Source organism: Harpia harpyja, chromosome 13 (genome assembly GCF_026419915.1).
Source record: "Harpia harpyja isolate bHarHar1 chromosome 13, bHarHar1 primary haplotype, whole genome shotgun sequence".
In the NCBI taxonomy this organism is placed as follows: domain Eukaryota; kingdom Metazoa; phylum Chordata; class Aves; order Accipitriformes; family Accipitridae; genus Harpia; species Harpia harpyja.
Window position 1 is genome coordinate 1284000 of NC_068952.1, and position 124586 is coordinate 1408585.

At 49.8% G+C, this 124586-nt stretch overlaps 3 protein-coding genes, 1 long non-coding RNA gene and 1 other non-coding gene across 8 annotated transcripts; 1 reads left to right on the forward strand and 4 right to left on the reverse strand.

The window, feature by feature from the left end:
* Nucleotides 1–38829: 38829 nt before the first annotated feature.
* LOC128150314 (cystatin-like) lies at nt 38830–41403 on the reverse strand. Its single transcript, XM_052806417.1, has 3 exons — nt 40981–41403; nt 40299–40412; nt 38830–39169 (listed from the first exon to the last, which is right to left on the reverse strand). The coding sequence occupies exons 1-3, from the start codon at nt 41386–41388 to the stop codon at nt 39092–39094; spliced, it is 600 nt and encodes a 199-aa protein (XP_052662377.1). The 5' UTR covers nt 41389–41403; the 3' UTR covers nt 38830–39091.
* Nucleotides 41404–56336: 14933 nt separating this feature from the next.
* LOC128150577 (U6atac minor spliceosomal RNA) lies at nt 56337–56462 on the reverse strand. The gene has a single exon (XR_008238103.1). It is a non-coding gene; the product is annotated as a U6atac minor spliceosomal RNA (small nuclear RNA).
* A 738-nt stretch (nt 56463–57200) lies between these two features.
* On the reverse strand, nt 57201–66639 carry LOC128150386 (uncharacterized). Of its 3 annotated transcripts, XR_008238040.1 has the most exons (4): nt 66302–66639; nt 65919–66021; nt 59218–59403; nt 57201–57660 (listed from the first exon to the last, which is right to left on the reverse strand). It is a non-coding gene; the product is annotated as an uncharacterized LOC128150386 (long non-coding RNA). The 3 variants fall into 3 exon arrangements; XR_008238038.1 differs by having other exon boundaries at nt 65919–66639; XR_008238039.1 differs by having other exon boundaries at nt 65892–66639.
* Nucleotides 66640–74799: 8160 nt separating this feature from the next.
* Nucleotides 74800–85975, forward strand: DSTN (destrin, actin depolymerizing factor). Its single transcript, XM_052806161.1, has 4 exons — nt 74800–74990; nt 83755–84062; nt 84303–84379; nt 85685–85975. The coding sequence occupies exons 1-4, from the start codon at nt 74988–74990 to the stop codon at nt 85792–85794; spliced, it is 498 nt and encodes a 165-aa protein (XP_052662121.1). The 5' UTR covers nt 74800–74987; the 3' UTR covers nt 85795–85975.
* A 5266-nt stretch (nt 85976–91241) lies between these two features.
* Nucleotides 91242–118782, reverse strand: RRBP1 (ribosome binding protein 1). 2 transcript variants are annotated; one of them, XM_052806027.1, is made up of 24 exons: nt 118673–118782; nt 111294–111995; nt 107365–107513; nt 107008–107130; nt 105878–106030; nt 105430–105548; nt 104516–104669; nt 102500–102638; nt 101976–102163; nt 101762–101799; nt 100490–100580; nt 99844–99936; nt 99384–99476; nt 99201–99281; nt 98692–98781; nt 98160–98252; nt 96584–96655; nt 96303–96398; nt 95762–95845; nt 94344–94436; nt 93364–93447; nt 92784–92882; nt 92081–92224; nt 91242–91806 (listed from the first exon to the last, which is right to left on the reverse strand). In XM_052806027.1, exons 2-24 carry the CDS (start codon nt 111973–111975, stop codon nt 91768–91770), a joined length of 2997 nt encoding a protein of 998 aa, XP_052661987.1. In that variant the 5' UTR covers nt 111976–111995; nt 118673–118782; the 3' UTR covers nt 91242–91767. The 2 variants fall into 2 exon arrangements, with proteins under 2 accessions (XP_052661987.1, XP_052661988.1); XM_052806028.1 differs by lacking the exons at nt 94344–94436; nt 118673–118782.
* Nucleotides 118783–124586: the final 5804 nt, after the last annotated feature.

A 124586-nucleotide genomic window follows, 5' to 3' on the forward strand; every position in this document is an offset into this window, starting at 1 on the left:
CCCAGCTCAAAGTCTTGTCCCCAGCATTGTCAACGCTTACAGCAGCATTTCAACCCCCAAACTTTTGTGACAGAAAATGGAATTGTGAAAAAACGGGCTTTTCTGAGTTTAAACTTTTCTGTTGTTTCCCTTGGACTTTTTCAAAGATCCTTTGATTCTCTTCTAGCTTTTATTTCAATGTGTTGTGCTTATGGCACAAAATATTCTCTTCTGGTCTGGGTGAAATGTTTTACTTTGCCCAAAATCATTTCATTTGAATGTGGGTACTTTTCAGTTTGCCAAATGCGTTGGGGGAAATCAGGTTCACTGAAATTCTCTCACCCCACACCCATACTCAGTCCTTTCCAGCAAAACTAATATCAACAAATAATGACCGCACCAGACTTTGCCTTTGAAGGTTGAAGAGACTCTCTTCCAAATTATTTCTTAAGCGGTGCTTAATTTATGCTTGAAAACATGAAGTCTTGGAATAATACAGTGCAAAAAAAGTTGAATGCAACCTAGACGTTTGAGCAAACTGTGGAAATGAAGGCATTTCCACCAGGATCCAAGATCCCCCACAACTGGGACCCCATGGTGCCTCCAGCAGTTGTCTGGGATGCCCCTGTCCTCTCCAGTAGCCAACTCCACCAGTCATCTCGCTGCCAGGAACGTGCACACACACCGGGCTCCGGGACCACTTACCCTACTCACCACCTTCAACATCCAGAGACACCCCACGCTTAGTGATGGACATTTTATACTGGAGGTAGCAAAAGCTATATGCCATGAAGACTTCATGGCCTTCTTGGGTTGTGCTGCCTAAGTTGTTCTGCCCAAATCATCTCGGCATACCAAACGGGCACCCGTTTTGAACACGCGCCACAATTAATTGCAAGCGAAGGAGAAAGCCGTGTAAATCATTACTGTCTCCCTGGTACAAGATTTAACAGAAGTTCAGTGTCTTGGCAAAGCATCCTTCAGATGCCTCCACCTGCCAAGACAGCAAAAAGGAGAAAAACACAAACAAAATCTGCAATGTATTTCAATACATTAACTCTTAAGGGCCCAACTCTCTCCCAGAAAGCCAATTTGCAGCCCTAGGTTTCCTAAGCAGTTTTTTTCCATTTTAGCCAGGGGCCAGATTCTGTCTCTTCTCCCCATGCTGGCTACTTTTCTTGATGGAAAGCAGTGCTAAAAGTAAAATGGGGGATTATTAGATTACTTTTAAACACCTAAAACCGACTACATCTCAGAGGAACCCATGGCAGCGTTTTGCTCCCTTCATTAGTCCTGACCTCCCTTCACACTTACACGCTTAATTCATGAGTTTACATGGCGTGGGCTGATCAGAAGCCAATGTCATTTTTATGCATCACATTTATGCTTTATCTAAAGTACTTTCAGGCAAGAGGAAAATGCTTATTCAAATGCAGCCTCTACAACACTGTTCACAAAACCATCTGGACACCAATTAAATTGCATTGTGAGTCCAAGATATATCATCTTCTTTTAGCTGGGGACAATCAGAACAATGCCAGGATAAGGCATTCTGAAAGCACAGAGCTTCTGGTTACAACTTGAGGCTTTCATTAGGAAAAGATTTCACTTGGCCTTTCATTAGTGGTATTTTCAGCTTTTGCTGGAAATCCTCAAATCATTCTTTCTCCTGCCTAATACTGACGGCTCTTTTTAAAACATGATTGATGGCCCATTGTCAATAGCCATCATGCTCCTGCCGGAGAAGTGAGAGACATGAAATAATTTGGGTTTTAATAATTCAAGTGATGTTGCTAAATTTGAAAAACAGGCACTGGGAGGAATGGGGACAAGACAGAACCTTCTGGGGGAAAAAAATGAAGGTTTTGTCACTGAGTTTTAATTTGATCAGGAGTGCAGTGGCATCGATAGACTTGTACTCCAAACATTGCTCAACTACTAGTTTGAGTGTGGCAAATAATCACACAGAGGACACATAACCTATTTAATCTGATACCTTTTCCACAGGAGTTTTAGGCGTGTTTAGTCCTTTAGTTCACTTCTGCTGTTCTTGAGTCCACCTGGGACTGCTGTGTAGAGCAGACACAGCCATCTTACCCAGAACATCAGCCCAGGAGCACATCAGATGAAGCAAGTGATCTGCCTCTGCCCACCCATGTCTATCAGGAGGTGGTAGGTAAGCGTCAAATTCCCCAATCCAGCCCTAGGACCCCTTGGATCAGAGGAACTCCCTTGTACCATGTGCCAGACCACAGCCAAGGAAGGGGAAAGGCAGGAGCAGGAGCTGGCTGGCCTCCAGCCCTAGCTCTTACAGCTTGCTGTGGTCAGTAAGATGGGGATGCAAAGTTGGCTGCAATCCTTTCACAAAGTTTTCCCCAGGACTGATTAACTCCCTGCACAGAGCCGTGCTTCTCCACCTGAGGGGCAATGGAAACAGACGTCATGCTGCAATTCTCTTCCCTGTCCATCAGCAATATTTTACTTTCCAGCTGAGTCCTGTGCTGCAGGGCCAGGTCCAGTATTTGAACAGACTACTGATAGGTGTTTTAAAATCAGTGAAGATATGAAATTAACTTTAACAGATGGAGAAAGACCAAAAAAAAATTATCATGTCTTTCTCAGCTGGATTTAATAGTCTCTTAGCAGCCGCCGTTGTCTCTCCTGGAGGAGATTACACACTGTAGTCAAGCCACCAGTTGATCTCCCTGTGCACCATTCCCACCAGTCCTCAAGTAACGCTGCTACACAGCTCTCCCTTGCTCATCCTTTCCAACACCACAGACTCTGCCCCCAACGGAGGGCATGACACCATACCTCGAGCAAGCTACAACTGAGCACAAAGGACCAGAAAGGCAAACTCTCTCTCTTAAAATCTCCGCTGATTTTGAGCATCTAGAGAACCTCTTTCTCCATCTGAGACACTTTTTATCGCTGGCGGAGAGCTACCCAGTATAGTGCCTGCAGTTCAGTGTGTAATCTTTCTGTGGAAATCAGCTGCATTGAAGACCCCGTGCTGATTCACTCTGACACAGTCATTCAACTCATGCTTCTGCATTTAGTCACTCAGTGTTGCCACCGGCCCAAGACTCGGTGCAGTCTTGTTCCTCTCTGCAGGGCCAATGCTATCTGGTGTCCTTGACTCCAAGCGACTTCTCAGGGACCGACCAATATCACCACTGGTAGCTATGCCTGGAGTGAAACTGCTCTGCGTAGGCATTGTTGTCTAGGCACTGCTACAGCACCGTTAATTTTACCCATGAGGAGCTAAAATTGGGCAGATCAACCATGCTGCCGCATAGCGCACGTCCCTCCATGGATCAAGGAGGCATGCTGGGCTAGATGGATCCAGTGGAGGAAGCTATAAGACAAATGTCGACCTCAAGAGACACCATCACCAGGTGATGAGATATGAGTAAGGCTTTAGACACCTAACATTACTATTCCTCCCTGTAGAGCCTAAACAGCCTAGCGATGGGGCTTGTCACGTCAGTATTGATGGGACGATACTCAAGCGCTGTGCTCTGAAAGGGCAGGAATGACTTGACTGATGACAGCCCTCATGCCACATCAGGTGTGCTGGAGCATTAGGGCATAACCAATATTCCTGTAGCCCAAATACCCTCCTATGAACAGGGAGTATGCTATCTCCCATCATTTCTGGTCTCACTCCCCTTCTCCCAGGACAAGACCGATTCAAATTCTCCGACGAAGGCTGATCACTCTTGCTAGCTACTGACAAACAGAGGACAGCCTGGGCACCAGGTGCCTCATCTCCATCAGCTCTGTGTATTGTTTCTACAAGCATCAGAAAGGCTGTGTGGGAGAATCCACCACGGAAGATTAACAGCTTTGGTTTGGAAGCTCCTTCCCACAGATGCTTCTATAACAACTCTCGCTTGTGCAATTTCTCTCTTCCCCAGTCACATGTTGCATCTTTTCCTTCAGATAACATCAGCAGGATTGCACTTCTTTAACACCGTGAAAGTCCCTACTATTTTGTCAAATTCTGCTGAAATGAGGCTCAGAGTTACAGGGCTGAGACACACAGCTCTGCTTGTGCAAGTATACACACACGTGATCATCATGAGCTAACCCTCATTTCATAGGAAACTAAGCTAAAAATCTACTCGCTAAAACACTAGAGCTGAGTTCTGTCCTTGGCAGACAGATGCGTACAAGCCTGATCACAGTTTCATTAAGATCGTATACACCTAGCTGATGTTCAAGTCTCTAAATGGATACCTTAGGAAAGGAACAAGCCATCTCCTGCTGACCTAACTGATGCAGGGTCATCTTAGCAAGGAGCAATCTGAGCAACGACCGTATAATTGGAAGCAAGCTATCCTCATCTACCACTGGGAGCCAAAGCAGGTGCATGATAGCTTCTCTATCACAGGTCATGCCTATATATAAGACCCCCAAAAAAAGAAAAAAAAAATCAATATAATAAATTGCCTGTTCATGGTTCTCTGATCCCATTCCACTTTGATGATGGACAGAAGCACCAGCAGGAAAGTGACTGGCATTTTAAGTGGAAACAGCAGAATTCAGCCAGCTCTCTCCTCTTCAGATATTTCTTGTCTCCCACCAATTCTCTTCTACCCCAGTTTTAGAAGTACCCTTCCTAAGAAGGTACTTCTCAGGAGCTTGAAAGACCCTCAGGCTAGGGTGCAACCTGCTGAGATACCCACAATGGAAAGTCCCCCAGGCACCCCTCCTCGGTGCAGTCACCTCCTTGCAAACCAGACTGGCAGCACGAAGAGCTAACAGGACCTTCCAGGTGGGAAGCAGGACAGAGCTTAGCTTCAAGATGCTGAGAAAAGCCTGTTTATACAGCACCCCAAAGCACAGTGTCGATACCTCTAATCTCTATCCCCAGCACGCTTGGTGGATCAGCACTGGCAACATACAGAAATAAGACATACCCCTTCCAACCCAAGCTGAACAGGGCAGAGAGAGTTTGCGATTTTGCGTGCCACGTGCCCCCTAACCTCTAACATCCAGAGCAAAAGAAGCAACTAAAAATTGAGCTAGCCCAATAACCTTCAGGTGCATACAGAAGATTACAAGATCAGGACAAACGTACTCAGGCTCCCTGCCCCCAAGCCACTCTCTTGACTGCCAGGGATTTTGGCTTCTGGAGAAGAGCATCTCCACGTGTACTAGCCCACAATTAACTTTTCTTCTCTGACGTGGTCTGAGCACTTTTTGAATGCAAGCACACATCTGTTGGCTACCATACCAAGCAGCAAGTGGTCCCACAGCATAACCATGCACGCTGCAAAGAAGCATCAGCATTTCACGTTTGGAGCCCAGCTCCTTCAGGACTTCTGTCCAGCCACGTTGTACCTAGGGACATTCAGGCGTTTCCCTCACAGCAGAGGAGAGATGCTGCTCTAAAGCAAGATGTTCTCTGAAACAAAACCTGACAACCCCCCAAAAAACGTACATACCTGGTGTATTACCCCTCCTGCTGCAAATAAGCAAGTATTAATTTATTTGAACAGATTCTCTTGTTTTTCAGTCTTCCTTCTACTGTAGCTTACTTGCTAATCTCCCCTCTCCTCTGCTCCACCTTCTTTCACTGAGCAAACACATACCTGAACTTCCAAACAAGCTCTCCCTCCCCTTATATCTCCCATCTCCCACATTACATTAAGCTCACCCATTCCACCTCTGGAAGAGCTGCTTCTGCCTTGCAGTGGAGGCTGAATTAGAGAGCTTGACTTTTATTCACTATTGCTCCTAAAGAACCAGAGTCCAGGGAAAAAAAGGTGATTTTGAGAGATCTGGGACCACCAGGTGGTACCTGGGAGTGACTGGCAAGAACTTCATTAGCACTTCCAGACTCCAACAGCTGTCCATCAGTAAGAAGATTTCTGCTCTTGGGGGCTTGGGCTGGTTTTAATCTGTGCTCACCACTCTGACAACATACTTCATTTAATAATGCAGCAGGGTGGTGGACAACACCCCAGCAATCATTTCGGCTGCCAAAGGCAAAACAGCCTCACTGAAGGTGAGCAGCCTTGAAGGGTGATTTGAGATATACTAATGAGTAGACCATGATGCTTGCAGAGTACAAACATCTTCAACCTGCCCCAAGGGATGCTGTCAATTGGAAACTGGGAGTGCCCTGCTGGGAAGAAAGCCCAAATCTTTAGAAATTTGTTTTCATTCCATTTTGGAGTGAAATTATGAACGTAACTTTCACAACACAGAAAATTGCAAATAAATTTCATGTTTAAGCTAATTGTTAAATGTCATTTGCTTTGGTCTGAGAAGGAAAAACTTCATTTTCATGGTGGTGTATTTTAATCCTGCTCAATCTTCCACACATTACGGAGCTGTTTCATTTTAACATCTGTGAAGAAGTCAAGGCCAGAATGTGCAGAATGTGCACACTGCATTGTTTAAAGAAAAATGGCAAATTCAAAATGACTCACTGCAACTTTTTTTCCCATTAAAAATACAATCAAAACCACAATGTTCTCATAAAAGCATTTGCTTTCAAAAAAAAAAAAAAGGCAATTTCTGATGGCAAAATCTGCTCTCTGGAAAGCTTCCTATTTTGCTACAGATGGAATTCACTGTGAGATGCTGTAGTCTGGAAGTGCTGACAGAAAATAACCTGGTATCTATCTGCTCCATTCCTCCCGTACACATAACATGCTGATCTGTGTTTGACCTCTTTCAAGAACCGTGGGATCATTTAGGAAAGAATTGCACAGATTCCTGTGATCATTTTTTTTATTGATTTTGCAAAGTAAGGCAGGGGACCTTGGCTATTCATTCAAGAATAGTAGAAGAGGTATGTGATAATACAGTCGATACCACCAAGCAGTTTTAGCAGACACAATAACACATAGGATGCAGAGTCAATATCTTGCAGGAGAGGTTGGTGGAGTACATACTACTTTTCTCTGGGAAATTCTCTGCTCAGACCTAAGGGGCAGAAATATTACCAAAAAAGTGTGCATGCTCCACTGTTCAGAGCATGTGTCATTTACCCTTGTGCTTGAACAAAAAAATTGCATTTCCTACTTTCTGGTGATAAATTTGCCCCCAGGTGTGAACACTGGAGGTTCACAATGAATAATAGAGGTGTTCGCTGGACCTTAAGGGACAATACTGTGCATTAATGGATGTGTATTGAGATGCTAGACCTGGAGCCCCAAGGCATATGCTGATAAATATTGCCCCTGAATCATGTTGGTACAAAGTATTACTGAACTGGTGGGATTTGCTGTACGAATTGCCTGTGTGTGTCCAGACACACAATTTTTGTCCTTCATTGATGGGTATTCACCAAATAGGTCTTTTATCTTTTGATGGAAGGAAAAAGGGGAAAATTCAGCACGGTTATCTCTGGGTAGGTAAGTTATACAGATTTAATCAGCTCCCATCAACTGAGCAGCACAACTTCTACCAGGGACACAAATGGTGCGGACTGCAGCATTATGCTTATTAAAGAGCCTGGCTTGGCCTTCATTAGGATTAGTGGTAAGATTGTCAAAGACACCTAAATAATTTAGGAGCACAAGTCATTAAGGATAAGAAATGTCCTTCTAGTAAACCTGAGGCACTTCTGAAAATCCCAGTGAAGATTATTAAGTCTAATGTCCCGGCCAAAGGCAGGGTAGCTCTGCTACGTCCCATGAAGAACATCTTTTTTAAAACTGTGTATTCCTAAAGGCTATTCAGTGATGCTGTCAAGTCACTTCTCCTTGCCTGCCTGAGTGAAGTATTATTATTTTTTTAACAAAACATCTGCTTTCACAACAGTGCATTACTCCATAAACATGGTGACGTGCACATAAAGGCTGGGTATGTCCCCAAATGCCGTAATAGGTCAGAAGATGTTTTCTAACATATGACCATGCAGTAGTATTGAAATCAGTGCTCCCTAAACCATCCCATCAACCATGGGGAGCCACAGGATGATGGACGTGTTTTTCTCAGGCTGCCCAGGGCACAGACAGAAAAATGAGAGCACTGAAGAAGAGATGCTAGATCCAGGATCTCCATCCTCTCCTCTTTCAGAGCTCCTAATTTAGAGGCAACAAGGCACCATCCTTTTGCTGTCAGAGTGATGGGGTTTCAGGCAGAGTAGCTGGGAAGGGAAGTGTTCTGGCTGTAGGCAACTGAGTGTCTCATATAGCTAATTGACTTTTGCTGTGTTATTGGGTGCTGTTCAGTCCCCCGCTGGTGCCGATACAGGAAAAACTCCATGAAGAATCTATCAGCTGCTTAGCTGAGCATAAAAAGAAACGTTAGTGTGGCCTCAGGGATGTGGAGGAAAATAACCTGAGAAAATAATTGTTGCAAAGGAAGCAATTCTGCCTGCTGCTAAAACAGCCCTAATAGTAGAGAGGAGCCTTGCAGCATTCAGGGACACATGAATTTCTTCTGGGGGAACCGATATATCCAGGTGTCTCGCAGCAGTGGTAATAGATGGAAGAACTGATCTGTGCCTAGCAGAATTATTTCCTTCCTGCTCGCTTTGCCAAGGCATAAATCTCTTCCCTGTTCCCTGGGGTATGCTCTCCTCATCGAAGCAGGGAGCCCTCCAGTTCAACAGCAACATTCATTTACTCTTCATTTCCATCCGTCTAATACCTCAGGAAGCAGAGTCAGCCTGCGGGTCCCTGCTCCAGCAGCAGTCCCACATCACGGCGAGCTCTCCGTGTCTGCAGTCCCCTCTTCACATCAGAGATTTGGGGTGCTGCCTGTTCTAAAAGCGATGATTGCCTTTCCCCTGGACCATTCTCTAGAGGTTTGGTTCAGGCCAGCCAAGCCAAAGAGCCAAAAAAAAAAAAATTCCTGTGCTGGAGTACTGTTTGGGGGAGACATCAGCTGTGATGGGGTAGCTACCTGGGCAAATTTTGCACAGTTTGCAAAGCAGACTCCCCCACACTAACAGCACCAGAGGGGCCAATGGAACTCTCTATTTTTTGCTGGATCAGCCAGTTGATAAACTCAGTGGCAGCCAAAACTTCCTAAGTAGCAGAGTCCTTTATAAATAAGTAATGCCAAAGAGACAAGGCTGGATTCTCAACTGATAAAGCTGTAATGATCTTCTTTAGTTTTCAGGGAGGTGGTCTGCATAGCCAGTGGCTGCCTGCCACTGCGTGGGGGGGCAAAGCATCCTCACCTTGCAGCCAGACTTCTGCATCTTCACTTTGGGATTGCTCTTCAGCCAGCTCCATGTGTCCTTTTCCGCACAAATATCTGCAAAACCCCTGAAAACCTTTGTATACCTGTTTTTAAAAAGGTAAATAAATGTAAGTTCTATGCAGCTTACATTACAGAGTGCTTTCTAACAGTAAAGAAGACTTAAGTGCCTTGGGACAGTGCTTAGTACCCATCACTGCCGGATTTAAGAGCAAGTTAGCTGGAATGGATGTAAAAGAGTTGATTTTAGCTGGAATGGATGTAAAAGAGTTGATGCTGCCCAGAGGCAGGGGGACAGCAAGTGACCTCCTGGATCCCTGCCAGCCCTACTTGCCGTGATTTATCTGCTGCTGGCAATCAGCGCCAATATTAACGGCCATCTGCATGACAGTGATCTGCCTGGTCGCAAAAGGGACAGGCAGGAGGAAAAAAGGCAAGAAAAGAAAAGTTGTGGTTAAATTGCCACAGGGTCTTTCTTTGACCTCCTCTGCAAATGTGGGCACGGAAGGGTTTGCCGGGAAGAGTCCTGCCAGGTACATCCTTGGCAGATGGGACTGTGAACATGGGAAGGGATAATCCCCAGCCCAAAGGGGGGACTCAGGTGTTAGGTAGACCCAGTCTCCTTCTTAAGATGTTTTTCTATCCCCATTGACTGCCAAGGTAACCCACAGCTACCCTCCTCCAAATGTAGCTTGCTGCCCTGTTTGCAGGGCTCAAGGATGTGCAGCTCTGAAAGGGTTAAAACCACCACACGATGCTGGTTTCTGTTCCAGGGCTGGTTTGGTCCTGCCTGTCCAGGAGCACCATCGGTGAGCTGCAGCGATGGAAACTGAGCCCCTTCCCTGCCAAGAAACCCTCCTTCCACCTGGAGCGGAGGTAGCAGCTGAATATATTTAAAATTTCCTACAGTAAGTCCCCTGGGAACTGCTCCTGCCTTCCAGCCTCCTGACTTCTCACCTTTAAAGTGGGTTTTCAGGCTGGTGATGAAAGGAAACCAGACCACCTTTGACCACCCCACCACAGCACAAGCCATCAGGAGCATGGTCATCACCTTTGGACAGACCCTTTCGGTTTTTCAGACCTGGGGAAGAACGGGAAGGTAAGTCTGCTGCAGCGATGTTCCCGATTCATGCAAAGGACAGGGACCTCACGTCCCAGAGGCAGGGTCCCCTCCTCCACTTTTCCCATTTCTGAGTACAAGGCAGTTGTCATTTCTGAAGGGTGCGAGAACCACTGGTTGCCTGAATTACAGCCGAGGCACTTCTTTTTTCTTTTGGCACCTGGACCTACTGGTTTTCCAGTGAAGGTTAAATTATATTGCTGCCTGGGGATGGGTTTTCAAATTATCTGAAAGGTGCCAATAGAATACGGAGAAGCAAATCCTCCTCTCCCTCCTACTTTTTTTTATTTAGCATTTCCAAGTTTCAGTGCATGCCTTCCTCATATAACTGTATTAGGTGCTTCAGTTGCCCCCAGAGTGAAATCAGCTTCTCTTTTTATAAAACCTTCTAGATTGTCTGTGCAATTTCTTCCAAAGACAAAATGCAGTGAGTGAGGGTTTGTTGCTTGTCCTCTTCCCCAGTGATGCACTGATTGATCATCCTTCTCATAAACTTATTTCTTCCTTCAAATGAAGTGAAATAACGTGGGAAATAAGCTGGGATCTATACACTGTTCATAATTGATTTGATACAAATAATTGATAGTTCTGAAACTCAGCCGTTTGAGCAGATTGCAGAGTATTTCTCAATACTCACCCAGAAACTGCTTTTTTTTTTCCCACAGAATTGTCCCTCTTGAGAGCCTTTACTACTAAAGTTTCAGCAAATGGACACAAAACTTCCAGAAAGTAAATTAGCTGGGTTTTTTTTCCATCTAGACTGTCTTTCAAGACTTGAATTTCTTATTAAATGGTTTGGGGCTTTTGCCAAGATCTACTTTCTGAAGAAATGCTGCTCATTTGCTCTGTTCTGTTGAAGGGGTTTGTTGTCAGTTTTTTTTGCGGGGGGAGAACTATATTAAACTGAGACTACAAAAGAAATATTTTTGCCAATGGTTTCCCATTAGAAATGATATGACAAGGGAGTCTGACTTATGTGGGAAATGAGAGGTGTTCTCCAAATGACGGCTCCCATGTGCCACTCTGGCAGTTTCACCAAATAATTGTATTTCCATATCCTACCACAAAAAATAAAATAAAATAAATATTTTCATTTTACCAACAGTCTCAATTTCTGGACAATTTTCATTATGACAGTTTCCATTAAAAAAAAAAAAAAAAAATCAACAATTTCTGTGCGCAAGGCAAACAGGAAATTTTTGAGCAGTCCCTGAGCAACGCAGCTGACATGGAAGTAAGTCATGTGAAAACCTCCTGTGATAGGCAGGAATTATTGCCAGCTCCATGGACCTCCAGGTGGGAAATCACCACCTTCTTGCTCTTTAAGTCAAACGGAGAAATTATATCTTTCTGGAAGAACACGGTCTGCAGTGATCACATAAATTCGTAAGGTTACAATGCTCTATTAAAAAGAATAAGATATATGTATTGTATAAGAACAATATGTGTGTATACATATATAACAATCTTGAAATGAACTCTGTTGCTGGGGAGTTACTTCAAATGCAGGAAAGCTAACAATTTACAGACACAGTTAGCAACTGCATGTATTACTGCAGAGCCTGGAGCGGCTAGTAGTTGTTGTGAAGCCATGCGAGATGTTTCCTGCTCTGAAGACCTTACAGGCAAACAGGGCATTGAACTAGGAATATTGTATGAAGTGTCATCATTATTTAGAGATGAGAAACCTCAGTATAGGGAGATGAAGTGATGTGACCAGGAGCACACCAAAAGTCAGTGGCAGAATAGTGACCCTGTCCCAGAGACAAACTCCTACTTGCCAAAGACACAGCTTGGGTGTCATCAGGACTCATGATGTGGCAGGGTCGGATTCAATTATCAGAAACAGCCCCTTGGGTCTTTAACAATGTTGGAAAACTCAGCAAAGCCTCTGGACAATTTAAAGAGGAAAATATGAACCCTGCCCCATTGGGGTCAGCTTAATTATAGTTGGCCAGAGCAGGAGGGTGAAATTGCTAGTCTGGGGCTATTTCTTGCAATTCACGCTTTCTCTTTGAAGAGTATATTCACTCTTTTCCCTCTCAGTGTGGAGACAGGCAGCTTTTCCCAGCATACATCTAAGCCTGCCTCTCCACAGAGCAGCTCTTCAGCCCATCTGGAAACACATCGCAGCAAAAGACGGGGAGGAATGGGTCCCCAAGCACTGTAAATGACGTGCTCTCCTGCCCCGTAGCACCAGACCAGACAGCCTCCCCACGCAGGGTGATGGATAACACCTTCCAATCTGTAAATCAGAGTTGCAACACCTCTGGCTAGCTCTTGAGCAGCCCTCCTCCCTCCCATCCAGAGGATGATGGATGGGCTTGGGGTGCTCTCGCGTACAGAAGCTTCTCACGGGAAGCCATGGGAAAACGCTAGTCGTTGTGGCATGGTGAGAAGCTAAGGCACTATTTTTTTCAGCAATGTGGAGGAGAAAAGGGACTCACAGCTGAGTGGGAACAGACCAGAGGTATGCATGCTCAGAGTAGAGAAGGGCAGCATGTTCAGAAATGTCCTGGAAAGGACACGGGCAGTGAGGTGATAAAGTTTGCTGGTAATTCTGCTTTTCAGGGTAGTCGTGCTAAGAAGAGCAGAAAGAGCAGTAGAAAAACTCTAAGTGTGTTTGCACTATTTAAGGCCAGAGCAGAGAGTTAGACTGTCACCATGGTCCAATCCCCTGCACGACACAGGCTGAGACACCTCACCCTATGACCTTCCTCCTGAGCCCACAAGTTGTTTTGGTAAAGACTGTGTTGCCCAACATGGCCCAGCCCTCAGGCCGATCATGGAGATACTGAAATGAAGACATCCATTTCACTGATGATTTATTCGAGCTGGAGAGCCGTGTCCCACGTCAGGACGACCTGTGAGGAGAAGCCATGGGGACTTCTCTCATGCAGCAGCTGAGATGGGCTTCCTAAGGTCACCCTCAGCCACACTTAAATGTCTCTCAAAATATTTTGCATGTTTGGCATTCGTGGCTAAAATTAGACCTCGTTGCTGCTGAGAAACAAACACCAAGCAAGAGTGTGGGCTCCTCCTTGGTGTCCACTGGCAGAGGGTGCAAGAAGGATGGGAGCCTGCCAGAGGCTTGTGCCAAATTCGGGTCAGCTTGCTTAAACTCATGCAAAGGACTGTCTTTCATTGCCACTTGCGCGGCAGGGGACTGGAGAGGCTACCCCATCCCTGTGCCTTGGAAAGGGGTGGCATTTTCAAGGAACTGTGCTGAGGACTGGAAGCGTTTCACCCCCAGCCCGGCCCCAAGGCACTGCATGGTTGTGGCTCTCTTAAAACATGATGCCTTTTTGTTTCTTATGGTCAAGGTAAGTTAGGGGTGTAAGTGAGGAATCCAAGACTCTAGAGGAACAATTCTGAATTACAAACTTGGTGGCGAAACACAAAGAAAGAGGCAGCTGTCCTAGGAGAGAAAGCTGAAGACGTTCAGGATCAGATCCTTGACCTACCGAGACACTGACTTCCCAAACCCTAGCTCAGCCTGTGCCAGCTGAAGGAGCTGTTAAGTATCAGGGTGAAAACCCCACGTGGACATTGCTTTTGCTGCTAAAAGACTCCCACCAGCTTTGACCTCAATGCAAAGAGACCAAACACTTGCCACGGGTCTTGATCCTCCAGCCTTCAAGTAGGAGGAATGTTCTCCGTCCAGCTTTCCTCCAAGCTCCATTTTCTACGTTATCACCTGGATGAGCTGTAGACGATTTGCAGTCAAGTTTGGCCCCACTTCTTTAAGAGATGTGTTACTAATCCTGTCTGGATCTCAGGGGTCTTTTGGGTCTTTCTTGCCCGTTGACCTGTTTGAGCTCCCTTCAGCGGAAGAATAGCAGCCCTCACGATGCTGAACTCCTAAACATTTCACAGAGAGAGGTGGCTGAAGAGAGGAGACGGAAACCTGAATTACTGTGCCCACAGACAGAAAAGCTTCTGCCTGCCATTAAACATTAGGGAGACTGCCAGAGAGCGAGCCAATATGTGTAAAATCCATGGGAAATCTGTCTTCATAAGCCTAGTGGCTCACAGTTTTGCTTGGGTTTTGTTGCTTTTTACAATTTACAAATTCATTTATAAACACATCTGAGTTTAAGAATGAAATTCTTGAATTGCACTCAAGCCAACTCATCTGGAGAAAAAAAGGTGTGGCAGAAAGAAAGGTCAACCAAAAGCTACCATATCTGTGATTACTGAATAGATATTTCAGAGCCCACCTTTGCACTTTGAGTGCTGTGCCTGATGATTGCTGAAGGTGCAGAGAGTCCAGAAATTAGTCTGTAAATTACTAACGTGGGTTATAAAGAAAAAGGGTAGGAGAAAAATGTTTGGGAATAGCTGAGATAGGGTACAGGGGCTTTCAATTGTATCAGAACCAAACACTAGGAAGTCCATCATCCTGCCTCCATCAGTCCCCTGACTCGGATGCAGGAGAAAGGCAGGAGAGACTCAGCAGATAATTCCAGCGTGCAGAGAGCACGGCTTCCCAGAGCTGGCATTACGCCGAAAGCCAGGGTTGTTTGTATCCCTTCTTTATCTGTTGGCTTTGAAGCGAAGCAATTTTTCTGGAGAGTGTAATCAGTGTTCCGGGTGTCAGTGCACAACCACCTGCGGAATTTATCATTCTTGAAAGGAAAACTTTGCCTCCAATACCATGAGGGAAAAAAGCAAAAATTGCCATTCTCCCTAGGGCAAAGTTTAAAAAGAAATGTAAGACAACCAGCTTCCTTTCCTATCTTCTACTGCTTCTGAGAAATAATTTGTATTTTTAAAATTTGTATGTTTAAAATCCTCAGTATATGCTAACACCAGTTCTGTCTGGCTCTCTTTCTGTTTATGTATTTAGTGCCAGCTTTTGGGAGCAAGAGAAGCAGTACTGGTATGGATATTGGTAGTACCCACACACAGCATGGTTGCAATGTACATACAGGCAATGACGTGCCGTACCGTCCCTTTTCAAAATGCATTTATCGGTAGTTGTCACAAATCAATTATGTTGCGTAATGACTTTTAGCCATTATGTCCACATGTGCACAAAGTAAATAATATTGGTTTGGTTTTTTTTTCCCCAAATCAACTCTTAAATCTTTCATGAACTGCTGGGACAACATTATTATTGACCTATGGAGGTGAGAAGTCTGGCTGGATTTACCAAGGGATGGGCTCAGACGGGAACTGCGGGAAGTTTAAATATTTGTAGGAGGATTAAATTAAATGGAGTTTAAGAAATTTAACCATTTCTGATAGAGTGTAAGAATTAGCAAAAAAAAAAAAAAAAATCTCTTCTTGCCTAATCCTTAGCGAAAGCAGGAATAAATCAATTGTTGCTTGAGATAGTATTTCCCCATATTTCTGCCTCTTTGAAAATCTCATATTATCTAAAAAGGACCAAACAAATCATAAAATCATAGAACCATAGAACAGTCCAGGTTTGAAGGGATCTCAAAAGATCATCTGGTCCAACCTCTTGTGGGAAAAGCAGCCTAGATGAGATTACCTAGCACCCTGTCTAATTGCATCTTGAAAACCTCCAGCAATGCAGAATCTACCATGTCCCTGGGGAGGTTGTTCCAGTGAATGATTGTTCTTACTGTAAAAAAATTCTTTCTTATGTTGAGATGTCTTTTCCTCCTTTACCACTGAGCCATCTGAAGTTGAATTATACTGAATAAGTTTTGCCCCTACCTCTAGTTTAGTAGACCTTTCTGCCTCAACTCCCCACCATATGAAATCTAATTTATTCCCAAAATATTTTTTTAAAAATCCACAACCCAGACTCATCGCACTTGGGCTGTATCTGGTTGCATAGTCCACTCTATTATAATACTACAAAGGGAAACGATGGGATCGCGGATTACTTGCCAACTCTGTGTCCAGCTGTCAAAAACCATGCAGCAGTTCAGCAGCAGGACCAAGCAAAAAGGTGCGGTTTGCTGCTGTCTGTGCCTTCCTACCAAGGCTCGTCCTGTGTCCCAAAAAATCTTGCTGGCATCATTGAGACAGGAATGACACAGAGATCCCAAACATATCAGGTATCGGTGACCTAGAGAGGAAAAAGTAGGAAATCTAGTAGAGCAGCAAGAGCAGATGCCAAAGCAAACCTGTGTCACTAGGAGCGTCAAGGCATTCGATCCCAACCAAGCCTGCAGCAAATTTGTAGCAATGAGTTTCTGACTGTATTTTCCTCCAGCCATCAAGACTGTCTGGGGCTGAAGCACTTGCCCTTTGAGGAGACACTGAAGGAGCTGGGTTTGTTCAGCCTGGCGAAGAGATGGCTTAAGGGTACCTAACAGCATGCCCCCGGTACCTTCAAGGAGGCTGTTGAGAAGACAGAGCCCAACGTCATGCTGGTTCATGGAGGCAACAGGAATAAGTTGATTTATCCAGATGGACTTAAGGAAAAAAGACTTTATTATAAGCATAGTCAAGCACTGGAATGGGTTGTCAAGAGAGTTGGTCAAATCTCCATCCATGGAGAATTTCAAGACCCAAAAGGACAAAGCCCAAAGCACTCTGATCTAAATTCACTGTTGACCCATTCTAGACTACAGACCTCCAGAGATCTCTGAACGATCTTCTGATCTTGTGCGATATGCTAACCTCACTGCTCTCCTGGATAAAAAGGGTTTTTCCTGGTTTTGTTTGTGTCTGTGCTCTTGGGTATACAAACCTGTGAGCTGGTGAGCAAGTTGCTGTCAAATGGGTTTGCACCATCAGGACTCAAATCCTCCAGCTACCTGCTGCAGGGGAGGGGGCAGAGCACTGTTTAAAAGTTACATCACTTTTTAAAAGACATCACTCCAAAGTCAAGCAGAGAAAATACCAATTTTAAAGTGTTGGGGGACTTTGTGTTGAACTATGGTGTAAATCCAGATAGGAACACTCCTGAAAATCGTAGCAGTAACTGCTTATTTCCCCCTAATAAAATAATCAAGGCTGTGATTGATGAGTTGATGAATTCTGCTCATAAAATTGAGACAGCTTTTACTAAGTACATGCATCACAGGCATCTCATCACCCTACGCATCGTCCAGAGCGTTATGAACTGCAGCAAAGGCAAGCTGTATACCACTGCTCGGCCAAAGTGCTTGACTTGCATGAAGCCAGGGAAAAGAGGGAAAATAATGCTCATTCTACTGGGACAAAACCGAAGAGGAGAGGTGGGAAAAGGGGTCCCTTAACGATGGGTCTGCCGGGAGGGGATGGTCCCAGAGAGGTTCAGGGTGGGTTTGGTTGAAGGTGCCACATTAAAGAGATGCCCTTGAATTTTGAGGTGAGGGGGCTTTGCCACTCTTCATGCCGGGCGGTGCGCCCGGTGGGACTGCTCAGCCGAGCTCTGCAAGGACAAGGCTATGCCTAGGAGGTTTCTGTTCTCTAATCAATGATGTGCAATTTCCCAGTGCAGCATACGCTGCAAATCTTGCAATCAAACCGATCACTCGCAACTGGCTCTTTGCAAAATAGTCATGCTGAAATTGGCTTTCCGTGAGTATTCAGCCCAGCGTGCTGGCGGCTTTTGCAGGAAGAGAGCAAACGACGATGGCTGGTATGTTCAAATGAAATTCAGCTTTTGCACTTAGAACATTTGCAGGAAAAAACCAGAGGAGGCTGAACCGCTCGGGAGCACACTGGCACGCTTGAATCCAGTCCCTGCGGTCCAGTGTTGAAGGGACCTAAAGGTCCCTAAAGGGCATCAGGGGTAGGACTAAGTAGATCTGCGTAACTGCAGCTATGGAAATAACCATAACGGCACAGATCAGCAATACTCACCCATCCACGGGGAACAAGACTTTTCCCATCATCTGCTGATGGGGAAAATCAACCAAACCCCAACCCTTTGCCATGTGAAGCTGGTGACTGCTGTAAGATTTTAACCTCCACAGATGGGAAGTAGTGTATTGTTTACAGCTGCAGCTTCTGCTTTCAGTGCTACAAACACACGTTGGACAGTGTGAAGGTGGGTAATGCCATGTGTATGAAAAGAGGAACGTGTCAGGAGCACATTGCACACTCAGCTGTGGGAGGTGGGTTTATGATTCAAAGACCCTGGATAGCTGAGGCTATAAAATACCCAGGGTTCATTGTTTCTAATCTGGAGATCCATATCTGATCCTAAATGCCTTTTTAGACATGCTCCGTGGGTCTTTTCCAAAATAAGGAAGAAGCCTTTTTTATCTTCACAGAGAGGCTGCACAGCAAAGGAGCTGCTGCAAGACTGAGTTTGGGGCTGAAAGACAGAGATAAGCTGCATCCCCACAGAAGACGACCTGAAATACTCACAGCTTTTTTATCTACAGCCTTCCTTCCCCTCCTTCTCCAGCCTTGGGGCTTTCCTGATGAGCTCTCCGGGAGGAAAAGCTCGGTTTTGAGCGTTATTGTTTCTGCCCTATTTCCCCCTGGGGAGGAGATGGAAATGGACATTTCTGGCTTGGCCTTTGGACTTTTTCTTACGGTAAGCTCAACAGAAGCCACGTCGTACCCTGTTTACCAGTGCTGCAGGAGGGATGCACCATGGAGGCACCCGTGGAAGCGAGGGGTGCAAAAAGCCGAAGCAGCGCCCAGCAGCAAACGTTGCACGGGGACAGAAACGGCAGCAGGGCCGGAGGGGGGTACACGGGGGGAGAAACATTAGCAAGCAACGGGAGAGCGGCAAGGGAACGTGTAAAGGCACGGTGCAGATATTTGGCCGTGGGAGGAAAGTCGGAGGAAGCTCAGGGCTGTATGGAGAGCTGCAAGAGCAGAACAACTCACGCCTTCATTTAGCTGGGGAACACATCGGTGGCCTGCTAGTGGGAGGCTGGATGATACAATTTGCAGTGAGAATGTAATTTATTAGATGTAGGAAATAAAAAGGACACATAATAAATTTGCTGGAAATAATGCAGTTTTGAAGGTGCTGGCATGAGTCACAAATTGCATGAAAGTTGTTCAATAGAAATGGGTAGCTCAGAGTAGTTGAGATGTTTCATTTCACCTTTTCTTTGTGCATATGCTTCCATTCTTCTTTCTGAAAAGTGTCCTTTCAGGAGACTTTTATTTCATTTTCATATTTTAAAGGAATAGTAGAAAGAGTTAAATAACTTAAAAGTTATATGAACTGTTTTATCACAAGCCAGGTGCTGCAAAATGAGCGAAGCAGGATTTTCTTTCCTTATAGTTGTTAATTTTATCTGTGAACATGGGCACTTTTTCAAACCCAGATATCACCTGGCCAAGGATACCCTTAGCTGACTTCTGCAGGACTCTGTGGGCCAAACTGAGTCAAGTCAGCAGCATGCCTACAAATGACAAAAGCTTGTTATTTAGAAGAGAAAACCAAGGGGTCCAAGGTATAATGAGCACTTGAATAAGAGCACTGCTGAAGGAAATGGGTCTATGGTCTCTTCTACACCATATGCCCTCATGGAACAGCTACCACAGCTGCAAAGTTGATGCAAATTGTGTTTTCCACCAGAAAGGAAGGACCTCAAGCAGTTAAGTCCTCTTGAAACACCAGAGTAGGAACCAAAAACCATCCTTCCAAAGGTCAATGGCAGACTTTTCACAGGAGCACCCAAGAAGCCCAAACTGTTGCTCAAAACAGAAAGCACTTATTTAACCCCAGCACACCAGGTTCCCCACAGCAACATGCAGCATAGCCCTGAAGGACCCTGTCCTGCAAATAAGTCCTGGTTTGTGCCGATAAAACATAAGCATTGATGCATGATGTTTGCAGAGACAGAGCAAAAAAAAAAAAAATCCTCAGAAGGATGAACGTTGCACGACTGCCAGAGGCAGGGCAAAATCTCATTCCCTGTTCATCAGTATGGGACTATTTTCTATGAGTTAATGCTGGTTCAGGTAATAATTAAAGGAAGTGGGAAGAACAGCAAAGCCAAGGCATCGTGGGGAGCGGAGCGCTGTGTTGTATTCAGCCTCATATCCTTCTTGTAGCCCAGCACCCAGGTGTAAAAGTCCAAGACTGGCTTTGGCAAAACGCTCTACTATTTTGTGAGTGTAATTTAGACACAGAGAGGGCCAAAACTGAGGTGCCTTTGAGTTTGCTCCCAAATATCCTAACCGCAGCCAGTTTTTTGTCCGGGACTGTATTAGCGATATGGTACCTCCATATCCTCTGGATGTGAATTGCAAATTCTCTCACACACACACACACACACACACATACATCCCCCTCCCGGCCCCAAATCTGTGCACGGCATTAAACTGAGCATCTACCGCACCTCATGTCTGTGCTCCTGAGGGTATTACCTAGTGAGAGCAATCCTGGCCTTCTGTATGGGGCTTTTCTTTTTTTGAATGGAATAACTTTGGGCCTTTCAATAGAGGCACTTCTCCCTCCGCTCTAATCCTTAGAAATGTTTTAAAATGAGTTTTTCCTCTCTACAATACTCAGCACATATAAAGGCTGAAAAGTGACAGCCCAGGCCAGTAACAGAAGTGAACAGTTACAGCAGCTATTCTCCGAAAACATTAGCAGCAGAGGTTATCGCTTCCTCCGTCTTAATTAACCAGAACTGGCCGAAAGTGGTTTTACTCCTTCCTGCCTCTTCTTTCCCTTCCCAGAGTAAAAAAGTTTATTAATTATGGGATGTCAGTTTGTAACAAAAGTGGCACCTTAGGTCTGTGATCCCCTGAAATCAGTATTTTGAAGGACAACACAATTTTCATTTTCAAATCTAATTAAACAGGAAACATTTATCATTGCAAATCATTCATGTGCAATTAAAATGTTGAAGATATTTTTCATTTCGGTGTCTTTCTTCAGAACAAAAAGCAATTGCAAACCATCTGCCTTCCACTCGCAACTCTTGGAAATAACTTCCTGAGGCCTGAAAGGAACGACGCTTTCAAACCCATCTCAGCTGATACCCTGACTACCCTCTGCATTAGGGAGACTTAAGAACACCATAATCCAAAGGCCTATCGCTTTTATTAAGATGAAAATTAAATAACATTAAATCAATTCTGTAACATCAAACTTCTGCCTCCAAGAAGACTTCTGCCAGATCCAACCTACAGCTGGCTGGGGGGCTCACTGCTCAAACATGACTGTGCTCAACCGTACTGGGGCATTTCTAACGTCAGCTACGGAGAAAACCTTCCCAACGAGAGATACAAGGAAATACATAAGAGCAATGAACTTTCCCGTCGCTGCACTGCCGATGCTCCTGGGCTTGGACCAATCTGCCCTCCGCCACAGCTCCCTCCTCTGGGATGCGGGTGACTCAGGGTCAATTCTGCACCTGGGTATGGATGGCGTTACCGAATTTCCTTCCTGAACAACCCGAGAGGAACAGTTAGGTTTTCCCCAAGCCAGTGATCCATGATGGACATCTCTCCTGCCGGAGCTGCTCTGCTGCACGGGAGTGATGTGGAGACAACCAAGGAGCAGAGAGGGAAAAGCAAGAGTTGGGCAGGCTGCGAGTTCCCGCTCCCAACCACCACCCTGCGAGGGTGCAGGAGCATGGCCGGGTTGTATTTTCCAGGATTCCTGACGGAAAGGTCATTTCTCCCCATAGGCACGGCCGTTGTGCCGAGAAGGATGCGTTCGGGGAGCGGGGAAAGTCAATGTTAGAGAGCGGTGAAGCACACGGCCATTTTTCAACAATTTCTTCATTCGATAGTCTCCGCTATCAACCAGAAAAGACATTCCAACTACAGCTCTCCTCTGCACAAGCATCTTTAAGATTTCTGCCAACTGTCAGCATGTCTGGCTCGTCAAGGAGAAGCAGCAAAACTTCTAAGGAAAGAGATCAAGCAATCCAATCCCCTAAACATTTAACTTCTCTGATTAAACACTCGAGGCTGAGGTTCTGAAGGTTTATTTATCCTGGGGTGAAGCAGCCAATTAAACACCCGAACTTCTGCGGGCTGTCGGGGAGGTGTCACTCCCAGCCTGCCTTTGTTGCCAACATTTGGTGGCAACAAAAGGAATGAATAATGCGCTCTTTGAAAAGCAAGGCGGAAAATGATAGTCAGCTGGAGGGGAAATGACAGGCTGGCGGCAGCCTGTCCTCTCTACCTATCTGCATGGGGCTGCGAAAAAATGGGGGTAGAGCGATACCGGCTTTGCTGGAAGGGGATAGCCAGCCCCATCGAGCAACAGGAGGTGTAGCAGGAGATCACAGCTCTTGGCTTTCCCTGATTTTCACTCCTGCTCGTTCATCCCCGACGCAGCCAGGCTGGTGGCCTTTGCTGCCACTGTCCCCTGGTCCCTTTGCCAGGCTGCAGCCTTAAATCCCAAATCCCCAGCTCCCAGCCCCTGGCCGAGCCTCAGCCGGGCAGCAGAAAGCAGACCTGCACCCCAGGTCAAGGTCTTGCAATGCCCAAGCGATATCCATCCCGGTGTCACCCCACGCGGTCGTGCGTTGCTCTCCCTCAAAATGTTCGCGTGTGTGCATTTTGCATGCATTTTCTATATGTCTGCCCTTCTCCAACATGAGTGTGCCGTGGCAGCTCTGGCCCATCTATGAGAGATCTGGGTGTACCCAGCACCCATCGATGGTGCTGCCAGGCATACAGATCCAAAACATTTCCACGCACAGCAAAGCCAGCGTGGCCAAGCCTTGCTTTGCTGTCCTTATAACCCCTCCAACAGCATCTCTTGGCTGGAGGGACCTTCCCAAAATTGTACTAGCATCCAAACCAGATCAGGAGGAAGGTGAAGCCTCACTAGCTCTTATTGCTTCCTCACTATTCAAACCTCTTTAGAGCAGGTTTTCAGAAGCACAGACCTACTTGGGGTAATGACATGCATGGTTTCATGTGCACAGCAGATGTTGGTAACTTGTTCAGTGCAAAACTTTGAAACAAAACAAAACTGCAATACAAAAACCAATTCTACATTCTTGCATCAGTTTATGGAAAATGAAGATCCTGTCCTGCCTGAAAGGATTCTTTTCCTTTAAGGAGAATGAATAAAGCCTATCTACTAATCATTTTTTAATTCACTGAGAACTGGGAGAGCTTAAACAGGAAAATAAGGCAAGCATCTCAGCAATTTATAGTCAAATATTCATTGAAAATTGTCCAGACATCAGCAGCACTACCTAACAAAAATGATCCTAAAATTTCAACTCTACAGGTGGGTTTGCTTCAGGGAAACTTAATATCATTATGTTTCAATGTTTCTTTCCAGAACTTCATACATAACCATAGCATTTTGTACATTAGCATGAAAGTGTGTAAGCAGAAAGATGCTGATGCTGTACAGCACAATTAATTTCTCCAAGTAGTAAACTGACCCATGTGTCATGAGGGTCAGATTGAGAGAGTTAGAAAATGTTCCTCTGCAAAAATTGAAAATTGCTTGTATTATGATGAGGCTGTTTATTCTGCAGGTGCCAAAACAAATTAAAAATTACATATTGAGAAAATTACCCCAACAAAAAAGAGCTCAGCTCCTGTGTAACCACAGCCGTGAACGTTTACATCTACCAGTAGGTCTCAAATGTGTTTGGAAATCTTTTTTTTTTGCGGGGGGGGGAGCGCCTCATTATTATCACCGTTTTACAGACTAGGGAAACTGAGGCACAAAAAGATGAAGCGACTTGCCCAAGATCACCCAAAAGGCCAGCAGCAGAGCCAGAAAGTGAAACTGAGTCTCTTAACATCCAGTCCTGGTTTCTGGAACACTCTGTCCCTTAGGAAGCAGTTTGACTCCCTGTTGCCTCCACTAAGGCTCTCTGCCGAGCTGAGAACACCCACAGACCAACGTGGCCAACGTGCAAACCTCAGCACCAACAAATGACCTCCTAAAACCTGCGGTGGACCTGCCCGTTCCCTGCAGCGCACGGAGATACATGGACCTGTATGCCTGCCTTTTGGGTGAATGCGGAGAAGTCGGACGTTAGTGACCAGAATATCATCCTGAAGGTCACAAACTCTGAACGGGGCTTCCTCCACCTACTAAGGAGCAGAAGAACATGGCAGTCACACAACAGCCCGAAGCCACACAACAGAAAAACCACGAGACCGAAGATCACATCCTTGGAAACATGGCATTCACAGCTGGAGTCACAGGTTTGTAGTGCTGGGAATCTGCTTTAGGTCTTCTTGTACCATCCCTTCTCCAGCCCGAACCTCACAGGGCAAGTGCTCCAGCCCAACCACCTCTCCGGTATGCGTGGCCTGGAGTCATATCACAGCACCACAGAAATGTGCAAAAGACAAAATTCTTCCCCTGTGCAAAAGGGATGAGCCAGGATTTGTCCTGCTCCGTGAATATCACTGTGCGTGCAATCCATTTTCTCCCGATTCATCCACCACCCCACTGTCCCAGTTACTCTGCAGCAGCTAGATTAATGTGGAACGAGTTTCCCTTTAGGATCAGCAATTCATCTTTCCTTGGCAGTACCCCAGCTCCTGCCAAAACACTTTGTTCGGGCCTGCAGGGCTGGAAGATTTTACTCCAGCTCCAGCGCAGCCCAGTAAATGTGATTTGCGCCATTGCTAGTAAAAGGCCACGAGCTTTCTACTGCCCTGACAGTGCAAGATCTCAGGGCATGCCTCAGTCCAGGCTAATTTTGCCTTCTTTTAGCTGTGACTCTAGATGCGAGGCCAAGTGCATGCAAGGATGATACCTGAGGTCTCAGTCCACAAACACAACCCACAGCGGACAAAGAGCGGTCACTACTGGAGTGAGCACGTAAGCGCATGTAAAGAGGCAACGTTAAGAAAATATATAAAAAATAAACCCACCACTACTCTCAGACTCCTCCGTGCCAAGATCTCAGGATAACTCACTATGAACACCCAGTTTCTCGATGTGACTCAGACTGAAGACCCAGTCGAAGGACCCAGAGGTGGAAGGGTGAGTGTGACACCCACAAAAAGGGACAGATACTGGGAAGCTCTTGCATACAGTGTTAACTGTTTCATTGACAAGGCTTTTCTGATTGAGTTAGGGCAAAGCCCACTAATACAAGTGGAAGTGCAATAATAATAATAATAATGTTTTGTGATACATGAATTAGTAGGGGTTTACGAAGGACTACAAATAAATAAAGTTCAGGCAGCAGTTTGTGCATCCTTGCAGAAGTGGTGGCAGTCAGGCAGGCAGAAAAAGTGGGACGGCCACCCCTGCTCTAACCTCTGCCAAATTTGTGTAAAGGTCCCCAGAACCCCGCTGCTTCTTTTTCCATCCCTCACAGCACAATGGCAGGGTCTGAGCTTTAGTCACCCGTGGTGGCTGGGAGCATCCCAGTTTGCAAGAACAAATCCTCACTTAAAGTACCATCTGAAGTGTCCCTCCAGATAAGGTATTAATTTAATACACAGAGGGCTTCTGCCTTGGAAGCCACTGGTACCTGTGTTGGGCTCTACCTTGCAAGGGAAAGCCAAGAGCTTAGGAGAACCAAGTAGCCATCCTCAGGCATCCTTCATTCTCAGAACTGTTTGGTTTTGGTGCAGTCTGAAGGTCCTACCCACTTTTTTATGGCACTTTATAATAATAAATATAGAACATATCAGTAAAACTGACCTATGATAACATTAAACACATTAAGAGGAAAACAGACAATTAAAGTCAAGTTACTTCTGAGCTGAACTCAAATTAAGTGTTGTCTCAGATCTCCAAATCCTCCAAAAATGGCAGCTGGTAATCAAAGCTAAAAGGGGCAAAAAACTCCGTTTGCTGCTCCAGTCTTAGTCTCCAGATGGGTGTGAAAAGATGCTTTCCCTCTGCTCTGGCGATGGCCTCAGAGTACAGCGTTAGCTTTGACCAAGTGCCAAGCCATTCCGGTCTTAAGCAAGAGAAATCACCCATGTCAGGAACAAAACAAACCAGAAGGTTTCCTTCAATCTCACCGTATTGTTTTCTCCGTAAATCAAAGAGTAGCTAAAATAATCATCGGTCTGCCTGCTCTTATTGAAGTTTTCTTTCCAAACCCAGTAACTTAGGGTTGAGATACAGCTGATGACAAGACAACCCTCAGTATAAACTTTCGGTAGCTGTTTAGTAGCTATTTTGCTTCCAGGGAAGTAAGCAATTTAGCCTTCCACCTCCCCAAGCAGGTGTCGAAGAGAGCAGAACCTTGCAGCAGAGCTCTCCGGGGACTCTGAAAATGCAAATACTTTTCCCAAATGACCATGGGAGGGCTCAGAGGGGATGTCCTGGCTTCCCCCGACACTGCCGTCATGGCACCGTGTCGTGCTACGAGAAGCCCGATGCCCCTTACCCAACACCAGCCTCATTAAACTCCGGCTGGCTGTTAGCAGAAAACCGTGCCTGACCTGGGCACAGCCAAGACCATCCCCAGGACTCTGAACCAAGCACTCCCGATTAATATTTGTACCTTTGCAACCTTTTCCATTTGATACAGGACAATTTGCAGTTTTCCCAGTCTTGCCTCAAAGAGGGGTCTGTCACCCTCGCAGGGAAGAAATAAGCTCTTAATTGATGGCACAATATCCCAGGAGCAGGAAAGCAAGCAGCAAGAAAACAAAAAATGATCCTGATTTGAATTTCTTCCGCGCAATGATCCCAATTATACCATATATCACATCATTTGCATTGCCACAACACAGCCTTTTATATCTGCTTGAGTTGCAAGCCATTTAATCTCAGCCTACCTTTAAAAAAAAGGCTTGTAGAGAACAAGACGCTTGCTTTATGCTGATGCAGTTAAGGGAGCTAATTTCAATTCCGAAGCAAACAAGATTTATGCAAGTTAATAGCCTGAGGGGTCCAGGATCCAACTAGGGTAAGGCTCTCGTCGTTCTGTTTTAATAATCCATGGGACAATCCCAGGTATTTACATAAATTGAATCCTCCAGATCTCATCTAATTTCCAGGCAATAATTTCCTGGAGGGGAGGATATTTACCGCTAATTTCAGAAGTGTGCATATGACTTTTGCTGGCTTTGCACGCGGCCCTGAAGCATATTTGGGGCAGTATAAAGACAGTTTCCCACTTGGCACTTATTTGCCAGGATGAAATTCCACCGATAACAAAAAAAGGTGGTTTCAGTGTCTGCAGAGTCAATGGTTACTCCCTGCAGTTGCAGGGTCTGTGGGTACAAGAAGCTGGTATTCAGCAGCTCCAATATTTACAAGCAATGCAGTGGTATGTGTCAGCGGCTGTTCCTGGGAAAGTGATGCAAAGTTCTATGAAAGCATAATAGACCACATTTCAATTAGGCCACAGATCTGAAGAATCACTAAATTAATTTAATCTGTCATTAATATATTATAACTCCTGCAGTTTATTGAACATGCTGGAGAAACATCCAGTTTCTGCCTTTTTTCTTACTTCGACATATTGAAAAACAGCCAATTGTTTCACCAACAGAAGGGAATATTTTCTTATGCAGAGCCTGGTTTTCCTGAGGAGCTAATCACAATGAAATATCTCCAGAGTAACACTTTTAGCAGAACTCAGGGAAGTTCATAGCCCTTCCCCACAAACATTTATGTTGGTATCTTTATAAAATTTGTAACAGCCGCAAATGCAATTTGTCAATCTTTGTGTTTGATTGCTTCTCCACCCACCTGCCAGGTATGAGGGTAGTGGAGGATCTGTGGTCGAGGATGCATGTATTTCAATATCCCAGTTCTCATGCTTGCTTACACAGCCTCAGGACCTGTGCTCGCAGAGGCATGATTGAAGCTCTGCAACTAGTTTCATCACATCTGGGCTATCTAGCAAAACACATTTTCCACTGCAAAATGAATGGAAATCACAAAGAAAAAAAAAAAAAAACACGTACAATCACTCAACAATGCAGCACCAAAAAATGAGTGTACCGATCCTTCTGCCACTGAGCATTGGGGAGGTGCAGGACAAGGCATTTCCCTGCTCCGTTTTCCACCCCTCTGTCCGATCCAGCTACAGCATCAGTGTAAAACTGGTGGCTCACGGCACACAGCCCTTTGCCCAGTGCTGGCTCTGGCCACTGTCACAGCCAAAGGTGCCGCTGCGGCAATCGGACGGGTTTTGGCAGAACAAGGAAGCCCTGTGTTTGCTCCTGGGCTGCTTCTGGAGTCTTAATGCCTGCCAGGGAAGGAGTTTGCTGGCTGCATTGGCATTTGGTGTCCCTCAGATAAACCATGGCTCTGAACCAGCAAGCGTGGCTGATTGTGCCTGCCTGGAATGTAAGTGGGGAGATGTTTCCTCCTTGCTCCAGTCTGAGCGGACGAACAAGGACGTGCTCACAACACACCATGGGTTTTTGAGGGCTGCTGCACGCTAAGCCCGAGATCACAAGTGCAGAACATGTTTCAGGGCATACAGAGCAGCAGCTGTGGAAGACAAGCATGTTCATATCAGTGTTCCTCAAAAGGCAGGCAGAAAACTCAGAAGCACTGAAGAATCAAGAAGTATCTTATCTTGATCTCAAGGAACGTGATAAATGCTCTTCCCCACCTAGGGGCAGATACATGTGGTTTTGCCCTTCACGCTTGCACAAACAGCTTAATTATCCTCAGAAGCAGGACGAGATGATGGGGTGAAATTAAAAAAATTTCCTTCAGTCTAAGGACCACCTGGAAACCAGATGCTGAGAGGTATGTGTTTGCAATAGAAATATCCAGGCATCGAGCTGCAAAAATGGGTGCTGATGGTGCAGGGGAGCATCTGTTTGGGACATCCAGGATTTTGAGGGCCCGCCTGAGGCAGCGTCAGTCCTTCTTGTGCCCTTGTGCCTGGATGATCAATGCAAAATGTCTGATACAGGCTGTATCAGACCTTCCTCCAGGAGCACCTGGAAGGAGGTGACCATGTACCTGCTGGGATAAGGGACAGGGTTGTGGCAGATGCCTGGCTCTGCCTTGGTTGACCTAAGGATAAGAAACCAGCCTTCCTTGTGTCCCCAGCCCAGTCCTGCATCCTCTGTGAGATGGTGACCCCCTGTGGAAAGCTTTTAGGTTACACATACGAGGCTGCAAGAGGTGAGAGCATTAGCTCAGCACTGGGGAAAGGAAGGCTTTACTTAGCCCCAGGTATCTGGGACCACTTTTCCCTGCTGGAAATTCATCCGTTACTTTCACTTGCCCTGCTCCTACCTGCTAACCATGGCAGGACACCTTTCTGAAGATCAGTAGAGACACAAGAGTGGGAAAGGACCACAGCATCACCTTCCACTCATGACCCATCCCATACGGAGGCAAAAGCCACCAAACAAGTCCCATCCCAAGCTCCGTGTCTCCCTGAAGCTGACTTTTTCAGGGTAGACAACTCTGCAATCGAGATCTTGCCTTGCTGTGCCTGCACAGGGGTCTGCTCGCAGGCAGCATCCCACCCCCAGGAGAAAGCACAGATGGCCCTGGTACAGAGCAGAGCCCAGGCTGGACCACAAAAAAAAGGAATGAGTGGGGTTTCCTCCAGTCTTTGGGCAGCAGCGGTGCCTTTTTCTCTCTTCCAGTCCTGGGAGACACAAGTGAGATGGTCAGACATCATCTGTCTTTCAGGAGGGCTTGTGAAATGGCATCTTCCACGAGACAACACGGACGCCCCAGGAAAATGCAGATGGTGATGATCAAGCCCAGGAAAGAGCAGCCCAAATGTCAGCAGAGGGACGCTCTGGTCACATCTGCACCTTATGGACTGGTTTCAGACCCCATCACACAGCACCTTCCCCAAGAGTAGCTATTCCCTCAACAATCCCTATAAAATAAATATAAAATTTTAAAAAGTAAAAACAAAAATATAAACCTTCCTTGCCTGTGTCAGTATTTCAGACCAAGGTCCAGCCTATACCTCTCTGTTGGCTAAAGCAGGGTTTGTGCAGTGCCCTGCTTCCCTCGCAGCAGGTACTTTGGCACCACGTGAAAGTTTCAGAGGTGCTTGAACAACCAAAATGCTTAGAGACAGCCCATCAGACGATGTACAGCCCCTCGTATGGGGCATCGCCTGGCCCAGCGGTGGATACCAAACACAAGATTCAGTGAAGGGCCAAGAAACACTCCGTGACTTCAGGGGGATTTGGGAACCCATCTCAGTGCGAGACCCTTTGCCATCTGCACTGCCAGCCCCCATAGACAGCAAGGTGTCCTGCCACAGCTCTTGCGTTGGCTTTGTGGGCTTTGGGCAACGTCAGGGTGACGGAGCAGACGTCAATCCCGTGACCGCTGACCGGCTTCACTGACAGGAGTCATCCCTGGGACCGGTCCCTGCTTTCCAGCTCAGCCAGGTTAGCATGGCCCTGCTGGCACTGGGAGGGGAGAAGATGCTCAGCGGGTGCTGCAGCCCTTTCACGGGTCCCCTCGCAGCAGCACCCAGGCAGCGCTTCTCCTTTAAAGTGCTTGAAGGACAAGAGAAGTGCTAAAGATTTCTCCAACCCTCTTTAAAAAATAAGAAAAAAAAAAAAACAAACATGAAGGCTGGCATGCCGTTTATAGTGCAGGCCCAGAGGCATGCTCGTTTCCAAGCAAGTCACTTCAGCACATAATATTGCTTTAGATCGAAAATTGTCTTCCACGCCAGGCTTTGCCATCAGCATCGCCCCCAGGATGGGCAAGGATGCTGGGGACCGCATCCCTGAGCCGTGGCTTTGCACCAGCCCGGAGCTCCTCGTCTTGTCCCTGCACAGCGCAGCGAGCATCGGTCCTCACTGGAAGCTCTCCGGATAGCCAACATATGGGGAAGCAACGTCATCGTCTTCCTTTCTCCCCTCCTAGCCCCAGATGTGGGGAAGCCCTGAGCGCTTTTCCCCTTCTGAAGACAAAAAGGCTAATTTCAGCGCACTCAGTATAAAATGTAGTCGGTATCTGAAATGTGACCAAAACACGTCAGTCTGGGGCCAATGTTTAATTTCTCACTCGCTACTTCCCGATCAAATTGGCTGTGTTGATAGCCAGAGGATGCTGGGCTTTTTCTAATTACCAGCACCACAAACTCGGCGGAGGGTCTGAAAACCTGTCAGGCATTTTCCCTCCCGCCTTCCCCCCCTGCTATCAGCTGAGAAGCTCTGCGGTTAGTACTGAGCTGACAATCTTTGTGGAAAAAACTGGTTTATGGCAGCCACAGCTCTCCCCTGGCGAACCTTACCCCACCAGCCCCAAGCACAGACCAGCCCTTTTTCCTACAAATCCTGCCTGCACGTCACTGTCCCACAAACCACACTGGATTCCCCCGTGCAGCTCCAGGCACAGTGATCCCAATGACATCTGCTCGGTGGATTAAATATCTAGCTCTACCCTCCCGTGCTGCAAACTGGGTTTCTCTACAGCAGCTGCTTCCCCCAGTGAGTGCAGGCTTTGGGTTTTCTTTATTCCCATTAGAGACGGGAATCAAGGGGTCAAAACGAGATTTTTCTGAGAGCTCTTGATTTGTGCTGGATTGCTGAAAGCGTGGCGGTGCTCCTTTTCCTCTAATGTCTGAACTCCACTGCTTCTTGCCGTCCCAGTGCAAGCATCTGCAAGAAGCATTTGCTATATTTGGGAGAGAGTAGTTTAAAATGGCACAGAGCAAAAAAGCCTCTTGCCAGTTCTCCAACTTCCTATCAAACTGAGATCCCAGAGCCAGTTTTATTTGAAAGCCTCTGAGCAAGCCAGCTGGGCAAAAAGCATGTCAGAGCTGTGGAAACATTATGTTTCGTTATTCTCTCAACATTTCGCAGAAGAAATAATTGTCACTGGGCCACCCGGGGCGTGCAGGAGACGGACAAAGTGTCAGATTGAATAGGAAAAACATTTCCAACTATGCTATCTGGCTAACACAGAAAGAAGTGAAAAGACCTACTATTCAGGGAGGAAGAATAGATAATTAAAAATCTGTAGCCATCTTAACAAGTCCCATGAGTTTTAACAAGGGAAGGTCAGTGTAATTAGCCAACCTGCCCAGCCAAGCCATGCTCAGAGGTCCAAAGCTAATTTCACTTTATAAGCTACTGCTTTTCCTGAGGGGAGCCAGTTCTGAGGAGTTCCCAGACATCCCTTCTGGGACCAGCCCTGTGACCCCCAAGTTCACCAAATCGCACTTCTGCACAACCGGTGCTTGGTACCTCCAGCTTCATCGGGACAAGCTGCAACATGGTACGTGAAGAGCATCTTTTTGAACGGCTCTGGTGCCCCTTCTCCTCCAGAGAAGATGTGCTCAGAACTAGCATGGCTGCATTTGCAAACAAAAGACACCCAAAAAGCTCAGCCAAACTTTTCTCTGGCCTCTTCCTCAGCACGGTTGGCTTCATCCAGCTTGGTTGACCATCAACAAGCTAACACCAGGCTTACTAACCACAGATGTCTCCTGATGCTCCTGTGTGAGGAAAAATCACTGTGCTTTTGGCCTTTGGTACCCAGAGGTAAGAACTTCCCTGGGCAGCTGCTTAGGATGGGTCCTGGCACAGCTCGTCTTGCACCTTGGTCAACCCAGGACTACGACAGTGATGGAGCAAACAGCGGGTGACGAGAGATGGTCACCAGCCCTGCAGCCATCGCGGCTGCTGTGTGATGGAGGGTGGCGTTTCATTTTCCTATCTGTCACGTAGCAATTCGCAGCCTGGCAGAACTCGTCACAGCAGCAATTCAATCAGGAGACGACAGAGGGTTGAAGATGTTCGGAGAGAAGTGGTCCATGCTGTCCTCATCGCTAGCGAGGCCAGTGTGTCTCTGCACGGGAGGACTCTGAGGGTGACAGCGGCAACCTCACCGCCCACTCCACAGTCAAGAGTGGGTGACGTTACTGGGAACGAGGAGGACTGAGGCTTCACTGATTTTTAAGCCACAGGTTTTAAGCCGTTCTTAGCCACTTCTGGCACTTGGAGACGGTAACTTTTCTCCAGGGATGTCAGAGCTTTCCTCCTCGGCCCCATAAGGAGGGAAGAAAACCGCTGCTCACCTGTACAGAGGGACTTAACCTAGGACAAGGGAGAGGCGTATGCTTAGCGTAAACATCACTACTTCACCTGAAACCACTCTTTTCTTGCTAACTTTTATATTCAAGCTATAAAATCAATTCCCTGGCCAGGCCTGAGTCCCAGTTTCTTCTGCAGCTGGGGGTAGTGCCCTTTGTGGTACCTGAACTCCACGGGATGACAGAGAGGATCCTGCTGGGTTTGGCTTGTCTATGGGATCATCTTGCAGCTGAGTACACGCACACACTTCAGAAGAGTCCCTTAGGGAGAAAGTTTCACTTTTTAGCACTCTCATTTGTTCCTATCTGCTCACGTGATTATTTTTTTAATTGATATAACGCGTACACACCTAGATTTTATTTTAAGCTTCTTTTGGATTTTTCCCCCATCATTCTCCAGGTTAAGGGGAGAGGATGAAGTGATGTTGCCAACACAGCGTCCTCTACGGACTGCGGCAGCAAACAGCCAGGATGCCTGTTTGCAAGGTGGGTGGCAAAAGCCACCTCCAGCCCTACCCACCTGCAGAGATGGGCCAGGAGGTCAGTACGGGGAGGAGATGACTTCGCTTGCTGATGATTGCCTCACCCCAGCTACAGCCAGATCACCCCTGGGTGCTTAAAAGAAAAAGGGTGGAGATGGCATGACAAAAAGTATTGACGTTTCTCAGCTGGTGGGGAAGAGGGGACAGTGCCTCCCAGCAAGGCACGGTACAACGAGGACATCGTGATTCACTGGTGGGTTTTCTCCAGCTGGAAGCAGAGAAAGGTTTGCCCATCATCAGTCCTACACAAACATCTACCCACACCCACCTCCGGCAAGGTTCAGAAATAGCACCCAGCACACACCCCAACACTCACGCACCGGCTTATCGTGGAGACGAGCAGCTGAGCTTCTCCTTTTCTTCCCTGTTGCAAAATCCTACAGTAGGAGCCTACCATCTCACAGAGGTTGAGCAATGCCATGTGAGAGTGACGACACAAAAGAGAAGCTTTAGCAAGCGTGGCCTCGAGCCCCCGGTCCTGCCCCAGGGTCCACCGCCACACTGAGCTGTGCCCCGTGTCAGAGGGGGACAGCAGGGACACGCTCATGAGGGATTTGCAGTGCAGAGCCTGCAGGTTGGCTGCTCTTCTCACTCAAGCCAGGTGGGGACCAAGAGTCCTCTTCACCCCTCCTTGCCAAGCCTGGGACCATGCTGCCTGGAGAAAAGAACCAGGCATCTGCCTTCCCACCTTGTCACCAGCGAGCCACCGCCAAATCTGGGTGACAAGAGTCATGGTGGGGCCCAGCATCGTCAGCAGTGACCTAACTTAGGACACCTTCCCGCTCAACTCTGCAGAAATTATTTCCAGAGCACTGTTGCATCCCACAAGGAAAGGGATCTGAAGTCTTGCCTCTCCGGTGTCGTCATCAAGAGATAAAGCACCAAGATTCAAAATGGGATGTGGGCTGGATCAGTAAATTTGATGTCCTGAAGGAGCCACACTACAGTGATTCTAAGGCATTGCATGTTAACGATGAATACAAACAACCTAGCATCTTCAAACACTCACTAAGAGGTCTCCATGCCTTAGGCTAAGCAATATTGTACATCCCGAGCACACACAGGCTGGCAACAGCACCGGGCAGCCCAGCCCTAGAGCTGCGGGGTGACCTGCAGCCTCACACGGTCATTTGCTTTCATAATTGCAGGAAATTGCAATTTAGGCTGTATGCAGAGGGAAGTGTCCGGACCTGGCAGGGGTGTTGGTATAGCTTCAAGGATCTCAGAAACACCCTGCGGGGCCACGTCCCAGGGAGCAGCACGAGGAGGGGATGAGCCAGGACCCCCAGCGCTGGCCATGCCCTCCCCAACGGGGCACAGACCCGGGGGGTCTCAGCATGGCTGGTAGAGCCAAGGGGGGGACAGGGTCCATCAACAGCCCCAGACACAGCGAGGGGACGAACCAGGACCAGCGTCCCTCTGGAGAGCCCGGTCCGGAGCAGGAGAAGGGGCTGGAGACAAAGCTACAAGGCAGGTCCATGGTCCATGCAGCAGCCAGGGCTGGAGATAGGGACACATCTAACGCAGCTCAGGCGGGGACAGGGGACCCATGCCTGAGCTTAAACGAGGTCCTGGGCCGTGGGCAGAGGACGTGTGTGGGTGAGGGTCCCAGATAAGGTAAAAAAGCCAGAGGCAACCTATACCACGTTTCTCAACACTGGGCTCTTCAGTTCTTATGGCAAAAGCTGTTTTTTATCACAAAATCTCACCTGTATGAGGTGTCCTTCAAAAAAGCCAGATAGGCTGAATGCTGCCAGCCTGGTCAGGTGGGATCAATACTTCAGCTCATTGATGCTAAGGAGGATAACATAGTCCCATTGTCTTCAACTGAGCATTTCATAGTTGTGGCACACCAGGAATGCCCGCTGGCTCCAAAAACATCATGACTTTCACAGCTCTGTGTCTCAGCTGTGCTTTGCAGAGCTGGGAGCTACAGGTCCAGGTGAGTCCAGGTCTGCAGGTGCAGGCACTGCTAAAGGAGAGCTACACTTCTCAGCCGGTCAGCCCTAAATCTCTCCCTGAGTCCCAGAGCCAGGAAAAAGCTTTGGGTTCACAAACTGTAGCAGCAGCAACGCTCTGACCCCCCCTAAGTTTGAGGAAGCGTGACCCCAGAATTGATCCGTGAGACGCAAGCAAAGCATAACAAGAGATAAAATGAAATAAACACTTCCCTGGTCACTCGTTCACGTCTGTCACTGACATTTGAAAAAGCCAGGCAGCGAATGCAGCTAAAACCGGGGGCTCAGTTTTCAACTGACCAAGCTACAATGAGCCAGCCAAGGCGAAAGACCGGCCAAGCAAAATGCCCTTGGCAGGGGAACTTCCACTAATGCTCTTAGCCTGTTGCAAATGCAAAGTAACACAGGCCACAGTGGAAGGTGCTTAAATTAGGTCAGGCTTTTTTGGCATTTTCTCTGAGCGGAGAGCACGTAGGGACAATCACCAAGGCTGACACTCAGCAGCTTGTGAGGATGGGGTGATCTGTGCCATTCATTCGTGCCCTTAGTCATTGGCATTTCAACATGAAAATGTAATACCTTTGAATTCAGGAGCTCGTAACACTCAAACTGTCATTTTCTCTGGCACGGCCACTATTTTTCCTGCATGCTGTTCAGAGCTGCTGGCTAGTAAGTACAGCTAAAGTGGTGGAAATGCCTGGCCACATCCATCTGCATCCTCATTTCTTGCCTAGTCTCCTTACTAAGGAGACCAGCGCAATCACCCATCCAGGCCTCAAGCCAAGACGATAAAAGGAAAACGCAGGCCAAACCCACCAAAAGCACGATGGAGCCCCTTCACCACTGCCTAGTGCTTGTATGGATAGACTGGAAAACCGGGAATAAGCATGTACAAAGGGAGTAGTTAGAAAAATGACCAGTGAAGGCACTTGAGCAGCTTGGCACCAGGATTTTCTCGGTCAGCAGGGTTACTGACCCGACGACGCAGCAGACGGACACCTGGACAGTCACTGACCTGGCTGGCAAGAGAAATGGGCCATCTTCGTGTATGGCACTCAGAGGGAATGGGGCAATGGTGGTGGGGAAGCAGGGGGAGTAATTCCTATCACATCTGAGCACATCCTGGATGGAGATCCTTGGTGTCGGGCAACCAACTCATCCCCTTGACAACGTGAATCAAGATTTGGCCTTGTGCTCACCACAAGCTCATCAAACCCCAGCAATGATGGGAAGAGGCATTTCCCTTGGGAGCAAGAGCAACCCAGAGAAGATGCACTCCTAGGGAGCTGTATTTCCCACTAGAAGCTTGTTTTCTGGTTACTCTCTGGTTTTGGTCTCCTTCATCAGATCCGAGCCATCCCCCTCCCATGCCCAAAGGTGTGGTTGCATTGGCTTTTGTCGAGATACCATTTTTTAGGCAAAGAATAATGGCATCCTTATGCTTCTCACCTCAAGCTGCTTTCTCCAGCCATCAGATCACTTCTGCAGCTCTTCTCTGCACCTCTCCCACCTTCCTTTCAAAACAGGACCACCAGACCTGGACACAGGACTCCTGGGCTTGAGGATTAACACAGGGCACGACAGAACACCGGACTCACTTTATCCCTGGGTGAGATTTACACCAAAAGGAGTATGTTCACTTCAAAACACAGAAAAGCAAAGACACAAGATAAAGTATGAACTGCACTATTAGGACTATGCAAAACAAGAAGCATCCCCGTTGTTCACCTCAGCACCTTCACCCACTCCCAAGACTCATTCTCTTGACCTGGCACCTTCCCCTATTACCTGAAGATAGAATTTCTTTCAAGGGGATCCTGCTCCTTCCTTCCAGCCTTCCCCCAGGAGTAAAAACCAAAAGACCCCTCCTATGCACAATCCCAAGCTCCAGTCTCACTTGCCTTCTGCCCAGGGAAGCTTCCTTGCCTCTTTTGCTTGGGTTCTGGGACATCACAAGACATTTAAAAGCTATGGGGTTTTCTCCTGGATCTGGTTTTTCCTAGATCTGGAGCTGTCTTTCCCTGTGATGCTCACACCAACCCCAAACATGGTGCCATATTTACCGAAACTAGCAGCAATGTGCCTGACTGAGTGAAAGACCCCACCAGGCTTGTATGCGCACTTGGATTTAGAGGGTTGCTTCTGGGGAACACTCACACTCGCAGAACAAAGCCAGGTTTTGTAGACAATACCCATTTGCTATAAAACTACACTGGCTGATAACAGTTTCTTTCCTATCAGTTATCCACTTAACACCAATTACTAACTTTCCCATTCTTTCTGCACTAGGCTGCCCTCAGGCTAAACAGATTAGGGGTATCAGGGTCATCTGTCCTTTCCCACGCAGGCAGAGTATCCCCAATTTCCCTGCAATACAAATTCAGCACGGTTTAACAGGAAACACCTCAGCCAGTTCTCTTAAGAGTTCCTGCGTGCTGATCCTCTCTGCCTGCTGATTTAAAGGTATTTGCCCAGATCAGGCATCATTCAAATTCCCCGCAGTTAATACACAGCCAGAGTACAGTTCAGTCTCCCCAACAAGACAGGCTTGTCACTGATCTGCTCCAGGCATCTCTGCACCCATCTCTGCTTGTAAGCAGAAGCTGTCACAGTTCAGGCACACACGCCGAAGAAGCTGTTCCTCCAGCGGTCACAGTTTAGGTTATAAATGACACGAGCCATGCTACTGCTTGGACTGGAAGGGAAGCCCTGGGGCTTTCCGCTCAGAGCAAGCTGGGGATACAACCTGCGAAGACCAGATGCCATAGGAAGCAAGAGCTCCTACAAGACCTCAAAGGCAGCGCAGGAAGATACTAGAGCGGTTAATCCTTACACAACGCAACTGCACACACCTGTGCAGCCTTGCAACAGAAGAGCACAGCAGCCAGGACCTGAAACAATCCCAGCCTTAATACAAGCTTTGGCTCATCTTGCCACAGTCAGGTGTTGCATACTGCAGTGTTTTCAAAAGCAGAGTGTTTCTTCAGTGAAGACCACTAAGGGCTTCCATCTCTTACTCAACACCAGAGGCCAGGTTAAGGGACAAGGAGGCAGGGTTTACCTCCCATGAGACCAGGGTCCCCCATTCCTTCTCACCCCATTCTTTGGGCACGATAGACTAGGTCACAAATAAAAGCAGACCCTCCCTCTAAAAGAGAAGCAGCTCAAAAAGAAAGCCACACACCACAGCAATTATGAATTAGGATTTTATGTTTACAGTAGTCACTTAACAGGGATACCGAGGGTTTTTTTTTTTTTAATCAGAATTCTGATGTTGGAGTTACTTCATTGGGAAAGCTGTAGGAAGACCAAAACAGCTGCTCTAAAATGGAATTACAAAGAAGAAAAAGTTGAGATCATACTGTGGTTTAAAGGAAAGTTACATAGCTTAACTTGCATAGCACAAGCATACATAAGTAGTTAAAAGGCATTGATAAAGCCCATCACAATTTGTGTTATTGCTTGCTTTTATTTTTGCTTTTCAATCTGAGCAACTGGTTGCTGGTCTCTTCTGGAACCAAGGTAGGCTTACTTGCAGTTACTGGTCAGTAGTTTAATTACATTTTGCCAAGGAATGGTGTACACTACAAAGTCACAGGTGGTATGCTAAGGAAAGAAAAAAAAAAAAGCAGTTATCAGATTAAGAGCATAAAACAGTGTCATTGACTATTGCTCTACACTGAATTACCACCCCACATGATCCAGAAACTATGCCAATTCCATGGCTGTCTAGATTTACCCTCTCCTGACAAGTATTCTGGAACACCACTCTTGTTAGTACCTGCTCAGGATGAATCATTTTTTTTTTTTCCCAATAAACACTAACAGAGAAGCTGAGCAGTCAGCACTTCTGAAGATCAGGTTACCTCCTTTACCCATTCACACAGAGGAAAGCTTTCAGCATGGGTAATACTCCAACATAAGCTCTCAGGCACAGGTAAGCACACCTGCACAGCTAATCTGTATGTGCACGTGTCAAATCACAGGAGCTTTCATAATGGTACACACAAGCTTCTAGCTAGGTGCTTAATGGATCACTTGCGTGCAGTTACACTTCTTGTACATGCAGGCAGAAAGGGCATGTACACAGAGAAGCTAAGCCTATCGCTGTGATTAAGAGAAGTAACGAAGTACTATGAAAGATCTAGACTCAGACCAGATCAAGGCAGACATATTTGGTGCTCTTATCTGAAAAGTTAAAGCACTCCTTAAAGAGCATTGTCATTAGACAAAACTCACATGTAACAGCTTGGTAGACGCAGAGAACAGGGGTAATCTGCCTCTTGTGATCAGTGCTTAGCCCAAAGTGCTATTCACAGTAATAAGTCCCCAAGGAAAGTGTGTCAAGTCAAGCATGTTTACATCAAAGGAGCAGAAAATGGTATGGGACTCAGGACCCTGGACCAAGAGCCAGGAGACCTGTAGGCTTGGCAGAGTTTCCTCCATATATCCTTGTGATCCCGACCACGAGCACTTTTTAGGAGTATTGAGGCACACACAGTCCTCCACGCACTACAGCCTCAGATCCCCATTTACAAAACAGGCGAAAAGGCCCTGCCTTCTCCGTCACCATCACCTGGCAAGACAAGTTCTGCATGGGCAGTGTCTCGTTAAGTGTAAAGGCATGAGGTCTCTGATTCTGGCCGGGGCAGACAAGGGACACTGCCCATACCTCTCTGTACTAAGCCAGCCGGAGGGACTGGGTTGGAAACGCATGTCGTGCTCTGGAGCCTACCTTAGCCATCTGCGGCGCATCATGGAAAGCACAGCTCTGGAGATCAGTTGCCGGCTTTGGGCAAGTTGTCCGGCCAATCTCAACTGTCATTATGTACTTGATTCCAGACACAATCTGCAACAAGACAAGTGGGCAGAAGCAGCTTTATTTGCAGCCCATACAGAAGGGCTCTCTGATGAGAGAAGCCTAGCAGAAAGGCAGTTTTCTGGTTACATGATGGCCCAGAAGTATGGAGGGGGATTGTGTGTGGCAACCTCCACGGAAGAGGCACTTGGTACCCTTTCAAAAACAGGAAACAAAATCCAAGTAAACAAGCCTCACGGTGCAGCTTCCTTGGTCAGTAAACAGAGACATGTGTTAACTCAGCACCGTGAGGAAGTTACAGCTTCTTCAATAACACACAGTACTCAAGGGCATTCAGACTGACAAGACCCAAGCCTCGGGGAAAAAAAAAAAAAAAAAAAAAAAGCGAGGCTTTTATTCACCTTCTGAGGAAAAAACCAGCTTGAACAACCCCCTCAAGCTTGAGGCCTGCTCTTTCTCCAAAGAAATCCCACAGGCCTCCTTTTCAGCTGCTCCCCGGAGGGTGCCGGGACCGACCCTAAAACCCCCCACCCTCCCCGGCCCGGGGTGGGGGCCACCCGGCCGCCGCCGCCGTTCCCAAGCCCGTCCCGTCACCCACCTGCCTCTTGGCGCTGATGACCCGCACCACCCGGCTGGAGTACATATCGTTGCTGGCCTTGTTGTACTCCGTCACGGCGAACTGCAGGGCCCGCTGCAGCCCCTCATCGTTGTCGGTGTTATCGATGTCCACCGGGGCTCCCAAAAGCCGCGGGCGGTCCTCACGGGCCAGCACGGCGCCGGCGAACATCAGTGCCGCGACCAGCAGCGTCAGGCAAACCCTCGCTCCCGCCATGACTCCGCGCTCTGCCGCCCTCCTCCCTGCCGCCGCCATTTTAAGTCCGGCGGGGCGGGACGCGTCCCCAAACACACCGCCCCGGTCCGCCTTCTCCCTCCGGCGCGGAGCCGTCCCGCAGCGGTAGAGCTGCCCGGTGGACCCCCCCTCCTCACCTCGGCAGGCGTCTGCCATAGGGATGGGCAGTGCCGGACCCCCCCCCGACCCCGACGCGGGGCTTCTCTGTGAGGGAACTGGGGGTGCCCTGGGACAGAAGCTTCCCCCCTCCGAAACCCCTCTTGGTGCTGCTCCTTTTTCTCTTCAGAAAGGCCAGCGCTGTGAGGGGGGAAAGGGTTTCGGTAACCCCTGAAATCTCTCTGCGCTGGGGAAAGGCTTGTGCCCTAAAGCCGTCTTGCTTGTGGAAACACACCTGTGTCCCCTGTCCCTCGGGGAGGGGACAGGAGGAAGGTGAGGGGGTGGCACTGCCATTTTGCTGCCCGCGACCCTCCACGGGGGGTACGGGTGGAGGAGGATGTTTTCCCACACGGGTCCGGGAATTCGGAGGCTTTTTCCAGGCTCTGCCTCCTCGCGGGTTATTCTAGCACTTATTTCCCTCTGCTGCGGAGGGAAAATAAAAACCACAGAGCGTTTTAAGCTACAAGTGTGGCTCCCAGCACAAAAAAAACCCGTGTCATTTCCTATAGCTGCCTCCACGGCATCGGTGTTACCTCATCCACACTAATTGCTCTGCTGAAGGCCAGAGGGGCATCTGCGGCCGGGGCGGCTTCCCAGACAGATCGCTTCACTTCCAGTCTCCTCTCGTAACCACAAGCCTATCTCCCCCATCCCGTCGGGAATCCTAAGTTTGGAAAGACGGGACCTAATATAGCGTGAGGGAGCTAGCTCCATTTAAGGCCTCGTGGAGGTGTTAGGCTAAGGGAGGGCGAAGTTTTCCGCCTGAATATCCGCAGCACGCCTTATAATGAAAAGGAAAGGGCATGTGCGCTGACTGGAAAGGCTGCCTGCATGCCAGCAATACCCAGCATGAGAGTTATCACTGGAAAAATCCCCGCAGTTGGCAACAAGCTGTGCAACTAATTCAACAACGACAGGGCGTTGGGGTAGTTTTTACAGCTAGAGAAAGGCATGAGCACCACCGAAAGCACCAGAGAGGGGACCGGGGTGTGCGTATTGGGACATGAGCCAAAGCTGCTAGCGGCTGCAGGAGCCTGTCTCCATTTATCTTTTCCCTAACTGGCCTTGGATCCAGACTGGATCAGTTTAAAACTCAAGGTTAGAGCTCGCCTTCGTGTCTTCAGAGGCGAAGGCTCTCTTTTGCACTGTCAGTGACTGCTGCCAACGGGAACAGCCGGCTCTGGCCTCAATCAGTCACTGCACCTCCAACATACCTGCCAGGTCTCTCCCCACCGCCCTGTGCAGACCCTGCCAGCTCAGGCCTCCATCGAGCAGTGCCCCGGCTCCCAGCCGCTGGAGATGCTCACCAGCCCCACGCAGCACACGCAGGGATCTGTGCCTCACGCTATCACACAAGGGAAACACGGCGAGAGGGAAAACCAGTGCCTTTGGGATCCAGGGAGCTTTCACCTTGCAGGCAAACAAGCAAGCAAAGTCTTAGCTCTGCTTGGGTCACCTCATTGGAGTTAAGGTATTCGGTGTGGCTTAAATTCACACTGGCAGGCAGTAAGTCAGCTCTCGGTACAGTCCTGGTGATCTCATGGTTATTTCTGCAAGCGGACATCGTGCGTGGTACAGCATGACACAGCTGCGTTCCCTCTTCACCTCTGCTTCGGCACCACAGCATGCCCATTCAGCCAGCCTTGTTCTGCCTCAGAAACCCAGGGTTTCAGTGTCTTCTCACATGCCAGTCTGTCACTGGCCCAATGAATAATTGATGCCACAAAGCCACTCGAGCAGAAAAGGCTGAGGAAGCAAAGGAGACTTGCTTCAGTAATGTGAGGGGTGGTGACACTTTTTTGGAGGAAAAGGTTCACCCTCCTCCTCAGGCAGATAATCGTTCACACAGTATGGAAGAGGCTCAACACAAAGCGGAACCATCCTCTCCAAGACAGAGACCATCTTGCCCCCAGAGAGGCAACAGCCTGGGCACAGATGTGGAAAAGTTTCTGTCTTGAGTTTTATGAAGCTGAGCCTTCAGGCTGGGTTTCCTCTCTCCCTGGGAATTACCCTATGTACTGGCTTCTCGCAGGTGGAGAAGTGTGTCTATGAAGTTTCAACCAAAAGTTTCCTCCTCATCAAACCGCTGCCTACAGCTTCCCCAAGCCGCAGCTGAGGCAAAAGAATGTTTTCCAAGGAATAATTCCTAACCCCTTCCCCGCACACTGCAGACAGGCTTTCCAGAAACACTCTCTGCCCTCCTGCTCACACCACCAACTTTCGAACCTAGAGGCAAAGTTTACATTTGGTTTCAGAAAGGGGGAGAGCTTGCCTCCCACAAGCACTGCATGGTAGGGGAGAGCAATCCCTTTGCCAGCAGCAGCAGCAGTGCCTGGTCTGCCACATCCTGCTTTTTCCCCAAAAAAAGTGCACGGGGCACTTTGACATTCTATCACAGTGATAATTAAGGTTTCCTCCCCAGGTACGCAAGCAGAGGAGTCTGCTGGATTTGCAGCTCAGAAGTAAGCTTGGCCCCTTTCTGCCAAGTGACTTAAGCCAGGTGCTAGAGGTCCCCAGCACTGATGGTCCTCGAGCATCAAATATCAAAATTTCCTGTTCTCTCCCCTGGTCCTTCTGCGTTCCTGCTCCCTCCCACAGAAAAAAAGAGACATATCTGGAGACCTGGTGGATGCCTGACAGCTCTTCTAAATGTCTGAAAGGAGTTGCACATCGGTCAATGTCATGTTGTCCTCTTCCTTGGTCAGCAAAACTTCAATCAGTTGAACACATATAACTGCACAAAGCAGAGCTGGCCTATGCTCAGCAGTGTCAGTCCCTGGAGTTTCTTTGGTGCCAGGATTTCACTTTGTCTTTCCTAACTGATGCACCAACATTTATTCTGCAAAAGGGTAGCTGACGGAGTCCCTCTTTGACACAGTTCATGCCTTGCTTCGCTGTGCAGAATGGCTAAAAAGGTAAACTTGCCCTTCAGAGTTCCTGGTTCTCCAGCTTGGGCAGTGCCAGACGGACCCTGCAGACCCACAATGAAAACAGAAGCAAGCTGCATTTGTTGACTATTGCCCGTTCAAACCTCACAAAATCAGGACTTGAACCAAAGCAATTTTGGGAAAAAAAGGCTTAGCAAAAAAAATTAGGCTCTACAATCGATGAATAAAGGGGACCTCGTTCATGAAATAAAACTGCATTTTGTCCTTTTGTTTCTGAAAGGCACAAGCATTTTTCTCTATCAGAGGTGCTTTTTTTAACATAAATAAAACATAAATTCTCAAATAACCAGATGACCAAAGGAGCCAGTAATTTAAGGAACGTACCAAGCAGCAGGAAACTCATGATAACATTGCAAAAGTTTGTAATACTGTGTGCTATCAGTATAACTGGAAGAAATAAGAGTTTTAGGGTCTTTTTACATGGTTGGTTCAACAGCATTTGTGCAATATCCAGTATATTTTCATCTACCTTTTTGCCTATGTTTCCATTTCACTCAGGACTGGTGAGCTTTTTATGTTACCAGGCATACTTGTTTCTCCAGATAACTGCTGCATTCCTTGCCCTTGCTGTTGACATCCCTCATCTCTCTTTTAACATCCAAAGGAACAATTATAGATGTCTCTGCTCGGTAGCTAACTGAAAAGCTCTGGAATACTGTGACATGTCTTTCAAAGTACAATTAGACAAGGATGTTTGAAAAAGCAGCTAGTCCTTTAATCAAGAACAACAGTTTCTCCACAGAGCCGAACTCTGAACAACCCTCAAGAGAGACTAATTACTGTGATAGAGGCAGGAACAATGGGAAAAGCATGATATAACACTAAACATCTGGTTTCAATTTCTCTTAACCAACAGACAGCAGGCCAAACCTATGCTGGGGTCAGGGCTTTGCATCCTGCTAAGTGAATCTAGAGCAGCAAGGGGTGGGGTGCTGGCATGGCTCCCCGTTTTCCTCCCACCGCGCTGCGTAACTAACACAAGGTGATGGAAGGGAGGCGTTTCGGAAAAGGATTGCTTTCAAAAGCTGAAAGCCTCTTGAGCAAGATAGTCAGCAGTTTATGAGACGGGGCTGAAAGTGATTCAATACCAAAGGCAAAGCCTTTTCACTGCTGTTGAAGAGTGCCCTCTGCTTACGGAAATGAACCCATCCCACACCAGCTCACATTCAGTGATGGTGGGAGAACTGGGGATCCTCTGCCTTCCTTCGAGACTCATGACCACCTCTGTCCACTCCCTGCTCTGGCATGCAGAGGCTTTTTTTTTTTTTTCAGGAGAGGAATAGAGGCAATGCCATGACTTGTCCACACAAGGAAAATCAGGGCCCTATCTTTGCTCTCAGCTTCAAATGGGGGGTCTCTGAAATCTAGGCAGCTGATTTCAAAGTCCCCAGGCTACATCTCTTCTGCATGTACACATGCCTTCACATGCTGGCAAGCTCTTGCCACAAGCAGCCAGGGGTGGCTTTTCTGAATAGACTGCAAGGCGATTCTTCAGCTGAAAAACACTATGTGCCAGGACAGGCTTCAAAAGCACCAAAGGGCTGCTCTGAACATACTTCAGTCCTGGCAGTACAACCAGATTAATACAGACCCTCCCTCCAGTCCCTCTGAGACACAACCACGCTTCCTTTGCTCTCCACAGTAGCCTGGAAGGAGCTAATGACTGTCTACTTTAAATAAGCTTAGTACTCAGCACTGAGCGCACCTTGCAGGCAATTCAGTGGGAACAGAGCTATTAGGAAACATAGGGCCCCAATCTAGGTGCTCAGCTCTCTTGAAAGCACAGCCCTAGATTTCTTGGGAACAGAAAAAAAAAAACCAACAAACCAACAGGAAGAAAGTGCAAGTAGCACTGAGCCCTGTTCAGTCACTGGCAGTCACTTTTAGGAATTAAATGCCAACAACTCCCAGGACTGATCTCAATAAGGTCAACAATTATCACCCTGCAGAGAGCAATTCCTGCAAGATGGACGCGAGGTGGGGGGAGCTACCCAGCTCTCTCTGCTGAGTCCCATGCTGCTCCCATCACTTGTGGGATGACAGCATCGCCCGATTTGAATCCCTTTCCCTTATGCCAGTGCAGAAGACAATCTGCCTCTAAGAAATGGGTATTCGCATACAAACATCTGCTTTAGTAATTACTGATGTTAATCTGCCTTTGTGCCCACAAGGGAAGGCATTATTGTTTTACAGGCAAGCAGTAAATAAAGTAATTGCCAGCAGAAAAGCTGCATTTCAAATAACGGCAAGCAATCAGTTATGGTCAGATTGTGCAACTGAAGCAATGAAGCCACAGTATTGGTAGTGAATGCTGATTTAAGTGAAGTACTGGTGCACTTGGGATGTTAGCAAAAAAAACCCCTACACCAGCATCCTTTTTTACTCTGAGAAATATAAATGCTGGCATAGCGATAGCATATATTCAAAATTATCACCAGAGATTTTATGCAATCTGGTGCCTTTGACGGCTGCATTAGCTTGTATTTACTAAGAATAATTTGGCCATTCCCTTTGCTTCTGTATTCTTCTTATGCATTTGTTCACCTCAGCCTGCAGGAGAAATAGCTTTACTGCTTAAGATTTGTCCTTACTAGATGGGTTTTTTTCTTCCCCAGGAATTGTTTGGTTCAGAGCTGGCAAGAAAATGAGTTCTGTCCTCAGTCTCCAATCCAATCAGAAGCACAAAGCGCATGTTTAAGCTTAGCTTCTGAAGAATACCAGCGACTGCGCATGGCTAAAAATAAGCCTAAAATTAAGTGTGTGTTCACGTGCTGTGCTGAAACTCACCCTCCAGCAGCCTGCCAAGGTACTGTCCACTCCTGTCTCTTCCAGCAGCAAGCTCTAAAGTTGAAGTGAAGTGGTCAGATGTTTGAGCAGAAGTTTGCTTAGTGGAGAAGAAAAGCCAGGCCATAAAGAAGGAGTATTTCTTCAAGTGTGGGCCACAGTCTGCACACAGCAGAGAAACAAAGTGTAGTGGAGAAGCCTGCAAAGACTAGAGCTCATGCTCTGAGGCTTCACGGGTCCCAGGAAACCCAGAGGGGAAAGAGTTTCCCCTATGGTAGCATGGTGTCTGTGCAGAGTTCCTCCAAGCCCCCCAGGAGAAGGTGGTTCACTAGCCACACCACTTTTGTCCTCTCTATAAATCAAATCACTCCTGTCCTCCCTTGACAACAGCTCGTAGCCATAACTTCACTACTGCTAAGTCCAAGGGCTTTAGGACATAGCACAAATTTGGGTGTTCGCTAAGCATGATATCACCCCTTAACTATACATACACGTTTATGATGAAGGCCCTTTGTGGGGAGCAAGGGGGGGATACAATGTGGGGGATACAAATCCCTAATGCTTGCAAGAACCCACAATTAAAGGGCCATCCAGAACCTCAAGTTTTTGTCAGTTGAAGTGAGCCCCTCCGCTATGTTCCCAGGAGAGCCAAGCCAGCTGGCAGCCAGATGCCAGATTGCTTTGGGTTGCATGGCACTGCGCAGACACAATAGTCGCAACTGGTTTTGGGGGTTTGGGTTGGGTTTTTTTGAAGAGACAACTGTTGTGCTGTCAAGTAATTGCATTGATTTCTTGTTGAAAGAGAAACCAATGGTGCACAGCCTGGATGTATTCACAATCCCCATATATGTACAACCTCTGTGCTAGGTTTTGAAGTGGTTACGGCCTCTGTCTGCTCAGCATTTCAGAGCCACAAATTCTGCCTGGTTAAGGCTTTTTTTGGTATGGGGAAGCAAAACTCAGGTCCATGAAACATCTGAGTGCAGAGGACAGCCTGTTCTCAAGGGGTTGATTTGCCAGCATGACTCCCGGCTGCTTCTCATTAGAAAGGACTTAAGCTCTTTTCTACATTGTGCTTGTTGGATCTGGAGCACTGGGAAGGGGCAGGGACATTTGTTATGTTTAACAACTGCAAAAGCAAAATCCTTAGGTAGCCAAGGTAGCTTGCAAACAAAACCAGACAGTCACCCATACCAGACAAACTGGTATACTTGGCCACTGAGATTTTCCCCTCAAGAGGGAAGTGAAATTGTGATCAACCCCAAAATTCACCCGGCTAGCTGTTCACACACTGCTCTACACGCATACGTTCAGCAAAAAGACCAGCTCACTCCAAAACATGAAAGCGCCTTTCAGAAGAGTACATATTGTTATACATAGAGTACCACATCTATTATCATTAATTAAACTAATACATAGAAAGTCCCCACAGTTAATCCTTAGGCCATGCTGCATCCCACATTTATAGCTAGCCATCCTTCATGTTTCAGTAAGCTCAAGTGCACAAGCAAAGACTCACTTTCAGAGCAGTACTTTTACACAAACAAGAATATGGTTATTTGTGAGTGAGCAAGACTGTTTCATATCCAGTGGCTGGCAGTCAGTTCACTCCAGTTCAAAAGTTTCAGTCATCCAAGCCATAAGACAGCCAGATCACAGCACGCAATGCAGCTGATGACACAGAGCTGTAAAATGCCACCAGCACGAACCTTGAAGAGGAACCTTAGAAGGGTGCAGGGAATAGCAAAGAATGGGTCTCAGCACCGAGGAGGCCAACACTTACCTGCGAAGCTGTTCACAACAAAACTTGCACAACCTTTTCCCAGCAATCTGCGTAACACGTACTTCTGTAAAAAAGGGACCAAACACACTTGACTGCTTAGCTTCCAAGGATTCATTTGAGCAGGAAGAATTAAACTGTGTGAACATATCCCTTCTCAGATTGCCAGCTGGATAATAATTAGGCTTTTATGAACATGACAGCAGGGCAGGGACAAGGATGCTTTAGTTTCATCACAATTTATTGGGGGGTCAAGTGGTTCCTGTAGGAAGAGCTGCATAGATCAGGCCTTTCACTTAAGATTTTAAGAGCTCAGCCACAATGCTATGGTGTTGGTGGACCCCAGTTCTACCCTGGCTGGATATTTTGGCCTCCTCACAAACCTCAATGCACAGATTTGACACAGTCACTGTACTTCGTTCAGCAAATGCCTTCCACTGAAATAAGTAAGATCAGGATTAAGGAGCTTTGGCATAGCTTTGCAAGGATACGTGCAGAGACCCACTGCAGGATCCTCTCCATTGTCTCTGGCATGCTGCTGGTTTTATGAGTATTAAGTCTTTCACAAGCATTCAGTAATAAATTAGGTAACATTTTCTTCATTCCCTACCACTCAAAAAATGTATTTCTCAAACATGAAAGCTTTGCTTTCACAAGTCCAGCTATTAGAATATGTTCATATTTGCAGAAAATCCTTTAAATAAATGTCCTTTAGCCTCTAGCCAAAGTCTCTTGCCATCTGTACAGGCACAGAAAATCCTGTGAAATACAGTCAGCCAGAGCATTTTCCAGCTAGATAGTTATATGGGCAGCTCTGTCTCAGTTGGACTGAAAGATAAAATCCCCAGTTTAATTCAACAGTAAGATTCATAGGATCAAGCTCATAAAGACATGGACACTAGAAATGGCAGGTGAAAGTATGATGGCACACGTCAATAGGTAGTGCTGCTATGGGCCATGTTCCTTAGTTTGCTTTCACAGTATGAAAATAAACACAGAGGCATGTGTTCTTTTGGGAAAGAATATATTTAAGTGTGGGAGATTTTGTCATCTGCTCTCAGCTTTGGCAATTCCTAATGTGTACGCAGAGCTATTCTCTGGGCACAGAGTTTCAGAGTTTGGCTGCACTTCCCAGAAGAATCACCATTATCGCAGTCCCTTGCACGTTATCCAAGTATCTCCACTCCAGGCCTGCTATCTGCATTTGTCTAAAGATAATTACATTTAGCACAGCCCTGTGCTGGTTCCTGCAGGGTTGGAACGCCAGCCGGCAAATCTCTAATCTCTGCACAGCACTCAGAACAGAAACCAGGGCCTGCAAGAGGGACAACGGGTTTTGCCGTCACTAAGCAACAAGATAGCAAACCTCAGATGTTGAAAAATGAGTAATCAAGCTCCCTAAAGCTAGGAGATTACCTTTGAAAGATCTCAAAACCAATACAATCTAAATGCTTTTTTTTTTTAATCTGCTTTTTGATTCCTTTTTTAAACATATCAGTCATAAATCAGGGTTAGACTTCCCAGTTTTCCTCTGCCAACCTGGCTGCCAGAACCAAATACAATGTAATGAATAACAAGGTTTGCATATGTTCATGTGAGTCCAGGGGCTGGAACTTGTAAAAAAATCTGCAAATTATTGTGAGATCTCTGAGAGGAAACCAAATCCATAAGGGTTAGCAAGGCTGTGATGATACATCATTGCACCAACCCAGCAGCACCATGTAGTACTCAGAGATATTTATTAGGGAAAAGATGTTTCTTACTAGACTAAGAATAAACTAATAAAACCACGCACATATGAACACACACACACACACAGAGACACCTACCCAATAAACAAATAACTACCTGAATAACTGAGAGCAGCACAGGGAATAAAAATGATGCATGAGCCTATATTCTTGAGAAATCACTGTTTTTAAAAGCTAAATTGCCACTCAGATGTTTGAACAATTACTTCCCGATCAGGCAGGCAGTCTCATTTGGAGAATGCACTGCCATTATGCGTTCAACCCTTCCTCTTTTCAAATGCCAGGGACCTCTAAAATCAGCAGGGACAGAATAAAGAGAAGTTAGGCAGCTGGATGTGGAATTAATTAACCACACTGACACTTGATATTTTCTTTCCAGTTATTCTGAATCATTTTGTGTCAGGTCAAAGTATTCCACCAGGCTCTTAGATACTGGCCATTAAACTTCAGGACTCCAGCTGAACAGATTTTTACCTAGTAGGAAATCACTCGACAACAAAAAGGCCTTATTTACCACGGCTGCACTTCACTACGAAAATAGAGAGCAACTGAGCATGCCTTGAGGCAGTCATCACAAATAAGGCACGGCCACTTCAGCATCAAGCAGCATTATCTACCTAGAAGTCCCACCGTGCTGAGCAAAGCAAGGACAGTCTCACTGTGCCGAGTCTGCACGAAGCAAGAAGCCTGGAGGGTTTAGAGTCTGGCACTCCAATTCTGGGCTTGAGAACACACCGGCAACCAAATAATAATGTCACTCTGCCCGGTGGGGTGATGCTTTCTTGATGCAAACAGCAGAAGCAGGAATAACGCCTTAGCTATCCCTAACTTTTAAAGATGAGGACATGTCTCCTGAACCCTTTGTTGGCTTCCCAAGGAAAAATGCAATTCTCCTCCAAAAGTATTCATCTAAACTACTCCCAAATTCCTTCAAATTCCAGAATAAAACTTTGCTTTGATGAGGGAAAAAGAAAAATAAAGCAGTGGACAAGAAGGTAGTGCATTAAAGTCCTGTCATTCTGCTGCTTGCCACTGGGTCCCTCTGCCTAGATCTCGCTGTTCATGTTACACAGTAGTTCGAAGCTCTGAGAGGTAAGAGCTGCTTTCCTTCTCCTATACTGGTACGGCATCTGCAGACACAAGCAAGGAGTTCAGTGCTTAAGCGCCACAATACCACAAATCATTTGGAGTTCACTGGACTGAAGTCAGCTTGCACAGGGTGAAGACCTGTCCTGTATGATCTTTCTGCGTCTTTCTTGAAGGTCAGATCTTTCCTGGAGAAGTAAACTGTGAATTTGGGGAGCTGTCAATATGGCTATTAATTGAACTTCTAGTACAACTGATGGCTTGCAAAACCAGCACAAGCAAGGTTATTGCTCAAGAACACACAACATCACTGAATACATTGAATGAGATTTAAATCAAGGCCCAGAATCAGGAGCGGGAGATCGAAAACATGCCTTAATACCTCTCATTTAATTGCATTATTATTTCTTTCTTTCTTCCCTCAGCATACTTCCTTTCAACCATAGAGGGAAAGTCCCTCCAGGAGGTCATTATTAATAAAGAAAAAGGCATATTCCTTGTACTTCTGATTGATTAACATTAATGACTCGTTGCATGCCACGCAGTAATCCACCCTCAAACATAATTAACAATGTCCACTTTAATAATGTCAGGAATGCAGGCTCTCTTCCCCCCACCCCAAAGGATTTTGGCTGTAAAAGGGTCCCATATTTCAAGGTCACCCCAGCAGTCTTAGTTTTGGACATAATTCACCCCTTTGCTTATACAGACTTGCACAAGGAAAAGAGGTGGTTCTAACTTAGGCCAAAACCAGGACATTCTCTCCCCACTGCCAGATGAAGGCACCTGCTAGGGGCCTAGTTTCCAGAATCACAAGAGAAACTAAAACAGTCTCACCTTTCCTATTATGAATGCTAGTTTGCAGGCTGCTTTAGGAGAGAAAAAGAAGGTTGCAGACCTCTTACTATGATACAGATTATAGCAGAAAAGATGCAGAGAACATCTACACAGTACCTCAGCTGTCTGAAACCCAGGGGCTCTAAAATCTGCTTCTACAAGTCCGCTAAGAGACAATTTAGGCTTCTTAGAAACCCATCTGCTTCACCATGAGCAACACTGGGGGCCTTCTAAGGGGGTTTCCATAGCCAACATGGGTGAGGGAATATCATGTCAAGGGCAGGTGGAACAAAGTGGATGATCAGTGAATTAAGCCAAGAGGCTGTCCTTAAGACACAGTGTCTGTGTAATTGGCCATCCCCTCGCAGAGGGTATGGGGAAGAAAGAGCACAGAGGGTTCTCACTATGAGAGCAGCGGTACCGGTGGAAGCTCAGCCCTTCGCACGAGGCAGAAGCTGGGGTTTGCAGGGAATCCACAGAACAGAGGAGGCTGAGAGAGTGGTCACGGGAAAAAGGAAACGCGAGGGACCTCTAAGCTGCCCCTGTTCTGCTTCCCTCCTGACTCCAGCCTGGGGATCGGGCAGGGTCTGGAGATGCCTCCAGCTCTGATCCCTTGCTGTTCTCCCTCCCCTGCCTGTGCCTAACCAGCTCAGCCACAAGGTGTGACTCACTGCTGGGGTGAGACAAGTTGAAGCCTGTGGCAAGCGGGGCTGATCCCACTGAAGACAGAGTAATTGCCTCTGCAGTCCTCTCTGACCCTGACCCCACATGAAAGCTGCTTTCCCAAAACCCTCTCACCCATGCGCAAGTGAACAATAGCCCAACCAGTCCCCACAAGCAGCCATCCTCTGCTGTGAAGCCCACGCTGTTGGATTTAAGTGGTGAAACTGTCCTGCCACTCTAGGAGTCATTCAGTCGCCAAACAGTTGAGATTAGAGATTCCGGAAAGAAAAAAACAAGCAGAAGTAAACCAAGGGTTGGTCTCAGGATCAGAGAGGAGTTCCAGGCCATGTGGGCATTTGGGGACATGGCCCATAAGATGAGGGTAGTTAGCTAGCTCTCAACTTCATGAGACAACCCTTGGCTCAGGGAGCTCCCAGTAAAAGCAAATGGAGACAACATGAAGAAAGAAGTGAGGTGATTTACCTAGGGCTCTCAGGCAACCGTTAGCAGGGCTGAGACCTGGGACCCAACTGCTGAATCCCAGCCTCGTGCATTTTCTTCCTCTTGGGTGTACCACGATCTTGATAAACAAGTAACACTTGTTTCTGCAGCTGCTGCTTCTGGGCTGGCAGCAGTTCTCATCTATCTCTCCCCATGTGTCTATTCCCATTAATATCAATTTAAAAAGAACCTCACTGCTTTTTCATTGACATCCTCGCTGCCAGCCATACTCAATTAAACAGAAGAAATAAGAGGCTTTAGCTGTAATTATGGTTTTGCCTATTTTGTAGAGAAGTCATCCTGTGAAGACTGACACAGCTGAATACCTGCCCTGGTCACCAACCACACCAATTCTCAGTGGGAGTTTTAAGAGGGAAAAATTAAATTGGAGCTGTATAATACATTAAGCGCTCAGAGGCAGGCAATGCCAGTGATTATCCAGCAAAATGACATCAAAAAGCAGAGGCACCAACAGTGATAACTTCCAAGGGGGCATAAGTATTCTGAAGAGTTACCCTGCAAAGGACAAGGCCCTTCAAGAACATTATTCAAATCTAACCACTGTCCTTATGCCAGTCAGCAAAATCTGCCAAGCCACTGAAACAAAGCAGTACCTACCACAAGCTCTGTGCTTCATATGCAGGAGTACTGCACTTCCAGTAGACAGAGAAGTGGCGAGGGTGTGTACAGAACCACACATACATTTCATTCCCTTTACTCTTCAGCTTCTCTGTGAGACCTCTAGGACCTATAAAACTTTGCAGACACATTTGCTTGCAGGTACACATACTCGACACAAGCTGGCAAGTCCCTCCTTTTCTTCTCTTTCCCAAGCCATGAAAACACACTGGCCAACCTCGCAGTTCAGTTCCTGCCTTAATTCTGTTCACTCCAGTGCACGGGCACCAATCCAACCCTTCCTCTGGCTGCATGACAAGAGAGCAGTCCTTGGAACTCCACTGCCCGAGTGTCTCACTGAATGGAAGCTTGTCATCCCCCCTTCCCAAAACCCCACATATGTATCTTTTCTCTAAAATTCACAGCGTGGCCAGGAGATTGCCTTCTTCCCTTCCTGCCCACCCTAGCAATCAGGCAACCCTCCTCGCTGTTGCAAGCGGCCAGGTACGAGATGATATGTAAGCCGTGTGGCTCAGCTAAGCTCAGCGCACCTCCTCAGCTGGGATCAGGCTGAGCAACGTCCCAGGGAGGCTTGTTATTTATGTGGAGCTGCAAGCCCGCGGCGAAGAACGTGATGTGAAGCAATGCTAGAAGGCAGCAATGGATCTACAGCAACAAATGCAAACCAGGAAACATGAAGCTGGTCTGGTAACCAGCCACACCTTGACTTAGGGCATGGCTGTGAGGAAGTGCAGAAATGTTCTCCAGTGAGATATCTTTGCAGCACAACATCCCCAATGCCCAGTACAGAGGAGTCAAGATGAACCAGGCACAGAAGGGGAGGTAGTGCAGGGAGATGCCCGATTCTGTAAAGGCATCTGGGGTCATGGGTGCGATCACATTGCTCGCAAACCCCCCACAACCACAGTCCTGTCCGCAGTTGTGCCAAGGTCAACATTTTCTCAGTCTCTCCTTGGCACCTGTGGGAAAACAAGGGAACATAAGACCCATATGATTATCCTATGGCAGAAGTCCAGGCATGAGGATGCTTCAAAAGCATGTCCCACAGCAAGTAAACGATCCAGCCAGTGCAGACGCCAGAGCACTACGCAACTAATCTCCATTGCAAGAACCCACTGCCTGTTTATTCCCCATCTGGGGAATATCTTCTTGACTCTCCTGCATGCTTCAGGGATATACCTCCAAAAATACATGTGCACTGGAGGGGCTACCAGGAGATATAAAAGCTAGGGAGCCATCTGCTCTTTCCAAGCTTCCTTCCCATCTGGCCTGACACATCTCCTGGCCCAAAGTTCAGCACTGTTCCTGTGTTCCTACTTGGCTCCATCCATTTCAGCTGTCGAGTTCACAGACTTCCCAGGATGCCTATTACCCCAAAGACTTTTATGGGAGGTGAGAGGTGGAAATAGATTTCTAACAGTTACGTCTTCCCCACTTTTTCCTTTCCTGGTACAAATCAAACCATCTGCCTGTTTTTCGCAGGCTCCTTAGACTTCAGAAGATTCAGAACAATCTTCATATCCACTGATGCATACCGAAGGACAACACAAACACCCTGGAATGCAAAAATCATTGCATTACATCTCATTTAGCAGAGGACAGAAAGCCCTGGCTTCACCTCCCTCGACTACTTTCTGCCTCTGCCCAGGGTCACGGGCCCTTCGCACCAACTCTCCGCCCCAGGTGACACACAGTCTCCAGGTCTATAGCAACCCAAAACTGCGGTCTTCCAGCTCATCAGCCTCCTGATGTTTCAGTGTCAAAGTTACTCCCCACCTGCTGTCCCTAGGACAAAGTCAGCACCCAGCTCCAAAAGCACATCAGTAAGTAAGCCTACCAGTTAGGACTCATTTCTTAGGCCGAGGGCACACTGCAAACAAAGTACATGGGCTACCTCTAAGCTTAATGAACTGAAGAGGGGCTTATAAAGATAGCAGAGGGGGGTGCAGGGGACAGGTGGAAGGATGGTGGAGACATCATGAAGAACAAGGCAATGCCTTAGCTATGTGTGTATTTTGTAGGACAGGAAGGCTTCTCCTAGCCTTAGGAAGGAGAGGGCTAACCTTCCCTCCTTTTGCATAGCACAAAACTTGCAAAAACTAGGGCTTACAAAAACAATCCAGACAAGGAATGGGGACATAAATGTAAATTTTCCCAGTATTATACTGGGAAAATAAATCATGAGTTTTCACCTGAGCATCTTTGCAGTAAAAGCCCCCTGCCAAACCATTCAGTAACTCTCCAAAAATGTTCTGCAGCTCTTATTACATTCCCAGGTCAGACAAACTTTCCCTCAGCTCATTAGGACAGAGATGTAGTGCCCCAAAGAACAACTGCTCACAAACCCAAAAATTCTGGGAATGCAGAGAAAGGAGGGCAGCACCACGAGGCAATCACTCAAGCAAGGCTTTGGAAGCACAAACATGCACACAAATAAACCAGATGCATGCTCAGTTTATTCTGGAATGAATTCATGCCTTTCAGCATGCAATGAAACAACAGATCCAGATTCCCTACAAACACGGCAGGAATAGGCACATCTAATTTATCCTGTTCAAATGTGGAGCAGTTTGCCAGGAGAGGGGACAGACTCCATGCCACTGGACAGACAAATGGCTATTATGAAATTTTACTCAAGTTAACTGTGCATATAGACAGGGATATGGACAAAATGGACACTCAGGGTCTCTTCTACCTCTGATATCTAGGAGCTGTATTTTATCTGTTCTGTCCTACCCATATTCTAACAAGAAACTAGACATTTTAGTAGATCCCTTATACCCCAATGCTGAAAAATTTTCTTACTATACCACACGACAGAGCTTTGCTCTCTCTGTTGATACTCTCAAGTTTATTGGGAAGAATATTTACAGGATCAGACAATTTCAAGCAAATTACAGAACATGGCCAAAATACAAATCTTCTGCATGCTCTTACACAGCAAACCTGTTTTTAAAAGAAAAGGAAAATCCAAACTCCTCTCAGAGAACAAATATCTGACAGAAGACATTTCTCAGATAAGAGTATTCCAGCTAGCCACTCCCAAACACATCCAGCAACCAGGCACAGGCATTACTGGCAAATATCAGAAACACTGCTGAGAAACATCACGGACACCTTGCAACAATACCCCGGCTGGGCAAGGAGAAGGAAGGAGAAATAAGCACTGAAGGCATCAGATCTCTCAGAAATCACTTTTCTCAGATCTACCATAGCTCATGGATTTGGGCTCCGATGGTCAAAATCCAACACACTTTGGAGTTTGAGGAGGGGCTTAGAAAGCCTGTAAAGAAAAATAAAAATTGGGATTTTTTTCACTTGTTCCAGCAAGCATGCTGAGTCCCACCAGCCCCATTCTAAGGTCATGCTTTCTGCAAAGTCCTCACATAGGAATTTTAAGTAGCAGTTCAGGAATGAGTGTTTTGAGAAGTGGGTAACCAGTTGCTCTGGAGACCAGCAGTGCCACCGTATCTTCATAGACCTGACCATGCCACTTCTAATTTTCTCTACCTCTCTCTGCCTGCTCAAGCGCTTCTAATCACTATATGCTATGAAACAGCTTCCTCTGAAATGTGTGTACACACCACTTACTAAAGGCTGGCAAACACAGATAAGTCAGTCCATGCTACGAGGCATGACCTGATGTGTGGCTCAAAGGAATGCCTCTCCCCACTTCTCTCTCTTCCCAGCTATGCCACTCTTGTTTTTATTGATTCGAGCTGGGATACCCTAGGGCCTGCCGCAGCCTCACTTGGTGGCAGGATGCAAGGTCTGTTACCAGATGCACTGGTTCTGTTACAGATTTCCTACATGGTCTCTAGCAAGTCCCCTGCAATATAACACTGCTGAATTTATCAGAGTAATATAGGTTGGAAGAGATTTCTGCAGGTCATCAAGTCCAGCTCCCTGCTCAAAGCAGATCCGGCTTGATCAAGTTACTCAGGGTCTTGTCCAGTCTATGGCAGCTAAACCTTACAGGCACCTCTCTTTGTTGGTTTAAAATGGGAGTAAAGCTACCCCTACCTTCTGGCAGCCTGTTGTATACGTTGCTTAATGTATGGATTGGCCCTTGCCTTGCACCCAGCACATACGGGGCCATCTGAGGTTAATAATACTGGGAAAGGCCTGAATTAGATGGAATATAAGAGCTTGACTGCTAATTACCCATATGGCCTCGAATCCCTGGACAGCCATGGGTCTACTACAGGATAAACTACAGGATGATAGATACAAATGCTTAAGCTCTGAGGACAAGGACTCTGACAAATAAGTTCTAGCAAGCCTGTCTATGGTTAAGACATTTCTATCTCATATATATGATGCTCAGAGCTGCAGATCTTATTCTGTGGATTTCTAACTTTAACAAAATAATGAAAGACATCTGGAAAAGAAAAATTACACCAGGGATAGTATTTCGTCTCATCCTAAACACTGGATGGTCCAGGTCTAAAAACATCATTTCACCTAGGTGAAATTTCCCCAGAGGAGAAATGGTTCCAAAAGCTGGGAGCCTGACTGCAGGAGAAGCTGAGATCACAGTCTGCAAGGGTTGTTGCAGAGTTCAACACTGTGTGGAAGCACTAATGCCCACCTGTGGTTTCTTCCCTAAATGCAGACACATGGGAAGTAATCTGCCTCCCACAATCTAGGAGAGAAACCATACCCTTTCCAAAACAGTCCAGAACAGGTTTAGAGCAGGATGATGGCCTCTGGAAAAGAGCCGCTAGCTGCACTGGCTCCAAAGAAACTATTTCGTCTGCAGCTGGGTCACGCAGAGATATACTAACTTCACACCATCATGCCTTTCTTTCATTCATGCACCCACACCTGTCACAAATACCTCAGGACCCTCTTCAGATGGGCTGTCAGCCTTGGACAGTGCTATATGATGGTTCCTCACCTTCCCTGGACCAGGACTTCCCCAATATACGCTCCTGCCATGAGCTTCCCATGTAGGTCATACTCATCCCACCGCTGTTCCTTGGGACTCCAATAACCAGGGCTTTGCAGACCCTTTATTTTCATTCTGCAAACAGGGAATACAGTTCACAACATAAAACCTGGAGTCAGTCAGTCAGGTCAGAAAAGGGAACTCTTCTGCAAGACAAAGGGCAGGGTTAAACCCTGCGATACAACAGGGTTTCTTTTCTCATTGATGGCTGCTAGCTTGAGCTCTCATTATTCATGCTGGAAGGACTAAGCTCAGGCTAGCTGCTGTGGATGGGGCTGTGCCCAATCCAGCCAGCTCCTAAGAACAAGATCCTAGGCCCACAGCAATTGTGTTTAGACCTCCATCTTCCAACTTTCAGAAAGTACCACAGTTTGGGCCGAGGCAGCATCTGAGCTGGAATTTGCCTGTTAGCTCCAGGAAGCGGAGTGCAAGAACAACCTGATCTGAAGGCAGCAGCATGGATGAAGATACACTATCATCACTCCCATGTCACACAAGTGGGGGATAGGAGAGAGAAGGACCTCTTTGTTTTTCATCCTCCAACTTCTCTCACACCACCCAACAGCTTCACCAGCAGTACGGACACAAAGTTTGCCACTGCAGACCCTCAGGGCCAGTTCTGCTTGGAGAACTGAAATTCCCTCTCCATGAATTCCTGCATTGTGCATGTTTTTCACCAAAAATTCAGTCACCTCCTCTGGAAAAACAAAACGAGCCAACATCTTCCCCAGTCACGAGAAGATGAGCTCAAATGTGACTTTGAGTGGCTGCATTGAGCCACTCGGAAACATCACGCGCTCAGCCGATAAAAGGCAATATCCAGGTGCAGCCTTACCCACCACCCAAGGTGGAATTTTCCAGCAACAGCTGAAAACAAAGCTGGATAGCAAAGACCAAGATGAAGAAGCCAAAATGAGGAAAGGAAGAAAACACCAAATCCAAGGTCAACATCAAAACCTAACCAAATGGAAACCTCCAGATAGAAGCATTAAAGTCAAGAGGGAAAGAAGCATGAACCAAAAGAGATTCAGGATGAAATTCTCAACTCAGAACAAAACAAAATTAGTTGAGAAACAAAACAAGAGCCAAAAGGAGACTCAAGCAATGCTAAAGAAAGTTTTGAAAAAGAAGTGTTCTCACCAGAGGAATATTAAAAAAATATTTTATTTTACAGAAATATTTACTTTTTATAAAAATCAGTATTGCCTAACCAAAAAGAGACTAAATTCTGATTCCAAAATCACATGTGCCCTCATGCCAGCAGTCAGGTCCCAAATGTCAAATATTGATACATTTCCACACTGCAGAATTTCTAAGCCAATCTAAGGCTGTTTATTTGCCGTCTAGATTTTAAAGCTATGAACAATGTTTTCCATTGTGTTTGGTTTTGATTTCAACATCCTATCTGGAACATTCAGCTCATGTTTCCATGTTTTTCTAAGCAACCACGAGGGTTAGAAACCTCCTTTTTTAAAATGAGAAAATGGAGATTCTTATGCAATATCTTCCTTCCAGCATCTGGGATTTTAAGAAAAAGAAATATATACAACATCCTGAGACTGCTGACAAAACCATAAGGCTTGGTAACCACTGCAATATGCCATAAAAAAATTGCTGTCCATTTCCCCTCCACACATAACTCTCTTGTTTGTATAATTCAGTCTCTCTTCCAAAGAGTTTACTGCAGTATTTGCTGAACCAGTGTACTAAAATGAACTATTTGTAACTTCTTTAAAGAATTTCCATTAAAGCATGACTTGGATGGCTCAACGAGCAAATATCATTGATAGTACACCTGTCACAGACAAACAAACCACATCTGTGCTTAGATGTGATCAAGACATTGTTTTATGGAGAAGCAGTGCTCCCAAGACCATCACAAATCCACATGGCGCCTGTAAGTGCCAGATTTTATGTTCACATCTCAAAGTAAACTCAAAGAAGTGCAAAATCACTAGTAGACATGGAGCTCCTTAATGATTTCATCAACGGCTTAGAAGAGTCCTGTGCTGTGTTTGTTCTGGCAAATACAAGAAATATCTAAGCCTCATAAAAATGCAAGTGTTGGAGCATGTAAATAAATGATGAAACAAGTTCTCCAACTCTGGAAGAGCCCTGGCTCTTTTTTGCCTGTGGATATTCACATACAGATGCACGCTAGCATACGCTGATCTTCCAATATGTATGCCCCCAAACTCACCCTAAGTTTTGAAACATTTCTCCTGACCTGCACCAGGTTTACAACTGCAGGAGTCTTGCTGCGTTGAAGCACCCTTACAGGTCAGACAGCCTTCCAGGATGCATATGTCCATCTAGGGTTTTGGTGCTGTGATGCAGTTGTGCTGCAGCTCTGTTACAAAAGCAGGATTATTCCAGGCTAAGAAGCTGTTCTGATGATCACTGAAGATATACATTTTTTACATATAAGTTTTAAGTTAAAATCTGGATAGCAAAAATGCTTCAGTCAAAATGCAACCTATTTCAGCTAAAAGTGGAACTCACTTCGCAGCTGCTGCGACATTGAAGCCAATTCTCATTCATACTAAAAATCCCTTACGCTGCTCAGGAGAAAGACAGGACACTTCATATGGCACCTGCACTAATTCACACCCCATTTAAAATCCCTGCATGCTGGAGTGAGAATCAGGCTCTGCACCCAGAGCAGGGAGCTCAGCAGCAGGGAGAGGGTGTTTTGCGGATGAGATCTCTGTCTCTGAGCTGGCTGTTCAGTTCTGCTGGTTTGCTTCTCAGCGAGACAGAGCTCACTGCATATGTCAGAGAGCACAAGCAGAGCTTCTGGCTGGCCTTGGGAATTCTGCCTAACCCAGCACTCCCAGGAATGAAACCAATGCCCTGGGGGCCTCCTGCAAACTACCTAGAGCTGCTGCAGTCTCTTGTTGCAAACAGGGACAGATCTGTACTTAGGACTGCTGCAGACTTCTATTTCTAGCTTGGGGCAATCGTGTTTGATGTAATGCTACTGCCCAGTGCAGCCAGAGCTGGTCGTGACCAGAGAAGGGATAATGTTGCAGAACAGGCTTGTCTCCCCAGGCTAGGATAATATTTCTGGACTGCTAACTCCAGCCAGGGTCAGAAGGAAGCCACATTGGACTGAAAAGTACAGAGATGTGTCCTGAGTTTCCTGGGGTAAAATTATTATCCTGGTAATAAGTTTGGGTTTTGAAGGACTTCCTTCTCTTCCCTGGCACTATGTGACTCAGTTTCCAACAAACACTGCACACAACCTTTCTGGATCCACTATGGGAAAGATCCTAGGCCTAAGAAGAGGGGACCTGCCAGGCATGCCTCTGGTGGTGTGCTTCCACTCTCTCTATGCTGCAGAAACTTTTGCTGAGGAGGTCCTTTGCTCTGACAGACCAGCTGAGGACATGGACAGAACTTATGCTGTTCTTGATGCTGCTTTTTAAGAACCTCCAAGAAAGGACATTCATTTCTCTCCCAAGTAACCTAGTCCACAGGTTTGCTATCCTTACCCTTGGAAAGATTTTTCTGATCCCAAATGCTGATGTCCCTTGCTATGATCTAAGACTAATCAGCTTGTCTTCAGCTAGCAGGAACACAAAGAACACATTACCCTTCCGCAGCTGACCTCACGTATGTTTGGAGATTGCTATAACCTCTTAAGTCCTCTCTTCCTTAAACTAAGCAGCCTTCCAATTACCTCCATCTTCCCTTGAAGATCATGCTTTCTGGACTAACACGAGCTTTTACCTTTACCTATGGCCCCATTTCCCCTATCCTGTGACTGCACGTCAGCGCTCAGCATAACGAAACCTGCAGGTAACCTACCTCCCAAGACAACCTGCAGGACTCCAAGCAAGAAGAAAAGACGAGCAGTGAAAAACAAGCCTACATCTCCGCCAGACCCTTTTCAGAGCACAATAAACTGCAATAAAAACTCCCACAACACTCAGCTGTGGCACAATATGCTACTCCAGGAAGCAGGGAGCCTGGTGATTCTGCACTGTCTTCCTCAGGAGAACACCCTGGCTTTGAACAGGATTGCCTCTTGGCCACAGCTACAGCCAAGTGTGGCCCTCACTCACCATCTCCAGCCAACAAGGTGAGGAGGGGAAGGAGCCAATCTTTGAGGCACAGTCGCACAACTAACACCCACTGGTCTGAAGCTTTAGGGGTAAGGGCTTTTTAAATATCAGGCTACTGCTGCTTTTTTGAGGTATGGACTTTAGGTACTGCTGACAGATAGGTCCTTTGTTGAAGTGGCTCTAAAGCAGGACAAGATGTGATTGTTTTGACCTCTAGCGCCTTATGCTCCCCAACCCTCAATTCCTTTAGAATTTCTGTCAGGTATAGGGCACCACAGAAAAGGGGTGTCTAAACAAAAATGGAGGAGATTGAGCAAATTGAGAGCAGTTGCAAGGATGGGCCCTTCAATCTCTGCTGGAGCCAGGAGCTGAGACTATTAGTTTGCAGATTCATCTCTGCCAAGATGCCACAGGAGTGGAGACAAAGGGAAGAACTGGTCCTTGGCTGATGTCTCACAGGCTCCAGGTGAGCCAGGGCTTCCTCAGGCTCTCAGCACAGGTAAGGGGTAGGGAGGAGAGGCACAGAAGGAAGGCAAGACATCACTTTGGCCCCCAAAAAAGGGAGCACAGTCATTTTTCCAAACTCACTGTAGCGTTCAGACTGCTCATCCAGGACTAATTTTTCAGTTATCAGTTTCACATACTCAATGAACTAAACCAATTACCCATCTTTTCCTCCAAGTGTGGAAGACTTGTCTCCTCAGCAAAGCAGAAATGTGGGAGGATGGAATATGTGTTTGTGAAAGTGCCAGGTAAGAGCGGGGAAAGGAGCCAGGCATTGGAAGGGAGGAGAGTGGATGGAAAAGGCCAGAATTACATTGTTCTGGGGAGTTAATGCTTCAACCCTGTAATTAAACAGGAAAAGTGATATCACTAGTGATTATAAACTCAGACTAGTACAAAAATAAGCATACTGCATGTGCCAACACTGTTTCTAGAACCGTAAGTCACAGATGTAAGCAGAAGTGCCGCGTTCTGCAGGACTACTAGCAGCAAGGCTAGTGCTTCGGGCAGACCCTCTCAAGCCCTGCTATTCCATCAACAAGACTGTCCAAACCACCAGAGACAGGAAAACTGTACTGCTGCCATGAGATTTCCACCTGCTCACTGTGTTTTCTCTGATTAGCCAGCCTCAATATTCCCAGCCTCAATACTCCCCCTTTCATAAGAAACCTGCAATGAAGGGGCAAAACTCATCCAAGCCCTAAAAGAATAATAATTTTTTTTGAAATGCAGAGCAAGCACCACAGAGTCCAGCTCTTACAATGAAAGCTGGGATGCAGTGGAGACTGAGGGACTTTTATGCCATGCTGACCATTACTTCCTCGCCCTTGAACTGGTGTGAAGGATGGGAGCTCTCTGGTGGCAAAATGTGAATTTGCAAAGATGGACTTTCAGTGGCCTCACTGCTTTTCCCTGCTTATGTGGAAGGCACAAGAGCATAACAGAAAACCAGTCCTGTGCTGCCCTCTCCTAGAGCACCGAGAGCAGTCAGATCTAAACACTGGACAAGAAGCTTTTTTAGTGCAGGGGTGCCTGTTTCAGAGCCTGGCACAACTCCTAGCTCGCAGCCTGCTCCTCACGACCCTGCAGCCCTTTCTCCAGCCCAGGCAGGCAAGCTGTGCTGGGACACACATTCACAGGCCAGGAGGTACTTGCATTTGGTTACATGACAAAAGCAACAGCAACCAGCCAGATGAGTGTTTTCTAGGGGCTGCTGTGGCTCCAGTCCAAAGAAAACAGGGGACAGCACTGCTCTGGGAATCCGAGACACTAGTGAGAGAACAGGAAAGCTGACGGGATGTCTCATGGGATGTCTCTCAGGGGAGACCTGAAAGGAGGTCGTAGCAAGGTGGGTTACTTGTCCCAAGTAACAAGCAATAGGACAAGAGGAGATAGCCTCAAGTTGCGCCAGAGAAGGCTTAGATTGGATATTAGGAAAAATTTCTTCACTCAAAGGATTATCAAGCATTGGAACAGGCTGCCCAGGGAAGTGGTTGAGTCACTATCACTGGAGGTATTTAAAAGACATGTAGATGTGCTACTTAGGGACATGGTTTAGTGGTGGACTTGGCAGTGTTAGGTTTACAGTTGGACTCAATGATCTTAAGGGTCTTTTCCAACCTAAACGATTCTATGGGAAGCAAACAGCAAAATGAAAGGGAAGTGCGTGAAATTGGTCTGCTTGGAGAAACACCAGCAGCTGGCTAACCTGCCAGCCAAGGGGAGAAACACCTCAATCCTCACCATCGAGGTTTCAGGAGACCCCAAAGCAGAAGCAAAACCCAGCCAAAAACCAGGAGAATTTGAGTCAGAAAGAGCTTGGACTGCCATGATTTTCACAAAACAACAGGCCTCCACTCTTCTCTAACTGATTTTTGGCACTGCCTTCTTAGGGAACACTCAAGCTCAAGTGTCCAGTTGGGGTCTCAGGGGATCTGGGGTCTCAGGGGATCTGGAGGAGCCAAACCACCCCATCTCATATAGACAGCTTACGTACAAGGCTTGCTCCTTAGGGCCCACCTTGACATCTGGTTCTCAGCTGTGTGCCACTGCTCCTCTCTGCTTGAAGATCAGCAGACCCACAATCTGGACACATCTGGCGTATCTGGTCCCTCCAAGGGACCTGGAAAAGAGAGACAGCAGGGACATACCACCAATCCTTTCTGGTATGTGCTCTGAGCCACAAGCCCCCGCACGCAGATGAACAAAGCCCATGCAACCTCAAGACAGCTGTTCCCACCTCCTGGCCCAGGGCAGAAGCCTCCTGCCCAGCTGCCCCTCCACAAGGTGTAGCGAACACTAGGAGGTTCAAACGGTGATGAGTCAAAATCAGGAAGGATGAAAGCCACAGAAGGTTATTCAAAATAGAGGCACAATGTCAAACTCAAGACATTCCTGACTACACATTGGAGGCTGGCAGACCATCTGCCTGATCTCCTGCTGCCAGCTCTCTGCCTTCATCTGTCCTTCCCCAGGCATCTGCTGTCAGGAAGAGGACACTAGGTTAGACAGACCCCTGATCTGACCTAGGACAGCTCTAGTGGGAGTGGAGCTCTCACATCTCAGGCCCTAGCAGAGCCTGTCCTCGGGCAGTTCCCTCTGCAGCTGTATAACGCTCCTTCCCAGAGTGAGAAACTGTGGGAACACCAGGAACAACCCAGAGCTGGCCAAGTTTGTCAGCTTAAGCGTCTCTGCAAGAGGTCGTCGCAGCAGCTGGGGAGAAACAAGAGCATCAGGCAGGTAGGGAAAGCCACAGAGGGGCTTAAGGCCACAGAAGAGAAAAAAAAAAAGGGAGGGGGGAAAAAAAAAGTTGGAAACTACTAGTTTGTGTCTGGCTGAGAAAGTCAGGACTGCTCTCCTACAGTCGTGCGGACAAATTCCTTTCATGCCACCAGATGGTGCCCTGCCTTCAGTCACCAGCAGGCAGCTGGCCTGGCAGGGGACAACAGCCCTCCGCTCTCCAGCTCCACCCGCGTTTGATGGGCACTGTCCTCAAAACTGCAGGGAGAGGGAAACACCAGCCTTGCTTTGCCCCAGGGCCACCTCATGGTTGCAGGGCCACCTCCACCCTGAACTGGGGTGAAGCTGACTTTGAATCCAGGACCGAGAGACTTGGGAACAAGGAGAGGAGGGTAAATCAACCGCCTGCCTGGAGGTGAGTCTCCTGGTGCTGGAGCGAAGGTCAGAAGTACCTTTTTGAGCACTGCGAGAGCAAAGCATTCTATGTTGGGAGAAAGACTTCCGTGACAGAGGATCTGACAGGGGAAGCACTGCCCAGGAGTTGTGTTTTGGCTACATTCAAGTCTTTTTGAACCAGCAGAAGCATCGGAGCCCTGGGGAAGGCTTGCAGGGCAGCCTGCACAAGGAAGAAGTTGCTCTGGCAGGCCACGTTCAGCCCATACACCACCGACTGGCGACCCATGCTTCCTGGTCTCCTTCAGAAATGCAGCTGCAGTCATGCTCCTTGCCAGCACCCACGTACATCTTGTTGGGCGACTTCCCATCAAGAGATGTGAGCTGTGCTACTCTGGCATTGCAATGGCTCAGAAAGATACCATTGGCTGCTGAAGACTGGAAACACAGCTCACCAAGCTGGTTTGTCCCACTAGACCAGCTAGCCTTTCTCCAGGCAGTGTGCCCGAGGAGAGCCAGCACACCGAGCACAGGCCACTGTCACAGATCCAAGCACAGAACAGATCTAAAGAGAGCGGTGGGAAAGGGCTGCTTTTCCTGTTTGTCAGTGCAGTCTTCCCCACAGCCACTTCCTTGGACAAGACCAACCGCAGCAGGAATATATAGCTCACTGTGGCCCAGCTATCAGCCCAGGTGGCTAGCAGAGCCACTCTTGACCCCATTCTTGATCTACGCCTAAAGACCACATCCTGCTGTGATCGCACCCACAACACGGATAGGAGAGAGGTCGGGATACTGTCAGAGGTTCCCATCTATGGCTGTGTCTGCTGTCTACCTGCACACTTACAGGAAACACAGCGAGACCCTCCTCTTTTCCAGTTTGCCTCTCTGCAATATCCTCCTACTCCTCCACCTCACCTCACACGGTCTACATGGCAGAAGCGGTAGGGGTGTTGTCTATATATGCATAAGGCAGGTTCACCAGGAAAGCAACACCCTTTTTTATACTACCCGATACATTGGAAGGCAAAAAAATAAGCGAGCACAACCTGGCGTGCTTGCTCTCCCTAGCACACACTTGTAATGCCATCCAGTCCCAGGCTGTGGGCAGGTTTGTCCTGCTGCCCGCCCCAGTTGTGCTCCACAGGCACAGTGCTGTGTAGTCTGTGGCTTCTCACTAGTGTCAGGCCAGGACTGTGCTTTGGAAACGAGTGCTTACCTCTCCATACCTGCCTCTGCAACTCAGGCCTCCAGTAACCACCCAAAATTCTCAAAGCATCCCCCTCATACACCACCACATTCCCAGAAATCACATTCAGTGCTACTTCATTATCCTTGGACAGTTTTGAAGGGGCTTTCACTACCCTCTAGCAAATCCTTCACAGCCATCAGGCTGCTGTTGATGAACACCTGTCATGCTGACTAATACAGTCTCATTGATTCCTTTTTTATTACCCCAAGCATTTCCTATCTTATGGTTAGACAGTAAGCAGATTAGGGTGGGATTTTCCAGTCTATGCCTGTACAGCACCTTGCACGATTGGTGATACGTGTGGTAGGGCTAATTCACATGCTATCTAATCTTACCCTTGGAAGCCCTCCTTATAATGAACTCCAAATTTTAACCACCCCAGTAACAAGAGCCAAGCTCGCCCCATTCCTGAGAGCTAAACCTAGACAGGTTCAACAAGTGGTCACAGCCCCACCAAACACAAACAGGCCTGCAGTTCCCAAGCCAGAAGAACGAGCCATCCTGCAGAAGCAACACACCACCAAGGGGTTTCTTCATTATTCTGATGCAGCTAAGCGCAAACCCTATCATAAAAAAAACAACCTGCTACAACAACTTTCTGTCTGGGTCGCAGTGTGAGAGGAGTGGGGGTTAATTTAGTCAGGAAATAAAAGTTATTAACGGCATTGCAGATAGATAGATCTCAGCAGCAACCACCTCCACACCTGGAACAAAGCCCACATAAGCCACAAGTGCTTATTCTCTAAGAAATTCATGCAGCCATGCTGCATTCAATGTAGTAGTGTTATCATCTTACATGCGCAGAGAAGAGATGGCCTAAAGGTTAGGGTGTTACCCTGTAAAGGCAGCGAAGACTTCATTAAGACTTACCACAGATTTCCTGCCTGAGGCTGGGAGAGTCATGCAGCCTCTCTCCCCTCAGCCCTCCCCCTCTATAAAAAGGGTTTTCACACAGCCCTGTCTCACAGCAAAAGCTCAGGAGCCTAACCAAACCAAACGCCGCAAAGCATTCGAGTAATACAGCCAGAGATGCTGCTTAAAGCTTTACTCACTGGTTAAAAGGAGTTCAAGGTCCCAGTGTGCTCTACATGAGCCTCCCTTCTCAGACTGACCAGGATTTAAGATCCAATTCACGTGTACGCAGGGAAATCAACACATCATTGTAAGTTTTGTTCGTTGCCTGTTTTGAGGATTTAAGCCAGAGTTGAGCAGTGGCTAGTCTTTAAGCTGATTCTGGGGCAAGATGCATTTCATTCTCATCATACAAAGTACTTCGGACAGGCACTTTGGTGGCAACAAAAGCAAAGAAAAAAAAAAAAAGGGAAAAAAAAAATTAAACAAGCCAGGTAGGAGAGTAGCTTGATGACATTCTTGCATATTTAAATTAACATGGGGCTGTTCCATTCCTGAGCTGCCGCCCTCGCCTGATGTTACTTCCTCCTTCGTCCTTCTAGTGGTGAACATGCCCCAGGGGTAATGAAGCATCGGGGCTACCTTCCCCGTCACACTCAATCCAGAATGGTTCTGATGAGACTGATAAAATTAGCCTGGTTTTACAGCAGCAAGCAGGGTCAGATTTTGGTCCAGTTGTTCATAGCCTGCAGAGTTTCTACCGTATGGAAATTAAAAGGACTGCAACCTGCAGCAATCGTGGAAGTTGAGAGCAAATTAAAAATAATACGAGTTCTGGCATTCATCCCTAGCAATTCAGGACAGCCTTTTCATTACTGTAAAAATAGCATGTATTTATAAGCAACATCCAGCTCTGATCTCTACCAAATCTCAAATTGCATTATAGAAAAGGCAGTAACAATGTTAACGCTTCACAAACGGGAAACTAAGGTAAAGAGGGAAAAAACAGCTTGCCCAGCCTCACCTCACAGGCTAGGGCAGGGGTTTGGACCAGACTCCGGGGTCTTGGTTCCTGCAGGCTGCCTGCTGTGCCACACCACCTCCTCGGAAAAGGAATGGAGCATCACAGCAGTTTCTGGAAATCACCCTTAGGTTCTCCATCTCCCCCCAAATTTCCCTTTAAATTTTTACTCTAGTGCATCTACTGAGCAGAATGTTTCAGCAATGCACAGCAATGGCTTTGTTTCTGCCAGTGAAATAGCTATGACTGTATGGTTTACAGAGACTTTCTGTTCCTGGCTAAAATTATCTTTGCTGAGCCTTGCGACGCCAAGAGCACAGAGCCAATATTCCGTAAACCCTGAGAAAAATGGACTACATTTCAGGCACACTCAGCTAGTGTGGTTACAGTAGCATCCATCAGCCACGACCAAAGCTCAGGGCCACCACCACGTCAGGCCTCGCACAAGGGGACACCACCTGCTCTTCTTTGCTGCATGAGACAGCACATAAAGTCAGGGCCTGATCCTGCCATCAGAGTGCTCTGCGTTTGGGGGGTGGTTGTCCAGGCAAAGAGGAGTCTCTGCAATCCCTGCTCAACTGCGAGATCAGGGTGAAAGAGTATGAAAAGACAGCAGGTGGATGCAGACAGATGGGGGAAGCGGGGGCTAAGAGGGAGACAACAGCAATTAGCATAAGCAGCAGCAGTCTCAGCTCACCAGCTGCTTTGCCGATTGTCTGCCTCCCTGATTTCCAACAGCAAAAAAGCAATTTGCCCAAGAGCACAGTCAGTAGCTAAAACTGCCCCTCAGAACTGAAAGTATCGGGGAAAAAAAACACAGTTTCCGTGGTACAAAAGCAAGGCTCGCAGGGCTGTCATGTAGGAGTTTGCCTAAGTAAGGCATGGAGCAGGCAGCTCAAAACAGCCACCGAATACTTCAGAGCGAAAGGCTAAAAAAGGAAGGTTTTAGAGGAGGAAATGAGTCAGTAGCTTGGAGGACGGGAGAGGGAGTTCAAATAGCTGAGGCATATAAAGTAAGCAAGTAGTCACCATCTCAAATGCTAGAAAGTCAGTGAGGTGGATGTATTGATCTTTGGTTTCTGTTGATGCAGAGTCTCATTCGCAAACTGGAGTCCATGGGCAACTTTTTATATTGACCATGCTGAGTTTTGAAGCGGTCCTTCACTGGGCAGACGCTTGTCAGCTGCAATTCACGCCAGTGTTTCAGACAGGAGCCAAAGCAGTCACCATCAGCTACAGGATTGCTGAAATTTCTTGGGCTCCCCCATGGCTGGGGGACGGATTTTGGGGGGGGGGGGGATTTTGAGGTTAATTGCAAATGCCATTTGCCTTAAGAGAGGGAGGGGGATTCACCTTTTGAGATGGTTCATCCAAACATCCAGCTTGAGCTTTCAGCCTAGCTTATTTATAGCACTGACGCGAGGAAAAAAGGACAAAGCTTATTCAGTGTTGAAAAGCAGCAAAGCTAGTAAAAAACCCTCCATCTCCACAATGCTGTAGCAATCCACGGCGTTCATTTCTTTCTTCCTAACAACCCTGTATTGCACTGAAACCCTGAGGGCAAAGGGGTAAGTCTCACCCTGAGCAGCTTTTAACCTTGCTCGCTCGTACACCACCGCAGCAGCTGGCCACAGCAGCTGGCCGTAACGGAGTATGCATTAGCAGAGCAGTAAGCCATGAGAGGGTTAATGTCAGTGTAGCAATAAGCCACAAGGCACAACTTCCTCACCTCTGCCCCAGGTCCCTGTCCTGTCAAAAGGGCAGGACTGATGGAGAGGGAGCTCGTAAAAAGAAGCACCAACTTTCCCTCCTGCCCTGCCCAAAACAGGGAGCTTCCCCTCGGTTCGGTGCCGAGACAACAGCTACGTAGCTGCCGCACGAGGACCCTGCTGCAAGCCTTCTCTGAGGGAAACCACAGCACTGCAAACGGTTGGGGTGATGCTTTAGGTCACAGGCATGTGAGGAGCGGGCTGTCGAGTCAGGGAGCAGCACAGGACTGGAAAAAGACCCCCTTTCCCCTACAGAAGCAGCAGCACGGTATTTACATACAGTAGGGATTCCCAAACCGTGACATACGCACTGCTAATCACCATCAGGCAGCCCCCAGTACAGAGATGGAGCTCCCAGTGCCCGCGCTGATACAGCAGGCAGAGTCCATGGAGCCCTATGCTAAGGCAGGCTGGTCCCACGCCATAAGCCATGCACTTGCCAGTGCATCTTGGTACACAGCTCCTGCCTCTAGCTTCCTCAAAGCAGCACAGCCGCTGTGTTTATGCCTCACCCGGCTATGCTGTTTTGTCTTTGGGGGAATGAAACCTTTCAAAAAGCCATCGTGGTGCTCAGTCGGTGCCCTTCCCAGAGCAAGCACATCTTTCCCATGAGACAGAAACAAGTGAGAGAGATCTCCCTTACTCTGCCGGTGAAGGAGCTCCTGTCCTTGCTGAGGTTCCTTTAACTAGTTACATACCTACTCAACCCACTGCAGTGTTTCCAAAAACACAAGACCTCTTAAAACAGGCTGAGCCAACAGGCCAGTTCCAACTCATTTTCCCTTATAAGTATACAACATGAAACAGCCCCAGCCCTGTTCTCATGGTCTTACATCATCCCTTCCCCTCCTCCCCAGGATGTCTTACTTCTGTACCCCTCTTTCATAGCGAAACTGATCTATGAAGAGCAAGCTTGGAACAATAACAGACAAATTACCCACATCAATTCAGACTAAAAAGCACAGCTGCCCCAGGTCTCCGTTACATGCCACTGGAGATGGAGGTCTGCTACAGCAGCATGCAGGGAGGCCCCCATCGCCAAACAGTGCCCGCCTTGAGTTCTCTCCCAGCCACGCAGCACGCACTGGCACCAGGCTAACGATTAGAGCAGACAGACAGGACCACAAGTTGTCCAGAGAGATGTATCTGTAGGACCGAAGCTCTACTATTACACAGGCATTTTATCCAACTTCTTTTAGAATGATATGTTTAAAAACCAAAACCCAAACATGTACCCTACTCAATTCTTGTTATTATTTCCAAAGTCAGTTAAGACTTTGGTCCCAATTTAGGCATTCCTTGATTAAATACATCAGAAAAGAGCCTAGGGAAGAACTACCCACCCCCCCCAATTTAAGTCTAAGTCGTACTGGTAGGTCTTTTGGTAGTGTCACCACAAATCTGATGCAAATGCTCTTGCAGGAGGGACCCCTGGCCAACATAAGGCGCCCAACACATGAGCCTAACGCAACAGGACTCCTTTTTCAATACAAGCATCTTCAATATGGGGTCTTTCGGGAACTTCTATCTAATGTGAACAGGCCTAACAGCATCTAAAGAGGGCATTTACTGGGGTATGCTGCAAGAAGGGGAAAACCCATCAAACGGTAACACCCTTAATTAGAAGAGCAATATGGATAAAAACTGTAAGGTATGGCTCACACCTTTAGTATTGAGGCTTCATACTAGCTGTAACCTGGTATGAAGTATTGCTGCCTCATACCCCAGCCCTGAAAACATGCAATCAAGACTTGGTTTTGTCTTCTGCTTACGAGCAGGCACAGAGACTTGACAAATAAGCTTTATGTCAGGGACTTTTTGCTCATCGATTCATGCAGGAAACATCACTGCAGTCAGGACCCAGTAATGAAACCTAACTGTCTATACATTTTTTTAACGTTAGCAGGTGCTTCTGTTATCTGATCACAAAAAGCCCAAGCTTCACTGCCCAGAAACATTAAGGAAATAATATTTTCGCAGCATTTCAGAGTGAGCGGTACTGCAACAAACACGAAAACAGTAGCTTTTCCGAGCCCCCCGGTCTCAGCAGCAGCGTTTTCTCAGCGGCCAGCTTTGTGCCGAGGACAAACCGTTCATTGTTTCAGCCACCTGAAACAGACGCCGCTCTGATTCACGGGGGGACGCTGCTGCCGCTGCTGTGTGGTGGTGATGGTGGAGCTGGGAAGCAATGCACAGGGTTTCCTGCAGCACGCAGCCGGCCTGAGCCAATCAGGAGTGCCTGACTGAGATCGCACCAAAGTAGGTATTAAAAAAAACCCTCCAAAAAAAAAAAAAAAAGAGAGAGAGAGAAAGAAAGGAAAGCCCCGCACTTCCTCCTCGCCAGCTCCTCCGACGGACCGCCCCCATCTGCTCTCTTTCGGGCCGCCTCCCCTCCTGCTTGCCTCAGGGCCGTGACCGCCCCACAGCCGCCCCCCTCGGATGCCTCCCCGCCGCGGTACCCCCCAAACCGCTCCCCTACCCCCTCACGGCTGCCTCAATCCCTTTCAACGCCCCTCCCAGCAGCCCCAATCCTCTCATTTTTGCCCGGCAGCCGCCCTCCCGCCTTTTTCCCCTCACGGCTCCCTGAGCCCCCAACTCTCCCCTCAGCGCCTCCCCTACGCTCACCCCCGCGGCACACCTTGGGGCAGGTAATCCCGCCCCACCTAGCAGAGGGGATGCTGCCATTGGCCGGCCGGCGCGCGACCGCCGTCCATCAGCCGGGGGCTCCCCCTGTGATTGGGCAGCCCACCCAAGCCGGGGTGGGGGGTGGGGGGGAAACTGTAGGGTGCGTGGGTTCCCCCTCCCCCCCCCCCACACCCGTAGGGCGGGGACGCGCATGCGCGCGGAGCCGGGGGGTCCGGGGCGTTGCCACGCAGGGCTCCCACCATAGCAACCGCTTCCTCCTCCGGGCACGGCGGACCGTGACGTCGGCAGCGTTTCCGCCCGGCTCGCGCCCTCGCCGCTTCCCTTCCTGCTGCCGGAGCCCGCGCCGCGCCCAGCATCCGAGGGGACAAGCCGCTGCCCGCACCGCGCTCCGCCACCCGCCGTGCCCCGCCGACGCCATGGTAGGGAGCCGGGAGCCGCCTCGGGGGGAGCGGGCCGTTGCGCTTCCCCTCCCCCCTCTGCCTCCTCTTCCTCCTCCCCCGCCTTCATCCCCGGGGAAAGGGGGGGATGGGGGCGGGAGGTACCGCCCGCCCGCCGGCCGCATCCCGGCCTGCGCCGCCGTTGTGCCCGGCGGCATCGCGCCCCTCTTTCCTTCTCCTTCCCTCCCCTCGGTCCTTTCCGCTCGCCTTTGAACTTGAGGCGGCGGATCCGTTCTCCTCCCTTTTTGCCCCCCCCCCCCCCGCCCCCATCCCGCCATGAGGCGGCGGAAGGTTACTCCCCCCTCCTTGAGGCGATGGAACTGTCCTCTCCCCTTCGTCCTCCCCCCCCCCCCCCCGGGAGGCGATGGTACGTTCCGCGCCGCACACAGGCGCTAGGGGCAGGCGCGTCCATTTTGCCCCGGGGGGGGGGGGGGGAGCGGTGAGGAGAGCGAGGCGGGAAGAGCCGGGGGGGGGGGAGCAGCGGCCCCTCCCCGTGCCGCAGGGCGCGGCCGGGGGGGAGGGGCGGCATCCCCCCACCCCACGCGAGGGGCTGCGTGGGGAGTGGGAACCCCCCCCCCCACACACACACCCCCCTTCACGGGGGGCTGCCCCGCTCGGGAGGAAGCGCGGCCTCAGCCGCATCCGCCCCCGACGAGCGGCCCAGGGCGGGAGCCATCTTCCCCAAAACTGAGGGGTTTTCGGGCCTGGCCTAGAAAAAAAGGCGACGGCTCTTCGGTGGAGCCGGGGGGGGGGGGGAAGAACCCGTCCTACCGCCAGCCCGGGGGCCCCCGTTCCAACGTTCCCCGGTGCGCAGTCGCCGGGGACCGGGCCGGCCTTGCATCAGGCCCGGCTGGAGTCAGCAGTCCTGGTAGCAGACAAAAGGGAGGGGGGGATGGGATGGGATGGGGGGGAGCAAAACCCGCGGAAGGAAGACGGTAATCGTAACAAACACGTTTTTGCAGCGACTGCTCGAAGAAGCTTGAATTTTGAAGGTGCTTGCCGCAAGGGCTTGGGAGAGTTTTGTCTTGCTTCTCCGCACAGGGAAGGTCTAATGCTGGAAAGGGAGGAAATACGGAAATGTATTCACCATAACACACCGACTTGCCCATTTTCTCTGGCTTTCAAAAAAGTGCCAGGGGACTCCTTTCACAAATGGGGCAGAATAGACCAAACGGCTAGCATGCTTCGTGGTGGTTCGTTTTCGGTTGGTTTGCCTACACTAAAAGTTTGCATCCCCGTTTAACTCGGGCTACTGCGACTGACAAATTCACTTGAATTACTAGCTTACAGTTTTATCTGCTGTCCCGTTTTTGCTTGAGTCATGCACAAGCACTTGTCCAGCAACAAACGCTTGTGTGTTTTGACGCACTTGCCTAGTTATTTGCCATTAGTAGAGGGGTTACATCTTGAGGCCTCCCCATGGTATTTACCTTTAGTTTCTTAAGCATGTGGTATATCTAGTAAATAAACTTTTAGCCTGTATAGACCTGGCAGACAGGATGTGCTACTAATCTCCCTGCTTCCTATAACACCCGAGTTGGAGCATCTATGGCTGGTCTGCAGTGTGGAGCAGAGCTAATGGGAGTTGCAGATGAAGCTGCTAAAAGTCTGACGAGACTTGCAGCTCTTGTTTAAAATAGGCTTGTCTGAACAAGCTAGCTACCACCTCTGCAGTACGCAAACCTAGTTTAGAATGACTACTCAGTGTGTCAGGCTTCACCTTGCTTCAGAACCAGAGAATTCCCCAGTCAGTCAAAACTAGTATTTCTCATAATGATCTCCTTTTTGGAACAGGGTCTGGGTTGGCTTTTTTAAGATGCTTTCCAGTTGCTGCAAATCAACTTGCTTTTGGGCAAAGAGTGTAGGCCTTCTGGCAAAGCACAGTAGTGCCAGCAGGAGGGCATCATTTGGTTTCAAAAGAGCATTGGATTTTCTGCTTTTGTGTCTTGCCACAAGGTTCAGTTTCTTTGCTACTGGATTAAATGAGTCCATGGTCTTTGGAGGACCGTGCAAATTATTTTTCTTGGTTGTTAGTCAATACTATTTCCAAATCTGTGTAATTACAAGGTACATATGCCTCATATACTAGATGACAGCCTCATGACAATTGGTAGTGTGGGTGTCTGGCATGTTCCTACTTGCCTTGTCAGAATATCGCTATCAAGAGGCTCCTGCTGGGAGCAAGGGCTGACCTAAGCGATCTCATGTGGGAGAGCCTGCGGACAGCCAGAACTTGCATGTAAAGCTGTTCAGAGCCTTTCGCTTGCCTGACTGTTCAGCATTCACAGCGATCTCCAGGATGGATACTTCAGTAACAAGTATCTGGGATGCCCAGAGCAGGCCTTCAAAGCCTGTTTTTAAGGGTGAGGTTTAAGCTTTAGGTTGCCATAGGCGCCTGGAGGGCCACAAGAAAATTCTTACAGACACTTGGGCTCACAATAGCTGATTTCTGTGCTGGATGTGTTTCTAAGAGGCTTTGCTTTCCTGTAAGATTTCTGCTGCATAGCAGCTTACACCCGCATTACCTTAAAAACATGTGTTTCAACACAGGAACGGGTACTACTCAAAACTTCTGTCCTGCTACTGGCTACCCCAGTTCCTGTTTTTCAGCAGCGTTGCTGGGATTGCCTTTTGTGGGTATTGCTTGTTATACCTGCCTTGATAATTATATCAGGAGTGAACTTCATGGTAGCTTGGACAAGGTGATGATTTCCTCTTTGGCTGAAAGCTGAGGAAATGACCTCCAGGAATTCAGGGGAGACTTTTTTCCTGCTTTTTTTTTTTTTTTTTAATTGCTTTCTTACTCATCTCTCCTCATCTAGTCGATAACCTTTCTTATTGGCAGGGGGGAAAAAAAAAGCTGAATAGAGTTTTGATTCCTTCCCCCATGCCTTCTCCCCCAAAAAGAGACAAACTAATGCAAAATAAAAAACTTGAGTCTACCTGGCAAGATCTGCCTACAAGTGATATGCAAATGACTCTGTACTTCTTGCTGGTTTATGGTTTGCAAATAATGGCCTCTTGCACAACAGCAGTAAAAAGGCAGTTAGTTATGTTTCCTATCATGCTTCAGATCTGAACTGAAGCTTTGGACTTCCACATGCATGGGCTGCCTGGTGTAAATGGAGGTGTCTGTCTGTCTGTCTGTAGGTAGTAGCAGAGGACATGGGCCTATTGGGGCTTGGGAAGTCACTGGTGTTCCCACACTGGTGCTGGTCTTTGGGGTGAAGTTAAACTAGTCACTCCATGCATTGCCTTCTTTCCTACTCAGTAAAGTGTGGATGGTCATATCAGATAGGGGTTTTTGAGTGCTCAAATAACAGATTAAAAGCAAAGCAGTATTTAAGATCCTTATATTTTTAACCACCTACGTTTTCAGTCGGCTTGTCGGCCATAGCTGATACCTTTTCAGAGGCCTGATTTGGTAAAATCTAGCAGTCTGTTAGCTGCAGCCAGGCTGTGTGACCCTCCCTTGCTGCTAGGTGCTCTCCCAACCAACTTGGCTTAGTTTTCCCTTGAAGGTCTCGGTGCTGATGGTGTCCCAGGCTATTCTGTGGCAATGTAAGGCACAGCTTTGTGAAGGCTGCTGTCCCAGAAGAGTTGGGTGGTAATAGGTTTAATTGAAAAAATATCTGTCGCAGAGATGTACTATGACACATTACTGAGTCAGATGGAAATGCCACATAATTACACAGGCAGTTCTGGCAGTGGTAGGGGATTTTGAAGGTAGATAGGAGAGATGGTATGCCAAGCATAGGGGAAACAAGGTGCTAGCTGAAGAAACTGAGAACCAGATGTGTGGCAGTAGTGTGACTAGCAAACATGGGAGCACAGTGTTCTCAAATCTGCCTTTGCAATTAAACAAGGCATACTTCAATAAGTTCTTGGTGTCAAATTCTGGAAAAATCGATGATGCTTTTCCAAGGAGCAAAAGTTTCCACTTGAGTAGCTGTGGATAGTCCACGCTGGTGTATACAATGTGTGTGCATGATTCCCAAACTAAACAGGTCGAGAACTGGTTCTTGAAATGTCTCTGTAGGTAACACATGCACAGGCACCACTATGGAGGGTGCTTAGGTTCTGATCACAGGAAAGAGAACACACGCTGTAAAATTGTCAATACATAAAAACAAATTTAGTCCTTCAAACTTGTCTTGAGGCAAACTAAGTCATTAGTTTAAAGTTGTCTTGGCTGTCTTACAGTTGAGGAGGGAACAAAGACTTTTCTTAGGTAAAATACTTTAAATATTTGAGGAAAATGCTGGAGTTCACAGCGCTTCCTAACAAAAGAGAAGGCAAATTTCATTGTGTCAGAGTTGCATTTCAGTGCATGCTTGCTACAAATCCAGTTTATCAGGCGTCTGGCATGTGTGTCGCTCCTGAAATGGCTTTCTGTATATGGGGATTTTCTTGAGAAAGCTCTGGATTATTCTTTAGTCTTCCCCCATTTAGATTAAATTTCAGTTGTAGAGTGCTTGGCGATGGAGGCAAAATGTTGGAAGCTATTAGTGGAGGCAGCTGGGGACGGCTCTTGCAGTTGGAAGCCTGCTAGACAGAAGGCTCTCTCTTTGGACTGCCCTGTGTAGGGACGGCATTCTGCTCTCACAAGACTTCTGCAGTGCTTTGCACTTAAGGCAGGAACGATGGCTTTGTGTAGGGAATAAGAGCTGCTGTGTTACTGCAGCGCATGCTGACAAGGCATTTAATGCAACCATTACCTCATGTGCCTACAGCAGTCTATATGAAAATACAATGGGGATACTGGTATAAGGGCTCCAGAATAATGTATGAGGCAACGCTGCCCACAAGACATGCCGCCTTTGCAATAGTTGCATGGAGGTACTGGGGGAGAACTCATTTTTGCTGATGCCCTCAGAGAAACTTACTCTGTCCATTCTCGCCTGAATGTCTCCCTGAATATGCTGTACTGGTGTCATTTGTCATTTTTCTATCTGATGATTAGGTGGCTTGCCTCCTGGCTGCTGCTTTGTTTCAGCGAGGTTAACAGGCCCCACAGTTAAGGTTCTCGACACCTATAGAAACAGGCTGGCTACTTGAATGTAGTCTTTTCTCTGCAGCTGAGTCCCAAGAATGGTTTTAAGTTGGTGTTGCCTGTGTTACAGGGTTGATCTGTCCCCTGCAACAAAATGTCACCAGCTGATGGTCGTGTATCCCACAAGTACCTGCAATATGTACTGCTCAATGAACAGCCAGCCACCTGTGTACCAGTCCAGAGTTGGATAACTGCTTTCATACTGAAAAAGGAACAGAACCAGGCTAGCTGTTGTAGCCCTGCAGCGTTCAAGCCAGAATGCACAAAATAATAATGAATGTGCTGTATTGAATCCTCTGAGCAGAGCGGTATTGGGCCAAAGAGAGAAAATCCAGACTAACAAATAAACATTTATTCTGTCATTACTGATGGGGTGGAGGCTTCTCACCAGCTATTCTTCTGGACGAATCAGCAGAGACACGGTTAAAATGTCAATTGAGGACATGTGTTTAGGAGTGTGCTCTTAACAGTCATCCTGTTGCTGCCCTACACAGAATGGTTGCAACCACCTTACAACAAAAGCTCCCTAGGGTTTGGGGTTTTTTTTATTATTTTTTAAGTATGTTTATGAAGCCAGTTGTGGCTGGTACAAGCCCAGGGTTGAAGAGGGAGTCCTACAGTTACAGAAGTAAGATCCTCTCTTTGGAAGCAGTTAGTTGCACCGGGAGTTTATGGGTTCATTTCAGCCCATACTGTGACACAGCTATAGGGTTTTCTCAGATGGAACAAATCTGCATTGTGCCTAGCAATATAGTGGCTGCTAATGTCAGCCTGTGTGATGAATCCAGGGGTTGAGGAGTAGCACCAGCTACTAACAGCCTTTTGGTTTGGAAAGCTAGAAAATCCAGTTCTTACTATTGTCCCTTCAGCTTCTGATCAGTGCCAGTTATCAGCTGCAGTTTAACAGTGAATTTTGAGTTTCCAGACTAAATACTCTCAACATTTTTGGAATCTGAACTGACTTGCCAGCAGTGCTCAGTTTCTTTATAAGGAAACAACTTGTCTCCCGACTTGGAGACATGTTTCTGGCTGTGCAGTAGCACAAGCATATGCTCTTTAACTGCACAGTTTGCATTAACCTGCAGCTCTGTTGCTGCTGCTTGCTTCTGGCTCTCTGCTGAGCATTAACCTCTTCTTTCAAAGCTAACTTCTTGCCAACAGGAATTGGTGTGCGGGGGTGATTGAGAATTGACAAAGGCTGAGCTAGGTGACATGAACCACTTTTATGCAATTAGTAGACTCATTCCCATGTTAGTTCAGGCTTTCTGAGGATTTTCTACTTAGAATCTTGAGTTTTTTGTGACTAAAACCTGAGTCTTAACACCTGTTGTCAGCTACTGAGGTGCCATTAGTTAGAAGACAAACCTCCGGGGAAAAAACATTGTCATGAGTTCACTGTGGATTTGTCCTTAGTGAATGATGCAATAGTTCTAGTCGCTGTACTGTTTGCTTTATTAGGGCGACCTTGTATTATTTAGAGTCTTCCCAGAGAGCACTTGCCTACACCAACCGCAGGGATGGGAGGAGAAAGGCCTTTATTCCTCATTAGTTCTCCATCACACTCTGACAAAGTGCAGTCTCTCCATATGGAGGAGGTGACATAGGAATGAGTCAGTTTGAGTCGATGTTTGCACTTTTGCTCGAATTTATCCTGGAATAGGCTTTCTCCGCTTACTTTCCTTGCCTTATTGGTGATATGCAGAAGGGTGGCTGCCTGCCAGGCAGCTGAGGCACAGTGACTTACTCCCTGTTCTTCTATCCCAAAGTGAGTGCAAGGGATTCTGGGTAGATTACCCCTAATAGACAAGCCATGCATTGCAAATCTTGAGGGAGGTCCCCTTGTATTTGAGTAAACCCCTAAAGAGCACTGTTCTCCACGGTAGAGAAAAGCTTCTGTCTCAGATTCACTGCTGTATGAGATTGCCCTGGTTTTGCATGACCAGCACTTGGGAGATCTAGGTGCCAGACTCCATGGTAATAGATTCTGCCAGCTGTGCCACCTTTCTTCACTGGGTTAGCAAAGCTATGCCAGCTGCTAGAAGTTACAGAAGGAGAGATGTTGGTAGAAAAAGCAGAATCTGGGCTCATCTGAGGTCCTGCGTGGTAGGCGTTGGTCAAGGCTTTAAAATACACGTTAAGTAGTTGTTCAATGAATAACCATCTCAAGGACAGCCTGTTTGAAAGCTAGCACTAAGCAGTTCTCCTTCACCACTGACACCCCAGGTTTTGCAGCTGAACTCTGCTGTTTCTCTAGAACACTGCCACTCTGACAAGGTACAGTGTCCCCCACAAAATGAATCCATCAAGCACATGTTTTGGGGCTGAGCTTAAGGAAAAACAAAATGAAGAACAACCTTTAGTCTTTCTCAGTTGGTATATCTCACCTCATGGTTTACCTGACTGTTAGTACTGCTGACTGTGCTTATAACAGTGATGTGTGGCAGTTTACACAGAGGGAGGAGGGCAGTTTTCCTTCTGAGATATGAATTGCCGTATGTGAGGATATATCATTTGAATTTGGAAGACCAAAAACCAACAGGGGGAGAAGCAGCATTAGAAAGGAATCTCACTGTTTACACTGCATGCAGCATTTTGAACAGATAGATGAGTGTTGCACAGGCTTCAATTTGGTTTTCACTGCTCTGGCCGTGATGTTCTTCCAGTCTGCTGACCAGTATGGCTTCCCATATTTGCAATATTCGCTATTGCACAGCTGCTTTTAAGCTCTCCAACTTTGCTGCACTCTGAGAACAGAAGTCATATACAAATGCTTCTACCCTGCCACCTCTTTTTTTTTTTTTTGTCTCATTCCCAAAAAAGCAGCAGGCTGAAAATGCAGTTCAGCCTCTCGTCATTCTTGCTAGGTCTTGTCCTCTTTATTCTGTGCAGCTGCCTTTAACATTAGATTGGTAATGCTGCATCTGCACCTCCCATTACAGCTAGCGCAGGGCAATGCCACTAAGTAACTAGAATTTCCCATCACACTTAAAGGGGAAAACAAAAAAAAAGTTCAAAAGGCAGGCAGCTTGCTTTAAAAAGTGATGGAGGAACTGCTGGGAAGTAGACACTTTAACTGTTAGACTTGCGAGTTCTCCCTTTAAAACACTGCGTTCAGAGCAACTTCTGAAAGTTGGCTTGTTCAGCTAAAAACTGTACTACTATAGTCCCAGTACCCCACTACATGTCTCTTGATCTCTAAACCAAATCCATGTGACAAGCATGGAATTTGGCCATGTTTTACATCTGCTCCTAAAGCTGCTAGCAAGCATGGTAGAAATGGCTAGGAAACTTTGAACAGAAGATCCTCGTGGACTTGATTGTCTAGCCAGCCTGAAAAGGGTAACAAAATTAAGCTGCTGTAATGCCAAAGGATCTGCCGCAACTGAATCTCGGAGGACAAGGGGTGGACATGCATGTAAAACTACCCCAAAACAGTGTTCTAATATAAGTAGGATTGCGCCTTCTTCAGAATAGTTTTGGTTTGGCAGCTGGCTGTGGGCAGCATCAAGACTCCAGATTCTTTACTTGGCCTGGAAAAAGAGGGCCTGCAGCCTTTTCTGACGAGACTCTGAGGCCGCTGGTGACTATTGCCAGTAGTGGTTGTCTTCTAGCCTCGCATTTCAGGCAGTGCAGTAATGTAGTTGTGAAAATTTGCGGCGGTAGCCCTAAGGGTCTTTGCTCTTGTCTTTGCAGGCATCTGGAGTACAAGTTGCCGATGAGGTATGCCGTATCTTCTACGACATGAAAGTGCGGAAGTGCTCTACGCCCGAGGAAATTAAGAAGAGGAAGAAGGCTGTCATCTTCTGCCTCAGTCCAGACAAAAAGTGCATTATTGTGGAAGAAGGCAAAGAGATTCTGGTGGGAGATGTCGGTGTGACAGTTACCGACCCTTTCAAGCACTTTGTGCAGATGCTTCCCGAGAAGGATTGCCGTTATGCCTTGTATGATGCAAGCTTTGAGACCAAGGAATCCAAAAAAGAAGAGCTGATGTTTTTCTTGTGGTAAGCTGTCTTCCCAACTCACTCATTCCTAATATGCAGTCTAAGCGCTGTGGGTGAGGTCTCCGAGTGTTTGTATTACCCAGGCTGGCAAGATGGCAGGCTTAAAGTGAGCCAGACAGCCTGATGCCTGTCATCCGAGCCATGAGACGTTTCACTTGTTCATAATCGGTAGGATACTGCTTCTGTCTGTGCTGGACAATAAATGTCACTAATTGCACTCTTTTTGGTGTGTCCCATTAGGGCACCAGAACAAGCACCTCTCAAAAGTAAGATGATCTACGCAAGCTCCAAGGATGCAATCAAAAAGAAGTTTCAAGGTATGTAATACAGCTAACGCTCCTAGCTGTGCCATGCCCCTATGATGCTTACGCAGCAAGGCTTAACTTTTGGCTAATTGGTTTGGTTTGGGTTTTTTGGGGTGGTTTTTTTTGAGATACCAGTGAGACATGAAAACTTTACAGGTGAAGTGCCCTGTGACAGAGCTAAAATGAGCTCTGGCTAAAACTTACACTGTCTGACTTTGAATTTTAGAGGCGCTAGAACTGTGCTCAGGACAAGAGCAGGCTTTGCGATCTGTGACACCATAGCCGTGCTGCACAGAGCAGCACATCTGCACCAGACAGGCTAGAAACCATTAGATTCATAACACGGAGCTGGATTTTGTGCAGAGCTGCCCCTGTGGCAGAGGACTTTCAGCCCTGTGTCTGTTGAAATACACAATCTCATAAACTTACTGTGGTGTAATAGTAGTAATTAATTCACTCGATTTAGAGATGCAGTTGTGATTACTCATTTTAAAAGGCATTGCATCTCCAAGTGGAGAAGCGAAGTACTGTTCAGCCTGTCGGGCACCATTAACCAAGGAGTAAACACCTTGCTGCAGCATTCAGAAATTTCATGCTAAGTCGGTCATTACGATGGCTTGTAGCCAGATAGCACTGCCCCCCCCCCCCTTCAGTTCCTCATGCCTCACTGGGCCAAAATCTTGCAGCGTGCAAGACTGACAGGATCATTGTGCAGCAGTGCCAGCCTTCACAGGACAACTCGCCAGTGGATTGGAGCTACCCAGGGAGACTGTTCTGTGCTGCATGTGTCAAAGTTGAAAAAAAGAAATCCTGAAGAAATTCTGCTTTTCTCCACATAAGACAGGCTCCCCCGCCCTCGAAAAAAAGAAACCACTGTTGATTCCTTAGACCAGCGAAGTCTTTCTGGTCTCTACATCTCAGGTTCTCACTCTGATTCTTTCACCCACCTCTCCAGAGGGGGAGCTGAGTCAGCCATCTTAGTGTGCTTGCGCGTAGCTCCCTCATCTGCCATATCCAGGGTAGCACTAGAAATGAGAGACTTGCTCGTAAGATAGCCTGCAATGAAAAGGCTAACAGTCTGAGCACTGATCTAGTGAAAACTTTCTCCCTGATATTTCTATGTTGATATTTGGTGTGTAGCCAGGTGTCTCCTCTGACACATCAGGGGAAAACCATCCAAATTCCTAAGCTAAAGCAGGACTTACCTGCTTGAGTGACCGGATTGCCTCTTCTAATGTTACTACCAAGTATGTTTCTTTGATTGATTACTAGCATGTTGAAATACTGCATTATTGAGTGTTTTGCCTCTTCTTTTAGGCATAAAGCATGAATGCCAAGCAAATGGGCCAGAGGACCTCAACCGAGCTTGCATTGCTGAGAAGCTAGGAGGCTCCCTAGTCGTAGCTTTTGAAGGAAGTCCCGTGTAGATGTCATACAGTGCCACAACTCTACAAGCATTCCATGTTTTAATATATCAGTTATGTAAAGCAACCATTCTAGGCAAGGGTTTCACTAACTGTAGGGAAGCTGTCTTGTAGAATAAAGTAGATTTTGGAGATGTAGCTCGTATGTACAAATGACCCTAAATAAATTGAATCTAAGGATTTATCTTGGTGTATTAATATTTGCATTGGTTGTCCAGCCCAATACTGTCCCCAATGGATTAACACTAAAGGTCTCCAAAAATTTTGGTCCAATGCAGCAGTGTATCATGGGATGAAAGGGGGGGGAGGTGAGAACAATCTGGTTCCTCCTGTTCTTACTTTTCTAAATTGTAACAAGCAAAATTCAGTCTTTTTGAGGCTACTGGCCAAATTGCCAAACTCAAAATCTTTTCCCCTGTACCTGTTTAATGCAAAACTTAAAACCTGTAGTTAAAGTTAGGCTAAAGCAGCCTGTTGGCACCAAAACTGGGTTAAATTCTTAGTGCTTGCAGTTGCAGAGCAGTACTAATAAGGCTAATTCTGAAGTTAAATAGAGATAAAATAGACACACTTTTCTGGAGAAATAGTCCTAATCCACTCTCTTGTAAACTCACGGTGCAGTAATAATATTTAAAGGTTCACTTGTTCTGTAGGTTCAATTTTCTTGTTATGAAGTGTCTTGAGGTCTCTTCCAGCCTGAGTGATTCTATAGAAATTGCTTTTCTGTTGATATAGTTTAATTTAGAACTACCTTAGTTTCTCTAATACACACTTGCTAGCGGATCGGATGCTTCTGAGGCTTTTACAAATGCAGATTCTTATATTGGAGCTCTCCAGTTATGGGTAGTTCAATGAGAAAGAACCACATCTTAAAAAGTGGTGGTTTTCAGCCCCAGTCTTTGGTCACTTGGTCCATTTGTCCATAATTACTATTGATTTAACTTAGTAGAACCAATCAGCCTGACTAATACGGCTTGATCTGGGCTTTTTGTCTGTTAGCTTCTTTAATTCTGTAGAAATGCATGGAAATATCACCTACTAGAAAGTTTGACCTGAAATGCCTTTTGTATGGGGGGTAGAGAACATTCCTGTGCCAGCTACAGAGATCTTAAAAGCTTCCATGTTTCACCAGTGGTTGATTAAAGCTGTTTCCTTTGTGTAATGTGTACATGGGAGTTGCATAGAGTTTTCCTGTATGTCTGTAGAGAAAAAGAAAAAAAAAAAAAAAAAAAACAAAACCCTTAGCCTCCAGTGCGTTACTGTGATATGTTCTGTGCGTGCCAAATTCAAATAGCCTAAATAAATGGGGTTTCCCTCCCCTGGGTCAGTGACTGATTCCTCTCCAGCCTCCGGATTAGCCCTCCTGCAGCAGAGCCGGTGCTGCTGGCTGAGCACACCGGAGCCCTGCGTAAGCCGGCTGCTCGGGGAGCTGGTACGCCTTCCGCAGGTACTGCCCTGTGGTGTTCACGGGGGAGAAGGGATGGGGGGGGGAAACAGGCTGGAAGGAGGAGCTGGTGGAGGCAGAGGGAGTTGGGGGGGAAAGCTAGAGCCAGCCTGCTGCAGGCTCTAGCTCCCTAACAGTACCTGCTCTCTGCCTTTTAGGCTTCGGACCCAAATTTCCGTGGGTTGGGGAGCTTCCTGGGAAACACATTTGCAGTCTGAGCAGGAGAAACCCAGCACGTGTGGGTTATTTTGTGCTGCTTTCCCTGTAAGAACTGAGGGAGCTTTCTCTGGCCAGCCTGACGAAGCCCGGGCAGTTACAGGCTGCCCCTTCCTCTGCGAGCTCTCGCCAGCTGTGCAGGGACAGAAGGCCGTACTGTCCCTGCAGCCTCTCGGCAAAGCGGTGCGCTGGTTTATCTGCAGGGCCAGGGACATAATGGTCCATTACCTAACTCAGCATGTGCCCTCTCTGGCCACGCTGCATGGTTAAAACCTTTAATTAAAGGCGGGCATTGACCGCTTGCTCTAACTTGGCACCCGCACGGGTCACAGGGTTGGGAGCACAAGGTTTTCTGATGTAAAGAGATCCACTGGAGCGAAGCTTTCTGATTTGGAGAAAAGCAAACCGGCCTGGTTTCTGCTGCTGCTTTTTAGCCTGTGTTTCGGTCAACTCTGAGCTCGCCCAAGTGGGTAATCGTCCTCGTCAACAGCTCCTCCTTGCCCGGGTGTCTGCAGTACTGGTCTCTGTCCAAAGTCCAGGTTGAGATAAGGAAACCAGAGTGACACAGCGGGAGTGGTGCTGCCTGACAAACAAAGGGAACTCCCAGCCGAGATCCAGCTGATAACTAGTGCCTCCAGACTTCAGGCATCTTTGAAGAGATATCCAGCCCACGTGACACCGTGGTGGACTTCTGCCTGGGATGTCCTTCCTTGGTTAGAAAATGGAGCAGGAGTCCCTGCAAAGGGGGAAGGATGTCAGACCTGGAAGGTAGGAGGGCATCTCCCACAACGTGAAAGCCCTCGGATCGGGGACTTGGGTACAAAATGCCTTAGTCCCAGGACTTTGAGGGATGGGAGGTCTGAGGTGGCACTTTGGGCCTTGGCTAGGTGTGATCCCACAGCTTCAGCTGATCTAAGAGGCTTTGGCTGCTTTTAGGACCCTCACAGTAAATCCTGAGGTGTTATACTGGTCTCTCTGGAACAGTACTCCTGCTCTCCAGGGCTGCCAGTAACTCTTAACCTTCGCAGCTATAATGCTTCAGGCTTGTCCACGTCGTGGAGTTAGTGGGCCAAACTTCACCACCTCCCTAGGCTGGTTGTCCTTCTGCGGTTGGAGGGGATGAAAAGCACGGGAAGACGTTTCCTCTTCTGTTTCAAGTCCTTAGAGTTAAGGTTTCTCCCAAATCACCCAGACCTTCTGAAAAGGCAAGGCAACCAGGGAGAGACAACACGAGGAACGCTTCCTATAGCTTGGCCAATTGCTGGGGAGAGAAATTACTTTATAACAGGACTGCATGAAGAGAAGAAAAAGGTGAAGGGGGTTCAGCGGGACACAGCTCGGAGCCACGCAAGCTCAGCAGGACCACAGCCCAGGTACTGCACCTTGGCTGCCGCAAGAGCAGAGCTACTAAAAACCTTTTCAAGTCCACGTGCAGGCAACGGTTTCCCAAAAGCCGTTTTTTTGTCCATTACACTGGGGAGAAGATGGGGTTGGGAGATGGAGACTGGTAATTCAGGCCTGAGCTTGAGCAGCAGGTGGTGTAAATGTAATTTAGCTGCTCCAGCAAAGGCAAACTTGAGTGTCTAAGCTGTGGCTTGATAAGCCCAGGCTGAAAGGTAACTTCAGCCATGACTGACATCAGCCAAAGGATCCAGCCTTCCCATCAAAAATCACTCCAGCAAGTAACAAGCCGACAGCGTGGCTTACCTGGAGGAAAGGAGATAACCCTCGGCAAAGCCCACGTTGTGAAATCCCACCAGCTCCTGGGAGAGCAGGGGCTGGCCGGTCCTCAGCCCTGCGTGCTGGTGGGCAAGGCTTGGGTTTTTCCTAGCCCCTCGGGATGTCCTTCCCTTTCCGCCAAGGTGCCGAGGGAAGAAAAAAATCCCAGCGGTACCACTCCAGGTATCGAAAATTAAGCTAAATGTCTTTTCCCCCAAAAAGATGTGGGTTTTTTCAGCTTTGCTTAACAAGATCAGCTCCTCTCTTTCTTTCTAAAACAGCCAGCTCGGTGATGTGTCCTGGAAGGGCACCGTGTCCTCCGACTCTGGGGACATCGAATTTATTCTTGCGTGACTTCTGGAGCCCCATCAGAGCCCCCCCTGCCCGGGATGCCGGCTGCTCTCCTTGCGTTGTGCTGTTTTTGGGGAAGGGGTTTGTTACTGCTCCTGTGTTAACGCCTGGGTATCCGCTCTGTTTTGCACAAGAGCTGACAATAAAGGAAATCGTTGCAAAAGCAAAAAAAACTGAAAAACCGATGGATTGCACTCACTTCGCTGCACCTGCTGCTCTGGGGCTCTTCCCACCGGATGGCTCTCGGGGGGGTGACGGCCACCCTGATACGCTCAACGGGGTTTTTTTTGCAATCCCGGTAAAATTCCTCACTTTTGGGGATCTTAAAAGCCAGAACGTGACAGGCCAGGTCTGCTGCTCTGCGGCAGGAGGTGATGGGGGGGTTGGGGGGGGGGGGGCACATCAGGGCTTGTAATGAGTGTGTGCGGTCTCAGCTGCCGTGCAAGGGGCCCCACAGGGAGACACAGCCCTCTGGCCAAGAGCGTGAGCTCCGTCAGCACCCCATCCTGCGAAGGCGCTCAGCCCATTTCTGCAATGAGCGTGGATGGGCTCAGCACCGATGCGCGCCCCGACTTCTGGGTGCAGCAGCCTTTGCTCAGCCTCCTCCAGCAAGCACCAGTTAAAAAGGTGCCTTCGGAAAAGGATGGGAGCAGGTTTGGGGGGGGGGGTTAGCTCTCAGCTTGTCATTTCCTCAGCCAGAATTCAGCAGAACCCCTTTTTCTTGCTTGGTCAAAGATGGGGACACACACCCCCCCCCCCCTTGTGTGTTTTCCACATCCCTTCTCCATCACAACCCCAAAAGCCACAGTGCTGGGGGTGGGGACAGGACACGTGTCTGCCCAGTCCTGCCTGCGTGGAGTCTCTGGTGTCTAATATAGAGGTTGAGCGCACACTGCCTTCCCCAGCAACAAAATGGAGGCAGGTCTGACCCTCATCCCCCTTCCTGGGCTTGACTTTTTGGACACCCTGGAGGGAAGAAGTGCTTCGGGGGCTTCCCCCCCCCCTTAAATCCCGCTGATGTCAGCATCGGGCTCAGCAGCTTTATTGTGGGGAGACAGGCACTGAGCTGTCACGTGGCCTCTGCCATTTCCTAAGAAACCAGCTTTAAAAAAAAAAAAAGAAAAAAAAAAGGAAAACAAAGAAAAAAAAAAGAAAAGAGAAAAAAAAAAGAGAAAAAAAAAGAAAACCAAAAAAAGGAAAAAAAAAATTAAACAGGAAAGCCACAAGAAGGGGAGAGCAGAGGGCCGGAGAGCCCGGCAGTGACCGAGCACGACCACCACACAACAAACACCCACAGGGACAAAATTCCCGGGGAGCGCGGAGGTTAAAGCAAGCAGGAGGAACGGTCCCCGCTGGGCTGGCGTGGGTCACCCCACTGTGCCCCATCCCCACGGCAGTGGAGCAGTGACACCCTGCCCTGGCTGCCACCGTGTCCCGCGGCGTGCGATGCTCCCTCGAGGAGCTCGGCGTGCACCGCCAGCATGAAAACACAGGTGTCTGGAAGGAAAAGTTTCTCTCCTTTTATATTGGAGAAGAAAAAAAAAACCAAAACAAAACAGAGGGGGATGGCTGTTGCAGCACAGCAAGGAAGGGGGAGAATAAAGGATCTGCTTCTGGGCAAAGCAGGGTCCTTCTTCAGTGACCCCAAAGACCTGCCTGGCCTGCAAACTTTAAAAAAAACCAAACCCAAACCCCAGAAAACTAAAGCAAGGACAAGCTCTTTTCACTATGTCATTTTAATTGTACTGACACCCAGAAATACACAAAAGGATACGTGCCAAGAGACACCCATCAAAGAGAGGCTTCCTTCCATGGTGGGTCTTGCTTTCACACTTCTTTCACTCCAAAAAAAAAAAAAAAGAAAAAAAAAAAGAAAAATATAATAATAATTGCACCGGTTGATGTACAAACACAGTCTTCCCTTTTCACACATTCGTGGGTTCTGCCGTGACAGGAGGGTGAAGCCCCGGTGCCTGCCCCGACGCAGCCGGAGTGGCTCCCCGGGGAAACGAACGGTTGTACAAAACAGTATGAAGATTTTCTTACAAACGTACGCCTGCAGTGTTTACTGATTGGGGTTTGGGGTTTTTTTTGTATTTTTTTTTTTTTTTAAGTTTCAAAACTAGGTTTTGGGTCACTAATGTCTTGTATCTTTTATCTACAGTAAATTCAGCATATATTTTTATTTTTAGGAATGTGTAAGGCATTTTGGTAGGTTGAATGGTAAGGTCTAGGTCACAGACTCGTCAAACTGAGGTCCCTTCCTTCGAACTGTCCTCTTCCCCCTGGAGAAGAAAAACACCCGTGGGTTACTCAACAGGGTCTCAACCTTATTCTCATGGTAGCTCACCGTCAAAGCATTTCACAGATGGGCCGGGTCCTGCCTTCTGGGCAGGGAGAACCATCTCGCGTGGTCCCAGGGCTTCCCAAAAACCACGCAGATGGTTTCTGGCAGCAAGTGCCACCTTGCCTCTGGTTTTAAACCACTGCCCGACAAGGCGCTTCCCCGCGGCCTCCGCCAGCATCAAGGGGAGGGATGGCCGTGGCCACCGCAAGTACCGTTTCTTGAAGCTGTTCTTTCAACTTCTTCACCGTTTCTCTCTCTTTGGCCAGTTGGTCCTGGGTAACCTTCAGTAGCTCCTGTAGTTTGGTTGCTGCCTGGCCCAGGTCCTTTGTTAATTTTTTTTCTTTTTCAAGTCTTTCCTACGTGGGAGTCAAAAGAAGGCATCTGCCTGAGCCTCCCTTTGCCATCTGGTGACCTTTAATGGTTGGACTCGATGATCTTGAAGGTCTTTTCCAACCAAAACGATTCTATGACCTTCACCCCCCGTCCAAAACCTCGTGGCCTCGGTGGCCATGACCCAGAGGAGCACCCAGCTCCCTCCTCCCCGGGGCGACCAAGCATCACCCCATCAGCTACAGCTCACGCTGGCTCCCCAGAGATGCCACGGGCCGAGACGACCTCACGGGAGCAGAACGGTTTCCCAAGAGGTGAAAAGCCCAGCCTGTGAGAGCGTTTGCTCAGAGCATCGCCCTTACCTTGGCCAACACGGCTGAAGGGGCTGTGACTTGCACCCTGTTGTCCTTTAGCCATGTTGGAGCTCACAGCCAGCCCCAGGCAGGGAGCTACGGGCAGGGGAACCATCTACCTTACCCTGCCATCCCCCCAAAATGGTAAATCATGCCCTTAATCCTGCTCGGACGCATCTTTTGCTGTCTCGGCTGAACACCAAAGCACAAGACAGCAGGGCAGCCAAATCACCTTGAGATGCTGGGCCTCCTCCGTGTCTGAAGCTGCTGCGTTTTCAGCCAGTCTCAGCTTTTCCAGCTCTGCTTGCAAATTGCACGCTGAGCTTTGGGCCTGGAAGGGGGGGACATAGTCAAAAAAACACACGAGCTAACAACGGCAGGCATCTCCCGCATCCTTTCCCGCACAGCCCGTGGTCCCCGGTGGGTCTCCTCTGGTGAAGAGTTAGGTTATAGAGCTGCTGTCGGACGGTTGGATGCTAAACGCAATGCGTTGCTTTTGCTGATCCAGCTTCCACCGGGGAGATGGCATTTCTCACCAGAAGCAGGATGAAACCCAGCTAAAACCCTCAAGGGAAAGAGCTTGTAAAAAATACGGGGGGACTGGGAGAGGGGCAACGCGAGGGGCCAGCAATGCCATGTGGCTTTAGCACAGCTGCTGCAAGAAGTTCTTCAGATGGGTGAGGGAACGCGACGATGTCTGAGATGCGGACAGGGATGGGGAAAAAACCTTCAAATTAATTCTTGGGCTTCATTAGCAGCCAAGAACCCATAAAGGCTTTGCAAACCCTTGTACCCTCCTCGCCGGCACCTACCTCCTCCAGCTCCAGCGCCAGCTTTTGCCGCAGCACTTGCTCCTTCTCCACCAGCATTTCATTTTGCTCCAGCTGGGTTTTCAACTGTGTTGAGAAAAGGGGAAAACATCCAGAAATAAAATTAAAAAAAAAAAAAAGACCCAAGAGAGGAGCTAGCGGGGACATCACCAAGAAAGCTGGGCTAGGCAGAAGAAATGAAACCCAAAGCTTTCCCCAGGGCACCAAAGGGCAAGAGGTACCGGCATCCCCTCTCCGCACAAAAGCTGGGAGGATGCCGACGGTGAGCCCGGGGCTTGCCAAATTTTGCCTGCTCCTCAGGCAGCACCAGTTGGGACTTGGGATGAGAAGCCCCCCCCCATAGCAGAGGCCATGCCTGGCAGATCCCCGTGCCCGAGAGAAGGTTCCGCACTTCACGGGATTAAAGGAGAAAGACAAAGCCCGGCTCTTGGCAGCACATCCACCGGTGAGAGGTGTTAGCCTGAAAGGGAACGATCGCTGCTAATGCCCTCAGCCCGGCTCCAACAAGATTTATGGAACCTCCGTATTCCTAAGCCCCACCGGCTGGGAAGGGATCCGGGCGCAGCTCTTTTGGGGTGTCCCTTTCTCCGAGGAGACCCAAGCCCCGAACACAACGGGGCAATCATCTCGTGGCCACGTTGGCCCAAGGGCTTGCAGCATCCCCTGCCTGCCTCCCCCAAAATCCTGCCAGCCCGAAGCCGTGGCAGAGGGCTCCCAAGGAGAACAGCCTGGCGAAAGCCGGCTGGCGACACGTTCCCGGTGGGAATAGGATGCACGGTTGAAGGGATGGGGGTGCTGGCTTCCCCCCCCCCCGTGCAACACACAGGACGGGAGACGACACGGCCGCGACAGCCCTGAGCAAAGCCACGTGCGGTTCTCCATGCGGTTAGAGACGGTGAGACGGGACAAGGGACACGGTTAAGGGTCAGTGCCTCCACGGGCAGCGGTCTCACCACCCTAACCTCGAGGGGCGCAGGCTCGCTTGGGTCAGCGTGTAACCCCACTACTTCTCCATCCTGTACATGGCTCTTCATCTCACTCAACTGCTGCCTGACCTGGAAGGAGGACCAGCAAGCCTGGCTCAGTTACACATCCCCGCACCGCAGCCATTGCAAGACCCGCGAGGACCTGTAGATAAAGTTTGCCGGCCTTTTTTGCTTGCACGCAAGCTGAAATGTTTGGAAAACCACCTCGGTTTCTGCTAGACGTGGGACGGTGGTACCTAACCTGGGTAGCTTGAGGCACAACAGCTCCTAAGAGCGCAGAGCACATGCTCGTGCCTCGTCTGCTCTTCTTTGATCGCTCGGCACCTTGGCTTAAAGGTGCTGAGGGTTTGCACTGCCATAGCCGAGGTGTTAAATAAAGCAATCGAGGCAGGGTGGCAGACCCCATTTTGCCATCGATCACAGCTGGGGTGGCTGGGGAGGCAGTTACTTGAACACACCCCCCCCCCAAATTAAATCCCCCCCACTCCATCTACCAGAGCTCCATCCTGCATCGCAGCAGCACCAGCAGTCAAGCTGCAAGCTAACGGCGTGCCTTGGCCAGAAGAAAGGGAAGGTCGCTGGATGAACACAAATATCTTCCGCGCTTACAACCGCCTGCCCGTCTAATGAGATTAAGGCTAACGATGACCCTGCGCCATGTTCCCTCGAGAGCAAGGGGCTGCATCGGCTCGCTGAGCGAGCTCGACCGTAGCGGCTGCAAGGCTGGGAAGAGTCACGGCACCCAAGGGAAACCGTACTCCCGGCTTGCCCCGCTCCGAGCGGCTCTGCGAGCCAGCGGTACTGCCGAGGATTTTAAAAACAATCTCCTGAGCCTCTCACAATCAAAGTATGGATTTAAAAACAAAAGCCCTCATGCTTTTGGCAGGTCTGTTAGCTCTCCTGGCCCTATATCCCAGTCTTCTCCCCCACTTACCTGCAGAAACCTAGCCCCATCCTTCGGGTCCCTGAGCAACCCCTACACATGGGCTGCACAGCCTCAGTCCTCCCATCGGAGGTGGATGGATGGATGGATGGATGGATGGATGCTTAAGGCACCCAAACCCATACGCCAGCGTGGTGTTGGGGTAACCAGTGTCCAGCAGTGGAGCAGCTGGGTTTTTCAGCCACACACCAGCTTGTGCAAGCCTTGCTCCCTTCCTTCCCATCATGGGAGGAAAGGCGGGTGAATAAAAATCTCCTCCTGGGTCTCAAACGTCCCCTCGGAAAGCCGGATCAGTCTGGTGCCTGGCAGCACCAGGTTTCCCTGTGCGCTGGCTGTGCCTTCCTCCCCTCCCCAAACTGGTGGGGAGGATGCCAGCCCCACAGCTGGGTTTGCAAACTGGCCCCAGACCCAGTGAGGTCCCAGCAGGGCAGCTCCAGGGGTTCCCCCTTACCAAGGCCAGCTCTTTGCTCTGCTTCTGTGTTTCCGTCTTTGCTGCCTCCAGCTGCTCCTGGGACTCCGATAAGAGCTGCCTCAACTGTCGAGGAGGAACAGAAAGAAAGAAAAAAAAAAAAAGTCCATTTATGCACTTGGTTTTGGAGCCCTTTGGCCCAAGTAAGTATTTTTAAGGTGCAACATCTTCTCAAAGAGGCCACGATGGCATCACTTGCTAACCTGCCTGCTGATGCCTGCTCAGAGACAGAGACAACCGTGAGACAGCTCCATCCCACCTGCGTCACAGAAATCCCACAGGCCACCGAGGAGCGGTGGACAGCATCTCCGTACAGATCTCCCTGTCCCATCACCTTGCCAATGGATCTCCTGACTTTCGGTGTCTACAACCCAGACCGGAGCTAACACTTCTGTGTGTTTTCTCCTGCTTTGCAAAGCTACGGATCCCCGGGGCGCTCCCCAAATCCCCAAAACGCGGATGGGGTGGTAAGTCAGGCTCAGAAGAAAGAAGCGTTTAAGAAGGTAACGGCTGCCACACTTACGACTTCAACTTCTTTTGTGTAGTTTTGGCGTTCAGAGCTGGCTGTCTCCAAGTGATTTTCCAGTTGCGTTTCCAGAAGAGAGGTGTATTCCTTTAGCTGGATTAAAAGGGAGGAAAGCAGGAGGGGGTTGAGATTGAGGTCCAACACATCCCAAACATCCCCTGGTCCAAGCCTGCCTTCCCCAGGGCAAGTCAGGAGATGGGTCCCGACTCAGCCCAAGCACAGCGCGCATCTGTCTGGCACCTGCGCGGGGACCTTCCCCCGTACCCAAAACCCCTTACCTGATCTGTGCTCTGCAGATCTGCTTTCAACTTCTCCACCATGTCTTCAAGGGATTTCAGCTGAAGTTGCGACTAAGCCAGAAAGGATTAGAGAAGGTCGGTGAACGGCGTCTCACGTGGAGACTGAGCATCTTTCGTTCGACTAAAAACCGGCCAGTATTTCACTCCCACCTCATCCCGTACCCGAGTGCGGAAAAGACCTGACACCAAAGCAGAGCTCCACAGCCTGCAGGGCAGGAGCTCCTCTTCCCAGGGAGGACGAGTCCAACAAGCCCAGGCTGTAAATCATGGAGCAAGGTAATGGCTTTTGCCTGCTGGACTTCAGCTGGCTGCAGTCAGCTTTCAACACCCGAGAAACTGGCATCAGACTCGCTGCAAGTTTCCTACTGAGAGTGACTTTGGTTTGGAAGCAGCAAGGTAGACTTTCCAACGAGGCGTCATGGGCTTTGCTATGAAGCGAAGCCAAGCTATCAGAAAAAGCGTGGGGTTTGCATTTAAACCCGGACTGATTTTTGAAGAGGGCTCCACGGTTGCTGAATTTTTCGGAAAGGAGGAATTCATCTCTTCTCCACAGAGAGGCAGGACTGCTCTGGGACCTGCCCTAGCCACCAGACGTTCATCCCATCACGCACACCCTGCTGCCAGCACACCACCGGCAGCCACGTCATCCCAGTGCAATCCTACACCAGCCCCAGCAACGGGCTGAGAAATCAAAGATCTCTTGTACAAGAGCTCCCCCACCTCCCTGCAGCCCCAGTTAACTTCAAAAACCCATCTGATGGACGGGGAGCAGCCAGACTGTGGAAAGAAAGTAGCTTCATCTCAGTTCTGAATTCAAGAGGGAGGAGATAACTTAAGTCCGCTTTGCAGAAAAGGCACGGCCAGCCAAGTTCTCCTAGGCTCCAGCTAAGTCATGAGAGCTCACGAAACACGCTCCTCACCAAAATCCTGGGCAACCACGGCTCTCTGGCAGCTGCCGGCTGGCTTTTTAGCTAGGAAGAGCAGTACCCAGAGCTAGACAGACAGCTGGACCCAAAACTATGTGCAGTACGTGCCTTGGACCTCAGCTCCTTTCTGAAGGCTCAAGGAACGCCAAGGTTAACCCGGGTTTTGAGAGCAAGCCAAGTTCTTCTGAAAATGGGAGTCCAAGAGCCCCGCACGTGCTCTCGTCCCGTCAAGCCAGTGCCCACCAGGAGGGCTCAGCCTGATTTCCAAGGATCGGAGCTCGGATTGCTGAAGCGGGTGACGTGGTTTCCCAACTAGCGTGCCTGAACCGGGGAGCTGCAAGCATTCCTCCTGCTCCACTGGCAGGGTCTAGGCACACATCAGGCGGGGAGGGGGGCTCCAGGAGGAGAGAGGCTTAGCTCCTATCTGAGGTGGGCTTGTCTGCCGGTTTAGTGACGGGGGGGGTGGATTTTGGGAGAAGGGAGAGTCCCCGTGTCTCAGAGTTCAAGGTTGGCAGGAACAGCGAAGGTCGCCATCCGATTTATAGCCAACAGCCCCTCTGCTCCTGGAAGCCCAGCTCCACCAGCCTTTGCACACAAGCGACAAACCCAGGCGTGCCCCGAACACTCACCTTTTGGAGTTCCTCTTCGGACGCCGTGAGCTTTGCTTTCCATACCTGCTCCTCCTCCTCCACGCTCTTCTGCAGGTCTCGCAGCATCCCCTCCTGTCGGCAAAACCTCAGCTGGGTCCAAACCTCCTCCAGCCCTCCCGAGCCGAGCGCTGTCAGGGCTGGAAGCTTTCACATACCCGACGCCTCTCCAAGGATTTGGGCCAAAGCACGGGTGACAGAATTAGGTGCCCCAGGTAGGTCTAGGGGCTTCTGGTTCCCAGGCAGACTCAACCACCCTGCTCAGCAGAGCCCTTGCTGTTCCACATCCCACCACCACCAGGAAGGTTTCCAACACAATTAGGCTGAAGAAGACCTCTAGAAATTCAGGTTTTTCCACTTCTCCTGTCTCACTGGCAAATAATCTACACGGCAGCCCACCCAACATACTGTGGGATGCCCACCACGAGCCCACAGGCAGTTTTGGGCTGCCCGGAGACCTCTCACAACGTATTTCTAGTAGAAGACCAACGCAGCACCAAGGGCTGCAACTTACCGTCTCTGCAAGGATAGCTCTGTACTGCTCACATTCTGCTTGTAAAGTGCTTTGCGCTTCCTCCGCCTCTTTTAATTTAAGTGCTGAATCCTGAAAGGAGAGGGAAGCGATGGAGAGAGAGGCGAGGAAAAGAAACGCGGAAACCACAGCCATGGCAATGCTGGAGTGGGATCTAGTTTTCTAGTGGCTTATCAGCAATAACAAGCAAGTAAGTAGCTGGCTGGCTGCATACCCAGGACAAAAAGAAGTAACCTGATTCACAGGTCAGAAATTCTGGCTTACACAACTGGGACTGCTCCCGACACGCTCCCGTCCACGGCTCGTTAGGCTGAGATAGCCCACAGCTCTGCATTTTGAAAGCATCATCCTACTACCTTGAGTAACCATAAATCAGGGCTGCCGACTAGACGCCCGAGAGCCTGCAGCCTCCCTCTGCACCCTCAGATCCACCATCCGTCCTGAAGGGACCCTCAAGGACTCCCTTGCCACTTTCCAGCCCCTTCACTTACCGGTGCCTCTGTTGTAATCGTGTGCTGCTTTAGCACGTACATGGTCTTCTCCTTAAACTCTTGTAGCCACGTGTCATAATCCTGAGTTTGAAAAAAGAGGACAGGGAAGAAGAAGGACGCTTAGATGTCTGTCCTTCCCGCACGGCGGAGGCTCTGCAGGGGTCTGAGAAAGCCCGTGCCCACCTGCTGCGAGGACACGGTGACTCCGGGCAGGGCAGAGAGCAGCGTCTGCTTGGTTCGTGTCTGGAGTGCGTCCAGCTCTTGGGCCAGCTCCTCCTGTAAGAGGGACAAACTGGCATGGGATGGAGGTTTTGGGCGCCTGCCGGCTTCCCGGTCCTGCTTTTCTGTGCCTACGAGGGTGAGCTGGCACGGGGAAACCAGCCAACACAGAAAACTGCTGCCGCTGAGAACCACAAAAACGTCCCTCCCGAGTCACCCATCCTCCTGGTTCCCCGACCATGACCTGTACCGTAGATACACGGCACCTCAAGACAAACTTTGGAGAAGCTGGCAGGAGGGTTGGGTCAGCACTGCTCCTAAGAGGAGGCAGACAACCCAGGGAAAACATCTCTGGTGGCCTGGGGAGGCTGAACGTTTCCACTACAACACGGGCATCACCGACAAAGAGAAATGCCGGGCTCACCTTTGCTTTTGTAGCAGCAAGTAGTTTTTCCTCGCACGCCTTCTCCACTGCGGTCAACGCTTCCATTGTTTTCCAGTTCTTCTCACGAAGGTCCTGCCGAGACCACACACAGAGGGCAATAAGCCGAAGGCCACCAAGCTGCTTGTTGGCACTGCAGAGGATTTCAAAGCCTCCGCTCAGGAAAACGGGCGGCAGCCCGTTGCTTTTGTCAAGGGTCTTCCATCCCACCGCCCACGCGTGCCCCTTTCCCCTCCATCCTCGCAGGGGCCCAATGCATCGCATCGCTCAGGCGGTGGCCTTGAGGGAGCAGAGCAGAGCGGGATGGAGGCAGGAGCTCCAGAAGCAGCCGTCAGGATGCTTAGAGCTTCCTAGAGAGGACACAGGCCAAGTGGAGGGCTGCAAGGTTGCCTCCTTGATACTCAACTGATACCACCTTGTAGTAGAGGGATAAGGAGCAGAGAGCAGCCTGCCGGGGGGGATTCCTGCTCTCCGGCAGAGAAAGCAATGCCTCCAGTGTTCCACGGGCCTGGAAGAGCCTCTGGCCGCACCGCAGAGCCGTCGGTAGCCGACGACGATGGGTTGTCATTCAAACCCCAGAGGTCTGGGTTTTGGAGGAAAAAATTGCGAGCCCAGTTCACTCACGTACGTTGTTTTTCGTCTTCTGTTGCTCCACCGCCTCCCGCAGCTCTGTGGCTTCCCTTTCCAAGGATGAGAGCTGGTCTGTCTTCTCCTGGAGCCTGGAAGGGCAGGATGCAGGAGTGAGTCTCAGCATCCACCCACCTCCCGGGTAGCGAGCTGTCGAGAAGGGGATCACAGCCCTTCCTATCCCGGTCTGCTCCAGGATCTACACACAGCAGGAGGAGGAGGGAGTGGGACTAAAAACCACAGCCATGGCAATGCTGGAGTGGGATCTAGTTTTCTAGTGGCTTATCAGCAATAACAAGCAAGTAAGTAGCTGGCTGGCTGCATACCCAGGACAAAAGGAAGAAGTAACCTGATTCACAGGTCAGAAATTCTGGCTTACACAACTGGGACTGCTCCCGACACGCTCCCGTCCATGGCTTGTTAGGCTGAGATAGCCCACAGCTCTGCATTTTGAAAGCATCATCCTACTACCTTGAGTAACCATAAATCAGGGCTGCCGACTAGACGCCCGAGAGCCTGCAGCCTCCCTCCGCACCCTCAGATCCACCATCCACCTTGAAGGGAGCCCCAGCTTGAGCAGACCAAGGAAGGTTCAGGTCCTTGACAAGAACCACCCAAGTCTCTTGGGGTACCAGCACAACTGAACAGCTGCCCTCCTTTAGAGGAATGCTGGATGCTCGCTGGCAGTGGGGGCATCTGAGAAATTCTCCCCCCACGCAGAGCCTGAGCCTTCTCGGAGGTGCCCAGAACACGGACAAGGTGCACCAGGCACAAGTCGTGACCTGGGAAACTCCAACTAAATGCCAGGAAACCTTTTGGCACCGGGAGGGGGGAAGAGGTTGTCAAACACCGGAACGGGCACCCAGAGAGGCGGTGAATCTCCATCCTTGGAGATACCTGGAAACATCCCCAAAAAGCCTCCTTTGGTTGGCCCAGCTTTGAGCAACGGCTTGGATCAGAGACATGCCACCCTCAGCACCAACACCACCAGAACCTCCTGTTCTGCAGGACCAGTCAGCCTCCATGTGCCTGCCAGCAATTACAGTCTCACTTCAGAACGGACTGGCTGTTATTTGGGGCCAGCGCTGGAGTCAATTAATATTTGAAACAGCTGTGTTGGCTGGGATTGACATTGTCTTCCCAGCTTTCCAGTCCCCAAGCCTGCTTAATGGATAGGGCAGGAACCCCTCACCCACAGCACCCGGGGAAGCCCGGGACACACGGACAGCAAGCTGGAGGTGCCGTAGCAGTCTCCACGTGCACCTAGACCCACCTGGACTGCAGCTGCTTCATTTCTGCTTCATTGGCTGCCTGGAAGAGAAAAAGCACTTTCGTTACCTGTCCTAGGCACGTGATGCAGGTCAGCTCTCTCTGTGGCATCCCACAGCAAAGATAACTCAGGTACTGTGTTAACACAGTGCAAAAACACTTGCTTGAGCGGCGTAACCCCCTCTCCTCCTCCCACCCCAATTAAACGAGCACACGACCTGCAGGTCTCTGTCTTTTTCCGCCTCCCTCATCTGGCCTGCCTCCAGCAGAGCTTCGATGGATTTGATCCTCTCCAGGAGCTTCGTATTCTCCAAGCTGGCATCCTGCAGTTTTCCCTTCATGTTGTCCAGCTCCAGCAACTTGCTTTTAACCTCCGCTTCGGAGCTCAGCAGCTTGGCCTGCAGTTCTGTCGGAGGAAAGGGTAAGAAACGTGGTAAGGTAGGTGCAAACAAATTTGGAGACTCCCCACCCTGCCCTGCCCAAGCAGGGCTCTTGGCCAAAGAAGCCTTGGCCGTGGATGCTTTCAGGAGGCATAGAAAGGGCAGGCAGGGATGCAGGACAGCACAGGAGAGAGGCATTGGAGCGGCATCCTAGGCTAGGACCACGGACCGGTCCCACGTCTTGCTCACACCGACACCAGGCAGCCTAATTCATCCCTGGGTCTCCTTGTCCTGCCCCGACCAGCCCCACCGAGCACCCCACCTGCCCCACAGCTCTCCCTGCGCCCATCCAAGGTCCTCACCAGAAATGCTCTGCTGCTGTCCTTTGGCCTTTTCGGCGTCTGCTAACAAGGTTTTGTAGCTGGTCTGGGTTTTGCGGAGCTCGTCGCTTACTTCGTCCAGCCTCTTCTGCAGCGTCGCCTCTATCTCCCTTTGGGAAGCCTGCACGGCAGGAATAGAAGGTTTTCCATAGCGTGCCAGGCACCCCGGCCAACTTGAAGCAAAGCTCCGTATGTCACATAACGTTACTCTTAAGCTGTGCTTTGGGGGGGTTTAAGTCATCCTTCCCCCACGCTCCCCCTGTGCATGAAGCATCTTGCCTCACGCTCACGTTTTATCATTTGCCAGCCCTCAAGTGGGAAGCAGACAACACCCGAACGTCTCGGTTCTGGGCCAAGACCACGGCCACCCTCCTCTCCGGAGAGCTAAGCTCTGAAAAACCTCTTAAAGCTCTGGTCCTAACGCACAGCCCCAGCCCAGCAGGCAGAGGTACTGCCACGGTGCTTAGCAGGACGGAGACACCCAACCACGTGTTTCCACACGCGGAGGAATTTTCGGTGCGGTTTGGGCCAGGGAAGAATTTTTTTTTTTTTTTTCCATCTTAGAAAGTAGTGAGGAAGAGGCCTGGCCAAGGCAGGCGCTTCGAAGGGGAAGGCAGAGGAGGAGGATGAGGAGCGTGCTGCAAACCAGCAACATTACGGCTACGAGTCGCACCCTTGCAGAGGGAGAAACGTGGCTTTGCATGGAGGGGACAGAAGAAGGTAAATCAGCAGCCCCACCTCTGTCTGAGTTATGCTTCCAAAACCACCAAGAAAGCAGGACTTCTCCGTTTTTTGAGGATTTGACCCCGTATCGTCAGCTCAGAGCTCCAGGTGTTACTACGGAGCGCATTCTCCCTAGCGTCTTAAACACATCACTGGCTTTAAAGTCTTCCAGCTAGTATGATTCATTTAATTAGTATTAAGGTGTGCAGCAAGCTGACAGCCCTGGAGAAGTTCTCCTAAAAGCATGCCTAGAAGCTGGTGTTTTGAGACAGGAAGGCGGCTTCACGCCGGCTGCGTGCCCACATCACCCCCCTTACTTCTCGCCTGCAAAAGCAGCAGGGGCCAAAACCAGCCCACCAAGAGGAGATCTGCATCCTCAAGCACCCGAAAAATTAAGAGCAAGGATATCAAAGGCCCCTTGCTCTAGTAGCACCTCTGCAAAACCATTTTGGCACGCGCAGATAAAGGTCTCCGCCACCGTAGCCCCTTCGTAAAGAGGCCACAGCAATTCGGATACCACAGCGCGTGCGGGAGGGATCCATCCTATCCCTCACCCTGTCTGCCACCCCTGGGGGAAAGAAGTGCAAGTTCCCGGGTCGGGGGTACCCGGGATCCATGCTCCCAGCCCCCGGCTTAGCCGAATCCCAGCAGGAGCGCTGCATCCCCTCTCCTAGAAGATGCTCTTCCCTGCGTGGGTACAGCCTGCCTGAATCGCCGCTCCTCTGCCGACAGCGCGCTCGGAGGTTCTGCTTGGGAGGTGTCCTTTAAACACCCCTAAAAACCCCAAACCCAGCCACACCCCGGTGACAACAAAAAAGCCACAAGCTCTACCTGCTGCACCAAGGAGGGAGAGCAACGGGCTTAAAAACAGCTGAGTCGAGAGAGAGCACCCACCCACGTCTGGTGCGAGCACAGGCTGGCAGGGGCCAGCGCGTTTCCTCTCTCGCCTTCGGGTACCACCCAGCGGCGTTCAGCATCTCGCCTTCCCCCCCCAATCCTTCCCACCAGGCTCGTCAGCTTCACAGGTAGAGCGAGAAGAACAGCTTCAACCAGGGCATCGTGCTCCCCGGGCTTTGCTGGTGATGCTGCACGAAAAGCGCATCGCGTGTGACGAACTAACGGAGGGGGAGGTAATTAAGAGGTCCGCAAGGCAGCTTGCTTTCCAACCACGGATGCTCATATCCCTCCGAGCTCTTCCCATGGCCAAGTCCGTGGATCCCATGCAATTTAGCCACCCACCCCACCTCTGCGAGGGTTTGCCGGCGCCTGCCCGACCTGCAGCTGCTCGATCTGTTTCTCGGATGCTGCCGCTTTGATCTCCCAGCTCTTCTTCTGTTGCTCCTCTTGCTGCAGCACCTCTGATTTCTCAGACAGCTCTTTCATCAGCTTGTTGCACTCTTGCCGTAACTTGGCCAGCTCAGCGTTTTGCCTGCACCAACAGAAGCAGGGTTATTTTAGCCCGCAGGCCAGTCGAGCATCTCTGATATTACCTAGGGGGGAAACCTCGATACAGGACTTGAAACATCTCAATGGCTGTGTTCGCCTGTTTCTAGGACACGGCTGGTCCTTCAGGGAGGGGGTGGAAAGAGCTGACAAATCACTTTTCAAAAGCTGCGTTTCAGTCACAGGAGACATTCCTTTCTCATGAAGTACAGGACGCGAGGATCTGTGTTCCCAGACACAAGAGGAAGCGCTCTAAGCAGCTGGAGTCCGCTCTGTAATTATTGGACCGCCGTTAATCACCAGCCATTTCAGACTTTCTATAAAAAGGAGTGTGAAATTCTTCTACCTAGCTCCTATTTGCTCTGCAGGCACCGGGCAGGTCTCGGTTCTCTGCAGCATCGCTCCCATCTGCATTTCTTCTGCGCTTTGAGAGTACGAGCTCCCCTAAGGGGGGGAAGTGCCACGGCACCTTCTGGTCCCCTCTCCCCCCTCTCCGCTGTCTGCTGGCTCTAGCATCAGCACAGGTGACCCCAAAGCAGAAAGGGTCTCCCCTGCCCTTCCACTTGGGAAGAACATCCTTATTTCCCCCGCCAGCCCCCCAAAAGCCATTTGGCAAGCTCTTCCTCGCTCCCTCCTCTGTCTGTAGAAGGACCTTCAAGAAAAGGGGTGGCCAAACCCGATGGACAGCCAACCCCAGGGTTTTCCAGTGGGCAGCCCCGGGCTCTTTCCCCCCGCTCCGGCCTTACTTGCTCTCTGTCTGGCTGGTGGCCTGGTTGAGGGCATCCCTCAGGATGGAGTTCTCCTGCTGCAGGCGAGCCAGCTGCGTGTTGGGGCCATTCTCCAGCTGCTCCTGCAGGGTCCGGATCTAGAGGAACCCAACAGGGGTTAATGCCGCTGCCGGCCCCTTTGCTCTCCCCGTGAAGCCCACGCGATGAGCGAGAGGGGCTGGCAGCACGGGGGGGGGCTGTCTGGTGGTACCGACAGCCCCCAGGGATGCGACGTTCCCTGAGGATGCTCCCACGTGCCTCTTCTCCCTCGAGGACCACGGTCCAGGAGCATCGCGGGGTCTCGCTCCCCTCCCCGAGGTTCTGGTCCCCTCGCCCATCTCGGTCTTCTCCAAAAGACCACACGACTGCCACCAAAAACCACCCCACGGCCAGAGGGGGAAGCTGCGGAGCAGAACGTGGGGCTCACCTTGCCCTGGAGCTGCTGCGTTTCGCTGACGTGGTCCTGGTAGCTGGCCTGCATGCGTGCCTGCACCGCCGCAATCTCCCGCTCCCGGGCGAGCAGCTGCTCCTTCAACTTGCCCTCCACGGCCGCCGCTTTGGCCCGCTCGGCAGCCAGTTCCTTCGAGGAGAGAAGTCACCCAGTTAGTCCCCAGTATACGAGTTTTGCTGCCTTAAGGGGATGCGAAACCAGTGGCCTCCCAGCTCAGAAGACTTAAAAGTTCAGCCCTTTCGGAGCTGCCTCCGTGCCCATTTAGCGCTTACATTTTCTCCGGCATTTTCTTTTGGGCTCTGCGGCCACTGGATGCCACTGTTGTTCTACATTGAGCCAGCTAAGAGAAAGGAGTAAGACAGCCTGGAATTTTACTTCCCCCCTCCTAGGATCAATAATATCACATAAAGTTTGGGGCAAAGCAGGAAAATAATAAAAAAAAAACCCAAAACCAAACCAAAACCATCCTCTGCCCCCCACCAAGGCAGGGATGCTCTGTTAGCCGGCTGAGCAACACCCCTGCTCCGTGCAGTCTGCACAGGCAAGGATTTAAGCACAGCACCTGAGTGCATGGGCTGGCTTTGCCCTCTCCTCTCCTGCCTGCAGGCAGATGGACGGGCTGCGAGGCAGGAGGTGCCAAGTCCAGCGTGGCAGGGGTCTGTTCCGACCTCAGCATCCAAAAAAAAGGTGGAGGCAGGGGGCTGAGTTGGGGAGCAGGGGCTGGAAAGAGGATCAGGCTCCTTAAAAAGGGACTGATCATCACCTTCTCGGCTCAAGGGATCCGGGCAGAGACGGGAAGGGATTTGTTTTCCTCCCTAAAGCAGCAGAAAGCTGCAATCTCTTACAGGGAGGGTTTTCCCCTGCTTGCCCTGCGGCTGCCAACAGGCACTACCCTGCGGTTCTTTGGGCTGGTGCTTCCCTGGGCTGGATCAGGCCCAGGAGAGGAGGTCAGGCGGGGCTCTCCTCCTCTTTTTGGGGAGAAAACAGCAAAAGGGCGAAGGGCCCAGAGAGCCCCTGGCCTTCACCCCCAAGGGGGACGAGATACGGGGAGCCACGACGAGCGGAGCCCACGCCGGGGATGCCGGGAGGGGCTGCGCGGTGCTTACCTTGCTCAGCTCCCGCAGCTTGTTTCTGGCAGCGGCTGCATCCTCCTGCTCGGCGGCGAGCTGCTTCTCCTTCTCTTCCAGCTGGCGTTTCAGGACGGCAACCGGGTCACCCTTCTGCGTAGCCTGCCAGCGCGGGGTGGCACATCAGTGGGGACCACCATCACCGGACCCATCCCCTCCAACCCCACGCGAGTGGGATCCTGCCCTCTGCTCCAGGGGAAAATTCAGCTCCTGTCTCCAAGAGTGACCTTCGGGGCCAGCCTGCCCAAAACCAGGGTACCTTCCCTCCCCTCCGCACCTCCCGAGGCTCGGCAGAGCCCCGGCGTTGGGCGGCCACGTCGGCGTTGGCAGCCCTACCGTGTGCCAGGTATCCTGGACGATGCCCGCTTTCTCCGTCAGGATCTCGATGAGCTGTTGGGCTTCCCCCTCGCTGAACACCATGCTGCTGACGGTGGACACAAGCGTCTTGTAGGGCAGGTAGAGGGGCCCGTCCGAGTCCGCGGGTGCTAGGGAGGAGAGAGGAGGGGTTGGGACCGCTCGAGCTGGCGGCAGAGCTGAGTAACATCATCTCAGTTGGCTTCAACCCCACGACTGCCATTTCAAAGCAGCGTCCACTGAGATTTCCACAGTCAAGTTTGAGACCTCTCTAACTGAAAGCAATAGAAGTGCTGGAGGTGACACTCACCGCACACGTCTGCTTCTTGAGCCAGCTGTCACCTCTGCCTGGCTCTACTACTGGTCCCACCACCTTGCCTCCGTCCTCCATCAAACTGAGGGATTCCCAGCAGGAGCTGGGCGTGCTTTCCCAATGCCAGGGAGCAGAGCATCAGAAGCTGGACCGCGCTGTGATACGACCTTGCTGGGGGACGTCACCCCCTGCAGCGGTGCCAGTGATGCAGAACACAGCGAGGTCATCTCCCACCTTTCACCAGGCAGGTTTGTTCCAGCTCTTTGCTAAGGGAATGACGCGACTCCAACCCTTCCCCTACCCCTCTGCTAACCCGGGAAAGCCAAGGAGCACCAGGGACCATGATGCTGTTTGTAGGACGACAGTGCGCACGGTCAAAACGGATAGAGGGTGGCAGCAGTGGTTTAGGAGTTCCTGCACAGTATCTATGGCCCAGTGGGCTTTTTTTCCTAAAAAAATCCCAGAAGAAAAAGCAGTTTGGACTCCAGTAGCTCCAAAGCCTCTAAAGCTGTTAACACCAGGATCTCTCGAACACAGAGCTCGGACCCCCGCAAGCAGCAAGGCCAGGGAAGAAGGAGGAGGAGGAGGAGGAGGAGGAGGAGGAGGAGGGAGCAGAGTTTCCCCTGCAGCCCCTGGAGAGGAGCCCACGCTGGAGCAGACTCTTCCTGAAGGACTGCAGCCCATGGAAGGGGAAAGGTGTGAGGGGGAAGGAGAGGCCGAGAGGAGCTGTTACGGACTGACCACAGCCCCCATCCCCCTGCGCCGCTCAGGGGAGGGGAAATAGAGGAGTCGGGAGGGAAGGAGTGAAGTTGAGCCTGGGAAGAAGGGCAGGGAGGGAAGGTGGTGTTTTAATTTCGTCTCTGTTTCTCATCTATTTTAATTGGAAATAAATTAAATTCGTTTTCCCCAAGTCGAGTCTGGTTTGCCTGTGACAGTAATTGCTAAGTAATCGCCCTGTCTCTATCTTGACCCACGAGCTTCCCCATCTTATTTTCTCCCCCATCCCGTCGAGGAGGGGGAGTGAGAGAGCGGCTGGGTGGGCATCTGGCAGCCAGCCACGGTCAACCCACCACGCCAACAGAGCAGCGAAGCCCTGGAAAGCCTAGCAGCTCCAGCACACGCCGTTTGCTCCTGGCTTCTGGTTCAGGACAGCAGCGCTAAGCCCTGGCAGCAGCAGAGTCTGTCTCACCAGCAGCAGCCACTTCCCAGCAGCGCAGCTGGGGCAGCCCCACCGTCTTGTGCAACTGGGGCCCAAGAGCTTGGCTCGGGCTTTTTTCACGCTGGCAACAGCACGGATGCAGCAGGACGGCGTATCACATCCCCTGGCCCGGTCCCGCTGGGCGGAGGAACCCACCGAGCGAAATTTTGCCCGTCTCCCGGCGGCGTTGCGCAAGCGAGCCTTGCACAAGGCGGGCACGACGCAAACCCCACCTTGCAGCTGGCAAACGGAGCCGGGGCAACCTGCCAAGCCGTGGCAAAAGGAAGCGTACGCTGCCGCCGAGCCCGTTTGCAGAGTCGGAAACCTCGCGCCTCGCCGAGGGAAGAGACGAAACAAGAAGCAGCTGTGCGGCAAAGCTGCCGTGGGAAAGCACAGCGAGGGCGAGGGGGCTGAAAAGCCGCTTCTCGAACCCGGGGGGACACGGGAGACACGGATGGTCCTTGCGTGGAGCCCCACACCCGGGAGGCTGCAGCCCAGATCAGGTACCCACGCGTGTTTCACGGGAGAGCGTGGCTCCCGCTGTCGCGGGTAACGACCTGGGATCCCAGTACACACCAACCACTTGCAAGCAAGTTTTTGTGTGATGCAGAAGGCTAAAAACGAACCACACGAGAGAAAAACACCCCAAGCCGCTGTTGTCAGGTTTGCCATCTGTTTCAGTGCCGAGCACTTGTCTTTGAACATTTCAAACACCCATTTTTATCTGCCACGGGATAATTTGTTGCTTCTGCCTTTGAGGAGGAGAGACCACAGCTGCCGAAAGGCTGTCCACAATACCTTGGTCAAACTGCAGCCAGCTTCGTGGAGCAAATACTGCCGAGAGCTTTCCTTTGAAAAATCCCACAGGAGCAGCTAAGACATCACTCTTGGCTTTTAAGACATGCAGGATCGGCACTTCATACCCAAAGGAGTGGATGTTCGGAGCAGCCAAAAAAACTCCCAACTTAACAAGTGCTAAAAGTTCATCTCCCGTCCACATTCCCTCAGCTGTTACAGCTTGGATTTAGGGCCATGTTTTTCAGCGTTAGAGAAGTGCATCCCCGCGTGCACATGTGAAACCAGCCACCTCCAGTTTCCCCAACACCATCACTGCGATACCCTCCAGCAGCGGCTGCTTAAACCGTTTCAAACCTCGTCACTATGTGGAGATGGCCTTAGAAAAATCCTTTCCTCAGAGGAGCAGACACAAGGGTTTTAACCCAACCTCGGAGACCAGCGGCCGCAAAATGTCCTGCTAAGTGGCAGACCCTTTTCCAAAACATGGGTGTGGAAACTGCCAGGTTACCCAGCAGCCCAGGTTTGGATGTGCTGGAGAAGGCTAGCAAGTAGGGGTGTCTTTTTGTTTGGTTGGGTTTTTTGTAAATAAAGAAACAAATGACACCTGTGCATCCCATGTCACGCCTTTGAGAACACCTGAGGGATTTCTCCCATGTGTCCATATGGGAACACTTCTACAGGGCTGAAAGCACTCGCATTTTTAGTGCCTGTAATTATCACTTAACCAAAAATAAAACCCAGACTGTTCACGTTGGTGCAACGAGAGGCAAGAGTGCAGCTACAGAGCTGTTTCTCCCCTCCCTACCCTTATTTACACCCTGGAGAGTTCAGGGCCACCTTCTTTAATCTCTTCCATCTCCGAGTCAATCAAGTGAGGCATGAACGATGACGGGCAAGCTTTCCCTTCCCTGTGACTTATCCAAAGTTACTTCCCTCTAACTACCCTATGATCAATCCCCTGCAGCATAAAATACCTTCAACCCTCTCTCTTCCAATAGGCTGTTTTTCACCTCCACTGAAGAAGGAGGAAACTCTAGCAGTGACCCACCTCCCCATAGAAGAAGAGCGGTAGAGCTCCTGTGTGCTTTTAATAATCAGGGCTGCAGGGGGAAAACACCTGGTCTTGGCTTTCCACCCAGATGTCCAGCACCTTGGCAGCCGCCCCCTCTCCCAGGACAGGTACCTGCACCTCCCGTTCATTCTCGGCGTGCAGATCGGCTCAGAGACCCACAACGCAAGAGCAAATCCGAGAGGAACCTGTAACTCTCCAACGTCTGTGTGCTGGACCAAGGAGCTAAGCACCAAGCAAGGGTACCCGATGCAGGAGGCAACACATTACAGAGTGAAAACAAGTCAAGAAACTCTTGACTTCAACTCTACTTGCCCCCGGAGAGAACTACGGTCCGGTACAGGCTTTTTCAGCCCACCCTCTCCTTGGCGCGCATGGTCCATCTCACCAGAGACAGCCTTTCTACAGCTGCCCCGTTTCCAACGCTGAAGAAGAACGAAGAGATCTCAGAATGGGATAGCTCTGTTTTAACAGCACCAAGGTGCCCTGCTGGCTTTCTCGATGGGGATATATGCAGAGGAATTTGGCCTTACCTGGCTCGCTCTTCTTCTTGGATGCGGCCTTCTTCTTGACAGGTCCATCATGCTTCTGCTCCTCATGGGTTGGAAGAACATCGGTTTTCTTGATGGCGACGGAGCTGATGACCGGAGCACTTTGCTGCGTGCCAACCGGCGGCACAGCCACAACAGGCACCTCCTTAGGGGTCACCTCCAAGACGGGAGAACTTTTAGGGACACTGACAGGAGGCGAAGCCGACACCGGGCTAGGAGCAGGCTCTACCTTTGCCACCTTCTTCTCCTTCTTCCTCTTCTCCTTAGGTGATGGAGCGGGTTTCTCCTTTTCCTGGGGGGCCACTGAGACCGCTGCGATCGGAGACTCAACAGTTACGGGCTCAGGCACCGCAGCAGGCTCGAGAACCACATCCTTGGGAGAGTCCATCATTTCCTGAGCCAGCTGCTGCTCTGGGATCTTTCCATTAGGTTTCTCTTCCTTTTTCTTCGCTTTTCCTTTTTTCTCAACAGGTTTCTCTTTCTTCTTCTTCTCTACTTTCTGCTGCTGGGTCTTCTCAAGCTCTTTGCGTTGCTTGGCCAAGGCTTCCTCGTATGATGTCTCCTTCATGGAGAAGGTGGACACCAGGAAGATCCCGATGGCTGATATCACCATAAAACCTCCAAAGACCATAACACCCAGCGTCTGAGGGTCATACACATCCATCCTGCCTTATTTTTCTGTGCCTGCAAGACACCAGAACAACAGTTAGTGGGGGGAAAAAAAACCAGCGATGCAACGGCCTCTCTGAGCAGGGATTTTCATATAGACATTTGTGTCGCCAAATGGCACCACGCACCGAAAAGACAAACGTTCGAGATTCACACACCCCTGATGAGGGCCACTTGCCTACACCCCCCCAAGTTTGTGCTCCTCCACTACGTTGCCCATGCGGTCCAGTCATACCGCAGCGACTAATTTCACTGGCCGTAGCAACCTCCAGAAGAACCGAAGAGGGGGGGAAGGCAAAAAAAAGGGATGCCATCAGAGACAGCCATGAGCGACTACCCGTTATATGTCCAATGAGATGGTTTTACGCGACCGTTGCATGTTGCTGCGTCCCCGCAGCAGTAAGAGAGCCCCTTCTCAGACTGTTTGGTGCAGGTTGGCCAAGACCCGGGCTCTCCCTGGAGCACCTGGCCTTTTCATTGCACCCAGCCGCACATTCAGCTATCAACTTTGGAATAAAACATCCTCCTGGAAGGAGAAAGCACGCACAGGAGAGCTTTCCCCAGCCTTGCAGCAGCCTTGGCTTTTTCCCTTCGCCACCTGCACCCTGCGGCACCGCTGGTTTCTGCCCAGCCCGGCGAGGAGGACGCACGGTGACCACGTCCTGCTGGGTAGCTGCTCCCAGCGACGAGAACCAGCTCAGCAACAACGCTGCGTGCACACACACCACACAGAGAACCAAGTCACAACCATTTCCTTGAGATGCAAACACCAATAAAAGTCGTAAGTTCAAGCTACAGGAAAAAAAAAAAAAAAAAAAAGCCTGGTCATTAATTATCTCATCTCCCCAACAGATGCCCGCAGGAAGAAGTGAGACTTGCAAAGGGAGCGCTGGATGTGGCACTTCTGCTACTAGCTGATGGGCAAACCGGGCACAGGGTTTTTCCCACCTTCCTCTTCAGCCTCAGTTTCTCCACCTGGAACACACGGAGCAGCAACGGAGACCGTACCGCCTGCTCTGAGATCTGGCAGGCAGGGTGCGACCGCATACAGAGAAAGATGCTGCTATCTGCATTCTCCTTAATTGCTAATTGAACCCTGTCCTGAGTTTTAAAGCCAATCTCTTCCCTGCTGTCCCGCTCACGCGTTGCTCCCATCGAGGCATCACCTCCACGTGTTGCTCCGAGGTGGCTCACGAACCCCCAGATGCTGAAGTCGGGCAGTTAATCTGCAAAGGGGCACTTTCCAGGAGGTGCCAGGCTGCGGTTTCTCGTCACTGTGCTTCAAAACATAATCAGGAAAATGCAGAAAGTCCTCGGCTATCAGAAGTTCCCATCCCCACGCTTAACTGTAAACATTATCAAATTTCCTCTTTAAGAGGTTGTGGGTTGAGGAGGGAGGGAGGGGCTAGAAGGGGAGGAGGCAAAAATAAGAATAAAACTAAGGAGATCAGCATCTTTTCAAAACCTCAGTGCTCCCAGGGAGAGACCTCGGAGCCTTTTCCTTTCTAACAGCCGGCGCAGCGAACGCGCAGCCGAATCTGCAGCTCAAAGCTCCTCGTCCAGCGAAGGGGGGGTGACAGTGCAATGAAAAAAAATCTCCTCCAGCACCCAAGCAGGGAGCGCAGAGCTGGATGGAGCTGCAAAGCGGCCATCTCCCACCCACCGGAGACACCCACCTGCCTGGGGAAGGATGTTTTCACCAGCAGCCCAGCTTTCCCTGCCTACTTCTCCAAGCATCCCAGGCAAAGCAGGAGAGAGCTGGCAGGCAAGAGGTTCTGCCAACGCCAGCTGGAACCAGCTTCTCCTGGCAGGGCCAACTTTCTACCCCGGGGCACCGTTCGAGATCCCAGCTGATACTACAGGCATCCCTATTTCACGTCCGCCCCGGCCGTTTCGGATTTGAACGGCCTCAGCCCGCTCTATCCCAGCGTAAGTGGTGCCAAGTCATTCCTTTCTGACGAGGCAGCATGGCTTTGGGATGGTTCCCCACCAGGACAGACAGATTATTCCTAACCTGCAGGGTGAAAAGGGCTGGATTTCCTCTCCCTGGCAGTAAATAAAAAGTAGGGCTGGAGAACACATACCCATGACCTTGTGCTGGTTTTAGGGCTACACCGAAACACCCAGGAGCTGGTTTAGGGGCAGAACAAAGTGATCCACGTTCCTCGCCCAGCAACCCCAACACATCGGTAAAAATAAACATTTCCTGACCTCACGCCGCCACGGCTTCGTATTTAGATAAAAATTTGCTGCTCCAGCATAGGGCAAGGGCATCACCGAGCGCTGGCAAACGCACTCCAACCGCACCAGCTGCCACTGCCACCTCCAAAAGCAGCTGGATGGAGCCCACGGAGGATGGAAACAGAGGAAAAAACCCAAACCTCCGCTACAGAGCCATCCAGCACGCAGAGGATGGATGAGAGAGGATGACGTTATTACGCAGAGACCGGTGAGGTGGGTGAGATGGCGGTGCTGGACGCGGTGCCAGAGCCCTCTGTCTGACCCATATCCCACCCTGCGTTGCTGTCCCCCCCCCAAAATCCTTACAGGCAGGGGTATTTGAGCCCCCCGCTCCCTCTCCCCTGCAGGCAGCCTCACCCAGCCCCGCTGCAGTAAAAGCTGCCTGTACCTTGCCTCCTCTCAGGCTTTACAGCCAGGGTGAGATAACAACACAGATTAGCATTAAAGTCCTTCCTCGGTAAAGAAAAAAACCCCCAACAACCCCCTGCAAAACAAAACCAACACAAGAAAAAAGCAGCCCAGAGCACTAACCTAGAGGAGCTGTGGACCTGCTGGAAGAGCCGTCGCAGCAGCCGGAGCTCGTGAAAGCAGCTTGAGATGCTCGCACGGGCCATTCGCAAGCTCCCAACGGCGGACCAGAGAAATCCCGGGCTGTTCCCAAGGACAGGCGTGCCGGGAGAAAATCCAAAATGAAGAGCGAGAAATACCAACCGGGCAGCAATAACTCCCAGCAGCGCTATCACGGCAAGGGGAAACTTTGGTCTCCCTGTCTCAATGCTCGTGTCCCGCAGCCCGTGGCGCAGACCGGTCCTGGCAGACCCGGCGCTGACTCCAAGGAGCAAGTTCTACCAGTAGAGTTCCTCCCGCGGTCGAGACTTGGCACAGACCAGTCCAACAACTGGGTTCAGGGAAGAGCCTATTGCTCTGACGGCGCAAAGACGGCGCGGGCAGGCTGTAACGCTACCACGCGCGCTTAAATCAAACCAGGCTGGCTTTGGCATTCGGGGGGATAAGGAAAAGTCTTTCTCCGGGAACTTCCTGATGCATAAATGCAAGAAGCGCCGCGCCGCAGCGTTAGCGTCGGGAGCAAAGCTCTGCTTTGGTATTTCCTGACCTCGCCGTCTTCGCCCTTCGATGGGCTGAAAGTTTGCTCCTGGATTCGCACAGCAAGACCCGGTCCCCCTCGCGAGCGCGGCTGCAGGAACGTGCATGCCTTGCCTTTCGGCAGGGAAGCCCTCCGCGCTCCCCCCCGGCACAAAACCTTAGCCAGGACACGGAAAAAGAGGGCACCGAAGGTATCACTGCTTGTCGGCTCGTGAATGCTTAGGGGACAGTTTCACACGGATAGGTTCTGCTCGGCAGCCAGGCTTTGAAGAGGCTTGAAGACTTCAGCGTTCTCCTCTCTGTACCTTCTGGGCCTCCACGGCACTTTGTCCCTACGACGGCGTTTTTCAATCTGATGCCCGGGCTGCTTTGGGAGAGGGTTTTGTGCCTAAGGGGTGCAGGGACACCACCAGCTATCAGAGTCCATGTTCGAAAAATCAAGTTCACGTCTGACACTGAGCATGTTTACCTGCGTGAAGTTTCTTGAGCAGGATCATCCTCTACTCCTCATCCAGCCAAAACAGTGGAAATCACCAAATATCTCCATACGCAAACTCCTTCCCCAAAATAGCTTGTGCAGATAAAGCTTTTCACCACCGCCAGAACAGGAATAAGATGGACAACTGGTATTTTACTTGGCCTGCTCCTGTAAAGGAGCCAGCTGAAACGCTGTGCTCTGACTCTTCCGTTCCTGTGGCTTCTTCTCATTATCCATCAAACTTCCCAACATCCCAGGTAACAGCCCAGGAGACCTGACCTCCCTCGCCACGGCGCACGTGCAGTCGCCTCTGTTTGCCCTGAGCAAAAGTCCAACTCGCCCTAAGGAAGCAAAACCAGTAAAGCACTCAGCCTTGCTGGTTTTTCAACACCAAACAATTTCCAGGACAAACCAACCCACACACACGCAGCGTGACAGCACCGGGTGCGTTTGCCAGAGACAGCTAAGTGTCAAAAATCAGGCTAGAGCCTTCCCACCTGTCCAGCCTTTCCTGCCCTCTGCGACCACTTCCATGAAATCCACGGGAATTCAGTATCTTTGCAACTCGGCCCTCCACCAACCCTGGTTTAAATCAGCCAGGTCAAGCGTCAGCTGGCCAGGAGCAAAGGAAGAGACAGGTTTTGTAATAACTACAGAAACCTTATTTCTTTACACAGCCAAAGGAAAATATATCTGTTATCGCCTCCTGGTCTGGATAAGTGTTGCAGGTGGGAAAAGATGCTCTTTGCAAGCAGGACACTGTTCCCCCTGCAATCCAAGGCTTGCGCTTTGCCGTGGTGTCAAGGTGGCATCTCGGGTTAGAGCAATGTAGAAGAAGAAGAGGTGATGGGGTGTCGCAGGGCAGAGAAAGAGAGAACTGGGTTCACGCAGCTGGGCTTTGCATAGCCCTCAGCAACGCCTGCCTGCGAAGCACCTGCAGCTCCCTTTCCTCTACAGCACCTCCCAGCAGGTTAAAAAAAAATAATAAAACCCAATAAAAAGCTCTCCCCGCCCTAAACACACACACAAGCCAGTCGAAGCTGGCTGACCCAACACACAAGTTTCCAGGCTGAGATTTCGGCTATTTCCAAAACGCAAAACTATCCCCGGGGCCATCAGGGCGAGAAGCGGGCAGCACCTACGGGTTCGAAGAAATAAAGTCTCGTCTCCTCGCCTGCCCCTGGTCTGCAGCTTCCCTCGCCAAAAAGCGGCACGAGGGCAGGGACGTGGCCGGGGACAGTGTTCCGCCAGCACAAAGGAGGGAGAGGGTGAGGGCGAGGGAACTGGGAGGCCTGATCCTGCTGATAGCAGGGCAGCCCGGCAGCGGGAGAAGGCAGCAGCACTGCCAGCAGATAAAAGACAATCACCAGATACTTCTCCTGGAGTTTCTCTCTCCGCCCTGTTGCGATAGAGAGAGACAAAAATTAAAAACAAACGAGAAAAGCCCGCGTGCCGCCAGCAGATCCTGCCCGCGTCCCCGGCAGCCTCTGTTTAAATACATTTTCCACGTAAGTGACTGTGCATTTCCAGCCTCCCGGCAGCATGTGTTACTCCACGCAGCAACTCCAGATCAGCCACCGGTCGTCAACAGTTATAGCTCGACTTAATTGAACGTGTCTTAGCGCTCCATTAGCTCTTGCAGTGCGGTGGGAACAGCAGCCGGCGCCCTTGGCAGTGCTGCCAGCTCCCTTCCCAAGCCTCGGAATTAAAAAAAAAAGGCCGAAAAAACATATATATACACACAAGAAGAGCAAAATAGCACCGTAAAGCAGCTGCGGCTTGACTTAATCTCCGCAGTGGCTATTAAAAATTTTTTCTCCCCTCCGCCGGCCCTCATCGGCTTCTGCTTGGAGTTCACATCCCAGGTTCACATCCTCGCCCGCCTCACCCAACTCTTTCCAGCCATTTCCCGGCGATGCGGGCGAGGGGAGGCCGCTGCCATCGCTTCTGCGAAGAGGAAAGCTGACATTTCAGGCGGGGACGTTCCTCCGTCGTGCCCGGCCACGTGTGCAGGCGCACGCTCTCCTCGCCGGGCCGATTCCCCGGCGGGGCGAGAAACGGGGTGTCCTGCCGGTAAACCCACTGGAAAGCTGGTGACATCCAGTTTGGAAAGACCCCAGGGTTGTTGCGAGGAGGGGGGGGGGGATGTCCGGAGGTTTATGGGGTCGCCGACCTCTTTCCGAATGCTTTGGGTATCGCCGGACCCCGCGCTGCTGGGGGGTCTCGTAGTGCTGGGAGGGATTTATTTTTTGTTGCGGTGGGGGGGGGGGCGGCTTAGTTAAGGAAAAATAAAAATAAATAAGGAACAACCGCTCGAGAGCGGTGACCTTTTGTAACCGCGCTTAATGAGATTAATGAATTTCGTCAGGCCGCCGCTCAGGCAGGGGAATTGGTTGGAGGGCTGTGGGGTGGGGGGCGATGTCCCGGGTGGGGGGGGGGGGGTGGCGGTCGAGGACCGGGGACCGGGACCGGGGGCGGACCGGGGTCCCTCCCCTCCCTTCCCCTCCCCTCCCCGGCCGCACACGCCGCCATTCCGCACCGCCCTCGCCGCGCCGCGGGCCATTCATCCCCCCCCCACCCGCAAACGTGGCCAGACCCCAAACCCGGGATCCCATCCCCCTTCCCTTTCCCGGTTCCACGCGGGACACCCTTTTCACGCGTGGGCGGCGGGGACGCGTGTGGGTGTCCCCAACTCCACGTCTGCTGACAGTAGCAGGAGTGGGGGGGGGGGGGGGGGGGGAGCCGCGGGTGGGGTGTGGGGGGGGTCCCCCCCCGGCAGCGGGGGGTGTGGGGGTGTCCCACGGGGCGACTCCCCCGCGTGGAAGTGGAAGGGGAGAGGGGAGGGTGGCCGCTGCCGCCTCCTACCCACCCGTGCCGGGTCGCGGTCCCTCCTCGCCGCCGCGGCCGTGTGGAGTCGTGGCACTTTCCGCCGCTGTCTCGCCGGGTTCGGCCGTCCCGGTCCGCCCCGCCCTAGGCTCCGCCCCTAGGAGCCCCGCCCCCTCGGCTCCACCCCGCCCCGCCCCGCCCCGCGGGGCACACTCCCCGGGAACGGGGATACCCCGGTACTGGGTTTGGGGGGGGGGTATGTAGTCCCCGCTTCAGCCCACGGTGGAGGTTTCCCCCCCCCCGAGTCCTTCTCCCACTCGCCGTGGAGCCTCGCCCGGGGCCGGAGGGGGTGGCTTGGGCAGCGGGAGAGCTGCGAGCCGGAGAGGCAGGCTGGAGGGTCGGTACCGGGGGCTCCGAGCTGGGGAAACTTCGTAGAGATTTGACCCCCGTGGTGCTGGTGGGTTGAACGGGCGGGGATCGGCCGTGGGTGTCGGGACAAGTCCTAAGGCACGGCTGGGAGGGGATGGATGGGAAAGCCCTGCGAGGGGTGAGGGTGCTGGTTCCCACTCTGGACCCTCCTCAAGGGACATCGTAAAACGGATCGAACCCTAAAGATGCCCCCGTCCCTGCGGGAGCTTTTTTTCAAGGTTGGCAAACGTCGTGTGGTTAAACAACGCTGGGGCTCGGCTCGTGGGGCTGGGGCTGGTCCATCACCCACCAGCTTGTGGGTCCCAGGGCGGGGGCAAAACCATGCCCAGATTGGCCCACGGTGGCCAGTGCCACCCAGCGTGGCGGCTGTCCTCTGGTCACCCGTCCTCTGCGTGCCTCCTGGCCTGGCCGTGACCTCCCACAGCGGGACAGAAGAAATCGGAGGTGTATTACTCGGGTGCCTGTTTGCACCGGAGGGAGTTAGCTATCTGGAAGTGATTTGGATGCCCCAGTTCCTTGGAAATGAAAAGGGAAGGGTTGGAAGGGATTCCCTTCACATTGGAAGGGACCAACTATTAGGCTGAAGTGCTGGAGAAGAGCCAGGGCACTCTTCGGGAGATGCCGTACCCTGCCGGTCTGGGCCATAAGAAGGTGACCACCATCTCAGCCCAAAGGCCCATCTCCCCAAGAATGTGCCTCCAAAACCAACCGACCAACCAGACACCCAACCAAACGGGAGCCATAGGCTGACAGAGCAGAGGTTTGCTGCCTACTCTGTAATACACAGATTGCACTGGCTACGCTTTTCACCCAAAATCGCACAAAAGGGAATATGTGTCCCATGCCTCCGCATCTTCAGCCAAGCTGAAAGCCATCTCTCTCCCTTTCCTGCGCCTCCCTGGCCACGTTGTGGTGCACACTCTGGCTTCTGCACTTGCTAGGCACTGACCGTGGAGTAAGAAATGAATTTATTATAAAAGCGGCTGGGAGGGAGCCATAATTTGACATCACAGCGCAGGCTGTCGGGATCTTCCAGCCTCCTGCCACCTCTCTCCTTGCAGCTGTAGATGCTTGGGGCACCAAGGTTACTGTATTTCAGTGGCCAGACCTTCTCACGGGGCGGCAGTCGGGGCTGCTCTCAGCGGCATCCCTGGGATTGACATTGGCTGCTGGCGCATCGTCACCCCTTGCGCAGAGAACAAGTCGTGCTATTGAGGCCGGGCTGGGGACAAGCAGCAGGTCCTGCCCGCAGCCTGGTACATCTTGACACAACGGCAAGGAGAATAAGTGACTGTTTCATGCAGGCTGATGTGACGGAAGAAGAGAAAAAATATGATAATGGGGAAAAGTTTTGGCTAATTATGATGATACGGCTTCTGCAGAGGGACCTGAAATATGCACAAACACTTCTATTCTCAGCGCTCATGAGAACTTGGAGACTTTTGGGGTTTTTCTACAGACTGCAGACAAATCGGGCAGGGCCGGGCTCCCCGCTTCAGGCAGGACCTGGACTGGGAAGACCCATGAACGTAAAGGATGGCTGTAGGCAGAGAGTGGCCCAACATTCAGCCCTCCAGGCAAAGGCACAAAGGTTTGGGATCCAGCCCTGCCCCAGTCGCCCGGGGATCCTCAGCTCGTTAAACCCACCCAGCACCTTCTCCAAACCGAAACACTCGGAAGCAGGAACGCAGGGTTTGAACAGCACCGACGTCCCAAGCCCTGCGGGTTCCCATTTCCCCAGCTGCAGCCACAGTGGAGCAGGCAGCCGTGAGCATCCCGAGGGACTGGGGGGGCTATCTCATACCGGCCGCATGTGGGAGATGTGGGGCTGGGCTCTCTCGAGCTCTCTTAGCAAAGCTTTTGCTGTTTGCCCCGAGTACTTTGTTAGTCACCGGGGCAGGGACGGGCACGGAGTGCCCCAGCCAAGCACCCGGGGCACAGGGTGGTGGGCTCACTCTTATCGTCTCCGGCCAAATGAATAATTGAGTGTCTGCTTCAGCGTGGAACAACAGTGCGGGCAGAGCAAGGGACACGTGTGTGGGGAAATGCACGGCGTGGGGTGAAACCCCAGGCAGGCGGAGCTGGGATGTGAACCTGGGTGTTCTCTGCCACCGTGGCACGGATGTGCTCCGAGGACGGCTCCCTCTGCTTCTTTCCCCAGCTGTGTTTCAGGTCTGTAGACAGATGTCTGAAACCCTTGCTTGCCCTCTGCTCACCGATACTCACGTGGCTCAAAGCTGGTTCACCCCACAGCACTCCTCCCAGCATCCACGGTCTCCAGCTGGCCTATTCTTGGGTCTTTCTCCCCACTTTTTTGAGATGTCAAGCCTATACCTCCCACCATGGTGTTTCCCTTTGGTTCTTGAAGTGCCTACTGATCCGGGCTGCTGGGTCCTATACTATCAGTATAATTTGCTTTCACCCCATATCGAAGGAGTTCTCCCTAACTACTAGTTCTCCCAGCTCCTGCCCAGAGGCATATCATCCAGCCCAAATCCAGAGGTCTGTGTACCCTGTTGTTAAAACAACCAAAGTGCTGGCGATTATCCACGGTCGTCCTCACCGCTAGAAAGTTTTTCTTGGGTTTGATTTGAAAATCCCTTGCTCCAAGTTTTTCAGTTCCTAGTTATTTTTGCATCCACAAGTCTTTGGCCGTTGGTGAAGAAGCTGTTGTTTAGCCCTGGAACGGCTCCAAATCTTTCCACTGGATGTATTAGTTATCCTAAATTCATAACCATCGCCGGGGTATTTTTAGCTCTGCGCAGCAGTCGTCAAACAAGCCCTGCCGCAAGGTCCGCAGGACTCCCTGAGGTCCCTCACAGCCCTGCTCCTTCTGAAGGTCCAAGCTCAATCGTGCAGAGACGACCACGAAATCTTACCTGAGGAGCCAGCCGGGACTGCGACCAAGCGCCTCGTCCCGTTCCCATGCAATCCGCGTCCAGGCTGCAGCTGAGCACGCAGACAGGCACGGCTTGTATTTTCTTACAGGAGAGCGGTCAGCTTGGCCCGGGTTCAGTGGTGCATTTCGATCCTGAGCCCATGGGGAGGTGCCTGCCACCCTCGCTCCCACTGTGGGATACTTACTGCTATAGAAATACGCCAAAAAACCTGGTAGGAATGAGAGCAGAGGAGTCCTTCGCTCCAGATTTGGCTGCTGCCTGCACTATGGACATGATGCTGCGTTGTCTACCAGCAGGGCTGATCCTCCAAGCAGCCCCACATCCACGCTCGATCCCTTTGGAGACTCTGGAAGCAGCCTCCCCTTTTTTTATAAAAGCAGGAATCGGTCTGTCTGGCCTCCCCTCGGCTCCCTGGCGTTCCCTCCCGGCCCGTGTGCCTTGCCAAGCGCTCGCTGGTCTGGGTTTAATAAGCGGCGGCTTTGCTCCAGCGATGGAAACTGGAGGTGGATGCTGCAGCGGAGCACGACGCGGGGCCGCGGTGCGACCGCAGGGAGGTGGTGGGAAGAGCTTCTGGATCGTTCCTCTCCCTCCTCGCCCATGTTTCTGTGGTGGCATGGCTGAGGTTTGGATTAGAAAACGCACCATGCCACAGCTGTGCCTGCTTCTGGAGCAGGGTACGCCCTGGCCTCCCCCGTTTTCAACCCAACCCTACGTGGGATTGGAAAATACCACCTGAATATGAAATATGAACCAGGACCTGCAGGATTACCCCCACTTCGGTGCACTGGCAGCCAGAGACCAGCTGAAGACCCCAGTTCCTGGAGGGCACTAAACTCCTGTGTCCCAGCAGCTGGGCTTTACCCTGCGTGTTTGTAAAATAATACTTTTCCAGGACCATTCTCGGTGTTCACCCCTTAGATCCCCATCTCCACAGCTCTGCTCCGTGAGGTGCCCCCAATTCTGTTGGGAGAAGCGCTAGCTGGGGACTCATGGGGTGGGAGGTGGTAGCACCCCTCAGGAGGTCCACACAGCCTCCGTCATTCCCCAGCGAGGCATTCACCACTGTGCTACCAACCTCCAAGCAGCTGGTAGCCACTTAACGAAGGGGGTGCACCCACCCAGCCTGCCTTTCCAGCGGAAAAAATGCGGTTGCGCTGCTGCCGAAGATGGGCGTTGTGTTCCTCTAGGACAGAGCTACCCCGGAGTCAAGGATGGGTTTTGGTGGAAGCCACGTTCCTCGGGTGGCTCCCAGTTTGGGGTTCTCTTGTGAGCTGGAGGAAAGCACTGATATGGCGCACGTGAACTTCGGAGGTGAGGCCAGAGTAGTTGGCAGCAACGTCCTGCGACTTGCAAATCAACTTTGCATGAATCCCAAGCCCTCTCCCTCCAAGACAGGGGTGACAGCTCTATAGGAGGAGAATTGCTCTTGGTCAGCTGGCATGTCCTGCAGGACCTGGGGATGGCCATCCTTCTCCTAAGTCAGAGAAGGGGTGGATATCTCATGAGCAGAGCGGGCAGACCCTGAGGACAAGATGACCTGGTGTAGGAGTCCCCGGCTGCACCTCCGCCTCTAGGCACGAGGAGCACATTTGTACTTAAGCTTATTCTTTCCCTCCCCTTTCCAGCTACTCCAGCCTGCACAAATGGCAACCAGAAGCCAAAAGTTCCAATGACTTTGTCTTTGGGCCCGCTGACGCTCAAACTATTACAGAAGTAGATGGCATTGATGAGGAGCTTGGAGTTAAATGAGCTGATGAAGGTTTTGAGAAGGTAACCTCTTTCTTTCCTCCCCAGCTACCTCCCGCATTGCCCACTGGCCTCATCAAGAACATCATGTTCTTGCGGCACCCTTTCTTCTCCCCTCCTGGCCATAACAGGGCTCCCACTGCGTAAGTCCATCTGAAGTCTGGTGGAAGATTGCTCTGGGCCATTTCAAGGCGTGATGACATGCGCTTTGCAATGGGGCAAAGCCAAATATCCATGTGGCTCATCAGTTCCTCCATCCCTCTTTAGAGCTGTTTTAAGCAGAACTTAAACCTGTCCTGTCAGAGAATTTACTTAAACAGATTTATCTCCACAGAGGGAGAGTTGTGAAGCTACACCACCTCCCGTGGCTCAGCCGGCAGTGAATGAGTGTTAACCAGCTGATTTTGGACCCCCGGACACATCTTCTGGGAATAAGGCTTGACACACAAACAGAGGTGCCAACCAGTAACTTCAGCTTCTCAGTTGCATGCCCGACTAGACCCGCTCTGCAAGCAGCTCCTGATTAATCACTCTGTGTGTGTGTTTGTCTATCTTGTTGGTACTTGGGAAATATTTCACGTTCTACTCTTAATTTTCTCCCAGAAGTTAACGTTCTCTCCGCCACGATGGCAGGGGACACACCGTTGTCCCGGCTGCTCCTGGTCTCGGTCCAGCACATGCCACGGTCCCACAAGCTTCACATGAAAACCTGGGCTGTTTGAAAGGTTCCACGCAGTTATCCCAGGTACGGGAGAGCTGCAGGGCTGTAGGACCAGCTCTCTGTAGTCTCAGCATCAGCCTGAGGTCACTCAGGAAGGGCAGCTGGTAGACTGAGCGTAGCCGGATCCATCCCGACGTAAGCTGCGCGGTGCCTGGAAAGCT

Excerpts from the sequence above, each read along its gene's own strand:
- LOC128150314 (XM_052806417.1), bottom strand. The coding sequence starts at position 41,388 with ATGGCAGACGCCTGCCGAGGTGAGGAGGGGGGGTCCACCGGGCAGCTC. Across the intron at positions 40,413-40,980 it reads TCATCAGCGCCAAGAGGCAG|ATTGTGTCTGGAATCAAGTA; the intron begins GTGGGTGACGGG and ends GTCTTGTTGCAG. Across the intron at positions 39,170-40,298 it reads ATGCGCCGCAGATGGCTAAG|CATACCACCTGTGACTTTGT; the intron begins GTAGGCTCCAGA and ends TTCTTTCCTTAG.
- DSTN (XM_052806161.1), top strand. Across the intron at positions 84,063-84,302 it reads GAGCTGATGTTTTTCTTGTG|GGCACCAGAACAAGCACCTC; the intron begins GTAAGCTGTCTT and ends GTGTCCCATTAG. Across the intron at positions 84,380-85,684 it reads AATCAAAAAGAAGTTTCAAG|GCATAAAGCATGAATGCCAA; the intron begins GTATGTAATACA and ends CTCTTCTTTTAG.
- RRBP1 (XM_052806027.1), bottom strand. The coding sequence starts at position 111,975 with ATGGATGTGTATGACCCTCAGACGCTGGGTGTTATGGTCTTTGGAGGT. Across the intron at positions 106,031-107,007 it reads AGCTGCGGGAGCTGAGCAAG|GAACTGGCTGCCGAGCGGGC; the intron begins GTAAGCACCGCG and ends CTCTCCTCGAAG. Across the intron at positions 92,225-92,783 it reads AGGAGGCCCAGCATCTCAAG|GAAAGACTTGAAAAAGAAAA; the intron begins GTGATTTGGCTG and ends ACTCCCACGTAG.